Genomic DNA, 124,199 nt, shown 5'->3' on the forward strand with positions numbered 1-124,199 from the left:
GGGGTCAGGTTAGGTTAGGGGGAGGGTGGGAATCCTTCCTGACAAATAGGACCCTCCCCTCTCCCAAGGAAAGTTTGTTGGGCACCAGGGTCAGCCGCAAGAGCCCAGCATCCGGGAAGAACGCACATCCAGGAAGGCACCTTTCCTAAGGAGCTTGGTGGACCTGGGCCTTTTGAAGTGCTGAAGCTCTGACTGCAAATAAACTAGCTGGGGACAGGCCAGGAGCATTTGGCCATTTGTCACGTGGCACAATCCTAACCGGATCGTGGCTTACCCAGGGCAGCCCAGGGTGTGGAAAGGTGTGGTTGCTTTCTGAGCAAGGTCCAGACCTGGGAAGCAAGTGTCTCTGGATGAAAATGAGATCCTGCTTTCATTCGAGAGAGGAGCAGGTGCCTCTGCAGCCCTCTGGGCCCTGGGACTTGTCCTTCCCGAGGCAGGGACTTTCTCCTCAATCCCACCTGGTCCTCCCTTCTCCTTGCTTCGCCTGGGCTTCTTACAGCTCTCGGGACTCATTCCTTTTCTTTTTTTCCCCAGTGAAACTAAAACTACCTAAATCTAGCTCCAAGAATGAATTTGGTGTTTTTATTGGCATCAGGCTGACTCTATAGACTTCCTCAGGGAGCTGTCTTTCCTGATGGTCGATTTCCCCATCTACTCTTTGAGGTCTTTCTCATTCTCCTCCCCAAGCCAGCGTCTGGCTCTTCAGTCTGGAGCCCACAGTGGGCTACAGACGGGGGCACGGTGATGGACTCTCTCCACGGTTTGAGGCTGGGTTCAGGAAAGACATGCTCCCAGGGGAGGTGGGGAAAAACAGAGGAGTGAGGTCAGAGAAGGAACTGAAGCCCAGCCCTGAAGTCAGGCAAGTCCCGCGGGGGGGCTTCCTCCTGCCCCCAAAGGGGCTCTAGGGTGCCAGTTAGAGGGGTGTCTAGGGGGCTCAGTGGGTAGAACATCTGCCTTCGGCTCAAGATCTCAGGGTCCTGGGATCGAGCCCTGAGTCAGGTTCCCTGCTTCTCCCTCTCCCTCTGCCCCATCGCCCCCGACTTGTGATCTCCTACTCTCCCCTCTCTCTCAAATAAAAAAATAAAATCTTTTAAAAAAGATAAGAGTGTCAGTTACTGAAAGCAGCTGAAGGGAGCGGGCTCTGGGTGGGTCACAAGAATGTACCTCCCACTGGGTTAAGAGGTAAATATTACCCTCATGGAGGTCCATGTGCTTCTCCTGATCCATCCCTCTACAGACTAAAAGAAACTCAATGGGGCAGACATTAGTCCCAAGCATTTATCTTCCTAATGCGCACATGCATGAGTGTATGTGTCCTTGAACAATGTAGGGCATTGTTCATACATGTTCATAAACATATAAACATTGTTTATACATGTTGATAAGTTTTATATTAACATTATCATATAGTATATGTACTTGCACGTCTTGCAGTTTTGAACTTGAGAGTCATGCATGTTGGGAGGAGCCAGTGTATTTCTTATCACCATTTATGCGATTCCATGCAATGACTATACCATAGCATAGTTGACTAAAATAAACAAACTCTAATGTGGGACTGCCTGCTGGCTGAGTCACTTACTAGCTGTGTGGCTGTGGGCAAATTCCTCAGCCTCTCTGTGCCTTGGTGTTTCCAGATGGAAAATGGGGCTCATAGGAGTAGGACTTTAGAGTTAGAGTGGGGAGTAAATGAAAAAATTCATTCAAAGGCTCACAATGGGGACACCTGGGTGGCTTCGGCCAGGGTCCCAGGGTCCCAGGATCCAGTCCCACGTCGGGCTCCCTGCATGGAGCCTGCTTCTCCCTCTGCCTGTGTCTCTGCCTCTCTCCCTCTCTGTGTGTCTCATGAATGAATAAATAAAATCTTAAAAAAAAAAAAAAAACAGAGGCTCACAATGGTGTGTGGTGGGGACAGTAAACAGCACAAAGGGTAGGCTAGCGTCTTCTTCATCTCTGGCAATAATGGAAGGACTCTGTCTCCTCTTTCTCTCTTCCTTTCCATCAGGGACCCACTGCTGCTGCCCTTGACATCTTGGGAAGAGGACCACTGGGCTGTCTACCTGGCATCCCAGTGTGCACATGGAGGGACTCCAATTCCATCAATCTGATGATGGATGGTCATGACAATATGGAAAAGCTGGCAAGGGCCGTACTCTGTTGAGACCCTGCCCACCCCGATGAGACCTGGGAGGGTGGTAGAGAGGAGAAGGGAAGACCTGGTAAGACATCTACATGGGCACAATCCCTCACAACTCAGAGACTCCAGGGATCCTGGGGTTGCTTGAAGCCTTGACCCAGCCCAGGCTACTCAGGGTCTTAGCTGAGCCTGGGGAGCCAATTTCATGACTAATATGTGATGGTGGAGGGTCAGAGGGCCTCCAAAGTGACTTGGATTTACAGTTGTCCCCTTTCATTCTCTGAGATCCCTTTGAGGCAATTGAAAAATATATATATATATATATATTTATATTTTATATATATTTCCCCCAAAAAAAATATATATATATATATTATATTTTTTTCCTCAAGAACTGCCCTGAAATGCAGCCCCTGACATAGATGGGTTGCTTTCTCTAAACCGGAAAAGCATGTGGCACAGGCACCAGATCAGAAAGAGCCAATGGGACACAGATGATGGTGAGTGCTGGCCCCTTTTCTCTTTCACTTCTTCCAAAACCTGTGGTAGTGACTGGTCCACGAAGGGGCACAAGACATATACATACTCATCACCATGGATCTTACAGAAAGCTCGGTGAAACAAGCAGGCACAGCCAGGTCTTGTGAGGGTTATCATGGGTGCAGGTGTAGTAACGTACCCATAGCAGAGAAACTTCGTGAAACCAAGAAGTGAGGAAAGGCCTCCTGGTGGAAGTGACATCTAAGCTGAGGCCAGAGGATGAGTAGGAGCTACCAGAGGAGCAGTGAAAGGGGGGGTTAGTCCAGGCAGGGGAGGAGTCAGTGCAATGGCTCAGAGGTACAGAGAGAAGATTGACTTGAGGATGTTAAAAAAAAAAAAAGAAAAATAAAAAAGTGTGGCGGAAGGCATTTTGGTGAGGGGGGGTAACAAGACTGGTCAAACAACATCAAGAGAGACAAGGCTGGAGCCAGTGGGCCGACTGAAATCCTCCAGGAGAACAAAGACACAGAACATGAACTTGGCCCCTACAAGTATGCAAAAGTGCCCAAGTCCTGTGCCCAACAAATCCGGGTTACCTCGGTTGGGCTTTGGGGCTTAGGACATACATGAAAGACTGCTTGATCCGGATCATTGGCAAACAGCTAGTGCTTAATAAGGTGAATATTCTCGCCATTTACTTCCTTGTCTGCTGAAACGATCACCAGCGTACCTGAGCCATTAGAACGCCCCAGCATCAGCATATCTCAGAGAAACTACAAAGCCCTCTTCCCAGCTCCACTCACTGAGAATTCCAGATGAACCCAGATACCTGGCAGGTGACAGTTGACCAGCCTGTCTGCAAAGAGGTCAAATGGAGAGTGGCGAGCTACATCATTGGAAGCCTGTTTATCCTGGGTTAAGGGAATGTTTTCAAGCCTGTAACACCATCATGAGGGTATTGACAAGTCATTCCTACTTGTCAAGTAACAACATACTCCTTTTTCCCGATTGCTCTATCATTGAGGACAGGCTAGGTTATGTTGCAATGACAAATAACCTTGAACTTTCCCTGGGCTTAAAACCATAAAGGTTTGTTTCTTCTACAGAGATCAGCAGAGTTTTGTCTTTTTTTTTTTTTTTTTTTTCCGTAGCTGGAGGTTCTGGAGCCCTCATCACCTGGAGACTTGATGTAGTGAAACAGTGGTCACTTTCTGGAACACTGGAGAGGGGGAGCCAGAAGGACTAACATTTCTGAAGTCTCTCATCAGCAATTCAATGTTTGAATCTAGTTAGCCAGACACATTGCTTCCACTCCCAGCTTCCTGGCCAGAACCAGTCATGTGATCCCCATCAGCCCCAGTGGGGCTGGAAGGGGGCAGCCGTTCGTGTGCAGGGGGTAGCAAGCCAGAAATATGCAGGGAGAGTGACTACTCCAGTCTCCAAACTCCCCTTTCTGTCCAAGTCTGAGATTCAGATGTCTTACTAGTCTGGTATCAATTAATTGGGATTCATGAGGGGATTTTTTTGTGGGTTTAGTGTGTGTGTGTGTGTTCAGATTTTATTGTTTTATTTATTTGACAGAGCACAAGCAGGAGCAGTGGCAGACGGAGGGAGAGAGAGAAGCAGGCTCCCTGCTGAGTAGGGAGCCCAATGTGGGACTCGATGGACCCTGGGACCATGACCTGAGACAACGGTGGCCACTCAATGGACTGAGCCACCCAGGTGCCCCAGGCCTCATGAGTTTTGACCTTGCCATGTTCAAAAGCAATTCATAGGAGAACAGTAACATCAACTTGAATAATCTATTATTTTAGGGAAAAATTATGCAAATTACAAACTATTCTTATCTGCTTAATGGCACCATAACATTTCTTCACCCTACTTGACTGAAAACCAAGAAGACTACATTTTCTTACAGACATATATATTTTTTAAGATTCTATTTATTTGTTAATGAAAAACACAAAGAGAGAGGCAGAGACACAGGCAGAGGGAGAAGCAGGCTCCCCATGGTGAGCCCGATGCAGGACTTGATCCCAGGACCCCTGGATCACGCCCTGAGCTAAAGGCAGATGCTCAACTGCTGAGCCACCCAGGTGTCCCTCCTTACAGATATCTTATAATTCCATAGTCTTGCTTGGGTATCTGATAACAAAAATGAATAGAAATAGGATGTTTCAAGTCCTTTGGAAAACTCTATTGCAGGGATCCCTGAATGGCTCAGCGGGTTTAGCGCCTGCCTTCAGCCTGGGGTGTGATCCTGGAGTCCCAGGATAGGGTCCCACGTCAGGCTCCCTGCATGGAGCCTGCTTCTCCCTCTGCCTGTGTCTCTGCCTCTCTTTCTCTCTGTGTCTCTCATGAATAAATAAATAAAATCTTTAAAAAATAAAAAAAGGAAAGAAAACTCTATTGCATGATCATAGGTTCTATTTACCAAGAGCTCACTGTAGGCAATGGAGAAAACTGAGGCCCAGAGAGGTTAAGCAAGTTGCCCAAAATCACACAAGCAGAAATCTCCATGCTAAAAAAAACCAAATAAACAAACAAAACAAAACAAAACAAAACAAAAGAAATCTCCATGCTATATTCTGCTCCTGTATTGGGGAAAAAACAAAACAAAACAAAACCAAGATTTCCATTACAAACAATTCTATTCTGTCCTTTGGGGCAAGAGATCCCTTGAATTTAAGAGAAGGACATCTCTCCCACCAGTTTGGTGAGATTAAGGAGATCTGGCATGGGTCCAACCACTGAAGTTTGCAGTCAGTTAAAGTCAGCCTGGCACTAGATCTTGTCTGAAATCCTAACAGCTGAAACATTCTTTATCCAGGAAAGCACATGACTAAGCAGACGTGAATGGGGCACGAGTGGTCCCCTGAGCTCTTGCACACATAAGAAGAGCAGAGCATGTGTACATATAAGCAGCTCCCAGGCGCCTATTATTCAGCCTCACCCTGGAAATTCCCGGCCATTCATTTCTTTGTTTTTCTGCTTGGCCTCACCCATTTGGGGAATGTACAGAGGGCACAGGGGAAGGAGGAGGACAGCAAAGGACAGAAAGTGAGTAGTCTATGGGTAGCTGTGACCAGCAGGACCTGCAAGCCTTGGTGGGGATGGAGTGGGCTGGCCTGGTGCCAGGGGCAGGGCAAGGGGGGGGGGGGCTCTAAAACTTTGGCTAGGTGCCAAATTCCTAATTTGGAGGGCAGTGTAGGGCAAAAGTGGGCAGGCAGGAGAGGAATGGGTAGGGTAGGGGCACGCAGCACCTTGAAGATGCAGACTCCCTTCCCCAGAGTCTGGATCCAAGTAGCTCTGAAGTGAGGTGTCTGTGCTTTTAAGAATCCATGGCTCAGGGCACCTGGGTGGCTCAGTGGTTGAGCATCTGCCTTTGCCTCAGATCATAATGGGGGGGAGGACCTGGAATCGAGTCCCACATCGGGCTCCCCACAGGGAGCCTGCTTTTCCCTCTGCCTGTGTCTCTGCTTCCTTCTGTGGCTTTTATGAATAAATAAATAAAATCTTTGAAAAAACAAAAAAAGAAGCCATTGGCTCATACTTTCAGAAATGGTGGCTAAGATTCAAGTGCTGGAGGAAGACCTCAGTTCACATCCCACCTATCTCTATCACTGACATGCTGCTGTGTGACCCTGGGCAAATCACCTTGCACTTTGAGAGCCTTACTTCCCTCACGTGTAAGATGCAGATGTTGTATGCAAAGAATTCAGCGCACTGCCTGGCAGGTGGTGAACACTCAGTAAGCCGTGGCCATTATCTGCCCATGCGGATTGCCGAAGACATCTCCGAGACCCAACATCCCGAAAGGAGATTTCGGAGTCTCCAGCAAACTCTGCCTGAATTTGGGCACCGCCTAGGCTCAAGCATAGCTCTATAAGCAAGGGAACGTGGAACACTCCAGGCCCCTTGGGGAACTGCTCTGGCCTGAGCCCGAATACAGGTTTCTCCCACTCTCCATCCTCTTCTGGAGCATGAGAAATTCTAAACCTTACCAAAGGGTGTGATTAAAAATAAAACAAAGCAGATATTCCATGTTGCTGGAAGGATGGGGCTCAGGGAGAGGCTGGAGGCCTGTGACCTCATCTCTGAGCTCCTCATTAGAGGTGGGAATGGGCAAAAGCAGGAGGAAACGGGTTTGAGAGGACACAGGGAAAGCTGTGGCTCACTGCTAAGGGAAGTACTAGAATTTACGGCTCGCACAGGGGCAGTAAACTCAGATTCCCACAGGAACCTCGAACCACATGTCTATGGGGTTTGGCAGGTAATAAAATGAAGGAGGAAGCCAGCAGGGTATAAGCAAGGTCATGAGCCCATCGTGATCTGTTTTTCCTGGTCCTACTTTTGGTGGAGACTTGGGCTCGGACAAAAATATCCTTGCTCTAAGAAAAACAAGAAAATGGTGATGATAAATGGCACCTGACATGATCACAGGCTCCAAGACCACGAAGGGGTTGAGGGGAGGCTAGAGGACTGTGGGGTTCATCCTGGCCTTGCCCCATCCCAAGAGGCAGCCGCTGCTTGGGTCTCACCCCCTGAAATCCTAGGTGTGACACATCTAGTAGATCCAGACCTTCTGAGCCACCTGGGAAAACATGGAAAAGTGGGTTCCTGAGTGTAATTTCCTTATTTTTAAATGCTGCCTCTGATTTTTAAAAACAACATGTAGATGTCAAATCTAAGATGCCACTGGCAAAAAATAAAATAAATAAAATTTAAAAACTAAAATAAAATGCCATTGGTGGTAAGACATTCTGATTTAATAAACTACTAGTTTATTAGGTTAACTTAAATTAGTTTAATTTAATAAACTACCAGTAAAGAATACAAGACCTATCATTTAAACTATGACAAGCTATTGATTGTAAGACAAATCCCAATTCCAAAGACATCACAATGTGAAAATAATGTGCATCTTAGAATCCATGAAATACTGTATAATCATAGGCTGGACTTGGCCTGTGGCACCTGGTGCAGTTCCCAACCTGCACAAACGTACCTAACAGCCTTATGATGCCACCCCAGGACACTGGGTGTCTGAGGGACTACTAGGTTTGTGTTTGGGTCATATCTATGAATACCAGAGTCCCTTGAGAAATAATCCCTCTTTGATCTCTATCTGGACCAGCAGTGAGTCAAGGCAGCAAAAAGGAAAATGTGGCCCCATTTGCTCCCATGGGTCATCAGATCACTAATGGTGATACCAAGGCCCCCAAGATGGTGGTTTAGTAGGCATGGAGAAGGGCAGAGGTGACTTCATACGGGATTCTGCTTCCTGCCAGGGATGGGAGCCACTAGGAGAAATCTCACATCTGATTTTATACAGGCTCAGAGAGGTAAAGGCCCAGCCCAATGTCACACAGCTGGGCAGAACAGAGCCAGGCCAGGGGCTCAATCCTCCTCACCCCTGTTCCCAGTGCTGCTTCTGTTGACTGTAAAAGTTCCAGCCGTTCTGCCCTAGGGAGGAGGCTGGACCCAGAGATTCCTGGCCCCTCCCTCGTTCCATTGCCCCTGAGGCTCTGGTTGCTGAGCCTGCCCTAGAAAAAGCTAGTTTATTCCATTCACAAGACTTTTCTATTTTATTAGTAAAATACAAAATGGAACAGACATTGGTGATAGGGTTGGAAAAGCAAAAGGATCAACCAACTCCTTCCGAAGTTCCCCCCAAATTGTCCTTGTCCTGCTGGAGGGGACTAATCAAATCCGTTGGAAGGGTGACTAGCTGCTCCCAGCTACTTTCTCACAAAAGTAGGGGTGGGCCCCATCATGGGTGCCCACCCCTTGAAGGCTCTCCCAGCCTGGAGGAGCCCAAAAAAGTGCATTCAGACCCGCTGTCCACCCTCTGAGCGGTCAGAGTGCAACCCCCCGACCCACCCAGCCAGGCCCCAGTATCCCAGGTCATGCCCAGCAGAGGGTGCAGGAGGGCCAGGTGGAACAGCATGGAACAGCATGGCTGCACCCTCCCTGTGGACCAGGGCTGTGTCTGCTTCCCCTGGCCATCCCTCTGCCAAGTAGAGTGTCACCCAGGCTGCCCCTGGGGAGGCTCCCCAGGTGGAAGGTAACGGTCATCCATGGGGACAATCAGAGGAAGGTTGGGAGCTGCCAGCAGGGACCCTGAGGGGTGAGGCCTGTAGCCCCAGCAGCCAAAAAGGGAACCCCTGATTTTGTGCCCACAACTTCCCTCCCCACAGGACGGAGTCTCTTTCAGAGGTAAACACAAAACCTCAGGTTTCAATGGTGGCTTCTGATCTCATGGAAAATGTCCTGGAAATCCCTGACCCTGCCTGTGGTGGGCAGGAGGTGAGGGAAGATCCTAGAATGGGGACAGCAGTGTTTTGAGGGAGCGAGAGAGGTGGAAGGGGAAGCCAGGCCGCAGGAAAGAAACAGGAGATGCTGGGCCCAGGTCCCTGCCAAGGGCATGGGGCTGCTCCCTGCAGCTTCCTACCACCACCCGCCCCCAACCCGGATTCCTTTCCCTGAGCACCTCAGCCTTCCCCGGAGCCTGCAGGACTCCCCTCCTCCTCAGCCTGTCCTGCGTCAGACAAGCCATCTCCACGTCCCTGTGAGCCCGCTGGATGCTGGGAGGGCTGCTCTCAAAGCCAGGCAGGGGTAAGGGGTCCCCTCAAGCACCCCAGCCCAGCCCCACTCAGGGGGCCCGCAGAGCTGACTCCCTCCCAGGGGGCAGGATCTGGGATTTCAGAACACTTCCTGCACCCCTACCCCCACCCTGAATCACAGGACCCCCAATGTGCCAGCCTCCCCGGATGAAGATGGGCTAAGGTGTTCTGTGGTGAGAACTCCCCACATCTAGGAAAAGAAGTCTCTGGATTGGTTAGCGATGTCCATGGGGGGCAGGTTATTGTCATACATCTGCCATGTGTCTTTCCTTCTACAGATGGAAAACCAGAGGTATGGACGTCTTGCTGGGTTGGTGGTGGACCTGGGACCAGAAGCCCAGCCTTCACACCCACAGCCCATGTTCCTTCCACAGGGCTTCAGCTGAGAAGAAAAATAATCAAAGCCACTGGATCACTTCATCTGCCCTCCCCAAAGTGCCTGAGGGCAGAGCCTTCCCGGGAGCAGGCCCAGGGAACACCACACTGGGCTCATGCAGGAAAAGACAGGTCCCAGGCCGGGTGTGGGCCGTGTACAGGGGGCAGGGTGGGGGGCAGAGATAGCACCGCAGGTGGCCGGGGTGACTGGCGACTGCAGTGGGACCAAGAGACACGATGACTGAGGGAGGGGGGCAAAAGGGGCCTGGCCTGAGGCTCACTGGTGAGACGGGGTGACCGTGGTACCACATGGGGACGTGAAACCAGACGGGCTGGGTATTTTTCAATAAATAATTGTTCATCGGGTCTGGGACTGTGTCAAAGGGAACCTCTAACCAGCCAGCAGCAGAAGGTTCCTGACTTGGGGACGTTGGAGTGAACTGCAGAGGCCACTACTTCTGTCCCCGAGGGGTCAACAGTGGTCAGGAGTGGCCTCCTGGGCTATGCCCGGGAGCTGGGAGCAGTTGCATGTGGAAGATCCTGCCTCCTTGCTCTGATCATCCCGGCTCAGGTCAGGCCCTTGGGTGAGGGTGGGTATGAGGACGGGGGACCCCAGGCAGCTGTCTGAGTTGAAGAACTGGATGCAGGCAGGTGGGCAGCTCACACGGGCACCAGGACATACGAGTTACTGCCACAGCTCCGGGGGACGTAGCGAAGCCCCTCCACCATGTCCCCTGCCATCTTGCGGGAACAGCCCTGGAGGCTTTGATAGGCAAACATGGCCACACCCAGGCAGAAGAGGAGGCCAAGGAAGGCCAACAGCCCTACTGCCTGCCTCCGGGTAGCTGCCTGGGAGTCGGGGACAGGAGTGATGAGGATACCCAGCCTCTGGGGGTCCACGGTAGCGTGGATGGGCTCCTCAGCCTTGGAGACCCAGCTGCCTGAGGCCACTGGCTCCCTGCTGGGGACACCTGGAGAGGAGACAAGGACTGTGGAGAGATGGGGTGTGTGATCAGGCCCCCTGAAAGCATCCATGTGAGCTGAAAGGGAACTCATCTCCTTGGGCCCTAGAGAATTCTCTGGCATGGGATTGTCTCCCTTGATCCACACAGGTCGGCCTTCGGGGTCAACCCTGTTCTCTGAGGCTGTGTGTGAAATGGTGGGGGTGGGGGTAGGGGGGGCGTGGGTAGGGGGAGCGTGGGTAGGGAGGGTCTGGGTGGAGGGGGCCTGGGTGGGGGGGGCCTGGGTGGAGGAGGCCTGGGTGGAGGGGGTCTGGGTGGAGGGGGCCTGGGTGGAGGAGGCCTGGGTGGAGGAGGCCTGGGTGGGGAGGGCCTCAGATGCCTTTCCCTCAGTCCAGAGGCCTGACCCAGGTTTGTAGGCAGCAGAACTCTGCTGGGACGTTGTGGCAGTGAGGGTAGCAGCGCTGAAAAACTCAGTTTTCTGGGACCCAGCTGGCGGTCCTCCATCCGGAGCCTTTGAAGTGGAGGGGAACCTGGTCCCCCTGGAATCAGCCACTCCCGTTGACAGCTCTGGGGAAGTTCCCGAGGCCCTCTGTGCCTCCTGGCCACTGTTTTCCTGGGTGGATTTGGGCTCTGTGACTGCAGACCTGTCCATTCCCCTGGTGGCTGGGGTGGTCCTGGGCTCACCCACACCAATTTGCTTCTCGAATGTGCCGCCATTTCGAATTGTAACAGCAATCTGGTGTTCTAGATGTGCTATGGCTTTCTGAACCCATCTCTCCTTTGGATCAGCACAGAAGATTCTGTTTTGTTTCGTCTTCAAGCTACAAGGAAGGAAAACAGGGACCCAGTGATGCCTAGATGCCATGTGGAGTACGAGCACCGTATAAAAGCTCTGCAGGTGAATAGACCCAGCTGGAATCCTGCTCCCACCACTTATTACCTATTAGCCATGAGCTGTGAGCTGTGAGCTGCGAGCTGATTAGCTCAGGCAGCTTGACTTCTAGAACTTCCGTGTCCTTGCCTGAGAAATAGAGCTAGCATACCTACCCTCTGTAGGGTGACCAGCCTCCCCAGAAGAGCTGGGACTGAGGGGGTCCTTAAGACACAGGGCTGTTGGTGAAAGTCCCAGAAAACTGGGACAAGCTGGTCACCCCACTTCTGTGTTTTTATTTAAAAAAAAAAGAAAAGGAAAGAAAAAGAAAATTATGTAAAGCACCTGGCTCTTTAGGATACTCAGAGTAATAGCTGAAAATCATAACAATAATGTCTTCAGCATTAAGGCAGGGGGCTCTGGGCTGTGTCTCCTGATTATGGGGGGCTGTCAACAGATGTTCCCTACTGCCAGGTGTGTGACTGGTGAGCTCAGGGGCGGGGCCTCATTTCTCTGGAAAGAGCTGACTCAAATGTCTTCCACCACTCCCTGGACCTCTACCTCTTAGTGTGTATCCTTAGGCTGAGAGCACACTTAGTGAGCTACAGACACATATATGGGGGATCCCATTAGGACTCCTAGTGCCATCCAAATCTTGACCTTCCTCTGACGCTTGTGTGTATGTGCCTGACTGCCAAGAACACAGTTCAGAGCTGACTGGGGCTCGTGCTCCACACCACTGGGCTAGGCATTTTGCCATTTAAAACTCCCACCCATTCTGAGAGGTGGCTACCATGACCATCCCCATTTTACAGATGAGAAAACCGAGGCTCAGAGAGGTAATGTGCATGTGCATGGCTCTGGCACACTGGGAAGCCAGAGAAGTGCAGGAAGCAAGCATGACCCTTCAGGTCCCCACAGGGGGGGTGGGACCCAGGGTGGGACCCAGGGCCACACTCCCCTCCCTAGGGTTTCCCACTTCCTCTTTACCTAGAAAACAGAAGCAAAGGGGGAGTCTGGGAGAAGCAAGCCTCAACAGATGAGAGGAAAGGTCAGGCAGTAGCACCCTTGCCCCTCTTAGCAACTGCATAGTCGGTGGAATGAAGCATGCGACTTCTTTTAGCTGACCCTTCCACTTGGAGAACCTGCCAGCCGCGTCCTGATGCCAGGCCCAAGGGCCAGTCTACAAAAAGGCCTCAAGACCGGGCGACTGGGTGGTACCAAGGAGGGGCCCCAGCAGAGCAAGCAGCCAAGGTGGCCAAGGAGGCGGGGAGTGGCTCTGGTTGACCCCTCCCCAAAGTCTCACAGGGATCCTGTTACTTGGGCTGTCAAGTGTGATAATCTCTGCTTTCCTATTGCAGCAGCTTCCAGGCACCCTGCCAAGCTGCTTACTCGCATCATTCCCCCTCATCCTCCCAACTACTCATTTTGCAGATAAGGAAACGAATGCCCAGGGGGAAGGGCCACCCCACCTGTGAATGTTGAAGCCAGGATTTGCACCCCATCAGTAAGAGTCTGGAGCCTGTGCTCTGAGACCACAACGCTTGACCTCCCCCAAGAAATCCAGCAGGTTTGAGTACCACTAATACACACCGCCCGCGGTGGCAGCTCCAGGCCCCGGGCCTTTCGGGAAGCTGCTCCCAACCTTTACCCTGGGGTGCAGATAACGAGGTGAGCGAAGGGCCGGGAGGCCAGGAGCAGGAGGAGCAATTTGCTGAGGCCCTTGGCAGGAGCCCAGATGAAAAGAAAGGATGTGGACAGGGATGAGTAGAAGCCAGAAGGCCAGTACGTACATGATGGCAGGCTTCCCGCAGGACTCTTGATTTCGTTGGTAGTGGACCAGTAAGGCCACCGGGATCTCCGAGGTCATCTTGTGGCAGGTGACGTTGCATTTCTTCACACCGAGGTGCTGTCCTGAGCCCACAGAGGTCCCCAATCAGCAGGACTGTCCAGGGGCATCTGGCTTCCCAGTCCCAAGCCAACTCGTGCCGGCCACACCATCCAAGCCGCAGCTGCTACCCTGTACACCCTCGTCTTCAGGGCCCTTGACTTCAGCCGCCCATCCCACCCACCAGGCCACTCAATGCCTCAGTTTCCCCACCTGTACAATAGGGACAATGATAGTATCTACCTCATAGGGATGTTATAAAAAGTAATGAAAAAATGAATTCTCACTAATGAAGCTCCTATAGCCTGCTAAACATTGAGGGTTTAATTTTTAAAATTAAGTTGGTGGTGGTCGTTGTACACAAGGGAAGACAAGTCTGAGAGTGACAGGGAGCTGCCTGAGGTCACACAGCCAGCAAGTGAGGGAACAGGTTCTCGTGGGCCTCTGGCTCTGTGCACCCCCCATCCTCCCTCTACCCCAGTAAGTCACCTGCTCAACTCTCGCCCCCCAACCCTCCACCCATCACCTACACACCCTATTCCTTCCTTTCAGGCTGATCCATATTCGTGGATTTCCACGACCTCTGAAGCACACCCAGATTCCTGCCCACCACATGTCACATGCCCACCCTATGACACATATGTATGCACACACACATATACCAACAAACAGAATGGCACACACATGCCCCACACACAAAACCACAGAAAAGTGTTGATATGATCAGGCCCAGGTAACAGATAAAAAGTGTTAAATGTGTAAGTATTAGCCACCTTGCCACCTTCTAAGGAGGCTGGGGGGTGGAGTCCACTGAGTAGGGGATCCTTTGTTCTGCCATGAAGAGCTGTGATGAGTTTGACAGCAATTGCTGAGGGGAACCAGGGGGCCAGAGTCCCCTGGGCAAGTTAGGGGAGCAGGAGTTAAGGAAGAACAATAGAGATGGGGGCTGTGCAGGTGGGAGGTGGGCAGAGTGGGATGGCTAGGGGCCTACCAATGGCATGGAGCTAGGGAGAAACCCCAGGACAGGATGGGGTGACCCAACAGACAGTTGAGAACTCAAATATGTTTTGAAGATTTATTTGTTTGTTTTAGAGAGAGAGAGAGAGACAGACATGCACATGCACAAGCAGGGGGAGCGGTCAAAGGAGAGGGAGAGAGAATCTCAAGCTGACTCCCTGCTGAGTGTGGAGCCTGATGCAGGGCTTGATGCAGGGCTTGATGCAGGGCTTGAGGTCATGACCCTGAGATCATGACCTGAGCCAAAATCCAGAATCAGACACTTAACTACCCAGGCGCCCGAGAACCCAAATAATTTATATAAATATTTGAAGTTGTTTGTATTGCTTTTTCTCCTTCCTCCTTCCTCTAAAATCTCTGGCAAAAGTTATTCTAGCCTGGTTATCAGCTCAAAGAGGGGTTATTAAAAAAAAAACAACAAAGAAGAGCTTGAGTTTTAGATCTGGGTCAAGGTCAGATGCAGCAAAAGCAAGACCGCAGAGGATTTTGCAAAATTCTAGAGGTCAGGACTTTCAGGGCAGCGGAGTCCAGAGAGGTGAATGATCTTCTCTAGCAGGGCAGGGCCCGGGAGGCCCCAGCTGATCCTTATTGCCATGCACAAGTAGTTACATGGATGCAGATGTGCAAACATGCTCTGCCTTCCCAAATACAGGTGCAAACACACACACACACACACACACACACACACACACTCTCTCTCTCTCTCTCCTTCTAGAATATCCTGCTCCTCACCCATCCCTTCCCCTTAGCTTCAGCCCACCCTGACTGTGGAAGGGTGGTTCAGGGTTTGCAGGGCTGCACTGGCCTGGGCCGTCAAGGGGCAGCATTAGCAACTCCTGGGGTGGGCAGGAAGCACTCCAGTGGCTGGTCCCTGAGTTACAGGCTGCCTTTTCTCTCTGAGGAACCAGGATGTGAAAGTTACCTTGCTGCCTGAACACCTGGCTTCTCCAACACCCCCTCCCCCACCCACCCCAGGGGACTTTGGAATGACTCAGCTGCATACTCCCCAGGCCCTGCTGAATAGAGCCAGGAAGCAGCTCCTGGAAGCATTGGCCTGGCAGGTGTCTTCCTGAGGAAGCTCCCCAAAACAGTACCCTTAGGTCACTTGGAGCCAGGGGAAGGCTGCCATTGGGCAGGAGGGTGATGCTAGGTATTGGTCAGTCTGCTCTCTTGACCCTATATCCCAGGGTGGAGAAGACCACTGCTTACTTCCAGGGCTTTACAGAGTCACAAAGCAGCCTTTTCCCCGTTGTCCCCACCCTCTACCACAGTGTCTGCATGCCCTTGGCCAGGCTCTGTTCTTGGTTTCACATGGGAATGGCTGTGTAACCAACTTGAGGGGGGTCTTCTTGTCAGAAGTTTTCTCTTCTGCAATTGGAGATAGTGCCTCCAGCCAGCCAGCCATTTACTGCCACATGAGTTTCAGAAGGCAGGGACCTTGTCAGTTTCAGTGTCACAGTGCTTCCCAGCACAAAGTGGATACTCAACCAATATTCATTAAATGTCTCATTCTACTTATTCCTTCACCTATCTCTCTATCTGCCCATCCATCCATCCGTCTATCTACCCATTTCCTCATTCAGCCAACATCTGTTTGAATTACTTTTGAGTATCTATAAAGATCCAGGTACTCTTATCCTTAACCCTGAGCTTTTTCTCCCATTGGTACTGGTGCTGAGCTTAGAGAGTACATCCCAATAAACACCATCAGCTTGCAGCATTTACTCAGTCAACCAAAAAACACTGACATTCCCTCTTCCCTGTGCTGAGTGCTGTAAGGCATAGTGGGATGGAGGCCTGTCTCTGCCCTCACAAGGTCTCAGCCTGAAGGGCACCCAAGACAGGCCCACAAAGTGCCAGAGCTTAGCTTAAGTGAGCACCTACTGTGTACTGCTTAGCACACGCACACCTGTTCTCATTAATTCCCAAGATCTCTGCAAAGGGAGTATTATTACCCCCATTTTATTGATGCAGAAGCTGAAAATCAGAGAGGTTAAATGACTTGCTCAAAGCCACACAGCTGCTTAGTGGCGGATCTTATTTTCCTCCCCAGCGTCTAGACATCTCGCTGTTCTAAATAGACTTAAACACCAGGCAGAAACACCATGTTCCAGAATATACCCCCAAACGTGCTGAGATTTGCACAAGGGAGAGACCACCTCCCACTGCAAGTAATCAAGGGAGGCTTCTTGGAGGAGGTATCCTTTAGGCTGGACCTCAAGGACTGCTAAGAGGCTTACAGACAGGAAAAGGCAAGAATGTTCTGGGTCTCTCTCTTGGCAAGGTGATAGAGATCTTGAGCCATTGTTCAGGTATGTGTGCTGGACAAGTCACTTAGGCTCTCTAAGCCTCAGTTCCCTTACCTGTAAAATGGACATAATAATGTCTATTTCACAGGGTGGTTGTGAGAATAAAGATGTTTAAACATCTGGACCCTTATAGTAGGGTTTACTTGACAGTAACACCATTGATGTTTTGGACCAGGTAATTCTTTGTCGTGGAACTGTCTTGTGCCTGTAGGACGTCTGCCATCATACCCGGCCTCTACCCACTAAATTTCTGAGCATCCCCCAACCCAAAATGTTGGGACATCTGTAATAACAAAAATGTCTCCAGAAATTGCCAAATGCCCCCTGGGAGGTCAAATCACCCATTGAGAACCACTGCGTTAGAGATACCCACACCTTCCTCAATGTCCCTTTCTCCAAGAGCCTTCTCTGACCCCTACTTAAAATTTCAACACCTCCCCCTGCAACCCCTAGTCTCCATATACTTTTTAAAAATCTCAGCCTATTTTTGTAACAGACTAAACCGTTTACTAATTTATTTTTTGTATCATCTTGTCTTCCCCAGTTGGTGTTCGGCACTCCGAGGTCTGGAATCTTTGGCAGCTTTATTCATTGATGTGGCCTCAGCACCTACAACAGTGCCTGGCACATTGTTGATGTCCAACAAATATTTGTTCAGTGAATGAGCAAAATGCACAAAGAAGCACTTTGTGACATTAAAATTGTAACCAATGAAGAAATAGAGGAATTTTTATTTAAATTCCACAGGGGCCTGGATCTGATGCTCTGAATTTATCCTCCCCTGCCTTCCCCATCCGCCTCCACAGCTAATCAGGAGGCAGACTACAGCAGCTTAAAACAGATTTTTTTTTTTTCCCTCTTTCTTGCTGGGGCTTGAGTAGGAGTGAATGCGTCAGTGCTCGGGGAGAAAATTCTCTGCTCTGACTTGTATCTGCAGGTTTGTTATATAAAGCAGAGGAGCCTCACGCCTGACACAGCCCCGCAAGCCCACATTTGGGGACTGACCTAGCTGTCCTGCGCCAGCTCGAACAGCAGCCACCGCACCGGAACCCCAGAACCCCTTGGGGGACTCTCCGACTTCAGGACTCTCTCTAGTCCTGCAGGGGCTCCTGGGAGGTCTCTCAGAGCCACAGACCACAGTGTGGGTGAGGACCTCCAAGGTGGGCCTGGCCAAATGCCAGGAGGAAGGGGTAAAACTGAAGCTCACAGAGGTTGAAATAGTGTGAGTGTCTTCCAGCAAAGTCAGTGACCAAGATTAGGGCAGAAACCTGATTAAAGTCTCAGGTCCCCCCTCCATCCCCCTTGCACCCACTGCCAGGTATAAGTAATCTTCCTCCTCCCACTGCCAAAACGCTCTCATAGGCTTTGAAGCCCCTTCTCATCAGAGGCAATAGCTATATTTAAAGGTACAGTAGCTGAGCCCAAAGAAGGCAAGACCCCATTCTGGGTCATGGCTATGGCAAAGCCACCTCCATCTGTGTTTTCTAGTGCTCACTACCTCTAAACACCCCTGGCCTCAGGGTTTAAGGCCAGAAAGCAAGAGATCAGCAGCCCCTGGCTTCTGCTACACCCCCACACCTGCTCCCTGGCCTGCTGGTTGGTTTCCCCCACATAGAGGGATTTGAAAGGCAAGGCAGTGTGTTCCATTGGAGTGTCCTGGAAGCTTGAGACCTTTTTCATTCTCCCAGGCTTGCTGTGTGCCCCAAGGCAGGCTCCTAGCCTCTCGAAGCCTCAACCTGCCAGATAATGTGGCTCAAAGAGTTCTCAGAGGCCATGTGGCCCACAGAGGTGGTAAGCATGCAGCCATGCTCCCTCCTGCCCTACTTGCTGGCTACGCATTCTCAGGCCAGTTTCTAAACCTCCCTGGGCCTCCATCGTGATCACGTCGCTGGTATGACTGCATCCTGCCCTACCAGGTCCCGGCTCCAGGGAGCAGGTACCTGGACGTGAAAGCAGTTTCTACACTGTGCTTGGAGGAGGAGGACGGTGGCATGGTCGAGACACAGGCAGAGGGATGGGCGCTACAGACGAGAGCAGCAGCAATAAACCCAATCTGTGATCTGCAATGACCTTGGTCTCTACTGGTCCTGGGCCCCCTACTCAAAACCGGGGCTAGGAGAAAATCCTGTGACTTGAGACTCAGGAGTCTGGAGCTTCGGGTTACACATGAACCCCAGGGAGGGAGACCCAGCCCACTGTCAGCCAGGGCTTCCCACCCCAGTGCCCAGGGGGAACCTCCTCAAGCTCCCTGTCCCCCCCCTCCCAACACCCCCTTTGTGCCTGGCTCCCTCGTGCCACCCGCACCACATCTCTGCACCGCCAAGCAGTAGCCACCTCGCTCACTGGGCCAGGCGGCCAGGATCCGGAGACCGGCAATCTTCTAGCGGCAGGGGCAGCCCCGAATCTGGGGTCAGGGAGGAGCCCGCCCCCCACCTTTGGAAGGAGCTGCTGTGGACCTTACCCAGTGGGGGCGGCCCCCCCATATCAGGCCTGAAGGGCAGAAGGGGGCCGGGGCGCCCCTACCTAGCTGCTGCAGGAGGCCACCCCACCACCCCACTCACCGGCCAGCAGCGCGGTCAGATGGCAGAGGGCAGCCAAGCGGAGCAGCCACGAGAGAGGTGGAGGAGCCATGGCTGGGGGCGCCCGGCTCACGCGGTCCCCTCGCTGTCCCCTCGCCGCCGGAGCTCCGTCGCTTTTATGATGGCTTTTTATAATGGGGCTTGCTGCCTCTGCCTCCGCCTCCAGCCCCGCAGCAGGCGGGCGGTGGGAGGGGAGAGGAAGGGAGCCCGAGTGCAGGCTGGATTCCTCGGGATGTTGCCAAGGAACCGGCGGCGGGCCGGGCGGGGGCGGGGCGGCTGGGCCCAGCCCCAGGCCTTCACCCCCCTTCTCTCCGGCCTGTGCCCCCGCTACCTACCCCCGAGCTGGCACCTGGCCCAGCCCTAAGTGGGCAGCACAGGGTAGAGAGTGTGGCTGCCAGCAAGCCAGGAGGGACTCGGGGCCCTAGGGCCTGGGAGAGGTATCTCTCCCACATCATGAAGGACCCCCAGCCTTTCCCCCTTGAAGCCCCAGGTCCTGGGGGGCCTCATTCACCAGTGTATCCCCGAGCTCAGCATGGAGCCTGCCAAACAGTGAGGGCTCAAGTCCAGTCAATGTTTGCTGAAAGAATGATCCAGCCCAATTTCACAGCGACAGATAGGGACACTGAGGCCCAGAGAGGGGGTGGGGTCATCTCAGGTCATTCAGAGCACTAGGTTTAGGGGACAGACTGACTAGATGCACCCAGGGGCGGGTAACAGTTTATGATGCAGAAAAGAGCCCAGGCGCCCCTGCCTCCAGCTCCTCTACCTCTCCTTTCCTCCTGCACACCCACTGCCATCCTCGGCTCTGGCCCCTGCAAGGAATGTCGTGGCTGCTGGCCTCTTCCGGGTAACTTGGTGCCTCTCGACTTGTCCTTGACTCCACAGGGGCCCTGGGGAAGTCCTGCCTCTCTTGGGGGCCCCAGTCCTCCCTCTGCACAGGAGAGAAGTGGGCTCACCCACTGGGAAGGGAGCTTCACAGCTCTGACTTCTCAGATTTTCTCCATTACCGGTGGGCCAGCAGGACCAGGCAGGACCAGCCTGCGCCCACCAGACAGGTGGAAATGCTTGCAGGTGTCACTACAGCACAGTCTGCTTTAATGGCAGCCTTCCGTGAAGACAATGGCCACAATGCCTGAGACTCCAAGAGTCTAGCAGTCGCCTAGCCCAGCCTGGTGCCAGGAGTTAACCATGAACCCACCACTCCCATCTAGGTGTCTCTGGCTACCAGCCAGCCGGAAACCAATGTGTCTGTGATCCACTGCCCCGGGCTATGGAACCAATTGGTTTAGTCTGGGCTGGGCAGAAAGGTCTCAGCTCCTAAGGCCAGAGGTCCACTCTCTCACCCAGCACAGTAAGACTGCTGGGGTGTGCAGGTGAGGGGCTGGACACTCCTTCTCAATGGAGAGGAGCACTGGTGGCATGGGCCAATTGCCCTCAGTCTCCGAGAATCTGTCCCAGCCCATGAAGATATAAAGCAAGGGACCTTCACATTTCTATTGTCCAGTTCCTGGTCTTTTTTTTTTTTTTTTTTAAGAATTTATTTATTTATTCATCAGAGACGCAGAGAGAGAGGCAGAGACACAGGCAGAGGGAGAAGCAGGCTCCACGCAGGGAGCCCGATGCAGGACTTGACCCCAGGACCCTGGGGATCATGACCTGAGCCAAAGGCCGACTCTCACCCACTGAGCCCCCCAGGGGTCCCCAGCCCCTCATCTTATAGCTGGGAAAACTGAAGTCCAGGGAGGGACAGGATGTGATAAGAACTGAAGTCCAAGGTTCTTTCTGCTCTGCCCATGGAGGTAGGAGCTGATGAAGAAGAGGGCAAGAGGGAAGGAGAGAAAGAAGAGAGGGAGTAAGGAAAGGGCTGCAGGAAAGGGAGGGGTGAAGGGAAGAGAAGGTGAAAGAGGCCAGGGGCAAGTCCTGGGAAGCCCCACCCTCATAAACGACAAAAGCCAGGCTGGGCCAGGGATTTGGAGGGTTAAAACCCTTGCTCCCCTGGCCCCAGACTTTGTTCCAAAGAAATCTTTAGAAAGCAAAGGTTTTGGAATCAGATGGTCCTGGCTCTGGCACTCCTTTGTGATCTTGGGCAGCTTCCCTACCTGTCTGAGTTCACACTCTGAGACAGGCTCTGTTTTAAGCACTTTGTATGATTAACTGAGGCCACCGAGACCCGACCTGTAACCAAAACACCACTATCACGGTCCATTTTATGGATGAGGAAACTAAGGAATGCATGAAGTAAGTAATTTTCTGAGGATCACCAGCCAAGAAGCGGGGGAACCTGGTTTTGCCCCAGCCCATTGGCCTTGGAGTCTGAGCTCATGACCACAAGGTTACACCACCTCCCTTCATCCCCACCATGAGGACAGTTGAGAACTAAGTGAGTTTATGCCCATATGGTGTCAAAACGTAAAGTACAACTGTGCTCTTCCTTGTTCAGCCCTTGGGGACATCCCCTACCCCCTTCTGGCCCACCTCCTCCCCCCACAAAGTTGGAGTGGTCAGCCCCACCTAGCTTATCAAGGTGTTAAGGACTGAGTTTAGATGATTCATTTTGGACACAGTAACTTGGCTTTCGGGTCAGCCAAGGCCTAGAGCCAAATGTGACTCCACCACTTAGGAGAAGGATCACCTTTGGCAAGTCACTTAACCTCTCTGAGCCTCAGCTTCCCCATCTGTAGAATGGGATGCTAATAGCCACTTCATCCACTCATTCACTTGGGGGGAGGGTCCATAAAATTGATGACTTTCACAGTGCCTGGCATGCAGAACCCCTTAGTGTTTGCTGTTAAGCCCTGGTATGTGCCTGGCACCATGGTTGAGACCGGAGACTCAATGGCAAATACAACGGGTTCTTGCTCCAAGGAGCTCCAGCTCAACAGGAGAGAGCAGTCCTACCAGAGACTCGAAGGCTGTGGGTCTAGAAGAGGGACAGAGGCCTTTATTCTTGTCCAGAAATCAAGGTAACCAGGAGTGAAAGATGATGTTTTGATCAGAAGATGGGCAGAATTTTGCTTTCTTTCTTTTACGTTATTATTTCAGAAATTCCAAACAGAGGCAATTGGGTGGTTCAGTTGCTGAAGCATCCCACTCTTGATTTGGGCTCAGGTCATGATCTCAGGGTCCTGGGATCAAAACCCATGTCGGGCTCTGTGCTGGGTGTGGAACCTGCTTGAGATTCTCTCTCTCTCTCTCTCTCTCTCTCCCCCCCCAACTCTGCCCCTCCCGCCTCCCTGCTCATGCACGTGCCCTCTCTCAAAAAAAAAAAAAAAAAAAAAACCTAAAAAATTAAAATAGGGCAGCCAGGGTGGCTAGCGGTTTAGCGCCGCCTTCAGCCTAGGGTGTGATCCTGGAGTCCCGGGATCGAGTCCCACATCAGGCTCCCCGCATGGAGCCTGCTTCTCCCTCTGCCTGTATCTCTGCCTCTCTCTCTCTCTGTGTCTCTTATGAATAAATAAATAAATAAATAAATAAATAAATATAAAATCTTTTAAAAAATTAAAATAAACTTTAAAAAATTATAAACAATAATTCTAATTATTAGAATGAATGAATGAAATGGAGCAAAGACCTTTCCTTTCTCTGGCACTTAAATTCAATGATTAGTATTTTCCCCTATTTGCTTTGTTCTGTTTTTTGTTTTTGTTTTTGTTTTTGCCAACCCATTTCAAAGCAAATCGCCCCTAAAGCCTTCAGCATGCATCTTCATAATCTAAAGATACACTGTCGGGGCACCTGGGTGGCACAGTGGTTGAGCAGCTGCCTTTGACTCAGGGCATGGTCCCAGGGTCCTGGGATCGAGTCCCGCGCTGAGCTCCCCACAGGGAGCCTGCTTCTCCCTCTGCCTGTGTCTCTGCCTCTCTCTGTGTGTCTCTCATGAATAAATAAGATCTTTAAAAAAATAAAGACACACTGTCTTACATAAATAGACTAACAAAATTGGGGTACCTGGGTGGCTCGATGGTTGAGCGTCTGCCTTTGGCTCAGGGCGTGATCCCAGGGTCTTGAGATCAAGTCCCACGTCGGGCTCCCTGCATGGAGCCTGTTTCTCCCTCTGCCTCTTTTGCTGTGTCTCTCATGAATAAATAAATAAAATCCTTAAAATACATGTATACTAACAAAATTAAGAATCACTCCTATATGTTGTGTAATATTCAGTTAATAATCAAATTTCTCCATTGTCCCCAAGATGTATTTTATAGGTTCACCATCCTTCTTTCATTCTTTCTCTGTCTCTTCCTCCTTCCTTTCTTTCCCTCCTTTTCTCTTACTTTTATTTTTTGAACCAGGATCTTATCTAGGTTTATGCCTCGCAGATGACATTTCCTTTCAGTCTACAACAGACCTCCTGCTCATTTCTCATGGCATTGCCTTTCTGAAGAGTTTCAAGACTGTTGCCACTGTCCATTCTTAATTTATCTAAGTGGTTTCCTTGTGATGCCATATAATTCATTCTCTGAACCCATGCTCTTCCTATAAACCAGACTTAGATCCACAGACTTGATTAAATCCTGGCTACATATTCTTGGCAAGAATCTGGTGCGAGTAATATTCTGTACTTCACCTTGCATGGCAGACAGGTTGTTGTGCTGTTCGTGGTGTGTTGATGGGCAGCCAACCCTACCTCTCTTGCTGGAGAAATGTTAACACCTCTATGATTTGTAAGTAACCTGCCCTGTGCAGATGGGCAGGATTTTGATATATTGTTCCAGGCAAAGGGAAAAACCTAACCAAGGTAAAGAGGGAATTGGGGACTGGTCTGAGGCCTTTGGCTTTGAGGAAGAAGTGGGCAGGGAGGCTGCTGTTGGATGCGTGGAAACTAGAGTGAAGAATGAGAGTCCTGTATGGGAGCAGAGGGGAGCTGGGGAGGTTCTGAGCTGAGGAATAACTAGAGCAACAATCAGAACAGCACGGGGCAGCAAGAGAAAGGGTTTCCTTGGGGATTGGTGGAGAGGAGGGGTCAGGGCATCCCTGCCCATGCCTTCCTGGGGCCATCTTCAAGCCTCCCTCGGTGCCCCAGGGAGCAGGAACTCCCCTGGGCCCCAAAGCAGAACGGAAACTGTTGTAGGGAGCAGGGCGGGGAGCCAGGGGCACTCCTGTGAGACCCCAGTATGGTAGGAGGGACAGGGTGGCCAGTGAGGTAGCCACCTCCAGGGCCCCTGGGGAACAGTGCTGCCTTCTTCTTCCTCATCTCACCCCACTTCTTTTAGTCTATAAAAAGAGCTGCTCACAGGCACTTGGCCCTTCCCCTGTTTGTGCACCTGCCTGGCCACACCTTCTTTTATACTGTGATGAAATATCCATATCCTCAAATATACCTTTTTAACCATTTCCAACTGTTCAGTTCAGTGACATTAAGTACATTCACAGCATCATGCAACCATCACCACCATCCATTTTTAGAACTTTATTATCTTGCAAAACTGAAACATGGGACCCATCAAACAATAACTCCCTCTTCCTCCTCCCATCCTAACCCCTGGAAGACACCAGTCTACTCTGTCTCTATAAGTTTCACTAATGTAGGAATCCTACAGTATTTGTCTGTGACTGGCTTATTTCATTTATCATAATGTCCTCAAGGTTCATCCAGGTTGTAGCAGGTGTCAGCATTTCCTTCCTTTTTATGGCTGAATAATATTCCATTGTGTGGGTATTCCATGTTTTGCTTCTCCATTCACCAGACATTTGGGTTGTTTCCGCCTTTTGGTTATTGTGGGGAATGCGGCTATGAACACAAATGTACAAATATCTCTTCAAGTCCCTGCTTTCAATTCTTTTGCATATATCCCCAGTAGTAAGATGCCTGGATCATACGGTAATTCCACATTTAATTTTTTGAGGAACCACCATACTATTTTCCACAGTGACTGCTCCATTTTATACTCTCACCAACGATGCACAGGGGTTTCAATTTCTCCACACGCTCACTAATCTTGTTCATCTTTTCTTTTTTTAAGATTTTATTTTTAAGTAATCTCTACACCTCACATGGGACTTGAACTTACAGCTAAGATCAAGAGTCATGCTCCATTGTTTGTCTTTTTTTTTTTAAGATTTTATTTTTATTTATTTATTTGACAGAAAGAGAGAGCGCAAGAAGGGGGAATGGCAGGCAGAGGCAGAGAGAGAAGCAGGCTCCCTGCCATGCAAGGAGCCCAATGCAGGACTATGACCTGAGCCAAACGCAGACCCTTAACCTACTGAGCCACCCAGGTGCCCTGTTGTCTTTTTTATAACAATCTTCCTGATGGTTGAGAAATGGTATCACATTGTGGTTTTGATTTGCATTTTCCTGGTGATTAGTGATGTTGGGCATCTTTGCATGTGCTTGTTGACCATTTGAATATCTTCTTTGGAGAAATATATATTCAAGCCTTTGCCCCTTTTGTTATTAGGCTGTCTGTACCTTCTTATCTCACTGGATTCTCACTACCTCATACACTGATATCTGCTTTTATTGCTCTCTGTTCACAGAGGGAGAAATTGAGGCTCATAGACACCAAGCAACTTGCTCCAGACACCCAGTCAGTGAGAGTTCTGTGACTGAATCCACGACATATGCCCTTCTCGATACTTCTTCCTGCCTCTTGGTGTCTGAAGCTATTGCCCTGGAAATCCCACTGTGAGAGCCAGATCTGAACAGGAGCAAAGGTCACTTGTGCCAAGATGTCTATGGAGCGATATTTAAACTGGCATAATAAAGATGTCCCAAGGACAGAGGAGTCCTTTTTTGTTGTTTTGACAGAATGAACTATGTCTAGAACGCTAGGAAAGCGGGCCCATTTGAGAGTCCAGAGAAGTTCGCACCACATGAACTAGATGCTCTCCATACCCACTCCCTCTTTCTCCCAGACACACAGCTTGGCTGTACTTCCCGGCATCCCCTGTGGTCAGGGTGGCCATGTGACTGAGTTCTGCCAACGGCAGGCGGACCGAAGCCAGGAGCCCCACTTCCTGGCCTAGCTCCATTCTGTTTTTTTTTTTTTAAGATTTTATTTATTTATTCATGAGAGGCAGAGACACAGGCAGAGGGAGAAGCAGGCTCCATGCAGGGAGCCTGACGTGGGACTCGATCCTGGGTCTCCAGGATCACACCCTGGGCTGAAGGCGGCGCTAAACCGCTGAGCCACCCAGGGATCCCCCTGGCTCCATTCTCTTTCCCCATGTGCAGGATGATGGAGAGGAGTCCAGGCCCTGGGGGACAGTGAGGCCATGAGAAGGAAGGAGACTGGGTCCCTGAATGACCACAGACCAGGATCAGATGTCACTTGAGAAGAAAAAGCTTGTGTGGAATTAAACCACAGATTTTGGAGTTGTTTGCTGCAGGAAGCAGCCTTTCCTGACTAATACGCCCTCCTCCTCCTCCTCTGTGTTGACACTTAAAAGGGTTAAGGTTGAGGCTTGGTTGTTGAATCACTGAATGGAGGAGTGAACATTCTGCCTAAAACTCTAGAGGACTGAATGAGTGATTTCATCAGGTCCTCCTGACAAGAGGTTTGTCAGGGGCCAGAACTGATGTACAAATATCTGGGGTTTGGCACCCACACAGCTATTCCCCAGGTCCTCATGTCTCACCCTGTCTCCCCACCACCTCCCAGGGTGACCTTGGGCAGGCCAGCTCCCATGTCAGTAATGTTAAGGGCTTCCCCATTGGGATGTGCAGTGGGGGGAAAGGCGTCCCCTGCCCCATACCAGGACAGCATATGCCACGAAACTAAACAGATATGGTTGTAGAGGATTTATTATTTCAGGAGGCCTGAGAGAGAAGGGCAGGACAGGAGCAGTGGTGGTGGTGGAGATCCCAAGATGCTTGAGGGCCCTGTGCATGGGCAGCGAGCAGGTTAACACTTGCAGTGTCCATGTTGGGCAGATGATCCTGGGCTCCAGGGAAGACACTAAGTTTTATTCCCCATGTCTTGGACCTGAGCCCCACAGCAACCCCATAAAATGGGTATTCTCATTCTCAAGTGAGGCTCAGAGAGGTTCAATGATCTTCTCAGAACACACAGCGATAACCACCCTGCTGAACTGCCCCAAGCTTCCTCGGTAAGAAACAAGCACATATAAAGGCTATTTCTTTTGCCTGGTGAATCTATTGTCCCCAAGTGCAGATAATCCTCAATCCTAGTCCTTATGCTGACCCCTGCCACCTGAGAACAATCTCCACCTAAGGCTCTTTCACTTAACTATGCCCTGCACAATCCCAGGGCCAGAAAATTTCCACCTTGTCCCCCTCCCACATAGTTCCTAAAATTCTTCCATTCAACCACTTGGCCTCTTAAGCATTTGCCCTCTTTTCCTATAGAAATACAGCTAGAGCCTGTTAATATCAAGCCAAGGGTAGTCATTTACACCGTAGTAAAAATTCGGTTACTGGTTATTTGGGAAAGGAGAAAGGAAAAGTGGGGGACTCTGAAGAGGTCAGGCCTGGGTGTTGGAGGTTGAAGGAGTCGTCAAGACCAGAGGGAAACGAGAAGAGTAAAGAGATCCAATGCATAAATAAAATGGGGAAGAAAGGTGAATCTGGCTTCACAGTTGACTCAGCAGGCTGCTTTCTAGATGAACTCGAGTCTCCATAATGATGGGTGAGGGCTTTTGGTGGGTGGGGGTGGGAGAGGAACATTGCTTTTATTGATTCAGTCTGTAGCCATCCGTTGAGCCCTGATTCTGAGCCAGCCCCTGTGCTCTGTACTCTGTGTTAGAGGCCAGGAGACAAAGTAACTCAGGCACGGGACCTTAGTCCAACCAATGGGGCTGGATAACAGGCCTCCAAGTTCTGAGAGTTCTGGACAGACTGTGATCAGGGCTGTTAAGTGGGAGCAGAGGGTGAGGGGACATCTGAAAAATAAAGCTCAATGGCTGGCTACCTGGGATGCACGATACCTTGGAGGGCCTGGAGGGTTGGACATGTGCAGGTGACAGGGAGACATTCCGGGCATCAGAGGAGCCTGGAAAAAGACCTGGAAGTGGAAATGTTTGGCCTGGGTTTGGAGAACAGGGAGCTGGAGTCCAACATGTGTGAAGGGAAGTAAGGCAGGGCTGGAGACTAGGGTGCAGGCTCCGGAGCTTTCACCTCAGCTTGGGGCAATGGGGAGCCATTGGAGGGTTTTGAGTCAGGGGGTGACTGACCAGGATTGTGGCCTCTCTGGCTACGGCGGGGCAGAAGACGGGTTGGAGGGAGACAATTGACAGTGTGGAAGCTCGTCTGAGGGTGACAGCTTCAGGGACAGAGACAAAAGATGGCAGAGAGATTTGTTGGCATAGGCTTGTGTTGCAGGGCAGCTGTAATGGCCGGGAGACAGGGCTCTCCGAGCCTTCCTGGTGGAGCCAAGGCCATGGTCTTCAGGGCAGGGCCCTTCCTCATGGGTCCAGCTTCTGGAGAAGCTTCTTCACCCAGGGCACTCTGGGGTCAGCACAGATCTCCCGATCCTTGACAGTTAGGAAGCTGGAAGGAGGAAGGAATTAGGGAGTGTTAACATGCAGCAAGGATGCCACAGCCCTTCTCTGGAAGCTTAGCATTTATGAGTCACTTACTGTATGCAGAGACGCCCACTATACAGTGGCTTAGCATTTATGAGGCACTTGCCCTGTGTAGGAGTACCTGCTATATAGAGTGGTTCAACATTCATGAGGCCCCTGCTGTTTGCAACCACTGTTCTTCAGGGGAGGAGAGGGGAGAAAGAGCAGCTAAACTTCCTGGACTCTCAGTTCCTCAGCCCCAGGCTTGAGTGCCAGGTCAGGCCAGGGAATAAAATGCCCAGGAGTCTCATAACCATTGCTGACATTGCCTTGGGAGAGAGAATATTGGGTAGTAGCCAAGAGTGTGAATTTTGGAGTCAACCTATCTAGGTTAGAATCCTAGCTTGTCTGTCACTGGCAAGTCTGTTCGTTTCTCATTCATAAAATGGGGATGATAACTTGGGTCCAACCTCATAGGATTTGAATGAAGGTTAGATGAGTTAAGATAAACTGAAGTGCTCAGAACAGTGCACAACAGCGAGTAGTGCTCTGTAACGGTACCAGGAGCTGGCCCAAACTTTTAACAATGATGTTCTTAATAAATCCTATGAGGCCCTATTAGTCTACCCATTTCACAGGTGAAGAAAGTGAGGCCCAAAGGGGTAAAGCAGCTTGCCTGAGTGCCAGAGGCGGTAAGATGTGATTCACTGTGCCTCCTGGGGACCTGAAGCACAGAGAAGGGAGGTAGGCACTGACCCAGGTGCACACAGCAAAAGCGGGCTAAGACTCCTTCCCTTGCCCAAGGTGTGTTAAGTACCAGGCTAGGCTCCTGGCTCACTCTGTCTCAGCCATTGTTGGCAGGAGCGGACTTAAAGCTGGCCAAGGTCAGAGACATCCCCACAGCCCAACTCCCTTCCTGCCTCTCGAGAGCCTGTCCACGGGGCCTGGAAGCTCCGGCACCCCTTGCCCGTCTGACCTGCCCCCACTCCACGACAACCAATGAATAGAAAGAACAAAGAAGGCAGCACTGTTGATCTTGGCCACGTAGGCAGCCTGCCCTGGCTGCTGTGTGACACTGGGCAAGACTCAGCCCCTCTCTGAGTCCCCATTTGTCAAGACACATTTTTTCCAGAATGGCTCAAAATCTAGTAATCACAGGAGCTGTCTTCTACTGAGCATCTATTATATGCCAGACACCGAGCATTACACCCTCCACTTACTATTAGTGTACATCGTGCTGCTCAAGAGGTCCCATAACCTTTGCCCCTTTCCTCACCTGTCAAAAAGGGATCATAGCAGTACCTACAACATAGGGTTGTTTCAAGGATTAAATGAGTTAATAACTATAAAGTGTTTATAACAGTGCCTAGCACTTAGCAAGCACTCTTCACATGTTTGATAAATAAAAATAAATGAAGGAGGGGTGCCAGACAGGCTTGGCTGGAGGAGCATGAGACTCTTGATTGCGGGGTTGTGAGTTCGAGCCCCACATTAGGTATAGAGATTCATTAAAAGTCAAATCCTTGAAAATGATAGATAGATAGATAGATAGATAGATAGATAGATAGATAGATAGATAATAGATGATAGATGATAGATAGAGCGAGCTGACCACTGCTGTTATACTGATGGGAGAACTGAGGTTCAGGGTTGAAATGATACAAACTCATTTCAGTCCTCTTTGTTATTCATCCACAGACCCCTGTGAGGGATGGATGATAAGTAAGGAGGAGGAAGATAAGAAGATGATGGAAACCCAAAGGGGACCATGAGGCCCCAGGCCCAGACACCCCAGTGAGTGGGTTGGCAGGTGGCAGTCTGGAGGATCTGGAGCAGCAGCCGGAGGGGCTGCCCCCAGGACAGGACATCACCCTGCCAGTGGCAGGCAACAGCCCAGGCTCCAGGCCAAGGAAAAGAAAGCAAAGATGTGGGAGGAAAGAGGCAATGAAGAACAAGAACCACAGGAGAAAGCCCTGAACGGGGACCCAGGAGTCCTGGTTCCAGCGGGCCAGGCTGGAGCAAACCACTTCCCCTCCCTGCACCTGTATCTCCATCTGCAAAATGCAAATGATCGCACTCCTCGCACTCTGCACTCCCTGTGGGACGTAGGACGGCTGTGAGGGTTACCCCAGTTTGCACAGTAGGAACCACGCGTGGCCATAGAATGCACTCCCTGTCAGCTCAATATTCGTCGGGTAAGAATTGGCTGCCTGGAAAAACTCCCAGGGCGCTGGGGAGGATTCCAGATGCTTCCGGTGGGAGCGTTGCTGCTGACTCAGAGGTTCTGGGCACGCTGCCGGTCGCCTGCACCCCACTCTACAGCTCTGCACTGCCCACACGCACTCTACCGTGTGTACTGACAGCCGGCGCCCAGCTCATTCAGCTCCGCAGCACGCCACCTGGCACCCAGTGGGCACCCAAGGATATTTGTTGAATGAGCACACGATTGTTTTTGCTTGGTACACCCAAGCCTGGGCTGAGCCGTTTCCAGGATGGAGGTCAGCTGCACTCCTCCCGTCCCTGGGTCTGCCCCCACACCTGCTCCTGGGCCTTCCTGGCCCAAACCTGGCAGGCTCTCCAAGGCAAGGCCCTGTCTCCCCAGCTCATACTCACACCACGCCAGGCCTCCGGCAGGAGTCTGAAGTCCAGTAGAAATACTTCAGCAGACGCAGGGGCAGAGGGTGACGGATGTAGTCCCGGCAGCAGATACTGTCTTCCACGTTGGCACCGTAAGGACCTGCAGGAGCGAGGAGCTCAGAAGATTCTGGGCTCGGACAGGTCGCCCTCGGCCCCCAACCTCTGAGCGAGCACTTCTATTCTCATTTGGAAGTTTGGTGTTGGGGGAAGCTCTGGGCCCTCAAAGTCCTCACTCTCGGGGTCTCCGAGGAGCACTGAGGCCCAATCTGGGTGAGGCCGCTCGAGGTTAGAGGGATTCACAGGGCCTGAGAGTGGACGAAGCCCTAGGCTTCTCGGTGGGACCCGACACTCTGCACAGGAACGGGCCGTACCCTCCACGGTGAGGTGGGCGCCGGCGGCAGCACCCGGAGCTTGTCGGTAGCGCCCGGTGCCCAGCCCCAGCCCCGCTGGATCAGCCGCGCTTGACGGGTCCCCAGGCCATCAGAGAAGTCGGCCTCAGCTCACACCTACTCCAGGCTTCGTGGTGCCCGTGGGGGAGGCTGAGGTCCGGAGAGGGGGAGGGCTTCCCCAGAGTCATACACCCTGAGTCTGGAGAGTCAGGGTGAGGACTCGAGCAGAGTCCAGTTGCGTAGCCCTGGGTTTGAGCCCGCCCTGCTCTGCGCCGAGTCACCAGGCCACTGTGGGGAAGTCACTTAACATCTCTGAGGCCCGCTTGCCTCCTCCAACCAGAGGGGTGATGATAGTACCAAATCAGTGGGGCCCTTAATGCAGGGAAAGCTCCCCGGAAACCCCCAAACTGAGCAATTATTGTTCCTAGCTGCCTGACTCCTGACCCAACACAGGGTAGGAGGATTTATGCTGCGATGGAGAAGAGAAGATACGGACTCAGTGTTGAGGGCAGGTTGTGGAGCAAAAATGAGGTGGTAGGAGAGCAGGACCAGCTTTCCAAGGGAATATCCCTCACCCCAGCTCCTGCCTTTTCCCAACCCACATGGCCCCCTTTGGTGGCTCCCTTTCACACCCCAAGGGTCCTGTGCTTAAGCTCACTGTAATAGAGGACCCCAGGCCATGCCCACAACAACCCCCCAACCCAGGAGAGACAGATCCTGGACTCCAAGCCTGCGAGACTACCCATTTCACAGATGTGTAAACCAAGGCCCAGAGAAACAGCTGTGCCTAGGCCAGAGCCAGCAGCAGACTGGGGTCATCCTCTCTCCATCCAGTGCTCTCTCTGCTTTGTGAGGAAGATACCGTAGTGCCTGACCCTGGCCTCTGCAGGGAGTCCTTCTTCTCCCCAGCCTACCTGCCTCAGTCGCTTGAAGTGTCAGAACAAGGAAGACAAGGGCAGCCAGGAGCGGAGTCTTCAGGCTGGCCATGCTCTTGTTCTTGGTCGCCTAGCCCAGGTGTCTGCAATCACCGGATGACAGGAAGGCTTGGTATTTAAACACTTGGTACACCCACAAGTCTCAGACGCTCTTAGTCACTGGTGGGCTCTGAATCGGTGACATTCACGTTATGAAAGAAGAACTCCTGCTTCCTCCAAATAAAAGGAAATTCTCTGTGGCTGGGAACAGCTCAGAGGGGACCCCCAACTTGTCCTTTCCTCTGAGTCTCAAGAGATTTGCAAAATCCCCCTTGAGCTGGGCCTCTCAGGGACCTGTGTGTCCTCACTGTAGGGCCTTCACCACGGCACTGGATGTCTCTGGGAATCAGTTTGCCCATCTGGAAATGGGGGTGATGCTTTCACAGCCCTACCTATTTCCCTCAGAAGTTGCTCATAAGGCAGTGTGAATGGGGACGGGGGCTGGCCAGTCCTAAACCTTCACCCAGAATGGAGGTGTCTGTAGCCTTGATGATCTGCATCATGGATCTTCCTTCCAAACAAGAACTCTTCAGGCTGGCTTTTCTGGCTCCCACCAGCATCTTCCAGGGCTTCGCACACAATCCCAACTTAGGCCAATTCATGATCCCCTCCACAGTTGCAAAGAGCTTCCACACACTTCCATCTTGCCTGTTCTTCCTTCCCAACTGTCTCCAGGCTTTTCCTCACCTCTCGCCATATCCTGCTGATTCTGCTTCCTACGTTTCTCTCTCTCTCTTTTTTTTAAATTTATTTATTCACGAGAGACACAGAGAGAGAGGCAGAGACATTGGAAGAGGGAGAAGCAGGCTGCCCGCAGGGAGCCCAATGTGGGACTCGATGCCAGGACCCCGGGATCACCCCCTGAGCCAAAGGCAGATGCTCAACCACTGAGCCACCCAGGTGCCTCTACTTCCTATGTTTCTCTTGGATCTCCTGTCTTCTATCCCCATTGCTCTTGCCCAGTCCAGGCTGCCTCCACCTTGGACTTGGATGTTGTCTCTCAATCCCCTGTCCATGCCACAGTGACCAGGACGGCCCAGATTGAAAGTGGCACAGGCCTCTCTCCTGCTTCAAAATGCTTCTGTGACCCTTTGACCCAAGGGCAGAGCTCAAGGTCCTGACTATGGCCCTTGGGGCCCCCTTCCCAGACATACTCCCTCCCACACTGGTCTCTCCCCCCTAAGGGATCACACCACACTCACTCCTCACACTTCCTCAAAGAGCTCTGCAACCTGTCCTTCACCATCGGTGCCCTTTCTACTTCTCTACGGCATAAACTCCTACTCTTGCCCCAAGTGCCATTTGAAATGTCACCTTCTAGGTAAGCACATCCCTCGGGACTTGAAAGTTCTGGAGGGTGACCTAGAACATGGACTTGGGTAGACTCTGTCAGGTTTTCTCTTTCTTGACCTCTTCCCAGAAGCTGAACTCTTGGAAGGCAAGGATCTGCTTATATCTGTCTTGGCATCCCCAGTGACTACCAAGAGTGGGGTACATGGTGGGTGCTCAGAACACATCCAATGAAGGAGAATCTGAGGCTCAGATAACAAGGGGACTTACCCAAGGTCACACAGCCAGTAAGTGATGGAGCCAGCTTAGAAACTCAGGACCCGACACTCCATTTGCAAAGGGCCACATCCAACCATTCACTCATTCAACAAATATTTATTAAACCTTATAGTAGACAAAATAACAGTCCCTCCAATGTGTCCACATCTTAGTTCCTGAAATCTGTGAATATGTGATCTTACATGATAACAAGGACTTTGCAGATGTATTTATGTTAAAGACTGTAGGAGTGCCTGGGTGGATCATTCAGTTAAGACTCTGCCTTCGCCTCAGGTCATGATCCCAGGGTCCTGGGATGGAGCCCCATGTTGGGCTCCCTGCTCAGCAGGAAGTCTGCTTCTCCCTCTCATTCTGCTGCTCCCCCTGCTTGTGCTCTCTCTCTCTGTCAAATAAATATATAAAATCTTTTTTAAAAAAGTTAAAGACTGTAAAATAAGGAGATTGTCTGGATTTTCTGGGTGAACCCAAAGTCCTCACAGAATCATTATAAGAATGGATTAGACTCAGAGCAGATGGAATGACAGAAGCTGAAGTCTGGAAGATGGAGGTTGATGAGCCTGCAGAAAGTCTCTGGAAGCTGGAAAAGGCAAGGAGCTTCCGGAAGGAACACAGCCCTGTTGACATCTCAATTTCAGTCCACTGAAACTGATTTAGGACATCTGACTTCCTAACTGTAAGAGAGTGAATCTGTGTTGCTCAAAGCCACTAGGTTTGTGGTCATTTGTTACAGCAGCAAGAGGGAACTAATACGAGCCCCCGTCATGTGCCAGGTACAGGGCCAGGATCTGGGATATGGCAGTGAACAGGTCCCTGCTAGCGCAGATTTTACCCTGGAGGCTAATGAGAGACAGACAAATACCAAACAGGGTAATATCAGGCTATTGTGAGTGCTGTGAAGAAAATCAAACAGAAAAAAAGAGACAGTGACAATAGGGAAGCAGTTTTGGGTTGTCGGTAAAGGCCTTTATGAGGAGGTGACATTCGTGCTGAAATCCACAAGCTACCAAGGAGCCTGCCAGGAAGAAAGAGCAAGTGCCAAGGACTTCACAAGGCAAGGGGCGCCTGGGTTGCTCAGCCAGTTGAGCCTCTGACTCTTGATTTTGGCTCAGATCATGAACTCACAGGTTGTGAGATAGAGACCCGCCTCAGGCTCAGTGTTTAATGCAGAGTCTGCTTGGGATTCTCTCTGTCTCCCTTTGCCCCTCCCCATGCTCATGCTCTCTTCTCTCTCTCTCTATCTCTTTTTTTTAAAGATTTTATTTATTTATTCATGAAAGACAGAGAGAGAGAGAGAGAGAGAGGCAGAGACATAGGCAGAGGGAGAAGCAGGTTCCAGCAGGGAGCCTGACGTGGGACTCAATCCCAGGACTCCAGGATCAGGCCCTGGGCTGAAGGCAGGCGCCAAACCTCTGAGCCACCCAAGCATCCCTCTATCTCTTATAAATATATATATATATATATATTTTTTTTTTTTTTTTTAAAGGCCCTGACAGGCCGAGAGGGCTGAGCAGCTGGGGGTGGAGGGAGCAGGAGGTGGCTAGGGCCGAGTTGGAGAAGCTGGCAGGCAGGGTGAGGCAGCTGCTATCCCCGTGAGCCTCCCAATGGAGATGTACCGTATCACCTGGGAAGACCTCGTGTCAAATGGTCTTATACAAAGCCAGTCGCAGAAGGACAGATACTGTATGATTCCACTTCTATAAGGTTCCTAGTAGTCAAATTCATAGACACAGACAGTAGAATGATGGTTGCCAGGGGCTGGAGGGAGGAGGGAATAGTTGGTGTTTAACGAGCCCCATTTTAGTTCCGGAAGATGGAAAAGTTCTGGAGATGGATGGTGGTGATGGGGGCACAGCAACATAAATGTGCTTAATGCCACTTAATTGTACTCTCAAAAATGGCTACATTGGTAAATTTTATGTTATATATATTTTACCTATTAAAAAAGTGAGTCAGAGGAATGTGCAACTTTTTTTAAAAGATTTTATTAATGAAAGATGCAGAGAGAGAGAGGCAGAGGGGGAAGCCAGAGGGAGAAGCAGACTCCCTGTGGGGAGCCTGATGCAGGACTCAATCCCAGGGCCCTGGGATCACAACCTGAGACAAAGGCAGATGCTCAACCACTGAGCCACCCAAGTGCCCCAGAGTGTGCAACTGTTAATCTCCAGGTCATGAGTTCAAGTTCCACCTTGGGTATAAAGATTACATACATACATACATAAATCTATCTTTAAAAGAAAAGCATATGAGGGATCGCTGGGTGGCTCAGCGGTTTAGGTTTAGCGCCTGCCTTTCGCCCAGGGCTCGATCCTGGAGTCCCGGGATTGAGTCCTGCATCGGGTTCCCGGCATGGAGCCTGCTTCTCCCTCTGCCTGTGTCTCTGCCTCTCTTTCTCTGTGTGTGTGTGTCTAACATGAACAAATAAATAAATAAATCTTTTAAAAATAAAAATAATTTTAAAAAAGCATATGAAAAGATGTTCCGCATCATATGTCATCAGGAAAATGCAAATTAAAACAACAATGAGGTACCACTACATAGTCATTGGAATGGCCAGAATCTGGAACACTGACAATAGTAAATTCTGGTGAGGATGTGGAACAGGAATTCCAATTGATTGTTGGTGGGGATGCAAAATGGCACAGCCACCCCAGAATGCAGTTTGGCAGTTGCTTACAAAACCTAAACATACTCTCACCACAGAATCCAGTGATCATGCTCCTTGGTATTTAACCCAGAGAAGTTACTTATGCCCACACAAAAGCCTACAGTCATAGTCATAAGTGCCAAAGCTCAGAAGTAACCAAGATGTCCTTCATTGGGGAACAAATAAACTGTGGCATAGCCAGACAATGAACTACTACTCAGCGCTAAAAAGAAATGAGTTTTAATGAGTTACCAAGCCGTAAAAAGAGATGGAGTTGTCTTAAATCTACTTAAATCTTACTAAGTGAAAGAAGCCAATTTGAAAAGATGGCATATTGTATAATCCAACTATATGACATTCTGGGAAAGACAAAACTATGGACACAGTAAAAAGGTCAGTGTTTGCTGATGGGGTTATGGGGAAGGAAAGATGAATAGGAAGAACAAGAGAACTTTTTTTTTTTTTTTTTTTTTTTAGCAAGAGTACTTTTAGGGCAGTGGAAACACTCTGACTGACTTCTCGCCTTCAGAACTAGATGGCAAGAAATTTCTAGTTGTTTGAGGCCCACTTGGTTACGGCGGCTCTAGGGAGCCCATTTGTACCTACTCATAGAGACTTTGGAAGAATACACAGAAGCAGAGACTAAACACCACCCAGAAGCCCCTGAGCAGGTGTTTGTAGAGAAATTGCTTCCGTGGATACATGTCATTAACATATCTTTGTCCAGACCCATAGAAATGCAAAGCCAAAAGAGTAAACCGTAATGTAAACTATGTGATAAGGATGTGTCAATGTAGGTTCACAGTTGTGACAAATGGACCACTCTGGTTGGGGATGTTGATAATGCGGGAGGCTAGGCATGCATGGCCCAGAAGGTATATGGAAATTCTCCGTACCTTCCTCTCAGTTTTGCTGTGAACTTAAAACTGCTCTAAAAAATTAAAAGTCTTGGGGCACCCAGGTGGCTCGGTGGTTGAACATCTGCCTTTGCCTCAGGTCATGATCCTGAGGTCCTGGGATCGAGATCCACATTGGGCTCCCTGCAGGGAGCCTGCTTCTCCCTCTGCCTATGTCTTTGCCTCTCTCTGTGTTGCTCATGAATAAATAAATAAAGTCTTTTAAACAATTAAAAATTAAAGTCTTTTTTTTTTTTAAAAAAAGGTGTTACCCAGAATCTAATCAAGCTTCTAATCCTAACTTCCAGTTTATAAGAAAGACAAAGGCTAGGGGAAGATGAATGATCCCATGAGAAGATAGACATCTCCAGAAAGAGGAACCTTCCAGATCCTCTACAAGACAACTGTCCTGAGATCAAAAATACATCAGTGTTGTTAGAAAAAAAATGGACAGGAGGGCACTTGGCTGACTCAGTTGGTTAAGTGTCTGCCTTCGGCTCAGGTCATGATCTCAGACCAAGCCCCACATCAGACTCCCTGCTCAGTGGGGAGTCTGCTTCTCTCTCTTCTGTCTCTCCCAAATAAATAAATAAAAGCTTTAATAAATAAATAAAATAAATATTAAAAATAAAAAAGTGGATAGAGACATTTAAGGTTAAAGAGATTTAAGAGACATAACAGCCTGATATGTGCAGTATGTGGCCTTTGATTGAATCCTAGTTTTGGAAAAACAACTATACAAGACATTTTGGGTGGGACGTCTGGGTGGCTCCGTGGTTGGGTGCCCTCCTTCAGCTCAGGTTGTGATCCCGGGATCTGGAATCAAGTCTCACAGCAGGCTCCTCACAGGGAGCCTATGCCTATGTCTCTGCCTCCCTCTGCCTATGTCTCTGCCTCTCTCTCTCTCAGTATGTGTCTCTCATAAATAAATAAATAAATCCTTTTTTTTTTTTAAGACATTTTGGGGACAAATGGGGAAATTTAAATACTAGGACTTTATTGGTGATCTTCTTAGGTGGAATAAAGACTTTAAGAATGTGTAGGAGAAGGTCCTTGTTCTTAAGAGATGCATACTAAAGTATTTAGGGGTGAAGGTCATCATGACCTTATTTTTTTTTTAAGATTTTATTTATTTATTCATGAGAGACAAAGATAGAGAGAGGCATCATGCCCTGAGCAGACACTCAGGCAGATGCTTAACCACTGAGCCACCCAGGCATCCCCATGATGGCCTTATTTTTGAAGAGTTCATGTTCAGGGGAAATCTATATTTGTGTGTGTGTGTGTACATGTGTATATATCAATGTGTGTGTATATATTGATGTGTGTATATGTAAGTGCATATAGATACATGTATGCATGTGCATGCATATAGGTGTGTTTGTATATGCACATGTATATAGGTACATGTTTATATGCTTACATATATATGTGTGTGCATATGTGTGTGTGCACATACATGGTTGTGTATGTCTATGTACTTGTATACTTGTATATATATATATAGATATATATATATATATAGATATATAGATATATAGATATATAGATATATATTGACATCCCAGAGAGGAAAAGAGAGAGACAAAGCAAATACAGCAAAATATCAACAATGTTGCAGCTAGGTGGTGGATATGCTAACCATCATTCAACTACAAAATTCCTGAGTATTTTAAGTGTTTTATAATAGGGGCACCTGGGTGGCTCAGTGGGTTGGGTCTCTGACTCTTGGTTTTGGTTCAGGTCATGATCCCTGGCTCATCAGATGGAGCCCTGCCTTGGGATCTGTGCTCAGCTGGGACTCTGCTTCAGATTCTTTCCCCTCCCTTTCCTTCTCTCTCTGCTCCTCCACAACCCCCTCCCTGCATACATGTGTGCTCTCTCTCTCTCTTTCTCTCTCAAATAAATAAATAAATAAGTAAATAAAATCTTAAAAAATATATTTCATAATAAAAACATGAGGAGAAAAGAAGAAATACTTTTTGAATGTGGAAGTCATCCTGTGAAAAATTAACTGTCATTGGAAGATTGCAAGTGACAGACAAAGAACCGGTCTGGTGGTTCTTCATCTGAACCCGGGGTTTTCTTACACGGGGCCCTCCAGGGCAGAGGCCCCTCCAGGGGTGGGCTCAGGGGCTCCCCCTGGAGAGCACCTGCATCCCCTGGGACTCAGAGAGGCCCCAATCCCTTCCTGCTGGCTCAGCCTCTGCCACCCCATCACCCTGTTTCCCTGGGGCTTGGAGGTAAGGTGAGCCACACCTGCAGCCAGCCGGCCTCTGTACCCCAGGGCCCATTGGCCTCCCTGGAGCAGGAGTAGAGGGCAGGTACGGTGTTCAAGGAGCCCTGAATTCCCAGACAGGACTCAAGAGACCTGCTTTCAAAGAAAGGAAAGGGGAGTTCCTCTCAGGACTGAAGGTGGGAATCACCGGCGGTTGCCCACGGGGACGTTTTCTCCCCACCTAGGGGCAGTTGATATGGCTCCTATCCTTCTGAGCTTGCTCTGGAAAGCTCCCAGATCAAATCCTCTTTTCCCCAAACTTCCTTCATTTAAATTAATTTTTGTTTATTAAAAAACACGTAAAGGGGGGCAACTGAGTGTCTCAGTCAGTTGAGTGTCTGCCTTCAGCTGGGGTCGTGATCTTGGGGTCGTGGAATCAAGCCCCGCGTTGGGCTCCCTGCACAGCGAGGAGTCTGCTTCTCCCTCTGCCTCTGACTCTCTCCCTGCTCATGCTCTGTCTCTCTCTCTCTCAAATATACAAATAAATAAATAAAATCTTAAATAAACAAAACATGTAAAGGTGGAGACAACTCAAACATCCACTGACAGTTGAACAGATAAACACAATATAGTACATGCATATAATGGAATATGATTCAGCCTTGGGGTGCCTGGGTGGCTCAGTGGGTTCAGCATCTGCCTTTGACTCAGGTCATGATCCCAGAGTCCTCAGATAGAGCCCCCGGATAGAAGCAGGGAGCCTGCTTTTCCCCCTGTCTCTGCTGCTCCCCCTACTAGTGTTCTCTTGCTCTCTCTGTCAGATAAATTAATCTTAAAAAAAAAAAAAAGAAAAAGAATATGATTCAGCCTTAAAAAGGAAGGAAGTTCTTTTTTATTTTTTTAAGATTTTATTTATTTATTCATGAGAGACACAGAGAGAGAAGCAGAGACACAGACACAGGCAGAGGGAAAAGCAGGCCCCATGCAGGGAGCCTGATGCGAGACTGATCCCAGGACCCCAGGATCACATCCTGAGTCAAAGGCAGGCACTCAACCGCTGAGCCACCCAGGCACCCCAAAAGGAAGGAAATCCTGACTCATTCTACAATATGGGTGAATCTTATTTCACTTGAGGGTATTACACTGAGTGAAATAAGCCAGACACAAAAAGACAAATGCTTTATGATTCCACTTATATGAGGTCCCTAGCAGTTGTCACCTTCACGGAGACAGAAAGTGACCTGACTGTACTGGGGACTGAGGACCGGGCTGTTTGATAGCACACAGTGTCAGTTCGGGAAGATGAAGAAGTTAGAGAGGGTTGGTAGTAGTGGTGGCAGCACAACGACATGGATGTACCCCGTGCTACAGAGCTCTGCACTTGACGTGGTTAATATGGGAAATTTTATGTTAATGTTTATCTCACCACAAGAGAAATACACATAATCACATATAAATGGGTATTCACACAAGTACAGAGTTTAGATCTCATTACTCGCCCCAGAGGCAGGAACGGGGTAATAAGTAGGTGGGGGTAGGTGTTCAGGTTGGGTGGGGAGACTTAACTTTCCACCAAATATCCTTTTGCATGGTCTGAGACTTTTTTCCAGGCACATGATTGACTTATTCAAAAAAGATAACATTTCTAATTTATGCGGTGCAAAAGGAGTAGCCTGACAAATAATTCTCCCACCTCTGACCACCACCCAGCTGTGTAGCATTTCTTTTCTGAGAAAAACAGGCTTAATGGTTTTGTGTTTGTCCTTCAAAAACAATGTAAGCGGGATCCCTGGGTGGCGCAGCAGTTTGGCGCCTGCCTTTGGCCCAGGGCGCGATCCTGGAGATCCGGGATCGAATCCCACATCGGGCTCCCAGTGCATGGAGCCTGCTTCTCCCTCTGCCTGTGTCTCTGCCTCTCTCTCTCTCACTGTGTGCCTATCATGAATAAAAAAAAAAAAAAAAAAAAAAAAAAAAAATTAAAAAAAACAAAAACAATGTAAGCATATGCAAGCACATATGTAAAGGCATTCCTCTGAAAGCAGTGGAAGGGAGGGAGGTGGGGGAGGACAAGCGGCATATAGTAAATAAGAAAATACTGTTCTGCACTGTGCTTTTTTTCACCTGAAATGCGTCTGGAAGCAGTGCCTTGTAACGCATTTAGGCTGGCTGCATGCTGCCCAGTGGCTGTGTGGTTTTCCACAGCATGGATATACTAAAATGTATATAGCCAGTCCCCTATTGATGGACATTTTGGGTTTTTCCAGTCTTTTTCATTTAAATTTTTAAAAATGCTGAAATAACTTTCCTTGAACAAACTTAAAAGGGGAATGCATCTGGTGGATAAATTCCTAGAAGTAGATTGTCTGGGCTTTTGCTTCCAGTGAGATGCAAAGAGAAAAGTCCCTGCACCAAACAGCCACCTTGGAGGTTCCCCTTTTCAGCAAAAGCAGGAGGGGGGGTTCCAGGAGGGGGCTCCACGTGGGGCTGTGGGGACTCACCAGGCCCCTGATTTTGGAGTGGCTGTGAGCCCCACCCCACCCTGAAGCCTCGCGGGGTGGGGGAAGCATCCTGCCACCCTCCACTTGGCTAGATGAAGATCAGCACCCCAGTTTTCCCATGATCTGGAAGGAAAGACGGGCACATTTAATTGAGGGCAATGGGCTGGCATGTCTGGGTGCTTGTGGGCAAAGAAAATTGGTCAAAAGCCCCACCAGGAGGCAAGGTCTTTGCAGGTCTGCCACTTGCGCCAGACAAGCAGATTACAAGGCAAGTGGGAAATCCTGATATGGAGAGAGGGGGTGAAAAGGAAGAAGTAAGACTTTGGGGCTAGTTAGCCACAACACCCAGTATGATGATGATGATGATGACGATGATGACGGTAATGATGTCAACTGCTACTTACTGAGTGCCAGAGGTACTAGGTCCTGTCTTTTGTATTCACTATCTCACCGTCTCCCCACAGCAACACTTAGAAGGGGCCACCATCATCATCCCCAGTTCTCAGCAAAGGAAACTGAGAATAAGGTCAGATAAGGACAGAGGGAGTTCACAGCCAGCGAGTGGTGGGGCTTGAATTTGGGCTCAAGTCTGACACCAGAGCCCAGCTGCACCCTAACCGCTCACCCTCTGCAGTTGGGGTCAGATTAGGCACAGAGGCACCAGGGAGGGTCACAAGCCACCTGTGGAGTCCGAAACAGCCTGAGTCAACCAATGCCTTGGATGAGGAACCAAGGCTCAGAGACCGGAAGCCATCTGCTGAGGCCACACTAGGGAGTCTGGATTGGATCCCAGTTTTTGAGTTTTGTGTTTAAGATACAATTCACATATTATTAAAAAGTCATCCTTTTAAAGGGTATATAATTCAGTGGTTTTAAAGATATTCACAAAGGGGCAGCCTGGGTGGCTCAGTGGTTTAGTGCTGCCTTCGGCCCAGGGCATGATCCTGGAGACCCGTAATGGAGTCCCATGTCGGGCGCCCTGCATGGAGCCTGCTTCTCCCTCTGTCTGTGTCTCTGCCTCTCTCTTTCTCTGTGTCTCTCATGAATAAATAAATAAAATCTTAAAAAAAAAAAAAGATATTCACAAGGTGTGTAACCACCTTCCCCATTTCATTCCAAAACATCTTCATCATCCCAGAAAGAAGCACTGGGCCTGGGGCACCTGGGTGGCTTGGTGTTGAGTGTCTGCCTTTGGCTCAGGTAGTGATACTGGGGTCCTGGGTTCAAGTCCGCATCAGGCTCCCTGCAGGGAGACTGCTTCTCCCTCTGCCTGTGTCTCTGCCTCTCATTCTTTCTGTGTCTCTCATGAATAAATAAATAAAATATTAAAAAGAAGAAGAAGAAGAAGAAGAAGAAGAAGAAGAAGCAGCACTGAGTCCATCAGCGCTCGCCCTACGTTTCACCCCTGTCCCCAGTCCCTGACAACCACTAATTTACTCTCTGACTTTCTGAGTTTGTTTTTCTTCAGACATTACATAGAAATGGAATCATGCAACACATGGCATTTTGTGTCCGGCTTCTTTCTCCACCTAATCTCTCAAGAGTCACCCATGCTGTAGCAAGGTAGCATGAAGTCCCTTGTCGTTCATGACTGAATGATATTTCCTTGTGGAGAGTTCATATTCTGTTCAACCATTCATCCATGAGTGGAAGTTTGGGTTGTTTCCACGTTTTGGCTACTCTGAATCATGCTACCATGAACATCGTGTCCACTTCTTTATATGAGCATATATTTTCAACCCTTTGGGGTGCGTAAGTAGGAGTGGAATTGCCAAGTCATAGAGTAATCCTATGACTAACTTTTAGAGGACCTGTCAGACTGTTTCCAAGGAGGCTCCCCCATTTTACATACCCACGGGCAGTGTATGAGGTTCCAATTCTTCCACTTCCAAGCCAACCCTTATTATCATCTGGACTGTCAGTTATAGCCATCCTAGAAGGTGTGAAGGTATGTCAGTGTGGTTTTGATTTCTGTTTTCTTAATGACTAACATTGCTGAACATCTTATCACGTGCATATCCGCCATTTATATATCTTCTCTGGAATGTCTATTCATGTCTTTGCCCTTTTTAAAAAAAAAAAAAAAAAGATCTTATTTTCAAGTGATCTTCACACCCAACGTGGTTTCAAACTCACAACCCCAAGATCATGAGTCGCATGTTCTTCCAGCTAAGTCGATCAGATGCCCCATCCTTTGCCTATTTTTAAATTGAGCTGTTTGTTGGAGTGCCTGGGTGGCTCAGTCCATGAAGCCTCTGATTTTGGCTCAGGTCATGATTTCAGAGCCCTAGGATCAAGCCCCACCACGGGCTCCACGTTCAGTGAGGAACCTGCTTCTGCCTCTCCCTCTACCCTTCCCCTTGCTCCTGCTCTCTCTCTCTCTCTCAAAAAAAAAAAAAATTAAATCTTTAATAAATAAGTAAATTGGAATCCTGGGTTGCTCAGCAGTTGAGCATCTGCCTTCAGCTCAGGTCATGATTCCAGGGTCCTGGGATTGAGTCCCACATTGGGCTCCCTGTGAGGAGCCTGCTTCTCCCTCTGTCTGTGTCTCTGCCTCTATCTGTGTGTCTCTCATGAATAAATAAATAAAATCTTTTTTGTTTGTTTGTTTTTATTTATTCATAGAGACAGAGAGAGAGGCAGAGACACAGGCAGAGGGAGAAGCAGGCTCCATGCACGGAGCCCGATGTGGGACTCGATCCAGGTCTCCAGGATCACACCCTGGGGGCTCACGGTGGCGCTAAACCACTAAGCCACGTGGGCTGCCCAAATCTTTTTAAAAATAAGTAAGTAAATTAGGTTGTTTGCCTTTTTGTTGTTGAGTTGTAACTGTTCTTTATGTATGCTGATAATAGATCCTTACTCTCTCCCATTCTTTGGCCTGTCTCTTCACTTTACTGATAGTACCCTTTGGAGCACCAAAGTTTTTAATTGTGATGACATCCAATGTACATATTGTTTCTTGGGTTACTTGTGCTTCAGATGCCATCTCTAAGAAACCATTGTCTGATCCAAGGGTGTGAAGACTTATCCTTATGTTCTCTTCTCAGAGCGTTATAGTTTTAACTGCTTCATTTCAGTCTTTGATCTACTTTGAGTTAATCTTTGTATATGATGTGAAGTAGGGGTCCAGCTTCATTCTTTTAGTAGTTGTGTCATCATTGTGGCCAGAAAATGCTATGCTGTCCCCCCGATAGTTGTCTTGTCACCTTGTCAAAAGTCAATGGTGTGCATTCATTTCTGAACTCTCAGTTCTAGTCCTTTGATCTGCGTATCCATCCTTATGCCAGTACTATACCATCTTGATTACTGCACTTCACAGTCATCCCCTCTGGGTTTTTTAATTTTTAAAACTTTCACATCAAAACCTTTCAAACATACAGAAAAGTAAAATAAATCTGGGGACCCACAACCTAGATTTAACAACAGTTGGTATTTTGCTATGTTCTAGCTTGAATTTTGATTCATCTTTTTTTTTCATTAAGAAATAAAATATTTTTGCTTCAGCTACCTTACCCCTACCCTTACCCATTTCCCCTCCATTACTTTCCATGGGTAACCACAAAACCACCATACTGAAATTGTTGGAGGTACCTCCCAAAGATGTCATTATTTTTTTATTGCTTTATAAATAAAACATAGTATTGTTTTGTGGGTCTTACATAGGTAGCCTCGTACTTAAGATAAACTTTTACAATTGCTTACTTCACTCACGTTCATGTGTGTAAGCTTTATTGATCCATGTAGATCTAGCACATTCATTTTCACTGTGTGCATAGCAGATTCTATTTTGGACAATTGCTAATCCACTCCCCTGACAATGGACATTTAGGTTGTTTCCAGATGTTCACAATTACGAAGAGTTCTGTAATGAATGGACATCCCTCTCTGGGTCTTCCTGTTCCCTTCATCTATTTTGCTCTTTTTTTTTTTTCTTTTTTTTTCATTCTAAACTTGGACCTCTGGGGACCCTGCTTCCCCTGCAAGCTTCTTAGTAGTGGCAGTGCTCACCGTGGGGCCATGGCTGGGATAAGCATCCTCCTTGCTCTCCAAAGCTACTTCCAAGCCTGCTATTCTTCCTCTCTCCTCCCTAAAGCCCCTAGATTGTTTGAAATGGGTATGGCCAGACATTACCCTTACCACTCCTGGTTGCAGTGTTCTCTGCCCCCGTTGGTTGGCAATTTTAGCTCCCAGCTCATAGTCATTCTCTCCAATGTGATGCTGTCACAATCCTGGTGATTTCCATAACCAGCCTCTCAGTCCCATTGACCTCCTCTGATTCAATGAACATATCCTCCACCTACCTCAGCCTCTCACCCCCAAGGTCATACCCTCCACCACACCATTACCCAAACTGGGCTTGAATAATCTCAATTTCAAACACCCCTCCCCAGCCACCACCGTCTATTGGTCCAGCTTTTTGACTTGAGTATCCAATTCCAACAACCCTTTGACCCCAGCTAGACCGATCCTGTCCCCTTCCCCTGTCCTTTGCTCCCTCCTCGGCTCCTTACTTCTCTCCTTACTCCGTTCAATTTCCACGATCTTTCATTGCAAGTACTGTCTACCTATGCCCTCAACTCTCTTGTCCACATAACATCCACTCCCATTCTTCTTGCTACCTCCTGGCAAAACCACGACCAGAACTGCATCGGTGAGTGCAGCTGGACATGACGGAGAGAAATACCAAGTCATGCCAGCTGTCCGTTCAAGATCACCAGTCTCCCGTGGTCCCTGGGTGCTGCCCAAAGCCCTGCTACATTTCCTTGGCTTGTTCACCCTCCCAGTCTCCTAGACTATTCTATTCTCTCTTCCTTCCTCTTAAACCTTCGACCCTTCCTCCCTGATCCACAGTCTCAACTGATAACCCCAATTCCCGTTTCCCAAGAAAAGACAAGTTATCAGAAGAACGTGCCCACTTGCAGCCCCAGTATCTGGCCCCAGAAATGCATCTCCCTTATTCCTGACTAATGCCCTCTCACACTCAGTGACATTACTCTTCATTTTCACATTTCCTCATTTTTAAAAAAAAATTCTGGTATTTATTTATTTTTAAGGATTTTATTTATTTATTCATGAGAGACCCACAGAGAGAGAGAGGCAGATGAAGAAGCAGGCTCCCCACAGGAAGCCCAACAACAGGACTCGATCCCAGGACCCTGGGATCATGTCCCGAGCAAAAGCAGACACTCAACCTTTGAGCCACTCAGGCACCCCCTCACATTTCTTCTTGGCAGCATCAGTTTCCCTTCTTGACTGCAGCACCTCATCTGCATGTATCATACTGCTGTCTCTCGATCTGAAGGAAGCAGTGCCTTGACCCCACATCACCTCCAGATGCTGCAATCACAGCAAAGCTCAGGAGAATAGCACATACTTGCTGCCTCCATTTCCCCTCCTCCTGTCTCTGCAACCCAATTCTGATTCCAAGGATTCCTGGGGAACACTCCATGATAGCAGATTCATGAAAGGAAGACCCAGTCCAGGGAGAAGGATGGGAGATGAAACACTGGAACCCATTGTATTTCTAGGGTATGGACAGAGGTTTAAGGAAATAATTCTTGTTTATGGGAGATGGAGAAATTGCTAAACACGTGAAGGATATCCGTGTCTTTTGTACCTTAAAAAAAAAAAAAACTGTTGGAATCAGGTAAGCTAACATGTGTTAGAAAATGTCACACCAGATGCTCTAACAGATGAGCCTCCAACTCAATAATGGCTCGATCATGCATAAAACTTTATTTCACGCTACAGAAGTCCAAAATGGTTGTTCCTGATCTGAACAGGGAACTTCCAGTTTGCAAAATCCAGACAAGAGGTAATGGCTGGAACTATGAGAGGACATGACACCCGCCCAGGGAGGGAAGCAGAAGAGGGTGAGGAAGAAAACCCATGGAAGTACAGACCCAAGTTCAAGTTCCTTTCCAGAGTAGCTCCTAACCCTCACTTGCTTCTCACTTGTTTGCCCTGATGCCTGGAGGATTTAGGATTGTCCAATCCTAAAAAAGTACTCAGGGAGAACTATGAGAGGTAGGGAGTCTAAAGGATACCCAGGAGCTTTTGAGCAGGAGGATGATTAAGATTAGTATCTCTTGAGAAAGATCCTCCAGGACCACCCACAAAGGAAAGGGATGCTCTCCTTGCATCTTCTATCCTGAGCTCCAGGAAGTGGCTGCTCCAGGGATGTTGTGTATCTGCTACATGGGCCTGGACCCCTTATCTGGAAAGAGAGGACAAAGTAAAAAGAAATGTAGCAAAATGTTAACAATGACTCAGGGCGATGGGAATATGGGAGTTCGTCACACTGTTTTTGGAAGATAAATTTGAAATTACTTCAAAACAAAAGTAAAAAATAAATCAGAAGATTATCAGCACCCAGAAGGCCCCTTACAACCTCTTCCAAACACTAGCCTCTCAAAGGAAGCCACCCTCCCCGCACCTAATACCAAGACCAGTCCTTGTCTCCTTGAATCACACAGAAAGCATTGTTTTATAGGTGACTTCTCTCTTCAACATTGTGTTTGTGAGATTTAGCCACATGACTGCCTTTACCTTCAGTTCATTTGTTCTTATTCCTACACAATATTTCTTGTAAGAATTTGTCACACATGGCTGGGACTTCTGGAATGGCTGAAGTACTCTAAAAACACTCCCCAGCAAAGAACAATGATAAAACTTCACAAGAGAGCCAAAAAGAATCATTCAAAAACTGGAAATTGATCAAAATCATATGTAGGAGGCAGATTAATGGCCTCCCAGAGATGCCCATGTCCCAATCTCTGGAACCTGGGAAGAAGCTGTTCTGATTCCCAAGGAGGGGAAGGGGATTAAGTTTGTTAATCAGATGGCCAGACAATAAAGAGAGTATTCTGGGTTATCTGGGTGGGCCCGGTATAATCATCAAGGTGCCTTAACTGTGCAAGAGGGAGGCAGTGTGAGGAAGACTTGACTGGTTGTGGGTGGCTCTGAAGATGGAAGGCCTCAAGCTAAGGAATGTGGGCAGCCTCTAGAAGCCAGGAAAGGCAAGAAAACATTCTCCTCTAGAGCTTCCAGAAGGAATGCAGCCTCCGGACACCTTGATTTTAGCACAGTGAGACCCATTTTGGATTTCTGACCCATAGAACTGTAAGATGATCAATTGCTATTTTCAGCCCTGACTTTGTGATAATGTGTGATGGCAGCAATAGAAAACTAGTACCCGGGCAGCGCAGGTGGCTCACCGCCTTCAATCCAGGGCGTGATCCTGGAGACCTGGGGTCGAGTCCTGCGTCAGGTCCCTGCATGGAGCCTGCTTCTCCCTTTGCCTGTGTCTCTGCTTCTCTGTGTCTCTCATGAATAAATAAATAAATAATCCTAAAAAAAAAAAAAAAAAAAAAGGAAAGAAAGAAAACTAACACAACACTCTAGAAATTGAGAAATCTTTACTCAAGAGAATCTCCTGAACCTTAACTCGGAGCGTGTGGGCATACAGTGTTCAGTCTGAGAGGGCAGCTGTTTCTCTTCCCCTCAGCTCCAGGGTGTAGACTGTTCTCAGAGAGATGGGGAAGGGGTGCTTCATGGAAAACAAGTGCAGAAAATTCCAGGCCCTGAGGCACTGTCAAAAACAATAGTGATCTCCGTGTCAACTGAGAAGAGGCAATTGGGGAGCGTCTGCCTTTGGCTCAGGTCATGGTCCCAAGGTCCTGGGATTGAGTCTCACATTGGGCTCCCCACGGGAAGCCTGCTTCTCCCTCTGCCTATGTCTCTGCCTCTCTGTCTCTCATAAATAAGTAAATAAAATCGAAGAAGAAGAAGAAGAAGAAGAAGAAGAAGAAGAAGGAGAAGGAGAAGGAGAAGGAGAAGGAGAAGGAGAAGGAGAAGGAGAAGGAGAAGGAGAAGGAGAAGGAGAAAGAAGGAGAAGAAGGAGAAGGAGAAGAGAAGGAGAAGGAGAAAGAAGGAGAAACAGTGAACAGTTCCCCTCCATCCTTGACAGGTTTCCTTCCCCAGAGGCAAGCCTTTACCAGTTCCTCACACAGCCCTGAGGGGTATTTTCTGCATCTGGAAGCCGATGTATACAGATCAATCAGTCTTCCCGTCCTAATGCCACAGGCTTCTTAGCATGCTGCTCTGCTCCTTTTATCCTCCCACTTTACAATAGATCTTGGTGGCTTGCAAAATACATAGTTGTTTTGTTTTGTTTTTGTTTTCAAAGATCTTATTTTGTGTGTGCGTCACACTTTTTATTTAAATTCAATTAATAGGGGATCCCTGGGTGGCTCAGAGGTTTAGCGCCTGCCTTTGGCCCAGGGAACGATCGTGGAGTCCCGGGATCGAGTCCCACGTCGGGCTCCCTGCATGGAGCCTGCTTCTCCCTCTGCCTGTGTCTCTGCCTCTCTCTCTCTCTCTCTATCATAAATAAATCTTAAAAAATAAAAATAAATTCAATTAATAAACATATAGCGTATTATTGGTTGCAGAGGTAGAAGTCAGTGAGGCGTCAGTTGCATATAATGCCCAGTGCTCTTTCCATCACGTACCCTCCTCGATGCCCATCCCCCAGTGACTCTGCCCCGCCCCCCGCCGCTCCCCCCTCCCCCCCAGCAACTTGCAGTGCGTTTCCTAGATCTAAGAGTCTCCTGGTTTGCCTGCCTCTGTGAGTACTCTCTACATTGAAAGTGGGGCTCGAACTCAACTTGGAGATTAAGACTCACATGCTCCACCGACTGAGCCCCCAGGTGCCCCTAGTCTTTCGTACCTTTCAAAATAAAATTGCCGCTCTGGCTGGGCCATTCCCCAAGCCTCCCTGTTCCATTTCTGGCTGGTCTGTTTGGTCTAATGCTTTTATGAGGCACATGGTTTGCAAGAGTTCATGAATACCTGTAGAATCAGATCATTTTACAGTAGGGGAAACTGAGGCCCAGAGAGGTCTAGAACCCAGTCTTGCCTCCCATTCTGAAGTTCATTCCTCAAGTGAGAGGGTGAAATTGGCAGGGAAAAACTGTCTCTGCTGAGACATATTATTTAAAACAAATCATTCGTAGAATGAAAAAAAAAAAACAAAACAGACCAAGCTTTGTTTGTTTGTTTTGGGAGACTGGCTTCTCAGAAGGAAGAGAGGAAATCAGAGCTTCCCAGGACAAGCTGGAAAGCAGTAGTCCCTTCCCTAGGGATCATCTGAGAGCCAGTGCCTACCCCATCACAGATTGCTGCCTTCCAGCCTAACTGGCACCAAATCTGTGCCAAACCCCCTCTGGCTCTGTTACAACAGCTGTGTGGCACTGATCAGGTCACCTTCCCTCTCTGGGCCTCCAGGCCAATCTTCTTCCAGCTGATACTCTCTAAGCCTCACCAGCTGGAGACTGTCATGCCTTCTTTAGGGTTCTCACACACATGATTCACAACCACCCTCCCTCTGCCCCCACATCCCCTCTCACTCTTAAATAATCTTTAATTAATTGAGCACTTACAATGTTCTGGGCCTCTACCAAGGATGTTATGTTATCATATGTTATCATCTCAGAACAATACTGAGAGAAAGGAAAAATCTGGACACACTTTGTAGATAAAGAAACTGAGTTTTTAAGAGGTCAGTGAACTTCCCTTATGTCACATAGCTAATTCATGTTAGAGACAGCAATCATACCAGGCCAGGTCTGCCGACTGCAGAATCCCAAAGGTGACCTTCCACTCCCTTGGGGCTTGATCTTAAAGTGGAAGCTTAGACAACTTCACATCAACCCCCAGATGAAGAGGGCAAGCCCAGAGGGGGAAAGCAGATTGTCCAAAGATACACAGCCACTGACCTAAAATGGAACATTTCCTTAGGCCTTTTGGATATTTATCATGTGTTGGATGTTGGGGACTTGGAGGTAAATAGAACACCTCCTATTTGAGGCACCTGGGTGGCTCAGTCATTTGGGCACCTGACTGTTGATTTTGACTTGGGTCATGATCTCAGGATCATGAGATCCAGCCCTGCATGGGGCTTCATGGTCAGCACGGAGTCTGCTTGAGATGCTCTCTCTCCCTCTCCTCTACCCCTCCTCCTTGCTCACACTCTCATTCTCGCTCTAAATAAATAAACACGGGCACCTGGTGGCTCACCGTTTGAGCATCTGCCTTCCGCTCAGGTCATGATCCCAGGGTCCTGGGATGAAGTCCCACATCGGACTCCCCACAGGGAGCCTGCCTCTCCCTCTGCCTGTGTCTCTGCCTCTCTCTATCTCTCTCATGAATAAATAAATAAAATATTTAAAAAATAATAACAACAATAATAAAATAAATAAATAAAATCTACAAAAAACAAAAAAGAATACCTACTGTTTGCCTCCAAGTCACTCACAGTTCTCATCTATGTAATGGTTGGAGCCAGGTATGGAGCAAAAGCTACAGGCCAGGCACCTGTGTGCTTTACATGCATATTCTTCACAGTGACCCAGGAGGAAAGGCACTCTTGTCCCACTTTACATATGGGGAGACTGAGGCTCAAAGATGTGAAGGAATGGCAGCCCTGGAGCCAGAGCTCTGGCACAACCCCAACCTGTTGTTCTAATGATCCTCCTTCCCTGCTTCCCTGGCTTGGAAATGCAGCACTGTGGATGAGTCGGGGTGAGGGTAGTACATAATACTTTATAACAATTATTGTTATTTTTGAAAGATTTATTTACTTTGGAGAGTACATGAGCAGGGGGAGGGGAAGAGGAGGAAATCTCAGACTCCCCACTGAGCTGAGAGCACTACTGTGAAACAATATCAGGACCTGAAATCATGACCTGGGCCAAAACCAAAAGTCAAATCCTCAACCAACTGAGCCACCAAGGACCCCCTACTTCATAACAATTATTATTATCAATGGGGTGCTAATACTAGATAACTCTTTTCCTCAGGCCTGGGTAAGAAGAGTAGAGTTCGGACAGAGGGCTCATGACCTTTCCTGGCCCTTAATCACCCCAGGAAGAGCAGCCAAACTCTTTCCTCAAACAGGAAGGTGACTCAGACATTCCTCTAGGACATTCCAAGTCCAGCTTGAAATCCCAGCACGTCAGGCTGGCCCCACCAGCAGCTCCCATCTCTCTATCCCAGAAAATCATCTGTGGAGGGAGAGTCCCCAGGTGATTTCCCTGGCATAGAAAGATGGGACTTTTAGCAGCTGAGGAACAATTAGAGAAGAATTTCGCTCCTGAGAACCACAGAGGTGGTTCTGAAGTGAAAGAAGAGGATGATTTATCCAAAGTCCCACAGAATGTCAGAGGCAGAAGCAAACCTCATCTGGAACACTGAACAGCTCTTGGATAGGTCTGCTGTGTGCTTGAGGCTGCCAACACCATGATGGACGAGGCCCAGGGCCTGCCTCAAAGTGTTCATGGCTCACTGTGGAGTGACGTCATGACTGGGCAAAGACAGCATGGCGTCTCCACACCATGGCGGAGAGAACTGGCAGCCTGGTGGCCTACAGGAGGATGCCACGGAACTCTGCCTGGTGGGGGTAGAGGAGCATATGAGGAGAAGCACTTGGATAGGTCTGGAAGGGTGCATCTTGGGAGGTAGAGAAGAGAGGAAGGGTGTTCCAGTAGAAGAGAACAGCATGACGGAAAGCTCAGAGGTTCTGAGGACTTCGAGATGCAGAATGGATGAGTCAAGAGCCCGCATTTTGGAATCAAACTACATAGGTTTGAATCCTGGCTCTATCACTTATAGCTGTGGGCCCTAACAAGCAACCTGACCCCTTGGTGCCTGTTTCCTTCTCTACAAAACAGGGGAAAAAGGAGTACCAACCTCAAAGGAATTTTGTGAAGATTAAGTAAGTCAATCCACATACCAGAGAGCCAGGCAGAGTTCTCACCTGCTACTATTCAGAGGGAGAATGTTAGTGAAGCCCGGTCCTCTTTCCTCTGAGCTTATCTCTCTCTTGCTCTTCTGGGGCTCCATGAAACCTTCCTGACTCTTTCCCCATGTTCAAGAACCCTGAAGGGTGCCGTGGAGACAGGGAGATTCTGGGAATAGGGCTAATAGCGCTTTTGGAAAATCCCAGCTGCAGGATTGAGATCCCACCTCGGGGGTTAGGACAGGACAGAGGAGATTCTTTAAGGAAGGTGGGAAGATAGGAATGGATGGAGCAGAGAGACGCCCCCACCCTACCACCCTCTCGCCTAAGGGTTATGGAAGATTCTTGCAGGATAGGTCAGCTGGAGAGGGCGGTCACAGATTTATGACCATCTGTAACACAGAAAGAATTTGCCCCCCCCCCCCAAAAAAAAACGGAAGAAAGAAAGAAAGAATTTGCCTAGACCTCCCAGGCAGGGACATGGATTGCCCACAAACAACTGGGGTGGGGAATAGTGGGCAAGGGCAGAGAGGCATCGGGGCTCCCTGGAGCAGCTCAGTCCCCTCCCCTGGTCTAGGGAAGGCAAGAGGTCTCCAGTCCCCAGCCCACCTTGACTAGCCTGGGAGTATGGATCCAGAGGAGGCGGCTGCCTTCCCCAGCCAACTCAAGGGTCAGTGGAAGAGCCCCGTCTGAGCCTGTGGCTTTGAGGAACAGATGTGTACTTGTGACTTCAGGGATGGGGATATGTCATAAGGACATAAAGGAAATAGTACTTAAGGAGATGGATGAGACTGTCTCTAAGGATCACATTGAGGGGACCCCTGACCTCGGGAACCAGACTTCCTACTTCCTGTGCCAGGTGCTCTGCCATCTTGATGACTTAGCTTCTCCCTGGATCTGGATCTTTTTCTCTGGCTGCTGCAGTCTCCGTAGGTCATCCATGGCTCCCACCACCTCACATCCCTCACTGAGCATGGTTCCTACTCACTGCTTTCCCTCAAGAGGCCTTGACTTCTGTGCCACTCTCTTCATGCCAGGAGCATAGTGGGGCTTGGGGGGAGAGGCTGAAACCCCAATACATCCTTCAAGAGGGGTGCTTTCCCAACAATTGTCTTTTCAACTGACTGACGATTTAATATCTAATTGATCTATTTATTGTAAAGTAAAGACTAAATTTATGTTTTACCTGTTCTCTTAGTCAGCTAGGGCTGCCATAACAAAACACCATGAACTGGGTGGTTTATCCACAACAGAAAGTCATTTCTCACAGCTTTGGAGGCCAGAAGTCTGAGATCGTGGTGCCAGCAGGGTCAGCTTCTAGTGAGGGCCCTCTCTTGGGCTGTAGACTACCAGCTTCTCGTTGTATCTTCACATAGTGGAAAGAGGGAGCGTGTCAGCTCTGTGGTTTCTTCTTATAAGGGCTTTAATTCCATTCAAGAAGACTGTACCCTTAGGACTTAATTACTTCCCAGAGGCCCCACCTCCAACATCACACCAGGGATTAGATTTCAACATAATGAATTTTGGCATAACACAGTCCATCTGTAACACATGTGTATGGAATCACTGGGTAACAAACTTCTCTCTCTCCCTGTCCCCTGCCCCCGTCCCCTTCCCAGAAGTAATTATTCTTGCCAGTTTCTTCAATAATCATTTTTATGGTGATTTGCAGATTTGAGAGTTTTTGAGATGCTGATGAAAAGTCCCAAGAGGAAGTACTAGGACAGCAAGAACATGAAATGCCCCGAAAACATAGAAGGGAGAGTCTTTTCTCTGGGCTATCTTCCCTTCTAAACAATAGTGAAAGCCCCTATTTCTGCATCCCACCTGGGCCCTTCTTCCTGGTGTGAGAACATGGCTGTGATTCTGCTCTGTAGGTCTCAAAGTCTGATGAGTACGTTCTCCTCTCTCCAGAGTATGACTGTAGGATTGAGTTCTCCAACCAGCCCATTACATTGGCCACTGGCAGATCTGAGGTGTCTATCATTGGCTCTAGATTTAAACGCTAGTCCTATCAGTTGAGGCCTTAGTACTAGGCTACCAGTTTCAAGTGTATCTTTCCAGAAAGTTTCTAAGCAGGGGAGAAACTCTGGGTGGCTTAGGGTTTAGTGCCTGCCTTTGGCCTGGGGCGTGATTCTGGAGTCCCAAGATTGAGTTACTCAGTGGGCTCCCTGCATGGAGCCTGCTTCTCCCTCTGCCTGTGTCTCTGCCTCTCTCTCTCTCTCTGTCTCTCATGAATAAATAGAAACTAAATAAAAATAAAAAACAAAAACGATTTGTTTATTGGGGCATTTGAGTGGCTCAGTTAGTTAAGCACCTGCCTTCAACTCAGGTCATGATCCCAGAGTCCTGGGGTCGAGCCCTGCATTGGGCTCCCTGCTCAGTGGGGAGTCTGCTTCTCCCTCCCCCTCTGCCTGCTGCTCCCCTGCTTTGTTCTCTCTCTCTCAACCAAATAAATAAATAAAATCTTTTTAAAAAGATTTATTTATTTATTTGGGGGTAGGCAGAGGGAGAGAGAGAATCTCAAGCAGACTCCCTGCTGAGCATGGAGCCTGATGTGGGGCTCAATCTCACTACTCTGAGATCATGACCTGATCTGAAATCAAAGATTCACATGCTCAACCAACTAAGCCACCTAGGTGCCCCTCCCGCCCCACCCCCACCCCCCTGCTGAATGTTTGTTAAAATAAAATTAAAGAAAAACTAAGTGAATGGAGGAATATACCATGATCATGGACTGGAAGATTTAATATTGTAAAGAAGTCTACTTCTGACTTCTTCAAATTGGTCTATAGATTTAATGTAACTCCAGTCAAAAATCACAAGATGGTTTTTATTACATACAGACTCTAAAATTTACATGGAGAGGCAGAAGACCTAAAATGACCAAAGCAATAAGGAAGAAAAACAAAGCTGGAAGACTTACCCATCGGATTCAAGACTTACTATAAAACTGTTGTACGTAGAGGAGGGTGGCTCAGTAGTTGAGCGTCTGCCTTCAGCTCAGGGCATCATCCTGAGATCCAGGATTGAGTCCTGAATCGGACTCCTTGTGTGGAGCCTGCTTCTCTCTCTGCCTATGTCTCTAGCCCCCTGCCTCTCTCTCTCTCTCTCTCTCTCTTTCTCTCTCTGTCTCTCATGAATAAGTAAATAAAATCTTTAAAAACATATATTAGTAAATAAAAAACTGTTGTACTTAGAGAATCAATTATCCAAACAGAAAAAAAAATAATGATCCCCTACCTCAAACCATATGTAAAATCAATTTCAGATTGATTGCTAATCTAAATGTGAGCAGTAGAACCATAAATATTTTAGAAGAAAATAGGAAATATCTCCATGGTCTTGAAGTAGGAGATGACCTCTTCACTGAGGATATTAAAAAGTACTAACCATAAAGGGAGAAAAGCCTGATAAGTTAGACTACACTAAAACTAAACTTTGTGTTCACCAGGAAACACTATTTTAAAAAAGTGAAAAGTCACTAAGTGGCAGAAAAAAAGCTCTTATCGGGCAGCCCAGGTAGCTCATTGATTTAGCGCTGCCTTTAGCCCAAGGTGTGATCCTGGAGACCTGGGATCGAGTCCCACGTCGGGCTCCCTGCATGGAGCCTGCTTCTCCCTCTGCCTGTGTCTCTGCCTCTCTCCTTGTGTGTGTGTCTCTCATGAATAAATAAATAAAAATCTTTTTAAAAAATAAAAAATAAAAAAGCTCTTATTTAGAATAAAGAACTCCTATGAAAATGAATAATGTATAAAGAATTCCTATAAAAATGAATAAGATGACAGATTGGGACGCCTGGGTGGCTCAGCGGTTGGGCGTCTGCCTTCAGCCCAGGGCATGATCCTGGAGACCCAAAATCGAGTCCCATGTTGGGCTCCCTGCATGGAGCCTCCTTCTTCCTCTGCCTATGTCTCTGCCTCTCTCTCTCTCTCTCTCTCTCTCTCTGTGTGTGTCACTCATGAATAAATAAATAAAACTTAAAAAAAAAAAAAGATGACAGACTACTTAAGAGGGAAAAAGGGCAGAAATGCTTGAACCAGAATTTCCCAAGGAGGATTTCCAAATGGTCAAAAAACAAATCAAAGCAAATATGGAATGGTGTTTGATTTTATTAGTCATCGAGGAAATGCAGATTAAAACCAGAAAGAGGTACCCACTACACACCCAACAAAATGACTAACAAGAAAATGACAGACAATCCTAGTGTCCGCAAAGATGTAGAACAATGAGAAACTTCATACGCTGCTGATGGAGAGGTAAGTGGGAGAAAAATTAGAAAATTCCTTGGCAGTATTTACATACCCTGTGTTCCAGTATTCTACTGTTAGATATACATCTAAAAGAAATGTGTACATATGTCTACCAAGTGACATATACAAGAATGACCACATTAGCAGAATTTATAATTGTTCCAAACTAGAAACTACCCAAATATCCATCAGCAATAGAATGGAAAATTAGTTGTATATATTTTTTTAAGATTTTATTTATTTATTCATGAAAGACACGGAGAGAGGCAGAGACACAGGCAGAGGGAGAAGCAGGCTTCATGCAGGGAGCCCGATGGGGGACTCAATTCCAGGACCTCAAGATCACGCCCTCAGCCAAAGGCTGAGCCAACCAGGCGTCTCTAGGTTGTATATTCTTTTGTTGTCATTGTTGTTTTGTTTTGGTCCAGGTCTTTTAATTCTACTTTTAAGTGTACAATGCAATGATTTTTAGTAAATGTACAGAGTTGTACAACGATGACCACAATTACATTTTAGAACATTCCGTTCCCCCTTGAAAGAGCCCTCAGGCTTGTTTGCAGTCACTTCCCTTTCTCTTTCCCCAACGCTAGACAACTACTAAGCTAATTACTGTCTCTACAGATTTATCTCTTTTTTTTCTTTTTTTTTAAATAAGCAGGATGAAGGGGTTTTTGGAGTGGGGGCTACGTAACAAGGAGCCCTCTTTTTTTTTTTTTTAAGACTTTATTTACTCATTCACGACAGACACACACACAGAGAAAGATGTAGAGACACAGGCAGAGGGAGAAGCAGGCTCCATGCAGGGAGCCTGACACGGGACCGATCATGGGTCCCCAGGATCACACCCTGGGTGGAAGGCGGCACTGAACCGCTGAGCCACCCGGGCTGCCCTAGATTTTTTGTAGAACTCATAGACATGGAATCTCTCAATATGTGGCCCTTTGTGTCTGGCTACTTAGCATAGTGTTTCTGAGGTTCATCCGTGTTTTAGCATGCATCAATACTTCATGCCTTTTTGTGGCTGAATTATAGTACTCCCTTGTATATACCTACTTTGTTTATGCATCCATTCATGGATGTTTGGGTTGTTTCCACTTTCTGGCTATCATGAATAATGTTGCTTTGAACGTTCATATTTTAGTCTTTGTATGGACCCATATTTTTATTTCTCTTTGGTAAATGTTCCTAGAGTTATATAGAAAATTTATGTTTAACTTCTTAAGAAACTTGCCAAACTTTTCCAAACAGAATGTACCATTTTGCATTTCCTCCACCAATTTATAAGGATTCTAGTTTCATCCTTGTAAACACTTGTTATGATCTTTTATTATTGTAGTAATTCTTGTGGTATGACTTGGTATCTCATCGTGGTTTACATTTCACTAACAACTAAAGATGTTGGGCAGCTTATCATATGCTTACTGGATGTTCATATAGCTTCTTAGGGGAATATCTGTTCAGTTATTTTGCCTATTTTTTTTAAAGATTTTATTTTTAAGTAATCTCTACATCCAGCATGGGGCTCAAACCCACAACTCTGAGATCAAGAGCTGCACACTCCACCACCCAGACACTCCTATTTTGCCTATTTTTAAACTGGATTATTTGTCTTCTTTCTGAGTTGTAAGTGTTCTACAAAGTGTTCTATACATCTTTAAGCATATGCATAATGTGTGAATATTGACTTCTAGAGATTAGATTTTCTTTTTTTTCTTTTTCTTTTTAAGATTTTATTTATTTATTCATAAGAGGCACAGAGAGAGAGAGAGAGGCAGAGACACAGGCAGAGGGAGAAGCAGGCTCCATGCAGGGAGCCCAACGTGGGACTTGATCCCGGGTCTCCGGGATCACACCCAGGCTGAAGGCAGCGCTAAACCGCTGAGCCACCAGGGTTGCCCCGAGATTAGATTTTCTTAATGGTGACTCAAAGTTTTACATTTTGATGAAATCCAATTTATTATTTTTTTAATTTTATGGATTGTTCTTTTGCTGTCATATCTAAGAAATCTTTACCCAGCCCAAGGTCACAAAGATTTTCTCCTAGCTCTACAGTTTTACCACTACATTTTGGCCTCTGATCCATTTGGGGTTAAATTTTGTGGCTGGTGTGACACAAGGGGGTCCAATATCATTTTGTATATCCAGTTGTCCCAACATCATTTGTTGAAAAGACTATTCTTTTTCTGTGGAATTACCTTGGCTCCTTTGTTGAAAATCAATCAACTATAAATATAAATGTTTATTTCCGGGCTCTCACTTCTATTCCGTTGATCTACACGTCTGTCCTTACTCAGTCCTACACTCTTCTTTATTACTGTTGATTTATAGTAAGTTTTGAAATTGGGAAATTATGTTCTTTTTTTTTTTTCAAAATTGTTTTCACCAGTCTAGGCCCTTTGCCTTTTAGTATACATTTTAGAAATAGCTATTAAATTCTACAAAAAAAAAAAAAAATGATTTCGTTAGGGATTGAGTTAGATCTATAAGTCAAATAGAAGAGAACTTGCCTATTGAAAATGAGTTTTCCAAGAGCACTTGGGTGGCTCAGGCAGGTAAGCTTCCAACTCTTGCTTTTGGCTCAGGTCATGATCTCAGGATTGTGAGAGTCCCATGTCTGACTACATGCTGGGGGTGGTAACTGCTGCTTAAGATTCTCTCTCTCCCTACAAGAAAAAAGAAGGAAGAAAAAAAAAAGAGAGAGAGAAAATGAACCTTCCAATCCAGAGACCTGGAATGTCTTTCCATTTATTGAGATATCTTTAATTTCTCTTGGCAAAGACTTCTGTCACTGTGCAAATCTCCTGAAGCTGCATTTGTTAACTTCATTCCAAAGTATCTTACTCTTTTTGATATTGTTCTGAATAGAGTTGTTTTCCTCATTTTATTTATTTTTTTAAGATTTTATTTATTCATGAGAGACACACACACACACACAGAGGCAGAGAAACAGGCAGAGGGGGAAGCAGGCCCCTGGCAAGGAGCTCGATGCGGGACTCAGTCCCTGGACTGGGATCACCCCCTGAGCCAAAGGCAGACGCTCACACGCTGAGCCACTCAGGCATCCCATTTCCTCATTTTATTATTGGATTGTTCATGAGTGGTATATAGAAATATATTGACTATTCTATAGTGGTCTTCCACTCTGCAATTTTAAAGCACTTTTGTTTCTAGTGGGGCTTCAGTGGGGATCGTTTACTTCTTCTTTTCCAATATGGATGCCTTTTATTTGTTTTTGTTGCTTAATTTCCTGGTTATAACCACCGATAAAATGTTGAATAAAGAGGAGCAGAGCAGAAATCTTTGTCTTGTTCTTGATCAGAAGGGGAAATGCATCCAGTCTTTCGTCATTAAGTATGGTGTTAGCTGTGGGTTTTTCTTAGATGCCCTTTACCAATTTGAGGAAGTTCCCTTCTAAGTTTGTTGAGTTGTTTTTGCTTTTTTCATTTTAAGTAGGAAAGGATGTTGGGGTTTTTCAAATTCTTACCTTTTGTAAGTGTGGTGCCTAATTAAATTTTTTATAAATATATACAATAAAAACTTGTAAAATATTGAAATTCAGCATTTTGGTATTTTTAAAATGATATAAAAGTGACTGTAGTTTTAATTTCCTTTAACACACTCAGATTCAAAGAAGAAAACCCCCATAGGGCAGGATCTCTGGCCAGAGACTTCCTGACACAGGAAAAGGAGACCAGGACAAAAATATGGTTGGAAGTTCAATCCTTATTAAGAAAGGTCAAAAGGGAAACTGAAAGCTCTCTCTCTGATAATAGCTTTTTGTGATTCATTGGCAGGGGGCAGGGGTTGGGGTGTCAGGGGCCTAAATAAATAAAGAAAGAAAAAGGGTCTGTGAACAGTTTCCATTTCATTCAACCCCTTAGGTCTCTGTAGGACCTGTTCCAGCGGGTGACTGGGGCTGGTCTCAAGTCTCCTTGGCCAGGAATGGAAGCCAGGGAGGCCTCCTGGAAGCAGCATCCCTGTCTTCCATAAGTTAGACAGTGACAACCCTAGCTGGCTCCTAAGGAAAGGAAAGTCACTCAGAGCCTGGCCAAACTCAAGTCCTGTCCTCTGGCAAAAAACCTCACTCCCTGGCCAACTAGCTTATCTAACCTCAGAACCACAAGTATCTCCCCGGGCGGACTGAAAAAGGCAGTGAGGGTTTCTGGAGCACAAATGCCTTTTTCCAACATCTTTTTCTTTCTTTCTTTTTTTTTTTTTTTTTTTAAGATTTTATTTATTTTTTCATGAGAGAAACAGAGAGAGGCAGAGACATAGGCAGAGGGAGAAGCAGGCTCCCTGCAAGGAACTCGATGCAGGACTCAATCCCAGGACCCCGGGATCACACCCTCAGCTGAAGGCAGACACTCAACTGCAGAGACACTCAAGCGTCCCGCCAACATCTTTTTCATGATAAAAGTAATACATGCTCATGGCTAGAAATTCCAAGAGAACAGAGAATGATAACTCCTTTCTCATCCCCTCTCCCCACAGAAAACTGAGGTTGCCAGCTTCTTGGCATCCTCCCAGAGTTGTCTGTGGGTCAGCCCCGGGAGGCAGTAAAGGTAATGATCCCATCCTACAGATGAGGAAACCGAAGTTTGAAAAGAATAAACTAGGGATGCGTGGGTGACTCAGTGATTGAGTGTCTGCCTTCGGTTCAGGTCGTGATCCCGGGTTCTGGGATCGAGTCCCACATCGAGCTCCCTGCAGGGAGCCTGCTTCTCCCTCTGCCTGTATCTCTGCCTCTATCTTCGAATAAATAAATAAAATCCTTAAAGACAGATGAAACTATGGAGGCCACACAGCTGAAATGTGGCCAAGTTGGGATTTGTACCTGACTCTCCTGCTCATAAGCCCTGAATGGCTCCATCCCAAGTTTCTAGTGCTGCTTTGTCCCATCCCTTGTCCCACACGTACAGGCAAATCCTCACACCTGCATACCACACACAGACAGCCACACGAAAATGCCCCCCTATCCCTGTGCTGGTCCAGCAGGGTGTCCTCACCCCCACAGACACACATCCACCTCTAAACCGTCATGCACATTCACACATCCTTAATAAACACACTCATACACACGCTGTCACTCCCAGAGACACACACATGTACGCACACCTAGACACAGATGCTGGTGCATCCCCGTCCTCAGAGCCCACCCTAGAGGGGCCACATCCCTCCCCTGGCCAAGCTGTCTGCAGAGGGTCTGCATTCTTCTGTCCAGTCCAATTCCAGTTGTCGTTTTCTAAACCAGCTCTTGTACCAACAGATGCCACCTGTCCACAGCCAGAGCTGAGCACCCATCTCTTCATGCTCCTCCCCTTCTGGCCAAGATTCTATAGCTCCTATCTTCACCCCACCGCCGGGTACCTCGTGGAGTTTTGGTGAAGAACCACATGGTTCACAGCTCCTGCCTCCTGAGGTCTCTTAAATGGGACATTGGCTGAAAGACATAAATCTGAGCCTGGAGGTAGAAGCCCAAGCCCAGTGACCTTCGTCTTCTCCAGCAGCTGGCTTCACAAACTGTTCCTGAATCCCTTGCCTCAGTTTTCCCCAATAGTTCTCAGAGGATAGAAACCTGCACATCCAGCCTAACTTGAGGCTCCCTATAAGCATACCTCCTTAACATACCAGGGGCATGGGAGAGACTTCATGGAAACACACTCTCCAGCCCCCACTCTGCCTCTCTCTCTATCATGAATAAATAAACAAAATCTTTTTAAAATACACTAATTAATTAAATAAAAAGCAATCTTGGGGATTAGAACACAGAGACTGAGGTCTTTAATGGGGGTGCAGTAAATATCTGGCCGGAAAGACTTTGAATGTAGGATTTATCCATTCATTTGCTTAATTATTTAATACATATTTCCAGAGGGCCTACAGGGTGCCAGGTGCTGGGGGCCAGTGGAGGATGAAAAGCCCAGGCAGGCCCTACCCACAAGGAGTGTGGGTCTGACGGGGGCACATGTGGCCTGAGGCTCATGCACACGTGTACACGTCTGGAACCACACACCATGCTGCTGTTCTGGTGTCCTTCTGGGGCAGACAGGGGGGATGACCTGGCTGGGCTCAGCTTCCCCAGGGAGGGGGTGCCCAGTGGAGAGCTGAGGGCCAGGTGAAGGCAACAATGCTGAATCTTTTTCAGGCTACGTGACCTAGAAAAATATTGCATTGGACTCTGCCTTATTTTTATGGGGAGCCTGATAAACCAAGACACTTGCTCTATATATCTGCTAAAAGCTTTGGAGAACACAAGAGGTGTCAGTAATGCTTTTTTTTTTTTTTTTTTTGAGTGTAAAGTCATTTTCATGCCTTTTTTTCTTTTGCATTGCAAAAGCAGTGAATTTGGGGACTTTGGCTGGGGAATGGGGCACTTTGATTCTGTACTACTCAGTGATGACTCCTGGGACTCCAAGAGTCTACCTGTCACCTGTCCAGGCCCCTGCTGGCATATCCTGTGTTGAGGTCCCTAGGATATGAGTATTTTTGCTAGAATCTGGATGCCAGCAGCCATAAAAAGTCACCGCAGGAAACAGAAGAAACAGTGTTTCTATTTCCTAGATAAAACAGAAATTGTCGGGCATACCAAAAGTTCAGAGGAAAACCGCAGCTATGTGAAGATGAAAGAATTTCTGGAGGAAAATCAAAGTTCTGATTGGCTCCATACTGGTGGGAAATGCCCGTAGCTGCTGGTTCCTGCCCCTCCTCAGAATCGGGGCTCCTCTTTCTCTCCTTGGAAGCCCCATTTTGATGGGCTTGGGCATCAGACATAGCCTGCAATTTGGGGTTCCGGCATTTCAGGAGCCAGACCGACTCTGCACAGCTTTGGAAATGGCTGCTCCAGGCCTGGGTCCTCGTGATGCACACAGAAAACATATGGTGGCTGAAGGGCAAGTGGGGTATCTGTCCCTTTGTACACCACACTCTTCCCAAGATCCCCAGCTTCCCTGGAGGAACCAGTGGCCCATCCTTACCCTCCAAGTCTTCTCGATGTCAGGCCCATCGAGCCTGGTGGTTCTCAGGCCCATCTTGTCTGAGTCTCACTCTCAGGCCTTTGCTCAAGCTCTGCCCCCGACCTGGGATGCCCTTCCTCCCAATCCCTGCAGATCAGACCTGTGCTGCTGCTTCTTTTTTTTTTTTTTTTTAAACATTTTATCTATTTATTCGTAAGAGACACACAGAGAGAGGCAGAGACATAGGCAGTGGGAGAAGCAGGCTCCATGGAGGGGAGCCTGATGTGGGACTCGATCCCAAGACCCCAGGATCACGACCTGAGCCAGAGGCAGACGCTCAACCATCGAGCCACCTGGGTGCCCCAGACCTGTCCTTCTTTGTCTACCTTCTCTTTGACATCTCTGGAGTCTTTCCTGGGGTGCCGCATAGTTTCCTGGGTAGGCTCTGATCTCTTGCTTCCTGATGTTTTGCTGGTGAGCCAGGAACCCAGCACTGTCTGACAAAACTACAACACAAGCCACATACATAATTAAGTGTTCCTAGGAGCAACACTGAAAAAGTAAATAGAAACAACTGAAATCACTTTTAATAATATTTTTTAATTTAACGTACCATACCCCAAAAAGTATCTCTTTGACACATCATCAGTATCATAAATTAATAATAAAATAGTTTCCATTTATTGTCCTACTTTGTTTGAAATCCAATTTGTATGTTACATTTACCACTCATCTCAATCCACTGCAGCCACATTTCAAATGTTTCCATGTTGGCTGGAAGAGATCCAGGCTGTATTCATCTTCGGGTTGCATGTGGCAGATGTTTTACATTAAATTGTCTCTGGATGCCCGGGAGGCTCAGTGGCTGAGGGTCTGCCTTTGGCTCAGGGCCTGACCCCGAGGTCCCAGGATCGAGTCCCACATCAGGCTCCCTGCATGGAGCCTGCTTCTCTCTCTGCCTGTGTCTCTGCCTCTCTGTCTCTCATGAATAAATAAATAAAATCTTTTTCAAAAAATTGTCTTAAGCAGGGACGCCTGGGTGGCTCAGTGGTTGAGCGGCTGCCTTCAGCTCGGGGCCTCATCCCGGAGTTCCTAGATCAAATCCCACTTCGGGCTTCCTTCCTGCTTCTCCCTCTGCCTGTGTTTCTGCCTCTCTCTCTCTCTCCCTCCCTCTCTCTCTCGGTCTCTCATGAATGAATGAATGAATGAATGAATGAATAAATAAAATCTTTAAAAAGAAATTGTCTTGTGAAAAGGAGCGTTGGCTCCTGAAACTGAAAAGACCAGGCATGGATGGCTTCAGGCACAGCTAGATCAGGTTGGTGCCCAGAAGACTACTGAGTGGAGAGGAGGAAGGATGAGCAGTGGGATGGACAGGCAGCCAGAGCAGGGGTGCACTGAATCCAAAGGGGCTCCCAGAGAGTACTGGAGTATCAGGTAGAGCAGGAAAGCCATAATCTCGTCCTGCGGAAATGGTCAAAATATTTAACGACTAGTGTGGCACCTGCCAACAAAGACAGATAACAGTCTTCGTGCTGAAGCCCGCCGGGGGTTGGTGAACTGTGGGGAATCAGGAGTGAGGAAGGGCCACGGTGCTGGTGGGCACACAGGGCACCCCTGCTAAGCAAGGAGCACGGCAGTAGCTTACTCCGTCACACGGATGTGGGCATGGGGGTGTGCCGGGAGACCGGCCAGTGGTCTAAACCTCAGCCGGCGCATCTCCCCTCCCCTGCCGTAAGCCCTCAGCCTGCCCAAGCCCTGGGCTGGAGGCGCCCTACACAGAATACAACACCCTTTTAGCTGAAAGAGGCTGAGCAGATGGGACCTGTGAGGGGACCTGCAGGTCCCTGAGTACCAGATGGGGACAGGAGCTGATGTACCCGTGCAGAGGGCCGGGCAGGCGGGTCAGAGATGAAGAGGGGAATGCGAGGGTCACGGGCGGCCTCACCTGGGGAGGCTTCCTGGGCTCTACCCTAGAAGGGGCGGAAACTGGCTTGAAGAGCGGGGGAATTTACTCGTCTGTCCGTCCATCCATCCGTCTGTCTGTCCACTCGTGCAATACTTCTTCATCGAGCTCCCGCTATGGGACAGGCGCTGAGCTACCTGCTGGGAATAACTGGTGAACAAGGCAGTCAAGGCTCCTGCCTTTACAGAGCACACAGCCCAGTAAGAGAGAAGCATGATCAGCAAATAAGCCAGCAAGTGAGCCCAAGGGCTTCACATCTGTAAAAAAGGAGGCCAGGCAGAGAGTGACTGGGACATAAGGCCACTTTCGCCAGGGGGCTGCGGCAGAGACCCCGAGCTGACACGAGAGCGGAGTGATGAAAGGAACCAGTCCTGCACGAGGTGGCGGGGAGGGGTGGCTCCGGGAGGGGATACCAGGTGCCAAGGCCCCAAGAGGGCACACGCTTTGTGCACTGGAGAAACAGAAAGATGGGGGCAGGGGCCGGAGGTGGGAGGCGGGCTTGGCAGGTGAGCAGCGCTAGCCCGATCGGGTGGTCCGGTGGTCGGGTGGTCCGGTGGTCGGGTCCACTGTGGTCGCGAGGATGGAACCACCCGACCTCTCTGCAAAGTCAGTGTAGCAGCTGAAAACCCGCCCCCACGATATTCACCAGGGGCCAGAAAGGGCACAGGGCTTTATTTTTCAAGGCAAACACATAATTCTCTGCAGGCAACCTACCTGCTGCAGGTATTAACTCATCTTTACAACAACCCTTTGAGGCAGAGACTATTCCTAAGTCCATTTTACAGATGGGGAACTGAGAAACCGAGGAACAGAGAAGCTAAGTGACTCCCTATGGTCACAGAGCTAGCAAATGGCGGAAGCAGGATTCGGACTCGCGTGTTTCCAGAATGCCCAGGCTTACGCACTCGGCCACGCTGCCTCAGGTTAAAATTGGCTCTGTGCCCCTCGCTTATCAGAGAGGTGAGCTACAGGGTCTGCCCCATTCCTGGGGTTCTCTTTCGAGGGCAACCAAAGACTTTCTGGCCATGGTAAGTGGTCCAGAGAACTTGGAAGTGAGCTCCTAGCCTTTGGCCCATTCTGGTCACCAGAATCCACATGATCCATTCAAAATCGGGAAACTAGGCCATCTACCTCTCTCTATGCCAAGGGGGAACCTGGGTGCACCCAGCTGCTCCCATCCCATTCCATCAGAGACCCATGCCTGCTTCATCCACTCCACCCCTGGTCTCCCCACTTGGTAGGCCGGGATCCCCAAACCAAGGCCTTGGCAGGGCTTTACCACTGGCGCCTGGTGATCTGTTCCCCACCTTTGCCAAGGAAACCAGAGCCTGAACACAAATACTTGGTCATGCTGCTTGGACTCACTTGCTGGGAAAAGCCTACCCTTTCTTTTAAGTATCTTCCAAGAGTAAAAACAGGAGTAAAAATAACATCACAAAGCCCAGCTGGCCCTTTGGCAGCCTTCGTGGCTTTTTTTTCCCCCTTTTCTTTTTTAAGAAGACAATGTAAAGAAAGCACCTACCACAGTTCTAGTACTCAGGAAGGGATACCGAGCCAGAAAAATCAGGCTTTACTTATCAGCTGTGTGACTCTGGCTAAGTTACTTGGCCTCTCCAAGCCTCATTTTCCTGATCTGTAAAATAGGAGCAATGATAACCTATGCTGTGGTACTGTCATGAACATCAAATCAAGTAAATGGATGCAAAAAAGGCATTCATAAAACTCTATTTGCTGCCTCTGTTTTCCCAGGCAGAGGTGGCAATGTGGGCCAAGGTCAGGGGGATGCCAGGATCCCCCTTTCGGGGCCCCTTGGCTGGCTGAGCACTAGCTTACGGATGCCCTAGGCCCCTGATTCCATCTGCATTACTCTGGGCTGAGCACAGGAAGAGCCAGGCTGGGGCATCCCCAAGTGCTGGTGGACTTCCCAAGCTGAGCTCAGGGGACTTTCTTCTTCAAAGGTGGACAAATGCCCAGAGTGGGGACTGGGTGAGGCCTGTCCCTCTACAGTCCACTGGTGATATCTAGGCTGCTGATCGGAGGAAATGAGATAAGCCGGACTTCTCCTTTCCCATTTTTGGTCTTGGGGGCCTGAGGCTGGAATGGGATCCTAAAAAGCTTTTCCTCCAGGCCAGGAGTCTGGAACCTGAAAAGTGTCAAGGGAGAATAGCTGACCACCCACCCAAACCCAAGAGATAGGGCTTGTGTGGAGCCCAACACCGACCCTCATCAAGCAACACTTTTCCCAGCCAGGCTAGAGGGCAACAGGCAGAGCGGGGCTGGCTTGGGCTCCAGCTCTGGCCTGCCTGTTTTCTCGTCCCTAAAATGATGCACACTCAGAAAAGTTGGTGGTATAAGGCATGAGGGGAGGTTCCAGAGGCTTCTGGAGGTTCCAGAGGACCTGAGCAAGTCACTCAGACTGTCTGAGCCTTAGCCTTCTACAGTGGGGCAGGAGTGGGGAGCTAGCAGCGCGTGTCTGCAGCACTTACCTTAAAGAGAAGTTGTGAGCACCTGGTAACCTGACTCCTCTGTGGCCTTAGTGACCTTCCATCCCATTCCCGTGTCCGTCTCTCCACACATCTGCACTCCAACATGCACACCAGCCAGCCAGCACGGCTAGTTCTTTTTACCACCCAAACACATCCTGATTCTTGAATTCAGCCACCTTTTGCAATCTTCACTTCCCTGGTCTAACCACCTCATCCCTCATGGCCTTCTCCTTGGGCTCTGATTTTTCTCTTGGCCTCACATCCACCCTTCACACAGCAGCCAAAGGGTTCACTGGCTAACTGGATCCAGTTACGATTATTCCCTCGCTTAAAGCACTCCAGTGAAACCCTTACACAGAGAAGAAAATCCAAATTCCCCTCCCTAGCATCCCAGCCTTCTGTTATATGGACTTCAGCCTCCTTCATCCTTACCCCTACCCTACTGGCTTATTGCTGCTCCAAAAGACCGCACTCCTCCCTGCCTCAGGACCTTTGTACTGGCTATGCCTTCTACCGAGAATGCCACCAGCTTTGATTTTGCTTGTTTCTCTCTTTTGAATGTGGCATCACCTCCTCAGAGAGGCCCTCCCTTACCACCTTTCCCATGAAACCCCCTAGTCATTCTTTTATTTTTAAAGATTTTATGTATTTATTCATGAGAGACAGAGAGAGAGGCAGAGACACAGGCAGAGGGAGAAGCAGGCTCCATGCAGGGAGCCCAACGTGGGACTTGATCCTGGGTCTCCAGGATCACACCCTGGGCTGCAGGTGGCTAAACCACTGCGCCACTGGGGCTGCCTGAATGATTTTTTTAAAGGTAATATCATGATTCTCATAGAAATAAAAAATGACCACAAGTCAAAGATTTCATGGAATTCATTAATTTATGAGGAGAGGGATGCCTGGGTGGCTCAGCGGTTTAGCGCCTACCTTCGACCCAGGGCATGATCCTTGAGTCATGGGATCGAGTCCCACATCAGGCTCCCTGCATTGGAGCCTGCTTCTTGCTCTGCCTATGTCTCTGCCTCTCTCTCTGTGTGTCTCTCAGAATAAAATCCTAAAAAAAAGTAATTTATGAGGAGACCAGTAAGCTGTTACAATTGGTTCTAAGGAGAATTCAAAGATACATCTACGGTGCCTAGGTAGCTCAGTGGTTGAGTCTCCAACTCTTGATTTCAGTTTAGGTCATGATCTCAGGGTGCTGGGATCAGCCCCACCTATTGCTCCACAAAGGAGGGGTATCTGCTTGGGATTCTCTCCCTCTCCCTCTTCCCCCTCCCTCCTCTAGTAAATAAGTAAATCTTTAAAGACACATGTATATTGGCAATCAGGAATGATGAAATAAATTTATAAACAGATGGAAAATGATCAGTATCCAGGGGGCAATAATTAATTGCATTCCACCCCAACAAAATCCACTTGCATCTCTAGGGATGAGGTTCATTTGTAGGTAAAGGAAACTAAAGGTTGGGGGGGGTGGGGAGCAGCCCAGGTGGCTCAGCAGTTTAGCACCTGCCTTTGGCCCAGGGCCTGATCCTGGAGTCCTGGGATCGAGTCCCACATCGGGTTTCCTGCATGGAGCCTGCTTCTCCCTCTGCCTGTGTCTCTGCCTCTCTCTGTGTTCGCTAAGGAATGAATAAATAAAATCTTAAAAAAATTAAAGGTTTGGGCCCCTATGGAAGCATATGGCCAGACCTGGTGCCCCCAGACCGGATACCTGGTTATCTCAAGAGAATATCTGGTTATCTCATAGGTTTCCTGACACATCCTCTCTCCTGTACTTACCAGCACCTGACCTTCTTTGCCATTCACCCATTTCTTCTCTCTCTCCCTTCACCCCATGCTTGAATGTATCTTGAGGGCATAAATTCTGTTTTGTAACCACAGTCTAGAAGAGGGTCTGGCACCTAACAAGTGCTCCCTAAATATTTGTTGGTGCCCTTTCCAGTGTCCAGTGTATTTCCGGAAAAATTACAAAAGAGGTCTTTGCAGAACCCGAAGAAATCAATTCTGACAGCCAATGAGGAGGGGGAGTTTGTGGGAAGGAAAGGAGACAGGGAGGTTTATCACCCCTTAAATCATCAGGACCTCTGCATACCCCAGAAGCCACACCACCCCTTGGCGTCCCAAGTCCTAGGGTCCGAAAGGGACCCAAGCCGGGGTTGGTAGGGAATGTTCTCTTGCGTATCTGGAAGCACCGAAAGACTGCAGACTGGCAATGGCTGAGGCCGCTCTGCCTGGGGTGAGTCAGAGGGCACTGGGGGCAAATGTGCCTGCAGCACTCATGGCCTCTGGGCCTGTCCCCTGGAGGCCAGGGGCAGCTCACAGAGGTCACCTTCAGCCCCTTCAGGCCCAGTTACACAGCCGGCCAGTGGCTCAGCCTCGCCGGAGCCTCGGTCTCCTGTCCCCGCCTCCTGCCCGCCTTTCTTCGGGGGGGCGGGGGGGAGGCGCTGCGAAGGGGGTCGCATGAGATCCTGGGGGAGTGGAAGTTCCCTTTCCCCTACCCCCGCCCGGAAATCCCCTGGAGAAAGGCGCCCTCGCGGCCCATCAGTCTCCTGGTCCTGGGCCGGGCCGGGCCGGGTGACGGCGGGAGGGGGCGGAAGGTGCTGCGGGGTCGGGACCCGCCTGCCCAGGCGAGGGGCGCGGGCTGGGAGGAGACGGGAATCACTCAGATGACGTAATGCGGGGAGGGGAGGGGAGGGGAGGGGAGGGGAGGGGAGGGGAGGGGAGGGGAGGGGAGGGGAGGGGAGGGGAGGGAAAGGTGAATCCGCAGACATCCCATCCCCTGCGCGCCTACTGCGTGCCCCGCGCGGTTCGGGCGCCTGGGTCACCGCCAGGCAGGGACGGAGCCGCTGTGGGACGCGGTGTAACCCCGAGCCGATAAGCGGCTTCAACACACACAACCGTGAAGTTGCAGTTTGCACAGGTGCTCGGAAGGAGAACGCGCCCGCCGCGCGGGGACACCTTGCGACCCTGCGGCCGCCGACCGGGGCGCCGAGCACAAGTGCCGCGGGCCCGCAGGTGCGCGCGCCCCGACGCCGGCCGGAAACGCGGACGGGCGCGGCGCCTGCGCACAGAGCGCCGGCCCGAGGCGCCGCGGGGCCCCGCCTCAACAGCACGCTGCGCGCGCCCCCTGCCGCCACCGAGGCGCCTGCGCAGCCTTCCCGCGCCCCACTGCGCCCCTGCCCCTTCGAGCCGGCGCGGAGCAGAGCCCGCCCGGTCCCCCGCCGCCGCTCGCTACGCATGCGCACACTAGAGCTATTCCGAAGAGGTTTGCTTGCAAGGCGGAGAGCGAGCAGTCAGGATGGCCGAGCGGTCTAAGGCGCTGCGTTCAGGTCGCAGTCTCCCCTGGAGGCGTGGGTTCGAATCCCACTCCTGACAAGTGTTCTTTTGCTTTGCTTTCCCCCCCCCCCCCCCCCCCCAGTACTTTTCGCTTTTCGCCAACAGCTGCAAGAATCAACGAGCTGATGCACCGCCGGACAGTTCCCATTTAATCTCTCTACAAAACAAGTATTTCTCTCAACAGGCATTTTCTTCCTAATGACACTTATTTGACTTTGGACCGGGGGAAAAAATAAAAAAAAGCTCCGATCTGTACCGTGGGGTCCCTGTTTAGAGTCGTCAAACGGATCCGCTCTGCTCGAACGTTGCGGGAAGAAAAGGGCAAAAGAGAGGAGTTGTCAGAAGTGGGATTCGAACCCACGCCTCCAGGGGAGACTGCGACCTGAACGCAGCGCCTTAGACCGCTCGGCCATCCTGACTTCCCGGGGGCCGGCCTGGAGGGCTCCGTGTAGTTGCTGTTTCCGTGCGGCGCGGCGAGGAGCGCAGCCAGGGGGCGCCGTGTGCCCGCAGCCCCGGCCCGCGCCCGCCGCCCCAGGCGTCCGCGGGTATAAACTGCCGGTGTTGCCGAGCCCGTGATCCTGCAACTGATTCGGTCTTTTTTTTTTTTTTTTCCTACGTGTATTAAATGGAAACTGTAGCCTGAGCAGAAACACAAAAATCAGTTTCCCTTGCCATCGGTGGAAAATGACCCTAAAACTAAACATAATAGAAAGGAAACTACGCTGTTAAATTCCAGCCGCTGGTCCAGGCTCCGAACCCGAAGACGTGCGGTCGTTTTTAACGCCGGGCACTACGCGCGGGCGGCGAAGGTCGGGACGCTGGTGGACGCCGGGGGAGCGCCGGGGGCCTGGGCGGCGGGACTCGCAGGGAGGCGCGGGCGGGCGCAGCGCCCTCACGTGCTGGCCTGGGGCCGCCGCGCATCGCCCGCTGGTGCTGGCCTGGGGCCGCCGCCGGGGAAGGCTGGCGTCGGTGCCTTCTTAGTAAGCGAACAAGGGGAAAGTTGGAGGCTGTTAAATTCAGAGAAGAGGCGGTTTATCTGCCTACAAAAGCCTGATGTGTACGAGGGACGGGGATGGTGTCCGCGAGGCGGACGCGGGCAGCGGGAAGGTAGTTACAGAGGAAGGTTTCGCCTTCTGGGGAAGGCGGCGGGGGCCCGCGTGGGCAGGGGTACCGCGGGGCGGGGCGGGGCGGGGCTCGGGGGCGGGGCCCGGGGCCCGGGGCTCGCCGCGCGTTGGAGCCGCTGCACCACATTCTTACCGCTGCTGTGACAAACGACCGCTGATTCAGTGGCTTAAAATGACACTGTTCACTATGCTTCGGTTCTGGAGATGAGAACTGCACTTCTTCCGGAGGTTCCGGGGGGGCCCATTTCCTTTCCTTTTCCAGCTTCCGGAGGCCGCTCACTTCCTAGGCTGCGACCTCCCCAGGGGCCGCCCCTGCTCCTGCCCCTGCCCCTGCCCTGCCCTGCCCCTGCCCCTGCTCCTGCCCCTGCCCCTGCCCCTGCCCCTGCCCCTGCTCCCGCCACCGCCCGGTCTTCCCTCGCGCTGATGCTCGCGCCTGACCTCCCATAAAGACCCTGGCGATCACACTGGGCCCATCCTGATAGTCCAGAGGGATCTCCCTGTCTCAAGACCCTTAACTTAGCCGTGTCTGCAACCCCCCTTCAACCGTGGAAAGCGCTGTATTCCAGGGCCCCGACGTGGCCGCCCTTGGTGAGGGGACCCATGTTTTGAAGGAGGAGGAGGCAAGAGCCTGGGGGAGACTTTTTAACTCGTACTTTAAACTTTTGTACCACGTGCACATATAATCTAATCAAAGTAAATATAATTTCACCAGATGATCAAGGTCAACGTCAACAGTGATAAGTCACATTGACAGTATATACCCTTGACATGTTGTGCCCTTGAATGGCACTTCTGGCCTTCCTCCCCAAAATGCATTCGTCTGATTCTCATTGTGAGAAAAATATTAGACACATCCCAACGGAAGTACATTCTGCAGAATACTTGACCAGCGCTCCTCAAAACTCTCAAAGTCCTCAGAAACAAGGAATGTCTGAGAAACTGTCACAGCCAAGTCTTAGGAGTGACTTCGCCAGGAAATTCAGTGTGCTATCCCGACTGTATTCTGGAACAGAAAAGGGACAGTAGCAAAACACTGATGAAATCTGAGTGAAGTACAGACTTTAATTATAATCTCTCAGTATTGGCTCATTGTGACACATACACCCTACCAATGTAAGATGTTAATAATAGAAGAAACTGGGTATGCCTTATAAGTGAACTGTCTGTACCCTGCAATATTTCTGTTTAATCTAAAACTATCCTAAATTTTTAAAGATTCTTAATTCAATTTCAGTCTATACGTTAACAAATACATAAATATAAAAATACATAACTACTTGTTTATACATTTGTACTGTATATAACTAACATTTAAAATATATATAATGTGCCTATTAATGTATTAATTTTTATTATATAATTTATACATTAATATTTAATAGACACATTATACTCTTGTGTCTATTAAATAAATAATTATATACGTGTCTATTAAAGTCTCGGAGGCTATAGAAACATGAGCAACTGTGATTATCTCTGGCTGGTGTCATTTATTATGATTCTTTTTCTCTTTGGTTACTTGCTTTTGATACTTGGATAATGAGCATGGATTACTTGGGTACTTCTTTTTAAATGAAAAAATGGCCAGGAAAAGTTAGGAAAGACTTTGAAAAAGGCAAAAAAAAAAAAAAATCCTGAATGTTCTGTCTCTGGAATATTAGCTATTATCTGCAGCCATGGTACCTAATACAGTAACCACTAACCACTTGTAGCTATGGAAGCACTTGAAATGTGACTGGTCGGAACTGAGATATGCCATTTATAAAAGAATGTAAAATATCTCATTAGTAATTTTTATATTGATCACATGTTTAAATGATCATATTTTTAACATATTTTATATTTTTAATACCCTTTAAAATTTGGGCACCTGGGTGGTTCAGTCAGTTAAGCATCTGCTTTTGGCTCAGGTCATGATCGCAGGGTCCTGGGATGGAGCTCCACATCGGGCTCCCTGCTCAGTGGGGAGCCTGCTTCTCCCTCTCCCACTACTCTTCTTGTGTGTGCTTGCTTGCTCTCTCTGTCAAATAAATTAAAAATCTTTTTTAAAAATTCTATTTTTATTTTTTTAAAGAACTGCCATACTTTTGTATGTGTTGTTTCCACAACACGATTTTTTTTACATTTTAATTTAAAAATTTAATCCTTTAACAAAATGTACTCAACATCCAGGGGGAAGATAGAAAGATTGGTTTTTTTGTTTTGTTTTTAGAAGGATTGTTTATCTATAGATGGGTACTACTATAGCATCCACAGACTAGAATATATAATTCGCATGTGCCAATTTCCTGTTGGGCAAAGAAGGGGAAAAAAAATTCTGGGGATGATGGAGATGGTGAAGCCTAGTGTCCTCAAGAAGAGGTCTCAGGAATGGTCCTGGAACTGTGGGCATGGTTAGGAAGGATGGCGTGATGGGGGCAGCTCCCAATAGCAGGGCCCAGGGCCAGAGTCGGGAGAGGGACAGTGTGGCTGGAGCTGGATCTCGCACTTTGGGAAAGAGGCTGAAGAAGGTTGGCAGTTTTTCGTCCCCCTGGTAGCTTCTCTTATGATGCCTCCTCCAGGAAACCTTCTCTGATATTCCTCTCCCTTACCTAGGTTTTTTGCCTCCTCTGTGTTCCCACAAGCTCCAGGGCCAACCCCTCACAGCAACTGGAAAAGCCTGTCTAGGTATGTGTCCCTTCCCTGTTTCTAAAACTGAGCTCTTCAAAAGGGCAGAGATTGGCAGCAGCTCTTCCTGTCCATGGGTTCTGTCCCCGTGCTTTAATAAAACCATCATTTTACACCAAAAAAAAAAAAACACCCACAAACAAACAAACCAAAAAACAAAAGGACAGAGGCTGCAAGAGTCTTCTTTGCCACTGAATCCCTAGGGCCTAGCACACAAAAACGTGGAGAAGGAGATAAAGGAGCACAGGTTAAATAATGAATGAATGAGACACCAAGGTAGGAGTGTGCCCAGGCAGGAAGTCCTGGACATACCACCCCAGACCTTCTTGTGCAGCTGGCACCTGGCCAGGATGGGGTCAGTCCATGTGAGCCCTGGCCTGGCCACATGTCTCAGGCCTATGAGCTGTGGATGTATCAGTGAATAATTAATCCTAATGCCCTTTCTCTGGAGCTCTGGATCTCCCACCCCAAACAACCTCTGTCCCAGTCCCAGCAGGCAGAGGGCCCAGGTAGGGAAAATAATCAGATCTTTGCCTCCTTCTGAGCTGGAGGTAACCGGCCCAGAGGCTGGCAGGGCCCCGCCAGCTCCCCACCCACTCTGTGCTGGTCTTGGCTGTGTCTCAACACAGAGACATGCACACAAAGTCCATCAGCCCCAACTACTCAGCATCCTGACGTCTGCCCTTTGCTCCTATATCGTCCACCTAGAATGCTCCCTTCTCAAACTGCTCTTCTCAGGGCTCTGTTCAAATGGCACCTCCTCCCTGAAGACCTCACATTTTTTCTCTATACCAGGAAGTTCAAGCATGGTGGCATTTCATAGAAATGGGTGTTTGCCTAGAATTCGTGGAGTCCGGGCAGCCCGGGTAGCTCAGCAGTTTAGTGCCACCTTCGGCCCAGGGCTGATTCTGGAGACCCGGGGATCGAGTCCCACATCTGGCTCCCTGCATGGAACCTGCTTCTCTCTCTGCCTCTCTCTCTGTGTGTATCTCTCATGAATAAATAAAATCTTAAAAAAAAAAAAAAAGAATTTGTGGAGTCCCCCACAGCTGTTGGCCTTCATGCCTTGACTGCATACCCCAGTCCCAGCCTGCTCCTTGGATGTCCCCAGAGGGGTGAGGTGAGGAGAATGCGCAGTGATGACAGGAGCCACCTAGCCCCTGGCCACATTGGCCTACTGTGCAGCTTGAGATAATCCCTGTCCCTCTCTGCAAGGACAGATGCCCCAATGGTGACAAGAAAGAGACGGGATTACTGGGCTTCCCAAACTTCAGGCACTTATTACCCTATTTTACCCAATCTGAGTTCCAATGGTACATGTTAACAAAGAAGTTAATTAGAATAAAACACATATAAGACTTACGTATAACACTGCTTGCTATGCAGCCATCACCACATTCCATCTTCAAAACTTTTTTCATCTTCCCCAAGTGAAACTTTGTCCCCATTAAACACTAATTCCCTGTCATCTTTTTTTTTTTTTTTTTTTTGCTTTTTTAAGACTTTATTTATTCATGAAAGACAGAGAGAGAGGCAGAGACGTAGGCAGAGGGAGAAGCAGGCTCCCCGCGGGGAGCCCGATGCGGGACTCGATCCCAGGACCCCAGGATCAGGACCGGAGCTGAAGGCAGACGCTCAGCCACTGAGCCACCCAGGTGCCCCTCTGTCCTCCCTGTCTGCGGCCCTTCACAATCACTGTTCCACTTTATGTTCCTAGGAGTCTGACTTCTCTTGGTATCTCCTATAAGTAGAATCACACACCCAGTATTTGTGTCCTTGTGACTGGCTTGTTTCACTTAGGATGAGGTCCTCACAGTTCATGCTATAACATGGACCAGAATGTTATTCCCTTTTCAGGCAGAATGATAGTCCACTGTATGGATATACCACATGGTTGGATATCCATCCATTGGTGGACACTTGGGTCCTTCTACCTTTCCACCATTGTGAATATTGCTGTGATGAACAGGGGTGTACAAATATCTCTTTGAGATCCTGCTTTCAGTTCTTTGGGATGTATGCCCACAAGTGGAATTGCTGGATCATACGGCAATTCTATTTTTAATTTTTGGGAGACTGCCATAATGTTTTCCACAACAGCTGCATCAGTTTACACTCCTACCACCAATGCACAATGGTTCCAGTTTCTTCACATCTACCCAACCCTTCTTATTTTGTGTGTGTATGTTTTATTTAAAGATTTTATTTATTTATTCATGAGAGACACACAGAGACAGAGGCAGAGACACAGGCGGAGGGAGAAGCAGACTCCATGCAGGAAGCCCGATGCAGAACTCGATCCCAGGACCTTGTGATCAAGACTTGAGCCAAAGGCAGATACTCAACTACTGAGCTACCCAGGTCCCCCTTATTTTCTGTTTTGACTATTTGTTTGGGGTTTTTTAATAGCAGCCATCCCAATGAATGTGAGGTGATATCTCATTGAGGTTTTGATTTGCATTTCCTTAATGATTAGTGGTGTTGAGCATCCTTTCATGTGCTTGTTAGCTGTGTGTATATCTTATTTGGAGAAATGTCTATCCAAGTCTTTTGCCCATTTTTTTTTCACTTTGTTCTTGTGATTGAATTGTGTGTGTGTGTAGGGGGGGTCTTTGCATATTCTGTAAATTAATCCCTTGAATCAGATATATGATTGGCAAATATATCCCCCAATCCTTAGGTCACTATTTCACATATTGTGTCCTTTCATGCACAGAAAATTTAATTTTGATATTGTCCAATTTATTTACTTTTATTTTTGTTGCCCGTGCTTTTGCTGTCATACCCTAGAAATCATTGCCAAATCCAATGTCACGAAGATTTTTTTTTCCCGTGTTTTCTTCCAAGAATTTTATAGTTTTAGACTTAATGTTCAGGTCCTTGTTTTGTTGCTTTTTTAAAAAAATGTTAATTTATTCTCAGTAATTCCTACACCTAATGTGGGGCTTGAACTCACAACCCCATCAATGTTCCTCTGATTAAGCAGGCCAGTCTTGGAGTTAATTTTCATATATGGTGTTGTAAGGCAGGGTCCAACTTCATTTTTTTTTGCATGTGGACATCCTGTTTTCCCAGGACCCTGTTTTGAAAGACTGCCCTTTCCCTAGTGAATGGTCTTGACACCCTTGGTGAAACCATTTGACCATACATACAACAGTTATGTGCACTTTTTCTTTTTTAAGATTTTATTTATTTATTTGACAGAGAGAGAGAGCACAAGCGGGGGGAGCAGCAGAGACAGAGGGGGAAGCAGGCTCCCCACTGAGCAGGGAGTAGGACGCGGGGCTTGATCTCAGGACCCAGGGATCATGACCTGAGATGGAAGACTTGACACTCAATTGACTGAGCCACCCAGGAGCCCCAGGTTGTGTGCACTTTTTAAAAATTAAATATTTTCTTGGACTGGCCTCATTTTCAATACTGTGATAAATGTGTTTTTGAGAAGAATCTTATAACATGGCTATCATAGCAAACCTGCATCATTACCCATAAATAGAAGAAGGTCACAGTAAAAATAAGCACAATGGGAACAAACCACTGCCATTAAATTCTAGCCAGAACCTTTGCTCACTAAGAAGAGGTGAACAGCATTAGATGTTAAAGACATAACAGCACCAAAGGAGGCTTTCTCGTTGGCATAATCAGATCAAAAACAAAAGTGAAAACAAAGTGCTTGTAATGAAGTATTTGAAGTTATTTCAAGGGGCGCATGGGTGGCTAAGTAGTTGAGCACCTGCCTTTGGCTTGGGTTATGATCCTGGGGTCCTGGGACTGAGTCCCTGTGTGGAACCTACTTCTCCCTCTGCCTATATATCTCCCTCTCTCTGTGTCTCTCATGAAAAAATAAATAAAATAAAATAAAATAAAATAAAATAAAATAAAATAAAATAAAATAAAATAAAATAAAAAGAAATCTTAAGTTATTTGATCAAAAATGACCTCACATTCTGCCCAAAGGGCTTTTCTGGGGGGACGTGCACTGCCCTCAGATCCTAAAGGGGGCGTTCTTGACAGTGCCCCCCATTCCCCAAGCCTCTGCCACCACTAGCCCGTACCCTCTGGGGTGGGGACTGTGAAGCCCCTACTGAATGCTGCTCTGGTCTCTACCTCTTGCTGGGGCTGGATGGGGCTGGATGGGGCTGGATGGGGCGAGAGAAGGTAGGAAGTGGCAGAAGCAGCCGGCCAGGCTAGAAACGTAGGGAGACACTCAGGCAGGCCTGCCTCCCAGGATCCCTGCTGGGGATGAGAAGCTGTAGACATTGATTCTAGTTCTGCTGATGTCTCTAATTCAGCTGGTGTCCATCCTGGGCAAGTTCCTGCCCTTTCTCCAGCTTGTGTACTCATCCATAAAACCAATGATGAGCAGCCACTTTGGCAACATGGCGTGGCCACTCTGGAACACAGTTTTGCAGTGTCACTGCTATACATACCATATGCTCCAACAATTCTACTTCTAGGTATTTACCCAAGAGAAATGAAATCATAGGTTTGTACCCAAAAAAGCTGCATGCAAATGTTCATAGGTGTTTTTTAATTCATAGCCGCCCAAACTGGAAAGAACCCAAATGTCCATCAAGTAGTGAATGGATAAAGATATTGTGGTGTATCAGGACAACAGAATACATTCAGCATTAAAAAGAAACAATCTACTTAACCAATGCTCCACAACATAGATGAATTTCAAAAGCTTTATGTTACATAAAAGAGCTTTTCACAAAGGACTACTGTATCATTTTCCTCTTGCTGCTGTAACGAATTATCACAAACTTAGTGGCTTAAAAAAATCCATAAATTTATTCTTTTTTTTATTTTAAAAAATGTGTTTTATTACGGTTCTGGAGTCCAAAAGGAGTCTTAAGTTTCTAAATCAAGTGTCAGCAGGACTAGTTGCTTCTGGAGGTTGCAAGGAGAATCCATCCCTTGCCCCTTGTATTCTTAAAGGCTACCTACCAGCCGTCCTGGGCTCCTGGCTGCATCATAGTGATTGATCTTTCTTTCCACACTCACATTGCCTTCTCTTCTACTGTCATCAAATCTCTCATCTCCCTCTTCCTCTTCCTCCTCCTCCTTTTGTTTTCTTTAAATAATCTCTACGCACAAGGTGAGACTTGAACTCAGGACCTGAAATATCAAGACTCACATGCTTCACAGAGTGAAGGCACAGAGTGAGGCACCCTGACCTTCTTGTAAGGACACAGGGATTGCATTTAGCCACCCACCCAGATAATCTATGATAATCTCATCTCAAGATCCTTTATTTTATTTTTTTAAGATTTCATTCATTTATTCATGAAAGACACAGAAAGGGAGAGAGGCAGGGACACAGGCAGAGGGAGAAGCAGGCTCCATGCAAGGAGCCCAATGTGGGACTCAATCCCAGGACTCCAGGATCACGCCCTGGGCTGAAGGCAAGCGCCAAACCGCTGAACCACCTAGGGATGTCCCCAAGATCCTTTAATAACACCTGCAGAATCCCTTTTTGCTATAAAAAGGTAATGTTCAGGGGCTCCTGGCCAGCTCAGTCAGTAGAGCAAGTGACTCTTATTCTCAGGGTCCTGAGTTCAGGCTCTACATTGGGCGTGGGGCCTACTTAAAAAAGAAAATGACATAAATAAACAAACTAATAAATGTAACATCCACAAGTTTCTGGGGATCAGGATCACACATCCTGGCAGGAGAGGCATTATTCAACCTGCCACAAGTTTATAATGTAAGACTTCATTTATATGACATTCTAGAAGAGGCAAAGCAGTAACAAAACATATCAGTGGTTGTCTGGGGCCAGGGTGGAGGTCACAAAAGCACGCTCTGGGGTGATCTAAATACTTTAATCTTGGTGGAGTTCACAGAAAGTGTTGCAGAGTGGGAAAGAGGAAGCAGGAGAAAACTAGAGCAACATATGAAAGTGACAAACAGTGAGTATGCAAAATATAGAAAGAGCTTCTACCGTTTGAAAACTACAGACAGGGCTGCTGTGTCAGAGGGAGCTAAGTAATCCACAAGACCACTGCCACTTGTGACACAAGGGCTGAGTTTGGGGCATTCCCCAGACCACCCTCAGGTGCAATAATCTGTTGGTTACAAGGACTCACAGAAAGCCATGACAACTGTTATACTCATAGGGACTGCTTTTTACTGCTAAAGGAGACAGATTAAAATATGCCAACGGAAAGGCACAGGGGGCTGATGGAAATGTTCTGGAATTAAATAGTGATGATGGTTCACTACAGTGACCGTACTAAAACTGATGACTTGTGTAATTTTTTTGACTTGTGTAATTTTTTAAAAAGATTTTATTTATTCATTAGAGACAGCAGAGAGAGGCAGAGACATAGGCAGAGGGAGAAGCAGGCTCCCTGCGGTGAGCCCAGTGCGGGACTCGATCCCAGGACCCTGGGGTCACAACCTGAGCCAAAGGCAGATGCTCAACCGCTGAGCCACCCAGGCACCCAACTTGTATAATTTTTATATATATATATATATATATTTTTTATTTATGACAGTCACAGAGGGAGAGAGAGAGAGGCAGAGACACAGGCAGAGGGAGAAGCAGGCTCCATGCACCGGGAGCCTGACGTGGGATTCGATCCCGGGTCTCCAGGATCGCGCCCTGGGCCAAAGGCAGGCACCAAACCGCTGCGCCACCCAGGGATCTCTGTATAATTTTTAAAAGCGTGACTTTAGGTTCCAAACGTGGAGTGTCTGTTGTCCTCCCCACAGAGAATCATGGATTCCATGCATTATTTTCTCAGCACTGTTGTGTATACTCATGAGTATATACACGGACCAGGTAAATTTGCCACCTTGGTGTCTAGAATCTTTATAGGACCTTCCTTATGTGGCCACAGGCGATTGATTCCCCACATAGCTAATCTGTTTTCAACTTCTCCAAGTGGAGCTAAATGAGCTGATAGCAAGTTCTCTGAACCTAAACCTCGCTGTTAGAATATCTGGTGTGGCCAGATCCCATCTTAAACAAAGACATCTCTCTCAGGCAGGACTTTCCAAAGGTTTACCTCCCAGAAGCTGAGGGCAAAGATCAGACTTCTCTTTGGGCAAATGTAAATTCCCTACTACACAAGGGCAAATGTCTGAAAAAGAAATATGAATGGCTAATGAGCTTAAGGAGAATCTCAGTCCCACTAGCTAAGTATTAGGAAATGCCAGTGGAAACAATGAGACTTTTTTTTTTTTTTTTTTTTGCTCATCACATATATTAGAGTTTGGGCAAATAGTTAAGCTCACTCTTAGTGGGCGTCTTTTGGAGTATCTATAAAAGATACGTCTTTGGCAGTATCTATAAAAAACTGCAAATATTCTTCAATCCAGTGGTTCTGCTTTGAACACTGGATCCATAGAAAATCTTACATGTGAGCAAAGATGTGTAAATAAGAAGGCTTGGAGGGATGCCTGGGTGGCTCAGCAGTTGAGCGTCTGCCTTTGGCTCAAGGCCTGATTCTGGGATCCGGGATTGAGTCCCACATTGGGCTCCTTGTGGGGAGACTGCTTCTCCCCCTGCCTATGTCTCTGCTTCTCTCTCTCCGTCTCTCATGAATAAATAAAGTATTAAAAAAAGGAAGGCTTAGATAATATTACTCGTAATGAGATACTATTGGAAATCACCTATCAGTTGAGGGGAAGAGATACGGAATTAGGTAGTAGCTACTCTATCAAATATTACATGACATGTAAAAAGGATGAGGCCAGTCTTCATGTGAAATTGAAATTTCCAAGAAGTTAAGTGGAAGTTTCAGTATATATAGTATAATCTTATCTTTTTGGTTAAAAAAATTTTTTTTAAATTATAAACAAAGCAAGTCTCTACATTTCTACATACCATGTGGTAATAAGAGAAGAAAATAATACATAGGCTGGGAGGGACACCTGACTGGCTCACTTAGAAGAGCGAGCACAGACTCTTGATCTTAGGTTTGTGAGTTCGAGCCATTGGGTGTAGAGATTACTTAAAAAATAAAATCTTGGGGCACCTGGGTGGCTCAGTGGTTAAGCGTCTGCCTTCGGCCCATGGTGTGATCCTGGATTCCCAGGCTCAAGTCACAAGTCGGGCTTCCTGCACGGAGCCTGCTTCTCCCTCTGCCTGTGTCTCTGCCTCTGTTGTGTGTGTGTGTGTGTCTCATAAATAAATAAATAAAATTTAATTTTAAAAAATTTTAAATAAAAATTTTTTTAAAAAGGTATTCTAGGATAGTCAAACACTTCTCGATGATCAGCTGGAGGTGAAGGTGATGAGGGAGCAGGAAGCAAGATGAGGACAAAGCAGAAGCTGACACCTGTAACCCCTCTCCCACTCCACTCCATTCCTCCAGGCAACTTCCAACTCTCTTAATGCTTTGCCAGAAGGAAAAACAACCTTTGCTTAGTAATAGTAAAGCTTCCGGCATCTGGAGGGTCTTCTTTAACAAGTGAAAGTCCTTTTGGACACTCCCCTTTTTTCCTTACCTCTCCCACCTCCCAAGTACGGAATCAGCCATTCTTCTTTCTGCCCTCAGGTTCTGTCCCTGTGCTTTATCTATTTATTTATTTTTAAAGATTTTATTTATTTATTCATGAGAGACACAGAGAGAGGCAGAGACACAGGTAGAGGGAGAAGCAGGCTCCATGCAGGGAACCCGATGTGGGACTCCTTTCGGGGACCCCGGGATCACATCCTGAGCAGAAAGACACTCAACCCTTGAGCCACATAGGCGTCCCCACCATGCTTTAATAAAATCATCTTTTTGCACCAAAGAAGTCTCAAGAATTCTTTTTTGGCCTTGAGCTCCAGACCCCACCAACATTCCAAAACTACATCAAAGGTGCAGGTTTGGAGATGTGTGTTTGATGTGCAAAAAAATCAATTAATGAATTTATGCAATTAAAAGTTAAAAAATTGGGGTGCCTGGGTGGCTCAGTCGGTTAAGCATCTGCCTTCGGCTCAGGTCATGATCCCAGGGTCCTGGGATCAAGCCCCACATCAGGCTCTCTGCTCAGTGGGAAGCCTGTTTCTCCCTCTGCAGCTCTCCCTGCTTGTGCTCTCACTCTCTCTCAAATAAACAAAATCTTTAAAAAAAAAAAAAAAAAGTTAAAAAATTGAACTAACCTCGTTGCATTGAGCATAGGGCCAGTTGGAAAAGTGTTTAATCAATAGTTGCTGATTATTGGGCAGCCCAGGTGGCTCAGTGGTTTAGCGCCACCTTCAGCCCAGGGCGTGATCTTGGAGACCTAGGATGGAGTCCTGCATCCGGCTCCCTGCATGATGCCTGTTTCTCCCTCTGCCTGTGTCTCTGCCTCTCTCTGTGTCTCTTATGAATAAATAAATAAAAATCTTTTTAAAAAAATAGTTGCTGATTATAATCATTAACCTCCCAGAGTTGGCTTCTGGAAGCTGCTTGTTGGATGATACCCAGAGCAATGTTTATGAGTTTTTAAACATTATAAATCAAAACATATAACTGCCCTCCACAGGCCTTTTTTGTTTGTTTGTTTGTTTGTTTGTTTGTTTGTTGTTGTTTTAAATACTAATAAAATATGCTCCGTTACCAAGGGTTTAAGAACCAGGTGATCTGGGCCCTGGCTGCCTCTTGAAACTCATCTCTCCCCAATTCCTTTAGCTCATAACCATCTGTCCTTCCTCAAAGACCCCAAAGTCTTTCCTGCCTCAGGGCCTTTGCACATATGGTGGTTTTCTCTGCCTGATTCCTGTTTATCCTTCAGGTCTTTGCTTAAATGTTTACACTTTCCCTGACACCCCCTCGCCCCAACCCTCAATTATTCTTTGCCATAGCGTCCTGCTCTTTTCCTGGAGTAATGTTATTACAACCTACTGATTGTAAATACATTTATTTAAATAAATTTTTATTGTAAACAAATCAATTTGTATGTGGGTTTGTATATCTAGACAATCTGTCTCTCCCATCAGACTTCCTAAGGGCAGGGTCTCTGGTTGGATGGCTTGCAGCTCTGTCCCCAGTGCTCAGCACATCTAAGGTACACATTAAACATCTGCTCAGTGTCTGAATCCCCACTGCCTCTCCAGCATGCTCCCATCTTACCCCAAGGGAGGGAGGCCCAACACACAGTAGGGTCTTGGCCAGAGTCTTTATAAAACGGAGGAGAGTGGGCAGCCCCAGTGGTTCAGCGGGTTGGCACCGCCTTCAGCCCAGGGTGTGATCCTGGAGACCTGGGATCGAGACCCACATCAGGCTTCCTGCATGGAGACTGCTTCTCCCTCTGCCTGTGTCTCTGCCCCTCTCTCACTCTGTGTGTGTGTGTGTGTGTGTGTGTCATGAATAAATAAATAAAATCTTTAAAAATAAATAAATAAAATGGAAGAGAATTGAGACAAAGGCATGTGTTGCAGGTGATCTGGGTGGAGATGGAGATGGCTTTGCTCATACCTGGGGGTGGGGAGGCTTGGCCTGAGAAAGGCCTCATCCACCAGGTCTCTATTTCCCCCACCGCATCCCAGAGCTTCTGAGGTGCCAGTGGAAACTCTGGGTGGGCGGCAGGTCCCAGCCTGGAGACAGGTTCTCGTTTTTTCTGACTGGGGGTGAGTTAAGTTGGTCTGGAAGAAAATGTCAAAGTAAAAAACAATGCAGTAACTGATTCTTGCTTGCTGCCATTTGAAAGGAATGAAAGTGGGATTAACCAAAAAAACAAAATCTAAACCAAAACCAAAACACTCTACTGTTTTAGAATCTGTCTGGGAAACAATCATCTTACTGTTTTCTGTGTCATCATAAAATTAAAGGTTTACCCAAGAGCTTTGTTCTGACTTGGGCTTGTGCAGTGTAGAGGCTGGTCTCCGGGTCTGCAGCTACCAAGAAGCATTGCTCCTTTCCTGAGTGCTCACTGCAGGCGGGGTGGGAGGAGGGTCTCAGATGCCTTGTGGGGGAAGGATCTGAACATCCAGCGGCAGGTAAAGGGCTCAGTCTGATATTTTCCATCAGATATTGGCCATCAGGTCTTGTCACTCTCCTGGTAGAAACCCACCAGGCCTCAGAATAAAATGTTGGCCTCTCCCCTCCATTATTGAGTAGGCTGAATAATAGCCACCCAGAGATATCAGACCCTCTGCCCTGGAATCTGCACACTTTATTGTATAAAGAAAAAAGGGTCTTGGGACGCCCGGGGGGCTCAGCGGTTGAGCACCTGCCTTCAGCCCAGGGCGTGACCCCGGGGTCCTGGATGGAGTCCCGCATCGGTCTCTGCGGGAGCCTGCTTCTCCCTCTGTCTGTGTCTCTCATGAAGAAATAAGTAAAATCTTGAAAGAAAGAAAGAAAGAAAGAAAGAAAGAAAGAAAGAAAGAAAGAAAGAAAGAAAGAAAGAAAGAAAGAAAGAAAGAAGAAAGAAAAAGAAAAGAAAGAAAGAAAAGAAAAGAAAGGAAAGAAAAGAAAAGAAAAGAAAAAAAGAAAAGAAAAGAGAGAAGGGACTTTGCAGATTAAGGTTCTTGTTTTTTTTTGTTTGTTTGTTTGTTTTTGTTTTTTAAGGTTTTTATTTATCCAGAACTCCAGGACCACACCCTGGGCCGAAGGCAGGTGCTAAACCGCTGGGCCACCCAGGGATTCCCCCTAAATTAAGGTTCTTGATGTGGGAGGTTATCCTGGATTACTAGGGTTGGATCGTAATCCAAGCACAGGTGTTTTTACAAGGAGGGCTAAGAGAGGTTTGATCTGTACAGAGAGAAAGAGGCAATGTGATCCTTGGGGCAGAGATTGGGGAGATGAGGCCACCACCAGGGACTGGAAGAGCAAGGAACAGATTCTCCTCCGGAGCCTTCACAGGAAGACACGTACTGCTGACACCTTGATTTTGGTTCATGGAAACTGATTTCATTTTTTTGACATCTAGAACTATATGGGAATACATTTTTTGTTTTGTTTTGTTTTTTAGCCACCATGGTCAAGCGGCAGCCACAGAAAACTAATAGGGTCATCTAAATAGTCCTATGGGGGAATGCCTGGGTGGCTCAGTCTGTTGGGTGTCTGCCTCTGGCTGGGGTCATGATCCTGGGGTTCCTGGATCTAGCAGATCCAATGCACATGGGGCTTCCTGCCCAGCAAGGAGTCTGTTTATCCCTCTGCCCCTCACCTCACTTGTGCTCTCTCTATCATGCATTCTCTCTCTCTCTCAAATAAATAATTTTCTTTTTAGAAAACAATTTTAAAAATAATATTAATAAATATCCCTATGGGACATGGTTCCTGACTACCTGTGAATCTCATATTGCCTCAGTCCCACCAAGGGTCTTCTTTCTGTCCTTCAAACTGTCTAGCTTCCTCCAGCCCCAGGGCCTTTGCACTTACTAAGTTCCTCCCAAGGCAGACCTGCATAAATGTCATCTAGAGGTCTTCTGACCAGTTGATCTAAGAATTGCCTCCTGGACATCTCTGTTACATCGCTCCTTTTATTTTAGCCATAGCATTTGTCACTGAGGTTGTTTTTTTTTCTTCCCAGTCTAACATTTGTCACTCACCGTAGAAAGTAGGATCTGAGGAGCCTTGCCTGGCTTGTACCTGCTGTGTCCTCAAGGCCTGGGATAGGGCCTGGCGTTTAATAGGGGTTCTGCAAACCCTGGCGGATGAACATAATCCGTGCAAGCCTCTATCTAGGGCCTGAAGGGTGTGTGTTTGTGCGCGTGTGTTTCAGGGTGCAGGTGGATGAGCAACGAAACGCTAACCCCAACGTCATTTCCCACCTGTGAGTGCTCCCCGTGCCCTCGTCCCCGTGTGCCAGCAACTTCTATGAGGTGAGATCCTCCCTTATCCCTGTATTACAGCGAGGAAGCTGAGCTCAGCGATCTTCTCAGGTGCGCTCAGTGGGTTCAGAAGTGAAAGCACGTCAGCTGAGCCCCCGGCCCGGGTGCCTGCGCCGGTCTCCGGGCCGCTCCGCAGTCGCTGCACTGGGCCGCGGACCTCGCTCTCAGAGAGGCGCCCCGGGGACACCCAGGGGAGGGCCCGGGCGTGGGGGTGACCGGCTGGCAGGACGCGGGGCCACGGTGAGGAGCCTCCAGGAGGCGGCCGCGCAGGCTGCCGGCCAGAGCCAGCTCGGCGACCGCGGCCCCGGGGCTCGAGGGGGGCCGGGCCAGCGGCGGGGGCGGGGCGGGCGGGGCGGGGCGGGCTCGGCCGCACCTGGCTGCAGGCGCTCCCCGCCCCGACGCCGCGCGTAGCTCGCCGAGCCCCGGGAGGAGAGGAGCGGCGGCCGGCACCCGGCGCGGAGCCGCCATGGCCGAGTTCCCGTCGAAAGTGAGCACGCGGACCAGCAGCCCCGCGCAGGGTGCCGGCGCCTCGGTCTCCGCGCTGCGCCCGGACCTGGGCTTCGTGCGCTCCAGCCTCGGGGCGCTCATGCTGCTGCAGCTGGTGAGCGCGCGGGCCGGCGGGGGGCCGGGGGCCGGGGGCACCGGGAGGGCCGGGGGGGGACACCGGGAAGGCCGGGGGGGGGGCCGGGAGGGCCGGGGGCCGCCGGGGGCACCGGGGCTGCCTCCTTCGCTCCCGGCACACCCTCACCGTAGGCTCCGCCGCGCGGTCCCCGGGGCGCCTCCCGGACGCCCGCCCTCGACACAGCCCGGGGCCCTCTCACCTGGCGACGTCCGCGATGCCGCGTTCAGGTGCCCACGCTCCTCGCGCGTCTTCCCCCGGGCGGAGGCGGGAGGCCGGCCGAGGGGCGCCGCGGACGCACGGTCACTGCGCGCAATGCGCGGTCTCCGGCTGCTGCCCCCCCTGCGCCAGGACGGTGCCCGCAGCCCTCCAGGGCACCCAGCCTGAGCGGGGCAAAGTCCGCCCCGGGCGGCTCCGCGTGCCCAGGCCCCAGGACCGTCCTCGCCCACCCGCAGGGCGCATCGGTTGCGGCGCGCACACGTCGGCGCGGCCCCGGGGGCTCCTGCGCAGGAACCGGGCTTTCCCGGCTTCCACCGGCTGCTCCGCCGGGCTCCCGCCGGTTTGGCCGGTCCCGCGGGCCGAGATACGGCGCCCAGCGCAGGCGGGAGGGGCTTGTGGGAGTCAGAGGCAAGGCCCCGAAGCCCCCGGACCCTGTGCGGACCCCACAGCCCTCCCCCCACAGGCGGCTTGGGCCTGGCGGTGTTCGCTCTCTTCCCGTAGGGCCTCCGGTGGAGTCAGGAGGCCGGGCCGCCCGCGCGAGGCTTCCCCAGTAGCCGAGGGTCCAGGGACTAAGTGGGAACTGGAGGTGGGCCAGGGTCCGTTTCCTCATGGGGCATCTCCGCCGCCCCGCGCCCGCCCGACCCTGGCTTGGTCGGAGACCCCCACCCCCGCGAGCGCCGGTCTCCCCGGGCTCAGTGCCGGGCCGCTCCCTCTCCGGATCGCAGAGATCGCGCCCGGGGGCCCCTTTCTCACCCCGGCCTCAGGCTCTCTCCCAGGGCTTTGTTTAAGATGTAGATTCGGGATCCCCACCCCTGGAAAAAATGTGGACTTGGAATTTGAATCTCAGGAAGGGGCAGCGCAGGAGTCTACATTTGTAATCTTCTGCCAGAGGTGTTTGGCAGATTCTCCGGGGTGGGGAAGAGGTCCGGCGGGGGCCGGATTTAAATCTGCGGGTAGGTTGGCCCTGTGGGGAGCGCGGCTGCTGTGCTGGGCCCCAGGACCGTGGGTAAGGCACCTGCAGAGCGGGAAGGGAGCCTCAGGCCCTGGGCTGAAAGGCCTGGGGAGAGGCGGATGGTTTGGGAGTCCAGGGAGTTTCCTGGAGGAGAGGAAGCTTTTGACTTCAGGGAACCCTGTGACAGAAAAAGGGCAAGGGTGTTCAGGGGCGGGGTGGGGGGTTGCTGTGTGAGCCAGGCCTTGGCGATGGGCGAGTGAAAAGGAAGTTGAGGGGATCAGGTTGGCAAAGCTGAAGTTGAAGCCGTTATTTGTGAGGTGGTCAGAAGCCGAGGGCCTGGAGTGCCGCGGGGAGAGAGGGGGGCCTGTTCTCTTGGCATCCTGGGGCTTTTGCAACAGCAGAAAGATCTCTGCCGGGCTCTGTGGAGGACGGTGGGGTGGAGGCCAACGCTTAGCTCTGGGTCAACCCGAGCCCCTGCTTCTTTTGCATTTGAACAGTGCGCAATGGAGTTGAGAGTAAGAGGGCCCTGCTGGGTCCCGCCCAGAATTAGGCAGATCCTTATAGGGGAGGCTGCTGTTTCTGATTTGGGGGTCCCTATGGACCCAGCAGCCCAGTCCTGAGCATCTGGATTCCATTGCACAGATATCAACCCTGAGGTCTACATAGGGTGTAGGACTTGCCACAAGGCCTTGGGGGAAGCTTGGCCCTTAGATCTCTAAACTCCCAGGGCCTGGGTGTGAGTGGGGTGGCCTTCCTTTGCCCCCCCCGCCCCCTGCAGTGGTTATGGGGTTGAGGGTGAGGAGATGAGAGTCTCCCATCAGAGTTCTGAAAGCCTGTGCCTTTTAGTGCCTTAACCTTCCTACTTGTGGGAGAAGCTGCTTCCGGAGCTGTTTCTCTGGCAGTGGACAGTTCCAATGGACACTTCCTGGTTCCATAGGGGGCTTTACCCCAACAGGCACCCCCATCTCCTGGGAAGCCATAAAGCACCCACCAGTCAGGTGCGAAGTAGGCTCCTTGCCCTCTTTGGCAAGGGCTTTAGATTCTTATTCTCCCCATTTTACAGGTGAGGAAACAGGTCAGTTCTTTGCTGAGAATCACACTGTGTGATAGAGCTGGGATCTAAGCCCTGGGTGGTCTGATTTTTCTGGCCCATGTTCTTTCTTTTTTTTTTTTTTTTTAAGATTTTGTTTATTTATTCATGAGAGACACAGAGAGAGACATAGAAGGAAAAGCAGACTCCCCACAGGGAGCGCGATGTGGGACTTGATCCCTGGACCCAGGATTACACGCCCTGAGCCAAAGGCAGATGCTCAACTGCTGAGCCACCCAGGCATCCCCTGGCCCATGCTCTTAATTACCACAGTCAACTGTGCTCCCACAGGGCACAGGGTATGATGCTTTTAAGAGAGTGGTGGAGTGGTGGTCCCCACCAGGCCCAGTACCTACTCTCCAGGAGCTCTTGGTCTGAGCGAGGTACCCAGAGGATGAGCTTTCTTCTGCACAGGGATCAGGGAAGCCTGCATGGAGGAGGCAGTAAATAGGAAAATGAAAGCTAATTCTCTTTTGTTGCCCAGAGGATTTGGTGAAGTGTTCCAGATGTGGTGGGAGGAGGGAGGTGGGCTGGGCTTTATGCCCCATCTTCTTGGGAAGGAGATGTGTTCTTTGGTATTAAATGTGTCCTGAAGAACCAATTTCAGTGTTCAGTGATTTATCACTCCCTGCCTACCTCCATCTGGTTCCAGAAAGAACATTACATGGAAGGTGATATTTAGCTACATACAACAGAAGTTAAATATTTTTAAGATTTCATTATTTGAGAGAGAGAGAGAGCACAGAGGGGCAGAGGGAGAAGCAGATTCCCCCAGTGAACAGGGGACCCAATGTAGGCTCGGTCTCCAGACCCAGAGATCATGACCCGAGCTGAAGGCAAATTTTTAACTGACTGAGCCACCTAGGCACCCCTGTCATAATATATTTCTAAAAGTTTGTGGTATGTGTGTAGGAGGGGGAAGGATTGACTTAAAGAGATCATTGTACTGGGAATCTATAGCAAGTTTAAGGCTGTTTCCTAGCAGCGTAGGCAAAAAGGGAAACATGATGAATTTATGCAGCTAGTATCTAAAAAGCAAGCTAGCAAATTTGATCTAGAGACAACTCTTTTGGTCCTAAAAAATCTGGAGGCTTTAATGCTGCAAATCTTTGTGTGGTGGGGGGGTGGAAGGAATCTTGTGGAAGGTGTGGTTAACTGGTGCTTATGGCCCTGGGGAAAAAGATTATTTTACCTGGGTTTACTGGTGAGAAGGGAGGGAGGAACTTGTATGAGGTCCCACCTGGTAGTGAGGCCATCAGAATTTACACTTAGATCCAAAGCCTGGCTCTAGCTGTGCCTCCTCTTTTGTTTTTGTTTTTTTGGTGGAAGTTGGGGGTTCCTAGGGTGCTTTCGAGGGGCCGCTGAGGGAGGCTTCTTGACAGAAGTGGGCTCTGAAGGGTTTACTTACAAGGGAAGGGAGTAGTGAGAAGAAGGTTCTGAATACCTGAACCTCAAAACAGATTGTGTAAAAGCTCTGCGGTCAGAAGGCATCCCTGAGGCCTCAGGCATAGCAGCCCATATAATTGGTCCTTCGTGCAACAGGCGTGTCAATGTTTGGCTCCTTCTATCCTTTTTGCCACACCTCCTGGGGTTGGGGGTGGCCACACAATTCCCACTTTGCAGGTGAATGGGCAGATACTGGAAGCTTCACCTGCCACTAGATCACAGTGATCCATGGGGTGACGCAGAGAGTATTGGTGGGAGCACTGGTCTGAAAGCTGAGAGCCTTGGGTTCCAATCCTGGATGCCCCTTCCTGGCAGTGACTTTGGGTACCTTCCCTAGTATTTGGAGTCTCCGTTCCCTTGTCGGTTAAATAGTGATAAAGGGATAGTGAGGAATGGAAGGTGGTGCTGTAAGGGGCTTAGTGCAGCATGTGTTGGAATGCAGGGCAGTTAGGATTCACAGAGCCATAGTACCCTAGGGTTTCTTATGCTTGCTCCCAGAGATCCCTCGAGCTTGCATGCTTCTCTAGACAAGGAACTCAGTCTCTCTCAAGGCTGCTGCACCATCCCTGTGAATTTAGGAGGATTAGAAAGCTCTCCCTTGTGGTGATCCTGGCTTTGTCCCCAGCAAACACTTAGGTCCTTCTTGGGGGTCAGGACAAGGCCTGCAAATCACCTCTGACCTCCAGAAAGGGGCTGCCCAGATGAGGTTGTTGGAGTCCCAGAGGTGTGAGCAGAGGTCAGCCCCATTGGAAGCGTGGTGTTGGGGCCTCCCACGGCTTTCCTCAGCACTAAGATGTGTGGGTTCAGTCTCGGGTGCAGCATTCCAGGCCCTGCAGGCTCACCCTCCACCTCCTTTGCTGAGGGGTGGGGTGGGGTGGGGGGAAACCAATGCTTTGTATTGTTAGCTCCACCTACACACCCTGCTGGTTGTGGCCAGGAGAGAGTTGAGTGTTTGGAATAAACATGTGAACACATTCTCCTTAAAAAAATGAAAACCTTTTACAGATAAGGCCAAAGTTATTCTTGGATCACTTGCCCCTCTCTCCAAGGGGACCACTGTTGGGAGTTGCCAGTTCTTTTTCCTGTGCATTGTTTAAAAAAAAAAAAAAAAGTGGATGGTTTTATTTTCCTTTGTTCAGCACATTGCTTTTTCTTAACACCCAAGGCACCTGAGACCTCTTCTGTTATACAGAGGTGTGTCCCTCCCTGTTAACTGTTTCAGGGCATGCCCTCCTATCACTGTCGTCTCCCCAGGTCCGGTAGCCCTTTCTCTATGGATGTGCACATTTTTAAAAAATTTGTATGCTTTGAGAAAAATTAAACAGACACCCAGCAAAACATTCAAATGATATATGGGGTAATCAATGCAAGTATAGTCTCTCCCCTCCCCGACCGTCCCCGAGGTAGGCACCTGTAGGAAGGCAGCATTCCAGGCTGAGTCTAAGCGTTTTTCTGCGAGTAACCCCTATCCTCACTTAGAAACCACAGATGGAACAGCCTGTGCCTGGCACCCCTCCCCTCCCCCTGCCAAGCTTTCCCCCCTTAACAGTACACCTGGGGATGTTCTACATCAGCACACACTGTGCTGCGTGTTTCTTTCTTTTTCTAATCTTTTATGTTCTTAATTTCTTTAATAGGTAATATATTTACTACGGTTCAGAATAAAACAAGCTGGGAGGAAGCAGGGTGAAAAATCTCTGTCCCTTCCTGTTGCTCCACCCAGCCCACTCTGGTTTCCCACGTACCATTCCATACTGGCTTCTCTCCACTTCATCTGAGGGATGCGGTCCCTCCATCCAGATCCTTCTGCACCTTCTCCTTTTTCACTTAGAAATATGTCTTGGTAGGCTTTCTGTCTCCGTACTTGGGCATAGAGCACGATTGCTTCTGTCTTCGGGCTTCGCAGGGGTCCATCGTGGGGCCACCCTGTGACTCGTGGCCTGTCCCTCTGTGGACAGACACTGGGGTTGGTTCCCACTCCTGCTGTTGCGCACCCTGTTGCCGTGAACGATCCTACCCAAGCCACTGAGCGCATCTGTACTGTACATTTCCAGAGGTGGGACTGCTGGCTCAGGGTATGTGTGTTTGTGATTTTGATAGAGGTCGCCAGACGCCCTCTGTATGGGTCACTGGCATGGTGAACTAAGCACCTGCTCCCTACCCCTCTGATAGCGCGGGGTGGTAGCATTTCTTTTGTGAGTGAGGTTGGCCTTTGAAAACATGTTTAAAAGCTGTTTGTATCTTATTGTCTGTATTCTTTCTCCATTCTATGGAGTTGTAAGTCTGTCTTATCAATTGCTGGGACCTCCAGATGATTTGCAAGTATTTTTTTCCTCATGTTGTTTTTGACTTTGTTCACGGTAGTTTTTTATGCCATGCAGACTTCTTGTTTTGTTTTCTTTTTTTAGTTTTCCATCAGCATTTTATTTGTTTATTTATTAAAGATTTTATTTGAAAGAGAGTGAGAGAGAGCACCAGCAGAGGGAGGGGCAGAGGGAGAGGGAAAAGCAGGCTCCCTGCTCAGCAGGGATGTGGGCTGGATCCCAGGACCTTGGGATCCTGACCTGAGCCAAAGGCAGATACTGAAGCCTACTGAGCCACTCAGGTGTCCTAGTTTTTAATTAAAGTATAGTTGACACACGCTGTTTTGTTTTGTTTTAAGGATTTTCTTTTTTTTTTTTTTTTTTAAGATTTTATTTATTTATTCATGAGAGACACAGAGAGAGGCAGAGACACAGGCAGAGGGAGAAGCAGGCTTCTCAGGGGGAGCTCGATGTGGGACTTGACCCCAGGACCCTGGGATCATGCCCTGAGCTGAAGGCAGCCGCTCAACCACTGAGCCACCCAGGTGTCCCTGACACATACTGTTACAGTAAATTATGATATATTTGTACCATTGTACAATGGTACAGTGTACATTGAAGGTCCTCGCTATGGGGCTCTGAGGGCTGCTGGACTGCTCAGCTGCTCCGGTAGGGGTGCAGAAATCTCTTCCCTCTCTAGGACTTAAAAATCTCAGATCCTAGACTCAAGACTGAGGAATAACAAGTAATGTTGACAGGTCACATTTGGAAAGCATAGCAGGTGAGTCATATCGGCATATCATGCAGTTTATAAAAAAGATGGTCTTACCCTCAGAAGACAGGAAGGCAGCTCCCTATGTAATGAGGGACAGTCTCCAGGCTGTATGGTTAAGTGAAAAAAGCCAGGTACAAAACTGTGTGTAGAATACAATCCTTTGTATGGGAGAAATACAGAGAGACCATGTACAGACAGAGCTATCTAAAGAGTGTGTGTGTGCGTGCATGCACACACAGTCTCTGGAGAGAGGCTAAGAAACCACTCTTGGCTGCGCCGGGGGAAGAAATTGAGTATCAGGGGAGGAGGGAGACATGATGAAAGCACCATTTTGTTACCTACCATGTCATACAGATAACATATTTCAAAAATAAATGAAATGACTTATTTAAAAATCTTTCAAGTACTTGAAAATACAGAGTAAAAATATAGTACAGGTAGTTTGTGGATATGGCAAAAAGCATGAAGAAAGGCCCCTCTGGCCCCGATTGGGGAAGACACTTGTCCGTGAACACACAGCAGCAAGCGGTAACCGTGAAGTCAGTGCCACTGGCCGGGTGACCTTGGGTGGATTTCTTAATCAGGTGTAAATGGAAAGAGGCTACAGAGCTGTCCACGTATGGTGGATGGTTGCTGTTCCTGTATGTGCGGCAGGGTCAGGTGTTGGTCCCTGCATGGCAGCTGGTGAGTTGTCGGTGATGGAATTCAGTGAGGGTTGGGCCCTGATTTCCTGCTCATAGACAGTCTAGGGGAGCCCCAGGGGTGCTGCCCCGGTTCCCACGGCCAATGGGATCCTGCCTGGTGGGCAGGGAGGGGTGAGCTCTTTTCCTTAACAGCCCAGTGAGCTCGGCCCTGGATATCAACAGGCCCTTCACTGTTAGTCTGGTTGGCCTGTCATGTTTGCCCAAGGGGGAGAGGCCAGGGTGGTACCCCAAGGTCTCACAGGGAGCTTAGGGCAGAAAGGTAAGTGCTAAAGGTTAGGCAGGGCTCAGCATATGAGCTGCTAGGCAACCGACCTGGGCCTGTACTAGGGCTATTCCAGCTCTAATTTGGGGGTGGGGAGTCCGACATTGGATGATTTGCCACCCCATATGAGGTTGGCCAAATGGGGTCACCTGTCCTTCCTTAAAGTTAAGATGGGGCAGGGCTTGCTCATGGTCACCCATAACAGTAGTGCCAGAATCAGATCTCAAGCCAGCATCTAGGGAAGCATGCTTCCTTGAGCAAAGAAGACATTCACGTGAGGCTCTCCCCACCACCCCTATTCTCTAGCAGGTGGAGGCCAGGCCTCACGGGTTTGATGACGGTCCGTGTGCTCCCAACAGCCAGCTCTCTCCGGAAGACCAGTGGCTGGACTGGGACCTGCTTGTGGTGCCAGCCCCTCTGCCCAGGTCCTAGGGGGAGTGTCCCCACCTGTAATGTGGAGACCCCTCTTCCTCTGGGCGGCTCCACCAGCTGGGACACAGCGCAGGGAATGGGAACTAGCCGGGGATATGCAGAAGGCAGTCTGAGCTTCACGTTGGGAAGATTTTTCTAAGACTCTAAGGGAGACCACAAAGTAACCAGGTAGCAGTAGGCTCCTGGACATGCAGGACGCACACAGGCGCTGGAGGTCCTCGCTATGGGGCTCTGGGGGCTGCTGGGCTGCTCAGCTGCTCGGGTAGGGGTGCAGAAATCTCTTCCCTCTCTAGGAGTTAAAAATCTCAGATCCTAGACTCAAGACTGAGGAATGACAAGTAATGTTGACAGGTCACATTTGGAAAGCATAGCAGGTGAACCAGGCCCTGAGCTGGCATTTCCATCTTCACCTTCCTCCCTGTAGCAGCCCAGGCTGGGAGCTGCGTGTGCGTGTGCATGTGCATATGAGTGTGTGACTGTGAGGACTTGGCTGCAGGCTTCCTGCTTCACTCCCAGGGTCTGTAACGGTGCCTGGCACCCAGCAGGCCCTCAGGAGACTTTGTTCAATAACCAAATGACTCTCCCAGCCTCCTTCTCTGTGAAAGGGAAGCTGAGAGGAGTTAAACCTGTGCCAGACCTGGTGGAGCCGGGAGGCAGCCCCCAGGACTCCCCAAGTGTCCTGACTCCACAGGGCAGGAATTCCAGGGAGCCTCCCCGCCCCCCGCCCCCCTGCAGCCTGCCGCCTCTGCACAGGGAGGGGGTGGTTAGTGTGTGGATTTGTTGTGACCAGTCCAGGCGCCTGGACCCTCTGGGTCCCCTGCGCCTTTGTCTCCTGTGACACAATGGGTGTCTTTTTGTCCCCATAAAGTCCCTTTCACTGTAGGGAGAAGGCCTGAGGCGGGGGTGGAGGCTGGGCCTGGCCAGGCCAAGTTCAGAGTGTCCTCAGCTGCCCAGATGTGTCCCTGTGAGGGGGAACCCCAGAGGGTTTGTGTTGCCCTGGGCCTCCAGTTTCCTGGATGGTGCAGTGGGGAGAAGGGAGTTTTGGGGCTCTTGGGTGGATCCCATCCTCACATTGTCTCCAAAACCCTTGGCTTCATTGCCCAACATTTAAAAAGCTGAAGATTTCACATACGAATTTGGATTTCTAGTGTCTCTTGAAAAATTAGAAGTCCTGGCTGCCCCAGGCTGCATTACCCTGATGCCAGCAGACTACTCTCAGCTCTGCAGTCCCTGTCTGGGCCACCTTGACCACTTCTTTCCTTCCCTTTCCTTCTCTTTCCTTCCCTTTCCTTCTCTTTCCTTCCCTTCCCTTCCCTTCCCTTCCCTTCCCTTCCCTTCCCTTCCCTTCCCTTCCCTTCCCTTCCCTTCCCTTCCCTTCCCTTTCCTTCCTTCCTTCTTTCAGGATTTTATTTATTTATTCATGAGAGACACAGAGAGAGGCAGAGACACAGGCAGAGGGAGAAGCAGGCTCCATGCAGGGAGCCCGACGTGGGACTTGATCCCAGGACCCCAGGATTGCACCCTGGGTCTAAGGCAGGCGCTAAAACTGCTGAGCCACCCAGGCATCCCTCACTTTTTCTTTCTCTCTTCCTTTCTCTCTTCCTTTCTTTTATTCTTTCTCTCTCTCTTTTTTAAAAAAGATTTTATTTATTCATGAGAGACACAGAAAAAGAGGCAGAGACATAGGCAGAGGGAGAAGCAGGCTGCCCACAGGGAACCCAGTGCAGAACTTGATCCCAGTACCCCAGGATCACAACCTGAGCTTAAAGGCAGGTGCTCAACCATTGAGACCCCCAAGTCACTTCCTTCCTTTCTTTTCTTTTTTTCCTTCCTTCCTTCCTTCCTTCCTTCCTTCCTTCCTTCCTTCCTTCCTTCCTTCCTTCCTTCCTTCCTTCCTTCCCTCCCTCCCTCCCTCCCTCCCTCCCTCTTTTCCTTCCCTTTCCCTTTCCCTTTTCCTCCTCCCTCCCTCCCTCCCTCCCTCCCTCCCTCCCTCCCTTCCTTCCTTCCTTCCTTCCTTCCTTCCTTCCTTCCTTCCTTCCAGATTTTATTTACTTGAAGGAGAGAGAGAGAACACAAGCAGAGGGAAGGAGCAGAGGGAGAGGGAGAAGCCGGTTCCCCACTGAGCAGGGAGCCCGATGCAGGGCTCAGTCCCAGGATCCCTGGATCATGACCTGAGCCAAAGGCAGACACTTAGCCCACTGAGCCACCCAGGCGCCCCCTTGGCCATTTCTGTGACCCGCCTTGGCTGAGTTTGAGTCCTGTGTCAGGACCCCAGCTCTTTGAGGCCCCTCTGGGAGATACATCCTCCATCCCCCACCACCGCCCAGCAGAGCGCAAGAGCCTTCCTAGCCACTCCTGACCACTACAGCTGCTCAGTTTTTCCTTCATTTTACCTGCAATGACACAGCTGTGAGGTGACCAGTATGGGTGTGCCCGCCCAACTGTCTCACATGTCAGATAAAGAAACAGACCAGAAAGGTTGGCTGACTCTCCCAAGGTCACACAGCAAATCCACAAGGGTGTGACCCAGCCCAGGAAGTGGAGAAGATCCGGAGAGTCAGCGTGACCATCTTTGGGCAGAAGACTTAGCTTGGTGCTGGGGCTGGTGGGATCCCTGCCGCACCAGGGGGAGAGGGCTTGGGCCCCCCCGGGGGAGGTGTACATTGAGAAATGTCAGGCCCAAGGAGAACACTAAGTGGAACCTCCTTGCTCCCATTGTACCGAGGGAAACCTGAAGCCTGAGGATGAAGTGTTCTGGCCAAGGCCCTTTGGCCTCTGAGGAACAGAGGACAGGCACCTCCAGTGCTCCAGCGCTGGGCTGCCCTGCTGGGGCCTCCCCCTCAGATAAGCCCCGCTGCCTTGTGGCTGCCTTATCTCAAAGACAGGTGGGGCCCACTGTGGTGTGGGCCGGATGTGTCAGGCAGCGTGCCTGGTGCTAAGGTTTAGATACATTCTTTATCTCAGCGAGGCCTGGCACCCCTACCTCCATAAGCTGGGCAGAGGTTTGGTTTGGAAAACCCACATTCCAGCCTCTCGGCTTGATAATTAATTACAGTAGAACGTGTATTGAGTGGTAGGCCCATGTTGGGCATTGAGCAAATTCCCTCAAATTTCTTTCTTTTTTTTTTAAGATTTTATTTATTTATTCATGAGAGACACCGGGAGAGAGGCAGAGACACAGGCAGAGGGAGAAGCAGGCTCCATGCGGATCCAGATGCAGGACTTGAACTTGATCCCGGGACCCCGGGATCATGACCTGAGCCGAAGGCAGCTACCCAGGAGTCTTCTCTTCTTTCTTTTTGCTTTTTTTTCTTTCCTTTCCTTTCCTTTCCTTTCCTTTCCTTTTTCTTTTTTCTTTTCTTTTCTTTTCTTTTTCCTTCCTTCCTTCCTTCCTTCCTTCCTTCCTTCCTTCCTTCCTTCCTTCCTTCCTTTCTCTCTCTCTCTCTCTTTCTTTTCTTTCTTTTCTTTCTTTCTTTCTTTCTTTCTTTCTTTCTTTCTTTCTTTCTTTCTTTCTTTCTTTCTTTCTTTCTTTCTTTCCCTCTCTCTCTCTCTCTTTCTCTCTTTCCTTGACAGAGAGAGCGTGCACACAAGCAAGGGGGAACAGAAGGCAGAAGGAAAGGGAGAAGCAGACTCCCTGCCGAGCAAGGAGCCTGATGATGTGGGGCTCCATCCCAGGACCCTGGGAACATGACCCCTAGGCAGCTGCTTAATGGACTGAGCTGCTCAGGTGTCCCTATATTACTTTCTTTAATCTCAGAACACCCCCATGAGATAGGCACATTTTGAAGACAAGGGTACTAAAGCACAGAGAAGTTCAGCAGCTTGCCTAGGTCACACAGCTAGTAAGTTGGCAGGGCCAGAGCTTGAACCCAGGGAGTTAATAAGCCAACCTTCCACCAAAACTGATGACAATATCACAGTTAAGTCAGATCACGACCTCCCATCTGTTGTCAAAGAATAGCTAAGTAAGACGTATTAGTTTCCTGGGGCAGCCATCACAAAATACCATAAACTGGGTGGCTTCAGACAATATTGTTTCACAGTTGTGGTGGCTCTGAAGGAGACTCTTTTCCATATCTCTCTCCCAGTTCTGGTCGTTGCCAGCAATCCTTGCTGTTCCTGCTGCTCATAGGTCACCTTCCCAGTGAGATCTTTCTTGGCCTCTTATCTAAAATTGCAAATGACCTCACTGCTCTGTCCCTTCTCAGCTGGATTTTTCACAATGCACTTCTCCGTGGCTCACTTGTATTCACCGATGTATTGGGCTTTTATCTGGGTCCCTTCAGTAGAGTGGGAGCTCTGGGAGAGCAGGGCTTTTTGTCGGTTTGGCTCCCACAGCAGTAGGTGCCCAGTACGTTCTTACTCAATGAATGATCCCGGAGAGGTGCATCAGAGCTGCAAGGTGACTGTTCTGGTCAGAGGGCCCTGGGTCTGACCCTGGAGACAGGTGGCCTCTGCTCCCTGCCCTCAATTACCCACGGCTGTCCCTGTCCCTCTGAAAAGTGGGGTTTACTCTTCTACAGTGGACCACACACAGGTCCTCTGGGCTCATCTTCGGGCTAGTATGGCTGCACTGCAGGAGGGAGAGGAGGCTGCCCAGCCTAAAAGAGGGGTCAGCACATGTGGGGCTGCCCTGTCCTGAACGGGGTCTCCCTGGAGCCCTGGGCTGGGATTCTGTTCAGATTCTCGGGCCTGGGGGAGAGTGAACGGGGAAAACCGGTCTATCTGGTTCAGATGGAAGAATGGACCTTTCCTGGTTTGAGGCCAGAAACCGAGGCTCCCAGGGCATGGGGCCAGGTTGACCAAGCCAGGAGGAACCCCAGAAATTCCTGCTGCTTATCCAGCGGCTTCATCTCTCAGGCTGCGCCTGCTGATCTAGAAACCAGGGCTGGGCTGGTGGGCAGGGCAGAGCCGGGACACAGCTGGCCTGTCTTCATCTTGCACACGACACTAGGCAACACTCAGTAGCCTGGGTTCCAGAGAAGGACAGATGTGGGTTCAAGTCCTGCCCTGCCCTTTACCCACAGGTGACCGTGGGCAACCACAGACACATTTCCCTCTGAGCTTCTGTTTGGAAAATGGGGAAAATAAATAGTACCAACCCATGACAGGGTCCTGGGGAAACTGTGAACCGGAAGGGGAAGTGGCTTACCTGAGGCCTGGCACAGAGCTGGAGGGCGTCCGCTGTCACTGCAGCCAAATCTGGGAGTAATCAAACCGATAATTGATGGATGTACATTAGGGTGAATCTGAAGTGGTCTTTCCTTGATTTACCAGTCAGAGCATTTTCTAACTTCCTTTCCAGTGGTTGGAACAGCATGTTGCATGGAGTCCTGTAAGGGCCCTGCTTTATTTATTTTTTAATATTTATTTATTTATTCATGAAAGACACAGAGAGAGAGGCAGAGACATAGGCAGAGGGAGAAGCAGGCTCCATGCAGGGAGCCTGACGCAGGACTCGATCCCAGGACCCTGGGACCACGACCTGAGCCAAAGGCAGATGCTAAACCCCTGAGTCACCCAGGAGTCCAAGGGCCCTGCTTTAAGTAGAAAGATGATTGTCCCTGACATGTCCAGTTCTCACCTGGGAGCATCCTGCAACATGCTGCGTTAGCAAGGTTGGTTCTCCTTCCGAGCAGTGACCTCACCTGGCTCTGGGGGCTCTTGGTCCCCCTGATAGGTCCATTTCTGGCAGGGTGTCTTGAGGATGGATGGTAAAACTTGGCACTGTGCTGAGACACCCCAGGTCTGGGTCCTCACTGGCAGTGGCTCTCCCCCCAGCTTGTGCCCCTGCAGGCAAAGCCCGGCTGCCTGTCCCACCTCCTTCACTTGTAAAATGAGCTGCACAGGCCACTGCCAGCCTGTCTCTGGTGGGTGGCATCCCTGCAGGCTCACCCTGCTGGGTGGGGAGGAGCAGGTGCAGATCTCTGGAAAGCAGGAGTGGATGCCTTTCTTATTCCCCTGCCCTCTTCCACCATGGGCTGAGACCTGGATGGAGGGGGTAAGGCCATAGCACATGGACCCATTCACACCTGTTTCCTGTGCAGGGCATGTTTCTGACCTCCACTTCAGGGATAAGGAAACTGAGGCTCGTTAGCTCTGGGCACATATGTATTGAACATATGTACTACGTGCTAGTGACCAAACCCAAACTTGGATTCCTCAGGGGACCCGTGTTCTGGTGGGGAGACTGGAGTGGCCCTAGGGGCACTGCACAGAGAGGGAGAGGTGCTGGCCCAGGGTCCCACAGCATGGGCAGGACTGAAGCCCAGCGATTAGCTCCCAGGCCTGGGGCTCCACCTCTCACTTCACGGTGGGAAGAAAGCCAACCACACCCCTCTGAGGCCTCTTGTGCAGGAGGGGGAGGAAGAGGAGAAAGAAAGCCTGTCCCTAGGGATTTCTGGACTCCCACTCAGCTAACTAAGGTCATTCCTGCCCTAAGCCTGCACATATAGGGGGATGGGTATGGAAACATCCCTTTGATCCTTGGCAGGGGTGCTTGGGTGGGAGTGCCCAGCAGGTGCCCAGTGCTGGCTTTGCTCTAGGGCGAGCACAGCCCTTCAGGGTCTGGGGCAGGAGCTTTTGGTCAGGAGACTTTTTGTCTCCAGAACCAGCCGCCAGAGGTGGATCTTGCTCCTGAGCCGTTTCTCTGTGATCTATCTGATGCCGATGCTGGCTCATTCTCTGGCCGTGGCAGGGTTACTGTGAGCCTTGCAGGCACATGCCTAGATGTCATCCACGGAAGAAGAGGCACAGTTCTTTTTGTGCATCTTTGTCAGCAAAGGAGCCTTCCTCCAAAGCCCCATGGTAGACCCTCTATGCCTCAGCAGCCAGACCTGAATCATGCCTAGCTCCAGAGACGCCCTTGTCGAGAAGGGAGGAGGCCCCAGCCTAGGGGGATCTTGGGCAGCCAGGAAGGGGTTGAACGCTGTGGTGGAGGCTAGGATGGCTCCATGGGAGGTTGCTTGCGGGTCTCTCCCGAGTTCCCTGGGCCCTGCCTCAGCCATGCATTGCTCGGTCCCACCCTGTCTGTGCCGAATTCCCCGTGGCCCAGAGGGCTGGGGCGGGCAGTGTATACAGCTGGGAGAAGTAAAGGCAAACACTTCTCTTGTACCCATTTACATAAGTGAACTCAGGGGTCCTTGATGTGGCTCTGTGAGGTAGGTACGGTCATTATATACTCTTAGAGATTGGGGCACCAAGGCACAGAGAGGTTGTGAGCTTGCCCAAGGTCACACAGCTGGGAAGGGGAGCAGGATTTGACCCTGGGTAGTTGGCTCCAGAGTCTGTGCTATTAGCTGCTTTGCACACTGCAAGGATGCCACGTGGGAACTGTGTGAGACTCAGTTTCTACTTGTAAGGTGGGGATGGGAACAGAGGGGCAATTGGAAGAGTCCGAGAAGGTTGGAAAGGGCTTGGTAGGATGGAAGTCACCCAAGGGCCCTGGGCAGGAGGAGGACACAAGCTGTTTGTTTCCCCACCTCTGGAGCTCGGACTGTGTCCATCTGTCAAGGGTGTGCTGGTGACTTTATCTTCTTTCAGCAACTTTTACTGAGCTGCTGGCAGGGCCCTGATCCTGTCCTGTCCTGGCTGCCAGGATGCAGTCATGGGTAAGATAGTCATCGTCCTGTGCTCAAGGAACTCAAAAGTCAGAGGAAGGAAACAGTCCAGGTCCTGGGTGGTGGGTGCCTGGGGGGCCATGTGGACACAAAAGAAGGTTCCAGAACTCAGACTGGAGGATGAGGAGGGGAAGGTGTCCCACAGCGTGTAATATTTCAGCTGAGCCCTAAAAGGAAGAGTTACCAGATAAGGGCTTGGTATACAGTGGTAAGCAGTAGGAGCTACATGAGAAGTGTGTCCTGCAGAGGGAGCCCCCTGGCCTCCAGCCAGTGTGCCGGGAGCTCTGGAGGACTCTGGCCCTGTCTCGTCCACCAGGTGCTGGGGCTGCTGGTGTGGGCCCTGATTGCGGACACCCCATACCACCTGTATCCGGCCTACGGCTGGGTCATGTTCGTTGCTGTCTTCCTCTGGCTGGTGACAATCGTCTTTTTCATCCTCTACCTGTTTCAGCTGCACATGAAATTGTACATGGTGCCCTGGCCGCTGGTGGTGAGTCTGGGCGGGGTGCGGGGCGGGTGTGTCCAGGCTGATTCCTCTGCCTCTGGGAGCAGCTGTCACAGTGTGACCTTCCAGACACGAGAAGTGGCGGGTGGGTTTGGCCCTCAGCCAGCCTGCAGAGCCACGTGGGGGAGGGAAGACACGGACATGGGCTTGGCTTTCTCCAGGGAAGAATGTAGAAGTGAGGGGCTCTTGGAGAGCCCACTGCATTTGGAGTCTTGAAAGTGTTTTTCTTTTGGGGGTCGGGGAGGCGGTTGGGATTTGAACCTGTGTCGCAGGGGGGTCTGGTGGACTCTGGCCGCTCTGGGCCTGGAGGCTGGGCCGAGCTATCAGGAGTTCCCAGGACGAGGCCGCTACAGCCCGGGAGAGGGGCCTCCCGGGTCGGTCGAGAGCCACCTCCCTGGGACACAGGGCTGAGCGCGTCCATAGGAAGTAGGCCGGCCAGACGCAGAAAGCCGCTGCGCTTTTTCCCTGACCCGGAAAACCCCTGCAGCTGGGGTCTGAGGCTTTCAGTGAGCCAGGCCAGAGAGAAGCACATGATTGTGAAGACGAGAGAGGCTGGGACTAGGAGGCATTGTTTGGAATTCAATGACTGTTTAAACTGAGGAAACGTGAGTCATCCTTAAGACAGAACGGGTTTGTTAGGTCTTGACATCACTGGCAGGAGCCAGGCAGTGTTTGTGGTGGGCGCTGGGCTTGGAGGGAAGACTGGGATGAGGAGGGGGTGGCTGGACTCCCTGGCTGGGGTCCAGCCCCTGCCCCGTGTCCTGGGAGCCTCGAAGGAAGAAATCGCCCGAGATGGTGAGGCTTCGGTGTCTCCTGAACACAGATTTGGGGCTCTGGCCGCAGTGTTGTTGGAAGGAGACGCCTCTCCTGGGCCAGGATAGCAGGGCAATGTCTCTTACACTCCTGGGCCTGTTAGCAGGGGCAGGGGAGGCTTGCCTGCATCTAGAGACGACTGGGTTGGGATGGCCAGATTGGCACTTTCTGGAATGGGAGCTACCAGCCCCCTGCAGTAGGACCTGAACAAGGTTGAGTGAGTGAAGTAGGCCAAGGAGGGGTTCTGGAGAACCTGTACCCATCTGTCCATAGGGAACCACCTCTAGCCAGCTCCTACTGTTGTTTGTGGGAGTACAGGCCCCTTGGTGCCAAATCTTGATATATTAAGATCGAAAGTTTTATATGAAATCTTCAGGTTTTCATAGGAAATCTCATTTTGGAATGTTGGTAATTCTTTTTTTTTTTTTTTTTTTTTAAGATTTTATTTATTTGTTTGAGAGAGATAGGGCATGAGTGGTAGGGGTGGGGGAGAAAGCAGGCTCTCTGCTGAGCAAGGAGCCTGACAAAGGGGCTCGATCCCTGGACCCCAGGATCATGACTTAAGCTGAAGGCAGACACCAACCGACTGAGGCACCCAGGCGCCCCTAGAGTGTTGGTAATTAAAAAAAAAAAAAATCAACTCTGTAGGTTAAATCAAACATGCTTGAGGACCACCAGTTTGTAGTTTCTCTGTTAAGACTGTTTACTGGCAGGACGCCTGGGTCCTGGGTCCAGCAGTTGGGCGACTGCTTTTGCCTTAGGTAGTGATCCTGGAACCCCGGGATCAAGTCCCACATTGGGCTCCCTGCATGGAACCTGCTTCTCCCTCTGCCTGTGTCTCTGCCTCTCTCTCTGTGTTTCTCATGAATAAATAAATAAAATCTTTAAAAAAAAAAAAAAAAAAGACTGTGTACTGGCTCCAGGGGCCAAGCTTTGGGGAAATGGGACTCGGGCCTGAGTGTCAGCCGACGGTCCTTTCTGCCAGTGTGGCCTAGAATCCCGCTGGGTCCTGACCCTGGCATTTGACTAGTGGCCTTTATCCTTGGATGTGGCCAAAAGGCAGACACAGATTTCTCCCCCTGAGGGCAGAGGGGGATGGGAAGCCTTCCCAGGGCGAGGCTCAGGACTAAGGCCTGCAGTGCCAAGAGGGAGGGCCAAGTTTGCCCTGAGCCAGCCCTGGAGCTCTTTAGCTGGTGCTCTCAGAGATGGCCTTGGTTTGGTCTCCTGCCATTGAGAATGGGGTTTTGCCTCTTGGGATGGTTGCAGCCCCTGACCAGATCCTTCAGGCCTTCCCATCATTTCCCCTCCACTCTCAGCCTTAGGTGTGTTTACACTCCCTGCTCAGATGGCCTCTGGGTTGGCCCCAAGTAGTGTAGTGGGTAAGACCCATGTACCCGTCCCCATCCTGGAACCTCAGCCCGTTCTGGATACTAAGGGGGTGTGCTGGAGGGGGGAACCAAGAGGTTCCACACTTACTGGAAGAGTCTGCTGTCTTGAGCCTGTTCTCCCCTTCCCCCTGCCCCCCAGTTAATGATATTTAACGTGGGCGCCACTGTTCTCTACATCACGGCCTTCATCACCTGCTCTGCCGCCGTTGAGCTGACATCCCTGAAGGGCACCCGGCCGTATAACCAGCGTGCGGCTGCCTCTGTGAGTATGGTTCCCCAGGGCGCCCCTGGCAGTTATGGGGGGGGACGGGTCAAACCAGGTCTGTGCCCCTGGACTTCCACCGCTCCCTGGTCTGAGGCCATCACCTGCCACCTCTGAGTCATCTCCTCAGGGGAGCTCAGGGACGCTTTGTCTTCCATGAGTAACAGTGAACCTGGAGGAACCAGAACACTTGGGAAATACTTGTGATGGGAAATGGAAGTTTGGGGTTCACTGTTGCACTTTGCTGGCAGCCAGGTGCTCCATTATGGATTTACAGCCCTCGCCCCGTTGGAGAATCTGTTAACAACTGCCTACCCTTTTTGAAAAGGACACATGCAAAACCTTTTGGTTTAAACCATTTGGGGCATTAAAAATAAATAAGTAAATAAATAAATAAACCATTTGGGGGATTTACAGGTTCTCTCAGGAAGCCCAAACATGAACTCCACAGCTAGTAGCCAGCAACATGCCAGTGACCCCGTCCACACCCGTCACACCTCAGTCCTCGGGGCCCTGCACAGCCATTTCCTCCTGGACCCCTTGACTCCTGTGAGGAGGACAGGGTCTGCCGGTCCCTCTGGACAGACAAGGAAACTGAGGCTCAGAGAAGTGACCACTCCAAGGCGCAGTCCCCAGGGTAGGGCAGGAGTGAGACCATGACTTGGGTTTGTTTTCTTAGCTTCGGAATGGGACTGCAGGGGCTAGTGTAGGGCACCTATGAATGAATTCCAGAAAATTCCTTGGGTACCTTTTGAACATTGCCTTTTTAAGATTTTATTATTTGAGACAGAGCATGAGCGGGGGGGGGGGGGGGGGGGAAGAGGGTGGGCAGAGGAAGAAGCAGACTCCCCGATGAGCCGGGAGCCTGATGTGAAGCTCGATCCCAGGACCCCAGGATCACGACCTGAGCTGAAAGCAGATGCTCAACTGCTCAGCCACCCAGGCATCCCAGGGATTTAGCTTCAAAAAGACAACATTCAAAAAAAATAAAAATAAAAACAAACAAAACAAGACAACATTCAGGGCTCAGTGGTTGAGCGTCTGCCTTTGGCCCAGGGCATGACCCCGGGGTCCTGGGATCGAGTCCCATGTCGGTCTCCCTTCAGGGAGCCTGCTTCTCCCTCTGCCTGTGTCTCTGCCTCTCTCTCTCTCTCACGGTGTCTCTCATGAATAAATACAGAAAATATTTAGAAAAAAATGAAATCCCTGACATGTGTACCCCTCGGCCACTCTTAGCACATCGTCCAGTTGCCCATATGCAGTCTGGCGTACCTTGCCTGCGTGGTTAGTAATGGTTTCCCCCGGGACCCCAGCAGCACCCCCAAACACTTGCCGAATGAGTGTGTGGCTCAGTTGGAGCTGGTCGGCTGCCAGAGCACCTTGTTCTGGTTAGCTGAGGGGTGCTATGCCACGTTTTACCGCCTGTGCCAGACTGAGGCTGCCATGTTCGTTATCACGGTCTCCCCCTGCCCCCCAGCACCACGCTGCTCACCGACTCAGCTTTGGTGTCTTCTTCCTTTCAGTTCTTTTCGTGTTTAGTGATGATTGCCTACGGAGTGAGCGCTTTCTTCAGCTTCCAGGCCTGGCGGGGAGTGGGCAGCAACGCGGCCACCAGTCAGATGGCCGGTGGCTACGCCTAGAACACTGTGCCATGGCCCACCGTGGGGCCGAAGGCTGCAGCCGGGTCATGGTGTGGGGCGACCTGCAAGTCTGAGGCCTGAGCCCTCTGTGGAGACAGCATGGAAGGGACTGCCCTGGCTCCATCCGCTCTGCTCGTCAGACTCGGGCTCACCTGGCACTCCTAAGGAATCGGGATCCTTCCTCTGGTTTGCCCCAAGTCAGATGGCACAGGGGCTGGAAAGAGGCCGGTGGCTGAGACTGCCTGCCCACCCCCTGTATTTAGTGGAAGGCGACCGGGGATACGGGGCTCTCTGTGTCTCTGCTTTGTCCGTAAAAGACTTCAGTGTCCAAGGCTGGGGCCCAGACTTCTCACCAACACTAAATACACTAACAAGGACTCCAGGCCTGCAGCCCCTGACCCTCTGTAGAGTAAGCCTAACAAGCCACATGTATTTATCTTAGTCTTTGTTCCAGGACTGCAGAGCAAGTTTTTGAAACCGGTCTGATAACTTAAAACACTATTTTTTTCTTAAGTAGGCTCCCTGCCCAGTATGGAGCCCACTGTGGGGCTTGAGCTCACAACCCTGAAATTGAGACCTGAGCTGAGATCGAGTTGGCCACCAACCACCTGAGCCACCCAGGCACCACCCCCCTTACAACACAGTTGACTTGACCCTCATCCAGGCCAGTGGGCTGTTTCAAGGGAGACATTTATGGAAAGAGGGTCATGATTTCTGACAACATGGTCTTCCTTTCCTGCATTTCAAATGTACTCATTATTTAAAGCAATTGGTTCCAAGCAACTTCTGTGAAAAACCCGACCAGGCTTCCCTCCCTCACCCAAGCACTTGTTTATAATATTCCCTTTGGGGAAAGCTAATAATGCCGATGGCTTCCCTGACACTGTTGATGAGGCTCCGGGGACATGAAGGAGGGAGGGAATCAAGCAAGGCCTTGCCTGGTAAGTTGTCCTGTGCTTAGTGGTGACTTTGTTCTTTGGGGCTTTTTGTTTGTTTGTTTTTTTACAAAAATAAAGACAGAAGAACTCATTTGGAAAAGGTGTTGGGTAATCCTGGTTGTTGCTTATAAATTCTGGGAAGTGTCAGGTGTCGTCGTACCAGCAGTTCCAGATGCCTGGAGGGGGCCAGTCTGGTTCTGGGGTCTCTGAGCTGAGGCGGCCCAACCCACTTCCTGCCAGGTGTCCTGACAGATTTAGCAGCACCTTTTACTCTCACCAGGGTCTCAGTTGAACACTAAGCCACTAGTCACTCTAGCTTTAGGCTTGTTAAGTCCTCTTACTGGACTCAAGATTGTCCTCCCATCAGCTCCCTTGAAGGTCTTGGTTAGTTCAGAGAACATATGTAATTAAAGCGCGTGGCCATACTTGATTCGGAGAGCCAGCACAGTCAGCAGAGAGGGGAAATCTCCTGACTGAGCCCATGCTTTTGCTGCCACAGAGTAACACGCTTTGAATAACCAGCTGGAGGCATCACTGAGCACCCCCCTTGGTCCTTTTTTGACAACTTGGGACATATAAATAAGGTGGTCTCCCCTTAGCCACGTACTCGCTTTCTGCGGTTTCAGTTACTCGCCGCCAGCAGTAGTCTGGAAGCAGATGATCCTCCTGAGAAGGCAAATAGCAATGTCCTGCTGTGCCCCAGTGCCTGCGCCCTTCACCTTCCTGCACCTTCCCTCCCCTGGGCACTGTCAGCTCACGTCATCAGAAGAGTATAGGGCAGTAAGAGACCTTGAGACCGTATTCTCATAACTTTCATTACAGTCTGTTGTCCTAATTGTTGTTCTATTGTTAATCTCTTATATGCCTTTTTTTTTTTTTAAGATTCTATTTATTCATGAGAGACAGAAAGAGAGAGGCAGAGACACAGGCAGAGGGAGAAGCAGGCTCCCTGCAGGGAGCCCGATGTGGGACATGATCCCGGGACTCCAGGATCAGGCCCTGGGCCAAAGGCAGGCACTAAATTGCTGAGCCACCCAGGCATCCCTCTTACCATGCCTTTAGAAATTAAACTTTTTCATAGGTGGGGATGTATCAGGGAAAGTAGTATAAGGCAGGTTTGGTGTTATCTGTGATCTCAGGCATCCACGGCGGCGGGGGGGGGGGGGGGGGGGGGGGGGGGGTCTTGGGACAGAGCTCCTGCTGGTGGCGGCTACTGTTGGAGCACTGTGGTGGAGGAACCACTCCAGCCCAGAGGGATGGGGATTAACCCAGACACCTGTGTCCCAGTTAGCTTGTTGAAACGTGGGCAGGATCCCTTTTTACTCTCAAGTGTCCCAGAATTTGATAAACTCTAGTTGTTCCAGGACTAAACCAGAGAGGAGAGTTCAGTCTTAAGGGTCAACCCATTTTATTTATTTATTTTTTTGGAGGCTTAAGAGGAAACAAAATCCTAAGGTTTCTGACCTGCCACAACAGCCAATTGCATTGCAGATGTCCGTCCATGTGCTCACTCTGACTACTGTTTTGTTTAGGCCAGCGCCCCCTGCAGTTTAGGGGAATATTGCTTCCAGCCAGTGAGGAGTCCACAGCAGTAAGACAGTGCAGCTGTCTGAACCTGGGCAGGTTTCACACTCCAAACCAGCCCTCAGCTCCAACAAAAGTGACACAAGGACAGAAGTTGCTGTGTGGACAGAGACAGGTTTCTAAAATTAGAAACCTTATGAGAAATCAGAAAGCGTATCTGCTAATATTTAGCTACGACAGGCTTGCTTGCTTTTTTTTCCGAGTGGAAAAGAATCATTTGCCTCTGTTCTCATTTATTTTCTTGTAACTGATTCTTTGCACTTGTACACATTTGTGGCCTGTGTCAACTAGGCAGACAGACCAACAGGTCTTCGTCAAGTACTTCAAACATTAGAGGACTACAGCATAGTTCTCTATAGTGGCGTAATCCTCTATAAAAAGGGCAAGAAGCAAAAGGCTAGGAGTGGCAGCATTTGCAAAAGCTGGCTGAGAGTGCCTTTGGCTTGGAAGACCAAAGTAGCAGTGACCCAACGGTGACAGTGAAGAAAGGGGAGGACTCTGAAGAATCATGGTTCTTGCAATGTACTTCCAAGTTTACTTATGGTACAAAAGTATTTAATAAGCGCCACACATTAGTACAGAAAAACACAGTCTATAGCTCATACTTTAAAACCACAACAGCCAACTGAAATCAGTAGAGTCTTGTTTTTACTTAGGGAAAAAATATAGAAGGTACACATTGGGAATTGAAATACACTATGCTTTTTCTTTCTAGAGGTATGATATGTCTTTTCTGGTCAGTAATTTCTCTGAAACATTGTGCTACGTCAAAGCCTACAGATGACCAGTGAAGCTGTCTGCTCTCCTACTTCTGCTGAGCTAGCTCAGTGGAACACCATCTTGGCAGGCAGATTCTGACAGGAGGAGGCAACTACAGAGACCCTACCCCCAACAGAACACCTAACAAAATGATTTATATGGAAAGGGATTTCAGAAACCTGTACAAACACTTAACATGCTGTAAGAAAGGGAGACCTTTTAGCCTACTTCCAGCATAAGCACACACTCGTTGGCGCCCAGTAAACCAGGCACGCCAACAAAGAAAGCCTTTTTGCTTTCATAGCACTAACAGCTAAAAAGCACACAGCATATAATACTTTGATCTTTAAGTGGGTAATCATGGAGGCTCCAAGATTATATCCACTAGGTTAGCCTGAGTATTTACCTATAAAAATATTTTTCTAAAAAATGCTTAAGAGGATTCTAGAAACAGACTACATCAAGGACTAGCAGAAGACAGTGATGCAAGGACTGCGAAGTGAAAGACAAGAAACTGATTTTCACATGGAGCTTCAGGTACAGGACTGAATCCTCAGCTGATTCCTAGAGCCGAGGCTAGCTGGGATGTGGCAGGGAGCTCAGCCAGGCGGCTGGCTTGATTAACAGCCTAGGGAAATGTTCCCCAACAGGAAGAACCCCCTTTTGAGGCTGCAGGTCTGATGAAACGATGCATACAGAAGGCTGTGAGCACACAAGAGCCTGATGGACATGCAGAGCCTGCTGAGCCAAAGTGGGCCAGAGAGAATGGGTTCTTCCAAATGCTTCTGACCTACCAGCATGTATATCAGGGAAAGAGGCCCCGGTGTGATGCCCGCCTTGGGCTTGCTCCAGAAGGGCCTGACGCAGAGGCCTGAGGCAGGGGGTCTGCTCGGGGAGGAGTGGTAGGATTACCGAACACGAGAAGGTGCTTCAGGGTCTCTGTAGGGTCAGTGGATTGTCTTCTGACCCATCAATACTTAACATTAATGAGTTGTAAAACAGAGTCAGTCTTTCCAATGGGTATTGTCACATTAGCCAGAGCCTCTTCCAGTCTATTGGGCTGGCAACGTCCAGAAAGATCCCATTGCCTGGTGGTGGGACCTAGGGCCGCAGGTCATTCTGGGAAGCTGGCACAGAAGATGATTTGCACAATGAAGTCACCACTAAACCACTGCTTAAGTCCAGTCCCCGACCTTCTTTTTCCTGGGTTAGAAAAGAAATAATCCTAAGAGGCAAGGAATAGGGGAAAAATAAAAGTCCTTTTCTAGGTCAGAACTCTGCCTCTGGCATGGGGGAGGAGGTGCTCAGGCTGAGAGGGTGGCCACAGAGGAGCACACAGGAGGGGGAAGGAGGTTATTTTGCATTCTGGTTCAGCACTGCCCCAGTCATTCTTTAAAAAGTGTCACCTCTTTTCACAGAAATAGATTTTTTCCTATGAAGAGCCTGCATTAGAAGAGAGGCAAGGTAATTAGACCTGCTTTTCAGTTTTGTCCTTTTGATTATTTATGGTAAGAGGTACCTGGGACTTGTTACAACAAAACACGACAATATAGTCCCTCAGTAAGGGTGCTGGGTCCTGCTTGGAGGACAGTAGCTTGCTCTTCTGACACCTGGTTAGCTGCCAGACTGATAGCCAGCCAGTGGTGGGGAGAAACCAAGTTTCTACTTGACATTTCCTTAGTGCTTTGATGTGGCTAACAAAGTGAGCAAGAGTGACTTACTGCTCTGTAGTCCAGAAACATTTCTTTAAAAGCCAGGAAATCTGTAAACGTGAGCAGCATGTCAAATATGTCGCCTGCCACTTCATCTTTATGGTGCCTGCGGAGGAAAAGGATGGCCTTTTCACAACAGGCTAAAACAGACTCTGTCTCTTCAAGATCCCACTAGAGGGTTGTGAGGGCCTCCCACCCAGGACCCAACCACTGAGTGCTGCCACCCTTCATGTTCATGCACTGGAGCAAAAATAAAAAAAATTAAAAAGAGGGCCTTTTTTTCAGAGTGAAGGAGGAGGAAGGTGAAAAAAGATACAAGTGCAGAGTTAAGCGCAACTCACTGTAAAGTTGTTGTGAAAGCCGCCATGTTAAACCCAGGAATCCGCTCCAGCAGCTGTTCTTCAATATACTTTTCTACCAAAGAAATCTGCAACAGTGGAAGGGATCGTGGTTTTAGGAAAACAAGGCTGCTTTTCAGAGAAGTCTGGGCTCTAGGCCTTTGCAAACACTTCCTAAGAGCCTATTCTATGTGCCAGGCTCCATGGTGAGCGCTGGGGAAACTAAAGAACCCAAATAGGGCGCTTGTCCTCACTGAGCACGTGCCCTGGCTCACACGGGGAAGGGGAAGGTGCTGAGATAGGTGGAGGCAGCAGACACCAGGGCTCCCAACCCCCCGTGGTAGGAAGTGAGTAATGAAGTAAATGGAGCCTTTTTCCTTGGGCAGATGGAATCTATTAAAAAAGAACGGACAGGGGTGCCTGAGTGGCTCAGTGGCTGAGCATCTGCCTTTGGCTCAGGTCGTGATCCTCGGTTTTTGGGTTCCTGGGATGGAGTTCCGCATCAGGCTCCCTGTGGGGAGCCTGCTTCTCCCTCTGCCTGTGTCTCTGCCTCTCTCATGAATAAATAAAAAGATCTTTAAAAAAAAAGGGGGGGGGGGCAAAGAGGCATACTGCTGGAGGTAATCACAGGTTCTATATATGTTGAGGCTTGGCTGGAGGAAACCATCCAGGATGTCATGCTTCTAAGGCTAAGAAAATCCCGGAGACTCAACCTTTGCTCAGACAGAGGATATCGTACCAAGAGGGTAACTCCAGGCCTCAGCAAGGGTCCAGAGTTGAGACTCCTGGGTTCTGGTCGTGGTCTCCCCACCAATTGATTAATGATCTTGGTCTTGGTTTTCACTTCCACCTAACAGTCATGCCATGTCTGACTGGATGTGTTGTAGCAAAAAACACAGTTGATACTTAATAGAGAGGGTCTGAACTGTGTGTCTCCACACAGACATGGGTTTTTTGTCTTTGTTTTATAAATATAATACAGTACTTTAACTGTAATTTCTCTTTCTGATTTTAGTAACATTTTCTTTTCTCCAGTTTCCTTTAATACAGTATAGAATACCTATACAAAATACGTGTTTATCAACAATTTGTTATTGGTAAGGCTTCCAGTCAACAGGCTACAAGTAGTTATGTTTTTGAGAAGTCAGAAAGTTATATGGGGATTTTTGACCACAGGGGCATCGGCACCCCAAGTCCCCATAGTGTTTAAGGGTCAGCTGTAGCGTGTGTCCCAAGTCCAAAGGTCAAAAGCATATCAATGCAAGGTACAGTGAACCCATATGTTCTAACTGAAGACAGGAGTATGATCAAGCCAAACTTCTTTTTTAAAGTAAGTTGGATGGGGCAGCCCTGGTGGCGCAGCGGTTTAGCGCCACCTGCAGCCCAGGGCGTGATCCTGGAGACCCGGAGTCCTGTGTCGGGCTCCCTGCATGGAGCCTGCTTCTCCCTGTGCCTGTGTCTCTGCCTCTCTCCCCGTGTCTCTCATAAGTAAATAAATAAAATCTAAAAAAACAAAAAAACAAAAAACAAGTTGGATGAAAGCCACCAAATGCTGCGGAGGAAAAGCAACAGATGAGAACTAAACCGGATTCTAAACAATTCCTGACAGGTGGCAGCTTCTCAAAGTCCAGCATATGTCAACATCTTTTGGTTTTCAACTCATATTTTAAAGAACTCCTACTAATCTCAGGGGGAGGGAAACAAAACCACTTACATATTCATTAAAAATAGGCGTGTAGGTGAGTTTATTCTCTTCTGTGTCTTCAAACTCCTGATAGTACTTGTCCATGAAATTCCTCTGTAGTAACTGGAACTCGTCATCTGAACCACAGTAAGAAAATGTTACGCTTTTTATTGGAAACTAAAAACCATTCTGATTTATAAACAGGCAGGAATTCTCTGCCAGCACAAGTGCTTTCTCAATGGCCAGGATCTAGGAGAGGGAAAGCTAAAGATGCTTTAAGGAAGTGTTCAATAGGATACCAGTGTTCAAAAAGCCCGATCCAGTCTTTTTATTAATAATAAGTATTAGTATTTTTAAAAATGTGGTAACATATACCTCACAAAAAATTCACCATTTTAACTATTTTTGAGTGTGGTTTGGTGGCATTAAGTACATCCCCATTGTTATGCAACCATGACCACCATTCTTTGGTCCATTTTAAAGACACCCAATTCAGGGTGGCTTGGGAGCTCCTTCACATGCCTTTTCCACAAAGGAATGGGTTCTCTTATAATATGATTTCAGCAGCTGTAACAGTGCAGTGATTAAGCACATGGGCTCTGATCCTAGCTCAGCCACTTGAATTGTGTGACCTTGGCACACTTCCTAGTATCTCTAAGCCCCAGTTTTGTCGACTAGAAAATGAGGATGATCAAAGTACCTATCATAAAGGATTGCCAAGTGGAATTCAGATAAGGACTAGCATAGAGATTAGTTTATAGCAAACACTTGAATATGAGAGAACAGGGAACGTTAGCAAGTGAAGAGAATATTACTTCTGAAAGTAAAAGGAAAGCTTCACAAATGACCCAGACTTTAGGATAAATACCCTGAGCTTAAAAAAGGGTCCTTTTCCCATGGCACAGGGTGCCCAAAAGGGCAAAAGAACTCAGAAGTATTCCTTGGGATTCTCCCAGAAACCGTCAGAGTCACAGAGGACAAGGGCTTACTGGTGAAATATTTAAAGTGTGAACCTTTTTGGGACCTGAAAATATAAAAGCTTGGGTCAGTCATTTTCAGACTAAACTAGACTGAGAAACACTGCTAGGACCACTAAACTAACGCAGTCCTTTTTTGCCTAATTTGAAGAAAACTCTGAATTTTCTCAAAGTTTTTCTCCCCCACGTATTTGTCTTAAACCTTGGGTGCCTGTCACTGCTTATTAGCAGGCCTGTGTGCACCCAAGTTAATGCACAAAGCAAGCCTCAGAACCCAGGAAAATACAGAACCAGAACCAGCTGAACTATGGCGCTTTATTTTCTTCATGGACATGTGTGCTATGACTATGGTATTGGGCTGTGGTTTATGTGATGAAAACGTTAAAGCTCAAAACTGAAAAATGGAATTCCTCTTACTCTGAAATAAGGTAGGCTGTGCCAAGAGCTTCCTAACGTCTAGGGCCCCATCCCCTCCGTAAATCCCTTCCAGGACCTAAATCCATGGTTACTGTTGAAGCAGTGGGGGATGTTTGCCTCAAAAATCACAGCAAGGCTCCATATTACTCTGTGCTACGTTGAAACTGATTCGCAGCTTGCTGTTTTCTCTCAAAATGAACTCCAAACTGCAAGGGGGTAAGAACTACAGAGGGCACAGGTTAGACCGCGGCTCAAGGAAGCTTACCCATGATGATGTCCTCTAAATATCCAACCACAGCGTCGAATTCTGCATCAGAGGCAGAAGAGCTGAAAAATATATACCGCCATTAGGTGCTGTTTCAAAGAATCCGCTTAAAAAATATATCAAGGACATTTTAAACATGCCTAAAAAAGAAACCGCAAAACGAACTTCCCATCACCCAGCTTCAACCACTAAGAATGATGATCGTCTAAGGGAGCGATTCCAAACAGGGCGATACGTTTGACACGTTGGTGACATCGAAGCTCAATGAATGTCTCCACTTTCGGAAAACCTGTCCTGACACGAGGAACTACGACAGGGGCAGGTAAAGGGAGCGACGGCCCGCCCGCCCCCCGGGTGTCGCCATCAGCGCACACCGAGCGGCCTGCGAGCGCGGGCCCGGCGCCAGCGACACACTGGCGGAGGGCGACAGGCCCGGGAGTCCCCGAGGTGGTGGCGGGTCCTCCGCCCCGTGCTCGGCCTCGGCAGCTCAAGGCCGCCGGGCTCTGCTGACGACGGAGGGTCGGAGCTTCACCACCGTCGCTCACCCCCCTCCCCCCCCCCCCCGCGGCCTCCAGGCCTCAGCAGGGAGGCCGCTGCAGCCGCGCGGTCGGCGGCGGCCCCTCACCCCGCTCCCGGCCCTCCCGGACACCCCCACTGCACGGGGCGGAGGCCCGGGCGAGCGCCGGCAGCGCCGGGCGGCGTCACTCACAACGACAGCGCGAAGCTCTCTTCCTCTAGGGCGTCCATCGCCGCCGCCGCCGCCGCCGCATCCACCCGCGGGGCGAGCGCGCCCGTCGGCCTTACCCCGCCCGCGGCCCGGGCCCAGCCTCCGCTCTGCTCCGTAGAGCCCCAGCCCGCATCCGGGAGGCCTCGCCGCCGACGCCGCGGCCGCTCACGGCCCGGGCCTCAGGCCTCAGGCTCCCCGGCGGCGGCCACGCGCCGCCCGGGCCCCCGCGCCCGGCCAGGCCTCTCGGCGCCCGCCGCACTCGCCGCGGGGTCCGGGCGTCAGTTACCCACAGCCCGGCGCCGCGCCCCGCCTCCCGTCACCATGGCCACCACAACCGCTTCCGCCGCCTCGCGCTTCCCGAGAGCCAATCACAGGCGCGCGCTGCCCGACGCCGGGGGCGGGGCAAAGTGGGGAGCGGAAGTGAGGAAACGGAGAGAGGCGCGGGGGGCAGGCCTTGAGCCTCAGCGGCCGCCTGTTCCCGGAGCGTCCTCTGGGTTGGTGGCGGTTAACTCTCGCGTCGTCCCCTCTTAAGGAGGAAGGAATGGAAGCTGAGGACCGCAGTTTCGCTTGCAACTTGGGGATAAATTACAGGATTTAAGAAGATTAAATAGGGGGCGCCTGGGAGGCTCAGTGGCCTAGGGTGGGACTCTGGATTTCCGCCCAGGCCGTGTTCCCGGGATGGAGACCCAGGCCTGCGTGCGCTCCGCGCTCAGCGTGGCGTCCGCCGGAGATTCTCTCCATCTCCCGCCGCCCTAACGCCGGCCCCCCGTGCTTGCTCGCTCTCTAAATCTTTTAAAAAGATTAAAGTGGGTTGTAAGAGCACTGTAAACTGCAGATTTCTTGAGTGCCAATCCCTTAGCTTTTGAATCTAATAATGCAGACCTCTTACAAGACAGTTGCAACCTTTTGTGGAATTTACATCATATTCATATCATAAACATTATTTGGCAAGCAGTTATTAGTTTCTTGGCTAATTAGGCGCAATAAAAGTTGACAATCACTGAACCAATGTAATCAGAAATGGGATAATTGTGTTCCAGGAAAACTCCCCTCCCAAACTCAAATTTTGCAAAAGGATTCCCGAGAGCTGATTTCTCTTTGTTTATTAAAGATTTTATTCACGAGAGACGCAGAAGCATAGACAGGTAGAGGGAGAAGCAGGCTCTCTGAGGGGAGCCTGAGGCAGGACTCGACCCCGGACCCCAGGATCACGACCTGAGCCAAAGGCAAACCCTCGGCCCCTGAGCCACCCAGGTGCCTGGAGCTGATTTCTCAGGATTGGACCATGAGGCCTTATGTGTCTTTGGTTGTGTTATACCCTTGGGCCAAATGTGTGGTACGTGTCTGCAGTGAAGGTTTGATCTGAGGGTCAAGATGGCCAGCCTGAGTGAATTGACATTTTGAATGGACATGAAATAGATCTCAGTGAGGGGTACCTGGGTGGCTCAATGGGTTTGGTATCCCACTGTGGTTTTGGCTCAGATGGTGATCTCCAGGCCATGGGATTGAGCCCTCCCCCACCAAACAAGAGTCTACTTGTCCCTCTCTCTCCCCTTCTGCCCCTCCCTCGCTCACTCATGCTTGCTGTCTCACTCTCTCAAATAACATTTATTTTTTAAAGATTTAATTTATTCATTCATGAGAGACACATAGAGAGAGGCAGAGACACAGGCAGAGGGAGGAGCAGGCTCCATGCAGGGAGCCCGACGTGGGACTTGATCCCGGGTCTCCAGGATCACGCCCGCTGAGCCACCAGGACTGCCCTCTCAAATAACATTTTAAAAAATAGTTAACAGTGGAATCTGGGGGCAGCCCGGGTGGCTCAGCGGTTTAGTGCCGCCTTCAGCCCAGGGCGTGATCCTGGAGACCCGGGATCAAGTCCCACTTCGGGCTCCCTGCATGGAGCCTGCTCCTCCCTCTTGCTCTTTCTTGCTCCTGTCTCTTGCTCTGTGTCTCTCATGAATAAATAAAATCTTAAAAAACAAACAGTGGGATCTGGAACTAAAAATGGTTACCAAGAGAGTTGTATCCAGAGTGAATGAGATCAGATCTCAGAGCTATTATATTTAGCACCAAATAGAAGACAGGTATCTATAAAGGTTTGCTGATTAACTAGACTGAGTTATATTTAAGGCAAGTGATGGTTTTGCAGCTCAAAGCAAACTCAGCATTTCCTCATGACCTATTTTCTCTATAAACCACTTATTTCTTCTGGACTAAATGAACGTGCTCACCATTTTTCTACTTCTGAATCATATGCAATCAGAGTGGAGTAGGAAATGATTTCAGCTGTTCTGGATATCTATTGCTATTACAAACTACCCAAAAATTTAGTGACAACACAACAATTATTGTGCTTAGCAATCTGCAATTTGGGCAGGACTTGGTAGTGACAGTCTCTGTTCTACTTGGCATCAGTTGGGGCAGCTGGAATGGGGCTAGAGGAGCCTCTTCCAGCATGCTCACTCACATGTCTGGCAAATCATTGTTGGCTCTTGCCTGGGAGCTCAGCTGTGGATGTTGGTCAGAGGACTACTGGTTGGCAGGGAGTGGGGGGGGGGGGGGGGTGTCTTCAGTTTCTCTCCATTTAAGTCTTCCCAGAGATGGTTGAGTTTTCTCACACCATGGTGGCTGGGTCCAAAAACAAATATTTCAAGAGACAGGAATTGGAAATTGCCAGCCACTTAGGGACTGGAAACTGGCACAGTGTCACTTCCACTGACTTCTATTAGTCAAATAGACATGAAGTCCATCCAGATTTTAGGAGAGGGGGCTTAAACTTCATCTGTAGATGGGAAAGATGTCAAAGAATTTGTGGCTAATTCCACTTTACCATTTCTGAGTTTTGTCTTGTTTTAAGATTTTATTTATTTGAGAGACAGAGCACAAACGGGGGAAGGGCTGAGGCAGAGGGAGAGGGACAAGCAGACTCTTTGCTGAGCAGGGAGCCCAACATGGGGCTGGATCCCAGGATCCTGAGACCATGACCTTAGCCAAAATCAGCCGCTTAACCGATGGAGCCACCCAGGTGCCCTACCATGTCTGGCTTGAAGAACAAATGGGCACAAAGATAATAATAGGTACCCATTTACTCAGGCATGTGCCAGTTACTGTGCTAAGCATATATTTATATACATGGTCTCTTTTTGAAATACTTGAAACTCTATGAGAAAAAAAAGAAACAACTCCTAAAGGTATTATCTTATAGATTAAGAAACAAAGGCTTAGAAGTACTTGCAAATGGGTGATAAGTGGCATCATTGAGCTGGAACTGGGTCCAGGCTTACTCCCAAGGTATGTTTAACTGTCATGCTATATATGGCTCCAATCCCTGAGCTGTCAAACAATACTCCTAGAAATCAGAACATGTTTTTCTGCTAAAACAGAATGGTGGCCTTTAAAGAAAAAATTTAAGACTCACTTGAATATATTATGTTTTACATTAATAATTTCTTTTTTTTAAAAGATTTTATTTATCTATTCATGAGAGACATAGAGGCAGAGACAGACAGAGGGACAAGCAGGCCTCTCACAGGGAGCCCAATGTGGGACTCAATCTCTGGACCCAGGATCATGCCCTGAGCCGAAGGCAGACGCTCAACCACTGAGCCATCCAAGCGTCCCAATAGTCATTTCTTAAATCCTTTGTGGGTAAGCATTAAAAAAAATTTTAAGGGATGCCTGGGTGGCTCAGTGGTTGAGTGGCTGCCTTTGGCTCAGGGCCTGAACCTGGATTCCCAGGATTGGGTTCCACGTTGGGCTCCTTGCCTGGAGCTTGCTTCTCCTTCCTCTGTGTCTCTACCTCTCTTTCTGTGTCTCTCATGAATAAATAAAATCTTAAAAAAAAAAAACAATTTAAGACTTATTTTGGGGGGTAGAGAATCGAG

At 49.3% G+C, this 124,199-nt stretch overlaps 5 protein-coding genes, 2 long non-coding RNA genes and 2 other non-coding genes across 12 annotated transcripts in view; 3 read left to right on the top strand and 6 right to left on the bottom strand.

Moving 5' to 3' along the window:
* Positions 1-1,046, bottom strand: part of CCL17 (C-C motif chemokine ligand 17) — a 12,168-nt gene extending 11,122 nt beyond the window's left edge. The window contains exon 1 of the mRNA XM_025447912.3: positions 1-1,046. This exon is cut by the window's left edge and continues 1,969 nt beyond it. The gene's annotated coding sequence lies outside the window, so the exon portion shown is untranslated.
* A 7,140-nt stretch (positions 1,047-8,186) lies between these two features.
* Positions 8,187-19,476, bottom strand: CX3CL1 (C-X3-C motif chemokine ligand 1). Its single transcript, XM_025447517.3, has 3 exons — positions 19,227-19,476; positions 13,245-13,365; positions 8,187-11,401 (listed from the first exon to the last, which is right to left on the bottom strand). The coding sequence occupies exons 1-3, from the start codon at positions 19,294-19,296 to the stop codon at positions 10,279-10,281; spliced, it is 1,314 nt and encodes a 437-aa protein (XP_025303302.3). The 5' UTR covers positions 19,297-19,476; the 3' UTR covers positions 8,187-10,278.
* Positions 19,477-19,492: 16 nt separating this feature from the next.
* LOC112660126 (uncharacterized) lies at positions 19,493-25,964 on the top strand. Its single transcript, XR_003136713.3, has 2 exons — positions 19,493-20,091; positions 25,722-25,964. It is a non-coding gene; the product is annotated as an uncharacterized LOC112660126 (long non-coding RNA).
* Positions 25,965-26,970: 1,006 nt separating this feature from the next.
* On the bottom strand, positions 26,971-32,756 carry CCL22 (C-C motif chemokine ligand 22). Its single transcript, XM_025447576.3, has 3 exons — positions 32,647-32,756; positions 31,320-31,443; positions 26,971-28,692 (listed from the first exon to the last, which is right to left on the bottom strand). The coding sequence occupies exons 1-3, from the start codon at positions 32,717-32,719 to the stop codon at positions 28,608-28,610; spliced, it is 282 nt and encodes a 93-aa protein (XP_025303361.1). The 5' UTR covers positions 32,720-32,756; the 3' UTR covers positions 26,971-28,607.
* Positions 32,757-73,290: 40,534 nt separating this feature from the next.
* TRNAL-CAG (transfer RNA leucine (anticodon CAG)) lies at positions 73,291-73,373 on the top strand. The gene has a single exon. It is a non-coding gene; the product is annotated as a tRNA-Leu (tRNA).
* A 297-nt stretch (positions 73,374-73,670) lies between these two features.
* TRNAL-CAG (transfer RNA leucine (anticodon CAG)) lies at positions 73,671-73,753 on the bottom strand. Its single transcript has one exon. It is a non-coding gene; the product is annotated as a tRNA-Leu (tRNA).
* A 1,116-nt stretch (positions 73,754-74,869) lies between these two features.
* LOC118354033 (uncharacterized) lies at positions 74,870-90,837 on the bottom strand. Its single transcript, XR_004813916.2, has 3 exons — positions 90,704-90,837; positions 87,523-87,689; positions 74,870-75,461 (listed from the first exon to the last, which is right to left on the bottom strand). It is a non-coding gene; the product is annotated as an uncharacterized LOC118354033 (long non-coding RNA).
* Positions 90,283-111,949, top strand: LOC118354032 (plasmolipin). The gene is made up of 4 exons (XM_035713619.2): positions 90,283-90,483; positions 106,620-106,793; positions 109,149-109,271; positions 110,795-111,949. Exons 1-4 carry the CDS (start codon positions 90,349-90,351, stop codon positions 110,909-110,911), a joined length of 549 nt encoding a protein of 182 aa, XP_035569512.1. The 5' UTR covers positions 90,283-90,348; the 3' UTR covers positions 110,912-111,949.
* A 1,990-nt stretch (positions 111,950-113,939) lies between these two features.
* LOC112660046 (ADP ribosylation factor like GTPase 2 binding protein) lies at positions 113,940-120,599 on the bottom strand. 4 transcript variants are annotated; one of them, XM_025447369.3, is made up of 6 exons: positions 120,295-120,599; positions 119,586-119,647; positions 117,957-118,063; positions 116,246-116,331; positions 115,914-116,010; positions 113,940-115,635 (listed from the first exon to the last, which is right to left on the bottom strand). In XM_025447369.3, exons 1-6 carry the CDS (start codon positions 120,330-120,332, stop codon positions 115,585-115,587), a joined length of 441 nt encoding a protein of 146 aa, XP_025303154.1. In that variant the 5' UTR covers positions 120,333-120,599; the 3' UTR covers positions 113,940-115,584. The 4 variants fall into 4 exon arrangements, with proteins under 4 accessions (XP_025303154.1, XP_025303152.1, XP_025303153.1 ...); XM_025447367.3 differs by having other exon boundaries at positions 113,940-115,417; positions 120,295-120,597; XM_025447368.3 differs by having other exon boundaries at positions 113,940-115,395; positions 120,295-120,586.
* Positions 120,600-124,199: the final 3,600 nt, after the last annotated feature.

This window comes from Canis lupus, chromosome 2, assembly GCF_003254725.2.
Source record: "Canis lupus dingo isolate Sandy chromosome 2, ASM325472v2, whole genome shotgun sequence".
NCBI classification, from domain to species: Eukaryota; Metazoa; Chordata; class Mammalia; order Carnivora; family Canidae; genus Canis; species Canis lupus.

Bases quoted from the DNA above. Each gene is read 5' to 3' on its own strand.
- LOC112660046 (XM_025447367.3), bottom strand. From the start codon at position 120,332: ATGGACGCCCTAGAGGAAGAGAGCTTCGCGCTGTCGTT. The intron at 116,332-117,956 runs GTAAGTGGTTTT...CCACTGTTGCAG, and splicing joins CGCCTATTTTTAATGAATAT to ATTTCTTTGGTAGAAAAGTA. The intron at 116,011-116,245 runs GTGAGTTGCGCT...TTTCCTCCGCAG, and splicing joins GCTTTCACAACAACTTTACA to GCACCATAAAGATGAAGTGG.
- CX3CL1 (XM_025447517.3), bottom strand. From the start codon at position 19,296: ATGGCTCCTCCACCTCTCTCGTGGCTGCTCCGCTTGGCTGCCCTCTGC. The intron at 13,366-19,226 runs GTGAGTGGGGTG...CTGTGGGCTCAG, and splicing joins TCTGACCGCGCTGCTGGCCG to GACAGCACCTCGGTGTGAAG. The intron at 11,402-13,244 runs GTACGTACTGGC...CCTTCCTTGTAG, and splicing joins TGCGGGAAGCCTGCCATCAT to CTTGAAGACGAAACAAAACA.
- CCL22 (XM_025447576.3), bottom strand. From the start codon at position 32,719: ATGGCCAGCCTGAAGACTCCGCTCCTGGCTGCCCTTGTCTTCCTTGTT. The intron at 31,444-32,646 runs GTAGGCTGGGGA...TCGCTCCTGCAG, and splicing joins ACTTCAAGCGACTGAGGCAG to GTCCTTACGGTGCCAACGTG. The intron at 28,693-31,319 runs GTGAGTATGAGC...TCCTCCTTCCAG, and splicing joins TGCCGGAGGCCTGGCGTGGT to CTTCCTAACTGTCAAGGATC.
- LOC118354032 (XM_035713619.2), top strand. From the start codon at position 90,349: ATGGCCGAGTTCCCGTCGAAAGTGAGCACGCGGACCAGCAGCCCCGCG. The intron at 106,794-109,148 runs GTGAGTCTGGGC...CCTGCCCCCCAG, and splicing joins TGGTGCCCTGGCCGCTGGTG to TTAATGATATTTAACGTGGG. The intron at 109,272-110,794 runs GTGAGTATGGTT...TCTTCCTTTCAG, and splicing joins ACCAGCGTGCGGCTGCCTCT to TTCTTTTCGTGTTTAGTGAT.